This window comes from Glycine max, chromosome 10 (genome assembly GCF_000004515.6).
Source record: "Glycine max cultivar Williams 82 chromosome 10, Glycine_max_v4.0, whole genome shotgun sequence".
In the NCBI taxonomy this organism is placed as follows: Eukaryota; Viridiplantae; Streptophyta; class Magnoliopsida; order Fabales; family Fabaceae; genus Glycine; species Glycine max.
In genome coordinates this window covers 30,063,795-30,188,051 of record NC_038246.2, presented here as the reverse complement: position 1 = coordinate 30,188,051, position 124,257 = coordinate 30,063,795, and the positions used below count along the sequence as shown (strand labels likewise).

General features: G+C 33.9%; 3 protein-coding genes across 6 annotated transcripts; 1 reads left to right on the top strand and 2 right to left on the bottom strand.

The window, feature by feature from the left end:
- The first annotated feature begins 18,969 nt into the window (after positions 1-18,969).
- On the top strand, positions 18,970-19,911 carry LOC100500502 (DNA-binding domain-containing protein). Its single transcript, NM_001248357.3, has one exon. The coding sequence runs from the start codon at positions 18,997-18,999 to the stop codon at positions 19,657-19,659; it is 663 nt and encodes a 220-aa protein (NP_001235286.2). The 5' UTR covers positions 18,970-18,996; the 3' UTR covers positions 19,660-19,911.
- A 23,552-nt stretch (positions 19,912-43,463) lies between these two features.
- LOC100816416 (ethylene-responsive transcription factor ERF105) lies at positions 43,464-45,243 on the bottom strand. The gene has a single exon (XM_003535891.5). It carries the CDS (start codon positions 44,642-44,644, stop codon positions 43,799-43,801), a length of 846 nt encoding a protein of 281 aa, XP_003535939.1. The 5' UTR covers positions 44,645-45,243; the 3' UTR covers positions 43,464-43,798.
- A 2,310-nt stretch (positions 45,244-47,553) lies between these two features.
- LOC100798991 (polycomb group protein EMBRYONIC FLOWER 2) lies at positions 47,554-94,392 on the bottom strand. 4 transcript variants are annotated; one of them, XM_006588966.3, is made up of 23 exons: positions 94,204-94,392; positions 93,375-93,501; positions 93,158-93,281; positions 92,893-92,948; positions 91,551-91,656; positions 91,261-91,426; positions 91,098-91,175; positions 85,331-85,464; positions 85,081-85,143; positions 84,823-84,944; positions 76,615-76,647; positions 76,421-76,452; positions 69,240-69,292; positions 69,098-69,151; positions 68,954-69,013; positions 68,255-68,301; positions 68,052-68,161; positions 64,883-65,012; positions 64,116-64,161; positions 56,361-56,444; positions 49,222-49,301; positions 48,970-49,059; positions 47,554-48,101 (listed from the first exon to the last, which is right to left on the bottom strand). In XM_006588966.3, exons 2-23 carry the CDS (start codon positions 93,407-93,409, stop codon positions 47,981-47,983), a joined length of 1,824 nt encoding a protein of 607 aa, XP_006589029.1. In that variant the 5' UTR covers positions 93,410-93,501; positions 94,204-94,392; the 3' UTR covers positions 47,554-47,980. The 4 variants fall into 4 exon arrangements, with proteins under 4 accessions (XP_006589029.1, XP_003535190.1, XP_014618602.1 ...); XM_003535142.5 differs by having other exon boundaries at positions 64,116-64,164; positions 94,204-94,391; XM_014763116.3 differs by lacking the exon at positions 68,954-69,013 and having other exon boundaries at positions 64,116-64,164.
- Between the last annotated feature and the right edge of the window lie 29,865 nt (positions 94,393-124,257).

The following is a 124,257-nucleotide window of genomic DNA, read 5'->3' as shown; positions in this document are numbered from 1 at the left end:
TTATTAGGCACTTTAAATATATTTAAACCTTAATTGAACTAATAATATTCCTTAGTTAAATAGTTAAAATGATGAAAAGAATAATTTTTGCAGTATGTAAAGCTTGAAGTTGTCACGAAATACATGAATTGATTTTTCATATGCATTTTGTGTGGGTATTTCATGAAAATGCTCAATGTTTTTAGGTTTGGCTCCTCTCCCGCGACTGGAATTTTAGTAGGAAATTTCCAGTACTGGAGAGGCATTTGTTCCAATGTTTTTTACGAGACAAAAATTATTCTGGGTGATGGACGGATGGTTTCATACTAAAATAATTAATTGTATTTTAGTAATTTCACCATAGATTTGTTGACATGTTTATATATTAGTGCAATTTTATGTAAAATTACATTGTCATTTAATCTTTAATTTAAAACCTTATGAAGTATCCATGTGCTCATATATTCACGATTTGGAAGGTAGGCTATGAATCTGGCAGGATGAAAATATATGTTGAAGAAGGCATAGTCCTACAATTTTATTTTATTTTGTTGGGAAATTGAACATGTAGATTTTCATTTAAAATTTAACTCAATATATATTTTGAATTAACACAACAAAAACTACGTTAAAAAAATTACGGCAACAAACTATCTATTACACATAATTAAGTTGGTAATACCCCAAGTAAATTCAAAAAGTGAAGTAGAACCCAAATAAGAGAACTTAACGATCATTTTCTATTTAATTTTATTTTTTGAGTTTATCTTTACATTTTTCTTTTTTTGCACACCTTATGCTTAGGTCAGCTTTCTTTCACTTATGGAATTCTTAGCTTACAAAAATACTCTTTTAATTTTTCATTTTGGTTAATTTTCAATTTAATCATTAGGGTATTATTGATGAAATGCCGTGTTGTTAAATCACCCACAGTCCGATCAACATATTAAGGAAAATAATCATTAGTATGAATTTACTTGCACGACAGTCATGCTCATACATGCAGGACCTACGTCACACGATTTCTAAATTTTGACATTTCTTAACTTACTTCACATAGTACTTGTTTATTATTTTTATGTTAAATACTTAGAAAAGTTGTATCAAATACTTTTTCTTTAAGTTCGACCTTAAAACTTAATTAAGTAGCTTTATTTTTATAAAAGAAGAAAAATGTTATTTCTTATATTTCCTTATTTTGTGTATCACATTTATCAGTTAACAAAGATTTTATACAAAATATTTATGATAAATTATTCAAACCCAAAATCTGACTTGACTCGACTAACTTTGATGCCACGTTGAGAATTGAGATGGAAAGACAAACTCCTTTTAAAAACAACTGGCTCCCCAACAAACGGAATCCGTGAATCTTCTACCTAATAATAATACAGAAGAGATTAATTTTGATGTTAATTCAATTTAGAGGTTTATTAATCGAATTTGTACATGTGTGCCTCATTTTCCTACTAATGTCACCAAAAAATTTACCGAATACGTTGAATAGGCAATTTAGTTCATAAAAGAATATTGAATCGGATCAGATTTAAATTTAAAAATCGAATTATATAAACTAAAAAGGGTTCTTGAAAGTAACTTCTGTTTTTCATATTCATCTTTCATTTCAAATAGGTTCATGTATTTCCAAAAAAAAAACAGTTTCATGTACGTTATCATTAAAATACAATTTAATTCCTACCAGGGTGTTCAAAAACCGAACAGATAAAAAAAATTAAAAATATTGGGTCGGATCAGATTTAAATTTAAAAATTGATTATATATATATATTAATTCATAAATTTATAATATAATATAATTTTATTTTTATTTCTTATATACTTATAAAATTACCATATAACTTATATATATTTATGAAAAATACATTTAGTTAAATAAATTTGTTTACTACTTATTTGTGTTAAAAGGGATAAATATATTGTTACTAGTTATATATACAGTGACATATGAATGAAATATTTAATATTTTAATTTTTTTTATGATATATATATATATATATATATATATATATATATATATATATATATATATATATCTTATTTTTTATTTAATATTTAAAAAAAAAAGTAAGAATAAAATCGAAAACTGATATAATCAAAATCGTTTTAAATTGGATCTAATCGAATCATATCAAATTAAAATTTTAAACAAAATCTATTGGATGATAAATCAATAAAATCAAAATAATTAGAGAAAATAATTTTTCTTTATGCACTCCCTGGTTATAATGATTAAATTGCTTTTTAACCACAACACACAGATATCAAATTGTATTTTAATAATAATATGCAAGGACCTATTTAAAACAAAGGACGAATATAAAAGACAAAAATTACTTTCATTTTTTTTAAAAAAAAATTATTAATGTCCAGGGACTAACTTAAAATTGTCGTACACTTTTAGCTAGAGATTAAATTGACAATTAAAACAAAAAACTTGCCTTCACAATTCACATGCCTTCTTTGACAGTCACCAACATGATTGGCTGGCCTCTAATCATACTGATAAAAATCATGAAGAGATATCCACAAGAGCATTATAATTGGTGTGGTTTTGGATTTTATTTTGAAGGCAGTGAATGATTTGATATTGAATTCTCTCGAAAAGTCACCACCCTGGGTCAGTTGGTTTCTCTAGCTAGGAGGCAAGTGGCAAAGCTATTATTTAATGCAAAATCCACTATAACCCCACTCGGGCTACTCCATAGTATTCGTTTTCAGATGTTGTTTGTGTTGGAAAAATAAAATAAAAAATGAAAGAAAATAAATACGAAAAAGATGCCCAGTCTTGAATTAAATAACAAAGTAATAACAGCAAAATAAATTTAATTGACAACACATGAATAATGCATTATAACATACAATAAGCACAAGAAAAAAATAAATTAGGGAAAAAAAGATATAGTCTGGGTTGAAGTGCGTAAACGCTATCCTTAGAGAGAAAACGCCCCCACTGCACGGGTAAGAAATTCTGATTGCGCTCCGCTCCCAAGATACGACAACTCGTTGGTTCCGATCGTGTGCAGCGAAAGGATCTCCAAATCTTATGAAGACCAATGCTCTTACTCTCAAGAAATAAATTATTTTATAAGTAAAGAAAAAAAATTTGGGAGGAAGGGATGAGACTGTAGCTCTCTCATGTTTTTAGAAAGGAAAAAAGAGAATATATAGGCACAAGTCACCTTAAGCAACAAACAAACTATGACCGTTGGAAATATGACCGTTGGAAACTAACCTACAGTTGTCAAAACAAATCTAACAAATTAGTTGACTCATCAAAACAAAATCTTAAGAAAATCTAAAATAAATATTTTATTTTATAAAATGGAATTAATATATATTTATAAATTTTAAATTAAAACACAAATATTTACCAACATTCCCCCACATAATTTAAAATTTTAAAATATATTTTCTAAAAGATAATTTGTATAAAAACATAAGAGAAAGAGCATGTGATATTGTATTTCGGTATAAGGAACCTTCTAGGTTTGAGCCTTATACCTAGTGTTTATGAACTTCCATCCGAGAAAAATGTAGTGACTTGATTGTCTTGAACTACATATTCTTTAACCGGACTTTAGTACACAACCTCTACAATATTGGTGTTCAATTAGGTTCTAATCAGTGGTAGCGTGTTACAAGGCCTTGCGCTTGTATCTTGTTTCGTGAGTGTCCTTTAGAGATTAGCCCATATCTCAGAGTGGCGGCCCCACCACCACACTCACTAGGTGAATCCGCAAAGAGTGGGTTGTGACCCCCACCCCTACAATAATTGTCATCGGATTCATTAAGAGGTATTTTTTCCACCAAAAATACACATATATAAATACCTCAACCTTAATATTGTCACAATTTATAATACACCTCGTCATAGGATTGAGAAACGGAACAACTCCGTCAAATTTCATTTTGGTGTACTTTAGTCAACAAACAATATCGTTGTTACCCGTTCAACTCCATTCATGGGATCACCAATCACACGGAGACGGGTGTCCATTGTTGTAACTAAATAATGGGCTTTAATCCCATTCCCCTCGACGACTCAAGTACTTGTTGACGCGTCAACCCTTTTGTAAACGGATCCGCAATATTATTTTTTGACCTGACAAAGTCAAAAGAAATGACATCATGAGAAATCAAATTTCTTATAGACTTATGTCTCACTCTTAAGTGTCTTCTTTTTTCATTAAAATTTTTCTTGTCACTTTAGATATAGCAATTTGACTATCACAATGCATTGGAATTGGAGGTATACGCTTATTTAACAATGACAAATCACATAATATATTTTAAGAAATTCGGTCTCACTAGTAGCAGTATTTAAAGCAATAATTTTTGCTTTCATGTGAAATAATAATTTGTCTAGTAGATTATCATGATACTACACAACTAGTTAAAGCAAAGACATAACCACTTGTCATGTTTATTTCATCAAAATCAGAAATCCAATTTGCATCATTAAATCCCTCAATTACTTTCTAATCTACCAATTGCATATGCAATGTCAAGCCTAGAGAAGTTTGTCAAATGTAACATAGAACCAATAATTTGAGAATATTCATGTAAAAAAAAAATTAGTTTACTCAAACTTTTCTTTAACTCAATAGATGAGTCATAAGGAGCAGAAACATGTTTCACATCAAAATGATTAAACTTCTTTAATATATAGCTTTTCAACATAATAAGATTGGATAAAACATCATACCATCATTTTTCTCTATAAGCTTAATACCCAAAATCACATCTACACAACCAAGGTCTTTCATATCAAAATTTCTAGACAAGAAAAACTTCACATCATTTATGAAATTCATTTACTACCAAATATCAATATGTTATCCAGATACAAACATAAAATGACAGGTTCATTATTATTAAATTGTTCCACATACACACATTTATCACTATCATTAATTTGAAAATCATACAAAAGAATAACTTAATCAAACTTTTGTGTCAATGCTTCGGAGCTTGTTTCAAACCATACAAAGATTTAACAATTTATTTTTCAAGAAAAAATATTTTCAAAGAAAGTCACATCTCTAGACTCCATAATAGTACCATTAGAAATTTCAGATACTTCTGAATTAATAACTAAGAATCTATAAGTAGTATTATGTAAAAAATATCCAACAAAATATAATTAATATTTTTCTTTCAATTTTCCTTTTCTTATTAATAGGGATATTAACCTTTACTAGACACCCCCACACTTTAAGATATTTCAGATTTGGTTCTCTTTTTCTCCATAGCTCATAAAGATTTTTCTTTTGTTTATAAGGTACTCTTTTAAGAATACGACATGCAAAATATAAAGTTTCACCAAAATGTTTATTTTATTATTTTTGTGTGTTATATTTTCATAGGCTTATCTTTTATCAATGAGTTATAAATAAAGAGACAATCAGTCAACATGTAACAACAAAATACTTGCAGTAGTAATAATAACGTTAAACAATAAAAATTAAAAATCAAACAACAAATGTCCTGATTTTAAAGACTTGTGTTCACAGGATCATTTGACCAAATAAAAAATAGTTTGCTAATCATATAGGAATGAAATTAGAAGTATGCTTTTAGTTTTTCACATAAACTAATTCTAAAAGCATTTTCTCTTCAAAACCATCATTAATGAAGAAAATATATTTTAAATTTCAAATTATAAGAAAATATTTTTCAACAATCTCTCACTAATGTAAAATTTAAGGAAATGAAATAATATAATAAAACATTTTTAATAAAGCATAATACATTGTGTCTTCATCCATTAATTTTTCATGCTTACTAGAAAGGAACTCAATCAGATTGATGACAAACATTTTTTATAAAATAGAATGCTAATGTAGAAAAGACTATGCAAGAAGAAAGTGATAACTAACTTTTCTCTCTAAGACTGTTCAAAAAATAAAATAAAAAATGAAAGTAAATAAATACGAAGAAGATACACAGTCTTGAATTAAATAACAAAGTAACAATAGAAAAATAAATTTAATTGACAGCACATGAATAATGCATTATAACATACAATAAGCACAAGGAAAAAATAGATTAGGAGAAAAAAATATAGCTTGGGTTGAAGCGCGTAAACGCTATTCTTAGAGAGAAAACGCCCCCACTGCACGGGTAAGAAATTCTGATTGCGCTCCTCTCCCAAGATACGACAACCCGTTGGTTTCGATCGTGTGTAGCGAAAGGATCCCCAAACCTTATGAACATCAATGCTCTTACTCTCAAGAAATAAATTATTTTATAAGAAAAGAAATAGAAAATTTTGGGAGGAAGGGATGAGACTGTAGCTCTGTCATGTTTTTAGAAAGGAAAAAAAGAGAATATATAGGCACAGGTCACCTTAAGCAACAAACAAAATATGACCGTTGGAAATATAATCGTTGGAAACTAACCTACAGTTGTCAAAACAAATTTAACAAACTAGTTGACTCATTAAAACAAAATCTTAAGAAAATCTAAAATAAATATTTTATTTTATAAAATGGAATTAATATATATTTATAAATTATAAATTAAAACACAAATATTTACCTACAGTTTGTGGACGCCCCTGAGATGTTTTACTATTTATTGTGTTAAGCGTGAGTTAAATATCGAAAAGATTTACATTAATGGGTCATGAATAATTAAATAAATGAGTTTGATATCACATTTTAATCTAAAATCTTAAGACTTAGGTTTATGAGTCTTTTCATTACTTATATGATACTCAATCTTCTTATTCTTATTCAATGTGTACTTCACTTCACACTTGTATTATAACATTACTTTTTCTTGAACAATTAATTAGAGACCCCAATGATATCCAAGCTATGTTTCATAGCCTTTTACTAACTTTGTCTAGTGACTTTAGAAATAGAAGAGTGATAGAAACACATTTTTTAATATATCATTTCTAATATATTTCCTTTAGTTATATCTTGTTAGAGATTAACAACAATTGACACAAGTAACATCGGTTTGTGTCTCTTAATCAAGTGGCATAAGGTTCGAATTCTAATTGGTCATTACGTATGAAATAAATTGTGTTGGAACAAAAATATTCATCTTATATGTATTTATGTTTTCCGACAAAGACAACTTTATATTAATACCATGTCAGCAAGAAAAAATATCTAGTTAGAGATCCCACGTTAATTGATAATATGATTAAAAAGAGAATATACAAGTGGGAATAATTTTTATTTTACAAGTTGAGTTTATAATATTAAATTAGTCTCACCCAATGAACGATAGTTTAAAAAAAATTATTTTTTAATCAGAGAATGAAACAATTTATTGGAGTAAATTATATAATAAGTATGAAGTCATTTTTTTATAAGAGAGAACAGAAGGAGTAATGATTAAGGTTAATTAGTGTAAAATTAGTTGTATTTGTTATTATTATTGTAATTGTTTGTATGTTTGTTGTTATTATAATAATAATTAAGATTATTATCATTTAATATAAAAATTAGTTTTAATTTAGTGTGTAAACTAGTAAAAAATTGTTAATTATTATGACGCATTTATTGAAAGTTAGACGCTTAAACAATTATAAAGGAAGAGAAAAAAATCAATTCCGTTTATAAAGTTTATGGATCAGTTTTTTCCTCAAGATACTAAGATCTATTTGAAGATACTAAGATTTATTTGAAGAGTTGATTTTTATTAACAAATATTTTTCCAAACGAAAGGAACTTGAGATCAAACTATGAATAATAATATATAATAATATTAAAAAATAATAACACATATATAAATAATACTTATAAGTATTATAAATAATAATATTTATAACTATTATAAGTACTATTCATCTATAAGAATAATTGTAAATAATAACTCTTATAGATAAATAATACTCATCATTATTAAATGATAAGATATAAAATTTGAAGTATATATGAAATTAAATTTAAATAAAAAATTAACAACAACAAGAGCAAGAGCAGGAGGACTAATAGTTGTGGCAAGTGGTAACAAGAGCAAGGAGTAGTATTATTAGTAGCAGTAATAGTAAAGCTAGAGTTTCAACTTTTTAAGCAACAATGTTACATAATTAAAACTAATATATTGAAAATAATTTTAAATAATATTTTAAAATAAATTTATTTTTTATAATAAATATATTAAAAAATTAATAATTATAAACACACAAAATTCAAATACAAATACATATAAACATAATATTCATAATAACAAAAAATAAAAACTTAAATTTAAATATCTTAAATATATATTTATTATATTTTATTTTAAAAAATATATATTCCTTAGCGTTAGTACACCACTATTATTATTTGGTAAAAGAATAAATCATTTTCCTCAATTTTAATGTAATTATATTTAATATGTTATTAAATATTTAAAAATGAACAAATTTAATTTATATATACATATATTTAAAAATACAAAGATATATAATTTAATCGGAGTCGTATATCACACGAATCTAATATCTAGTTATTATGTTGAAATGAAACTAATCAAATTTCTAATAGGTTGACGAAGCATAACACATCTAGACTGTGTCATTAATAAGATTTATGACATTCTCTTCCTAATTTTATTTTATTTTTGTTGTCTGATTTTGGCCAAACTTTGTGCCCTCGTGGTTTTTGAGTTGTTTTGTACTTGTAGATCCCAATTAATACACCAAAAAAGGGAAAAAAATTGTTTTTTTAAATTTTTTTAATGTAATGATTTTAATATGCATATAAGAATTTCCCCACAATTAAATATAGCTTTAAAGGGGGCTGAAAAAGTTAACCTAAGTGTTGGATTAGGAATTTCAAAATTTTAAGAAATTTGAAATGCCTAAAATTTGAATTGCTTTGATTTTAATTTCCTTCATTTTTTAAATGCTTTGCTTGGATAAATCAATTCAAATTTCTTTCATTTTAAATTCTTTGTTTGGATAGGACAATTCAATTTCCTCCATATGCAAATTTCAATTTTATATTTTAAATAGATGAAATTTTAATATTAAACTTTATAGAAAATAAACACAATCTAATTTTAAAATATTAATAAAAAAATATTTTCAATTTTTAATAATTTATAAATATAAAATATTGATAATTTTAACTAGGGTTGGTTTGTTTGACCATAATCAGTGATGTTTTTAAACCGACATCAACCAATGCTATTTTTTGGTGAACATCAAATAAGATATTTTTTTTTATCAAAGTATGCCGGGAATATTTGTTAGCTGACGTCAGCCGGAACTATTTTTTGGCTAACGTTGGTTGAGTCTATTTTTCATCCGATGTTGGCTAGATTTTTTTTTTACCAACGTCGACTATGATTTTTTTTGTCGACACCGGCTAGGGTCTTTTCGAACGACATTGACCAAGACTAATTTTAGCCAACATCGGCCTAAAAAATCCTAGCAGGCGTTGACAAAAAAAATCTACCCAATATCGACTAAAAAATAGCTTGGTTGATGTCGACTTATAGAACCTACCTGATGTCGGCCGAAAAACATCATTGGTCAACATTGACCGAAAAATCACTAGTCAAAGTTGGTTAAAAAAATAGCCCTGACCAATGTCGGACAAAAAACCTTACCCAACATCGGATATAAAATAACCTTGGCTAATGTTGGCTAAAAAATAGAACTGATCGATGTCGATCGAAAAAACTCTAGTAGATGTGGACTGTAAGAACCTAGTTGATGTCGACTAAAAATAGTCATGTCTGATGTTGATCAAAAATATCTAGCTGGTGTTAGCAGAAAAAATCCTAGCCAACATCAACCAAAAAACCTAGCTAATGTGGTTAAGAAATAGCTCTGGCTGATGTCAGGCAGAAAACTCTAGTCGATGTCAGCAAAAAAATCCTAACCGATGTTGGATAAGAAAATCTAGTTGACATCAGCCAAAACACCCTAGCTAACATCGACTAAAAAATAACCTTAACTGATATTGGCTAAAAATAGCTTTGGCTGATGTTGGCTGGAAAAACCTAGCTGACGTCAGCTGAAAAACCCTAATAGGTGTTTACTCAAAAGTTAGTCATGACCGATGTCAATAAAAAAATCTAGCCAACGTTGACAAAAAAAAATTCATTGGTCAACATCAACTGAAAAAACCTGGATGACAACAGCAAAAAAAAATCCTTGGCTGACATTAGCAAAAATTTTCCATGAGTGACGTCAGTGAGAAAATAACCCTAACCAACATCATCTAAAAAAATCTTAGCTGATATCGGTAAAAAAATAGCTTTGGTTGACATCATATAAAAAAATTCTTATCGAAAAAACCTCGACCAATGTCAGTGAAAAACAACTTATGTCGATATCGGCCGTAAAAACTTTGATCGCCCGTAGTTGTGAGTGTTAAGTAAAAAAGAATTGCGAGCAAGAACGTGAGTTAGAGTGAACATCTCCAAAAAAAGATTTCAAATTCTATATTTTTTAGAGAATTTAAAATCTCACTATTTTAGTCAATCAAAATGATTCATAAAAATATCAGAAATTAAATCTCCTTTCAAATACTCCATCCAAACAAGCTATTTTATCATGAATAATTTTAAATTCCTTAAAAAAATAAATTCCCATACCAAATTATTCCATCAAAACACAGGATAAGGGTTTGAAAGAGAAATTCTAATTAACTAGCACTTAGAGATAGAGTTTTCATTGACCAATTTATTGAGGTGACTCGACAGTTACTTCATTAAATTACGATAATTTGAAAGGTAGAAAAAAATAATAAATGAATGAGAGAGTAATAATTTTATAAAACTAATTTTATTATTATTAATTTATTTTTAATTTTTATTATTCATCATTAATATTATATGAAATATACGTAAAAGAATAATAATTAATATTCTCTTAAAATTAAAATAATAATTATTTTAATTTTTTTCTTTGGATATGAAGAAAAGGCAACACCTGTTATTCTTGCAAGCTAAAGACCTTTTGTTTCTTTTGTATACATTGTTAGTTTCTTTGTTTGAAAATAATTACCGTCTTAAATGATTTAATGTAAATAAAGAAAAATAATAAATTGATAAAAAAATAATTTTATAAAGTTAATCTTATATAATTTATTTATAAATCTTATTATTTGTCATTAATATTATAAATGATACAAGTGAACAAAAATAAGTAATGTTGATTAAAAAGATAAAGTGATAATTATTTTACAATAACTTTTTTTATATAAAAATTATAATAAGACAGATGGAGTATTTATTTGTATGATCTAACTTTCTCTTTTCTTTCTAGGGGGCATAGGACTTAATTAAAACCCTAAATGTAAAGCACTTTCGTACAAGAAAATATCCCCCTATTTATTTTCATTTTATCATTTATACTATTAAATAAGAAATCGGTGGGTGTGGGACAATAACGTGGACTAACATCTATCAATTTTTTTTTTTTTTTTTTATGTAACAACATCTATCAATTAATACCTTGGTTCCAAAACATTGTATATTTAAGATTTTTGTACTTGAGTAAAAAAATGTTTTTTGTACTTGAGTAAAAAAAATGATTTTTGTACTTATACTACCATTCACAAAGTAATTAATTAAATTGCCCCTTTTTACCCAAATAGTACATTTTTTCGATTCCTCTTAAAAAAAAGTACATTTTATTTTCAACCTATAACTTCAAACATACTATTTCAAACTCTCTATCACTAATCACTAGGTCAATCCTAATAATTTCTTTTTAAGTTAGATCTTTTATTCGCTGTCAAATTTATTTTTTTTGAAAGGAATAAAAAAGAAGAAGAAGAAAGTTAGATCTTCTATTTAAATTTTATGAATAATGACAAATAAATCATGAATAAATGAAATTATTATTTTTATCTTACTTAATGAAAATATTAAAAGACAATAATATATTTTAAAATAATTAAAAGAATAAAAAGAAACATTAAAAAATTAAGACATTTATTGCACTTAATAACATTTTAGAACATACAAATTAAAAAAATCTAATTTGAAATTATGTGATTATTTTATTAATTATTTAAATACAGTATTAGAAAAATCAATCATTTAAAGTATACAATTTTATAATTGATAGGCTAAATTTTGGTCTCCTATAATTTCTAATTGGCAGTTTTGGTCCTCTTTTTTTTCTCACAACTTTGGTCTTCTATTTTAAAAAATCCACAATTTTGGTTCAATCCTAAATTTTACATACTTTTTTCCTTTATTTTGGTACAATTGAACCTTAAACCTAACATAATCAGTTAAGATAACATAAAAATAATTTAATTAATTAAATTATAAAAATATGGAAAATTGAAGATTGAATCAATGCAAAATTTTTAAAATATGGAGACCAAAACCATGAAAAACAAAATGCGAAGACCAAAATTGTATATTAAAAATTATAGGAGAACCCAAATTACAATTTAGCCAAATTGATATTTACTAATATTTTGAAAAGTATGTTATGCTAAATTGAAATTGATTAATGAAAAATTAGTTTTAAATTTATATGAAATTTTGAAGACTTCAACTTCTTAATGAAAATTGTCAATCTAATAATTAATTAATAACTACTAGTAGTTATTTTTAACACGTTAAAGTAGAAAATATTTATCATCATTATCATATATCAATGACTAATATTTATTAGAAAATGTGTCTAACTATCTTTAGTGTGATTTTCTTAACTAATGGATTTTTGCTAAGTTGATTGAAGATACACACAAGTTATTATAAATTCTGAGGTATTATTTTCAGTCATTACAAATAAAAAAACTACATTTTTTTTGTCATAAGACTCGAAAGTCAAATCCAATACTTTATTTAAGAAATCTGAATCTAATTTCAGTTAAACTAATGTTGGTATATGTTTGTATTCTTTTTTTCATATTTGAATTTTGTATACGATATAAAAAATTCCATCGAGGAATATAATGTAGATGTAATTGTCTCTTATATTTTCATTTTCAGATAAATCAAATTAAATTACTCATTTATTTTAGTTTTAACCCACCAATTCATTAAGGGAAGAAGACCCTGACTAATCTAAAGTTCAACTGAAAGACAAGTAAAGTTTGAAAAAAATTTATTTTCACCAAGAACAATTATCCATTTAATAAATTATTAGGAAAAAAAACACAATTAAGCATATAAGTTTTTTCACTTAACTATTTCAAAACACCTAATTTTATGTGAGAAACTTACGAATAAGTTAGTTTCAATTTATGAGAGAAACTTTCTTTAAGCAATTTATGAGAGAAACTTAACTTATTTTATCTTCTTGTTTCTTTCCCCTATAAATACATGTTTATATTTTTATTTAATCATGTTATTAGGAAACTAATAAGATGGTTAATAGTTTGTTGGCTAAAATATAATTTTAGTCACTTATTTTACTCAATCCACAATTTTGGTTCTGTATACACAATAAAGACATTTAATTATCTTATTTAGAATTTTAGTTCAACTAACAATTTTTAGAACGTTGACACTTAATAAGAAAACGTTGACAGCAAAATCACCAAAGTAACAAAATAGTATTAGTCTTTTTAATTGAATTCTTAGGTGATTAAAGAGTTTTTTTTTCAATAATTATTAGTTTTAAATTAAATTATCATTGAATTAAATGTTCTACTAATCAAATTAATAATAAAAAACTTCAATACTATAGTTAGTGATTTAGAGGTCAATATTTTCTTATTAACTATGAATGTATTGAAATTAATGGTTAAACTAAAATCTTTAATTTTAAAAAATAATTTTTTTTTTATTTTTTATAAAGTTAAATTGAATAAAATTGGAGACCAAAATTATATTTTAAGCCCGTAGCATTGTAGGATGTATGATATTCACCCTAGTTTTATTTCGTCTGACTTAGGCCAACCTTTGTATCCTCGTGGTATTTGAGCTGTTGTAGCTCCCTTAATACACCAAAAAGGGGGAAAAAGAAAGTGTGCGTGTGTTTTTTTTTAATGCAGTGATTTTGATATGCATCAAAATTTCCCCATAAACAAATATATCTTTAATTTGGGTTGTAGTTGAGGGGCTGAATGAAAGGCTAACCTAAGATTTGATCTATGATCAAGTCGAGCTAGAGGCAGAATTTTCATGACCAATTTATTGAAGTGATTCAAAAGTCACTTAAATTACGATATTCTGAAAGCTGCCATCCAAAATATGATGTAAAATAAGTCATATAACATAAAAATTGATATTATTAAAAACTTTCTTAATCTCTTGAAAAATAAAAATTGTCTTAATTGATCCGATTAAATGTCACTCAGAAGTCAGAATATACGTTATGCTATACATGCTTGGAAATGATTAGTTTTTTTTAATTAAATGATTTTTTCATAAAATCTTTAATTTTTACAAAATTTTAAAAAATAATTATTTTAATGAATCAAATCAAACACAGACTTAACATCAAAATAAATACAGAATTTTTTCTTCCTAATTTTTTTTAAAACGAAAAGCAACCCATAAAATATAAAAGAAATTTAACAGCATATATGATGCTTTGATTTTATGTTTTGTGATTCTATACTGTTTGCAAATGACAGATAAATAGAATATTTGAAAATATTCTCTCACGAATTCAATAGTCTAACATGTAATTCATAAAAGAAATAAAATTAACATGCAACCAAAAATAAAAAATTTAGGATTAATTAAATTTTTTGTCTCTAAATTTTTTAAAATTTTATTTTTAATTCTTAAACTAAAATTTAACCGGTTAAAGTTTCTAACTTTTTTAAAATTCCATTTTGTATTCCCTAAATATTTTAAAAATTCTATTTTTAGTCACTAAATTATTTTAAAATCCAGTTTTTTCACCTGAAATCTCGTTAATTTAGAAATAAAAATTGAATTTTTAAAAAATTTAGAGACTAAAAATTTAATTAATCCCGTAATATTCAAAAAGAAAATATTTATAATATTTTTAAGTATGAAGAAAAAAAAAGCACCACGTGATATTCTTGCACTCTGACTTTAGATTTCCTTTCCTTCTCTTCAGAAAAAAAAAAGATTTCGTTTTCTTCTTAATGTTATTTATTTACCCTATTATCTATCTATCTTTCTCTTTTTATATTAAACTGAAAAAGAAACATATCTTTATTTTTTCTTTCTAGGGAGCAGGGGCTTAACTCGTAATTAAAATATTCTGACAATTTCGTACAACAAAATATCTCTTCCATTTATTTCCATATTTCATTTTATATTAAAAAATAAATTAGCGGCTGTAGGGCAATAACGTGGACTAACGCCTATCAATTATTAACTTTGTTTCAAAACATATTTAAGATTTATGTACTACCATTCATAAAGTTATTAAATAGCCTAAGTTTTACTTGTACATTTAACTATATTAACATTTAACTCGTATGATATATATATTTTTTGACAAATCTTGTGTGATATTTGTAGTCTACACTGATGAGGAGATTAGTTTTTTTTTTTTAGTTAGATCTCGTGTTTAAATTTTATGAATAATAGAAATTATCTTTAATTTTTGTTTTGTTAACCTTTTTTATTTTAATCAATGGAAATATTAAAAGACAATAATGAAAAAATAGAAAATCAGCAATATCATTATTAGAGTAAATTGAAACATTAAAAAATATGACATATTTTATTTTCAGTGAATTTTTTTTATTATCTATATTGTATTTTCTTATGTCAAAACTATACTTAAAAAGGGATTCAAGTTTAGTTTCAATTGAACCGAAATTGGTAACCATTATTAATTTATGCACTACATGTTTGATTCTTGTTTCATATTTGAATTTGTATGCGTATGAAAAAACAAAGAGTAATGATATATACAATACCTTTTATTTTAAACACACTACTAATATTTCTCATTTTCATCCCTCTTTCTTTTATCATATCATAAACTCTTTCACACCTATATTTTTTTCTTTATCTTTTTTGTAATTATTTGATACACACTAGATATAGATATATATATATATATATATATATATATATATATATATATATATATATATATTAGATAAAAAAATATTAATTGTTAATTATTAGTAGAAAGAATTGAACACACTTTTTTTTTCTTATTTTACCATCAAATTAATCTTATCACTCCGGGATTGCATAAAAAGTATCTATCAAACATTTTCCAAAAAAAAAAAAAAAACACTCCATCGATGGATATATTGTAAATGAAATTATTGCTCAGAAAATTCTATTTTCAGATAAATCGACGGTTACATTCAGTAATCATAAGAAGTAATCAAGTTCAACGAATCCCTCCTCAAAGATTAATATATACTCTTGCACAAACTAGCTACATTAGTTTTCAACGAAGTAGTCCCTTCCATCTCTATTCTTCATTGTTGGGTTTGGTAAGCTACTTGGTCAAGTAGTGTTATCAATTAATGAACTAGGGTTCTTTGATTTGATGTGAGACGTTAAGGGTATCAAAATTCATGGCGCTAATGGTTTTGGTGCAAGTTGAGGAATAGGGTCCCATCTACTAGCTAGTAAAACAAAAAACAGTTATAGCTAGCTTGCAATGCACACACTCACCTTCTTGTAGAAGGTAGGATACTAGCCAAAACTCAAAAGCAACTCTTTTTGAGGGCTTAATATTGGAGAAATTATTATATGGTCTAATATCTTCATGTTATTTATAATTATGATTAATAATTATGTGACATATAGATAATTTAATATTTTAAATTAATTAAAGTTAATTTCTTAAATTAAAAAATAACACAATTATTTCTTATTAGATAATTACTAAATATATATTTAATTTAATGAATATATCTTTCATGATTATTAATTGAAATCATAAATAACGGTCCTAAAACACTTAATAATTTTTTCGACATTACAAGTTGCATAATTTTTTCTTCGTCCCTCATGGTCCATGTCCATTGATTCCTAGTAAACAAACAGCAGAAGGCATCAGAATATGCCAAGGACCACAAGAGAAAGATGCAATTAAAGATTGTGTCTCTTCCTTGTTGTGGGCACACCCCATAAGAGTGTGACATTGCAATTTGGATAAGAAGATGATGCAGTGTCCACAAACAGCTCACTACTACCAATATATAACCGGGTAAATTAAAGGAGGCTCCGTTCTCTCTACTTGATTTGTAACTACATGCACCATCAATTCTGATGTGTCTCACAACGGAATGTGGGACCCTTTTGTATGTTTTGTCAGATACTAAATAAACATTATTTGATAAAATTCAGCTAAACATAAGGGTAATTGTAAAATAAGATACAAAAGGTACAAACCACTTAAACATCTAAGACTCAATATCTATATGCCAACAACTTAGATTCTTAGGGTTTTGATGAAATTCAACTAAACATAAGGGTAATTATAAAATAAGGTACAAAAGGTAAAATATATATAAATGCAATCTGGTGTTCTAGCATGTTTCTCTGACCTTAGAATTTTGGGGAAACCTTCAAATTAGATTTTTTAAAAAAATAAAATACTAGCAAGGTAGAGTTTTTGATAGAATAAGGGTATGTTTGAAAATGTTAGGTTTAGTTCAATGCCAATGACTAGTATAGACACATGAGTTTGACTCTAAAGTTTATTGATAATTAGAAAATGATTGAAATAAACACATTCTTAATAGTGGGTTTGGGTTAAGGTTTGAACTCACTAAAATCCATTCATTTCAATCCACCTAGAAAGAAGGTATTCCGTTTGTACTCATTGGGGAATGTCACAACAACTAATATTTAAACAAACTCTAAGAGTCTAAAGTATATTTGTGTTATTATTTCAAAGTCTTGATCGTATGTTTGTAAAAGGATATATTTTGTGATCGCCTATACATTAAAACTATATCGAAATGACCATCACAACAATTTAGTACATGTGTGGATTAAAATTTACAAAATCAACTCAAGTTTTATGTCTACAAAATTGAGTTTTTTGACAAAATTTTAATATGCAAACGTAATTTTAAAAGTAATCAAACATATCATGAAACTGCATTTACTCTCCAACAATATGTTCAACTAAAAATACCTTTTGAATAGTTAATCAACTTACCCTTAAATGACAACTCAAACATATACTAAGTTGTTTACATATATATCGAGTCTTAGATGTTTAAGTTTTCTTTACTCTTTGTATTTTATTTTTATAATTACCCTTAGTTTTAGCTAAATGTTATCAAAACTTTTAAGGGTAATTATAAAAATAAGATACAAAGAGTAAAGAAAACTTAGACATCTAAGACTTATGTAAATAACTTTCTATATGTTTGAGTTGTCATTTAAGGATAAGTTGATTAACTATTCAAAAGGTATTTTTGGGTGCCAAACATATTGGAGAGTAAATCCAGTTTCATGATATGTTTGATTACTTTTAAAAGTATTGATTTTATAAATTTTAATCCAAACATATGTACTAAATTGTTGTGATGGTCATTTCGATGCAATTTTAATGTATAGGTGACCATAAAATATATTCTTTTACAAACATACGGTCAAGACTTCGGAATAATAACACAAACATACTTTAGACTCTTAGAGTTTGTTTAGATATTAGTTGTGACATTTCCCAATGAGCGCAACCGGAATATCTTCTAGGTGGATTGAAATGAACCGATTTTAATGAGTTCAAGCCTTAAGCCAAGCACACTATTAAGAATGTGTTTATTTCAATCATTTTCTAATTTTCAATGAATTTTAGAGCCAAACTCATGTGTCTATACTAGTCATTGGCATTGAACTAAACTGAACAAATTTTCAAACATACCCATATTCTATCGAAAATTCTACCTTGCTAGTATCTTTTTTTTTTTTAAAAAAAAAATCCAATTTGAAGGTTTCCCCAAATTCTAAGGTCAGAGAAGCATGCTAGAACACCAGATTGCATTTATATCATAAGATGACCTGTTAATTGACTCCAGCAACTTGAGCCAAGACTTTGATGCTGTGGTGTGACCCTTTGCCCTTGACAAACAGGCATATATAAATATCCGCCTTAGCCACTAACCATTTTTCAATCCCAATATAACCACCTCACATTTTTTTCATCACTCCTTAAAGATGACAACAGCAGAAAAAACTTCAAACTTGGATCTCATACGCCAACACCTCTTTGGTGAAAACATCATCTCAGACTCCTCCTCCTTTGTCTCCAATCTCCATCATCATCCTGTGAAACTTGAACCCCCCTCATCACCAGAATTTGATTTCACCTCATATATCTTAGATAACAACACAAGCAGCAACTTCTTCACATTCCTTGAAGGCTATGATTTGGTGGCAGACATGAAGTTTGTAATTGATTCAGACAACACCACCACCATGGTGATCCCTTCAAAGGAGGTTATAAAGAAATGCAATATTAATTCTCCTGAAGAACAACCAATGGTGTCATCATCATCAGAAGAGAAGCCAACAATGAAAAAGTCAGAACATTATGATGAGGCAAAGCGTTATAGGGGAGTTAGGAGAAGGCCATGGGGGAAATTTGCTGCTGAAATCCGTGACCCTACAAGGAAAGGGACAAGGGTTTGGCTTGGAACATTTGACAGTGAAATTGATGCTGCTAAGGCCTACGATTGTGCTGCTTTCAAGATGAGGGGTCAGAAGGCCATTCTGAACTTCCCTCTTGAGGCTGGAGAGTCTGATCCTAAACCTAATAACAGTTGTGGCAGGAAAAGGAGAAGAGATCAGAACCATGATCATGAATTCGAGCTTCCATAAGTTCAAGTTCATCATGGTGTTTCATGAGAAAGTGAGAAGAATATTAGAGTTAGCTTAATTAGTTGTGTGGCTAGCATTAAGTTTGTTACTTACCTAGGAAAATAATTAATATGCCTGTGAAAGTCTGTACATAGAAACAATGCTAATGTGAAATGTCTATATGAATCTATGCAAAGTATGTTATGAAAGTTTTACTAACTTTTAGGAGTTTTAGAAAAATATTAATCAGTTTATGTTTTTTTTTAACCTTCAATTTATCAGAAAATTTTTTTTCTGACTAATCCAAAATTTGATTAGGAGATCAAATAATCTGATAAAACATTATTTTCACTGAAGATAATCAATTTATGTTTGAAGATACACCGAATAAAATGAACAAACACATTTTCTTTTTTGTTGTTTGTCTCTGTTTTTGAGGGAAACATGCAAATTCTTTTCAGTTCACCTTCACTTTTGTCGGCTAATACTAGTTTTCATTCTTATAACATACTAGAAGCTTGTGTAATTTACATCGAGTAAAAATGCATTAAATTTTCCCTATAATAGATGATTGGTACAATTCTTTTCTGTACTTCAAGTTGGTAAAAAAAATTTAGTTACTCCAATCATTTAGAATGAAGTTGGTCCACCCCATTTTTACTCGAGCAAGTTAGACAAATTCGTATCATAAATATACTCACAAAACTAATGTAAAATGTCTATTATGTAATTATCTGTTGCATGTTATATATCATAAGTTTGTTGAGTTCATCTTTAGTTTTGTTAGCTCACACCAATATTTATGTCAATTTACATATTGTTATATATAATAAGTGTGTAAGATTTTATAATAAATATCTCAAAAATTATTTGTGAGTGATTAATAGTGCAAAAAATTTATAACGGTAATGCATGAAAATTAAATTCATTAATAAATTCTTGAATGAAAATACACAATAAAATGAACCAAACATCTTCTAAATTGTTTATTTTCTATCTTCTAAGGAAAATTATAAATTCTTTTCAATTCACCTTCACTTTTGTTGGCTGATTCTACCATTCATTCCGATAACATAATATAATATACATCCACTACGTAGAAAGAGATAACAATTCAAGTAGATAGAAGAAACCTAAAGGAATAATTACCGCAGGGTTCATAAATTGGGCCTTGTACCATTTCTCTGCTTCTTGTCAGTGCAATTTGCAAATTGTATACGGAGTTCAGTACTGCTTTGAAGTATCTGCTTACTGTTTCACCGGAAAGAAGAAGAAAATTAAATGTAATGGCACTATTTTAACTGTAAAAATGCTATCAATACACTCTTTCTGATGCATTTTTTTAATGCCAGATCAATTCGTGCTTCACAAAAATTTAAATAAAGAATCAGACTAATACAGTGTATTGAAAATAATGTTCTGATAACCCTCCTCTTTTAAATATTATTATCCAATGTACCAGAGTAAATAAAATTGAAATTAATGAGTATTGATTTGGAATTATAAATGGATAATACTTTCTTGAAAAAGATAAAACTATTTTAATGATTTTTACGTCTTAAAAAAATTAGTCTTGGTTAGGATGTACCACACCTAAAATTTAAAATTAGACAACATAAAGTAATTAAAAATAAGCCTTTTCTATCTTATATCAATATGTTTTATGATTATATTTATAGCGTAAGTATATAAATTTATTCAATAAACACTTGATTGATTTTGTAGCTTAACATTATACTTTTTAAAAACAGCTGTAAAATAATAAGGGAAAGATGAGATTTTAGTTTTTATACTTCCGGTCAAATGCGATCAAAGTTTCTAAACCTTTATATTATTTTTCAATACTTAAACTTTAAAAGAAAATACAAAGTTTAGTCATTTCTCTCTAAAAATTCATTAGGTTTTCTAAAGTTAAAAATACTAATTCTGCATTTTTTTTTAAAAGTTTGAATATCATATTCATTAATTAATACGTAGGTAGAAAGACTTTAATCGTATTTATTACAAAGTATAGGGAGTAAAAACTGATAAAGTGGTCTCTCACATATCTTTCCGTCAAGTTTTTTTTTTTTTTTTGGGAACACGTAATGGACATTTTCCTTATAAAATGTGACTTGTTAAAGAGGGGAATCATCCAACAAGGATCATATAGAAGCATCTTGTAGCCTTTGCAACTCATGCAGAAGGGAAAGGGAACCTCATTTTTTTATTTATTAATTATTGTGGGTACCATATATGGAAGCATTTGGCTGGATTATCTTTCACTTAACGTGGCATATATCTTTATGTTTTTTCGATATATGGGGAAGTGGCATATATCTTTATCTTTCTTCAAATCTTCAATTTATAGCCTTTCTACATGCAACAAAGATAACCAAGACATGTGGCAAAGTTGTACTTTGATTTCAAATCTTAACACTTACTCCGATCTTGATTATAAGAAGAAAAAATATATTTTACATTAATTAAAAAATCAGTTATTTTTATTAAAAGCGTGTGAGTCCCAATAAAAAAATTAAACATTTTTCTTAAACCATTATTCATTTAAATTTGATATAAAATATAAAAAAAGTGTTTAACCTTATTAAGTAGAAGGTATTTTAGAGATATTTTATTAAATAAGATATTGGTAATTTATTTGCTTATATTTGAGACTAAAACAAAGGTTGTTTTGTTGTTTATCTTAAGATAATTTTGACAAATTTAAATTTTAGAGATTAGACTTGATTTTTTTTTTTTTGAAAAGGACTTGATATATTTTAAAAAAAGGGTTTAAATGATACTTTAACTTATCCAAACTTAATAACTATCCAAACTCGGAAATATTTACTGATTGTATGTATATGGTTGCTGACATTTTAGTTATTTTGATCTGATATTACAATGCTGATTGCTGAGCACCGTTTGTGTTCTTGAGAAAAAAAAAAAATTCAGGATAAAAGAAAACACAGTACAAAATATTCCAGTAAATTATCACATACATATATATGTACTCAATCATAATTGCAGATATTGTACTAGTTACTAAAATTCTTTTTTTTAGTGGTTACTCAAATTCTTAATATCACGATTTACTATTATGTCTAATCTTTAGAAATATTTTTTCAACACTTAGTACATGTTGTTAAATTTTTTTAATAACATTTAAAAAATATCATTAAACATGAATAAATATTATTAATATATTTTCACGATATATTATTAAATGTTGTGTATAACCTATACATAATATTTAATAAAATATCACAAAAACATATTAGTAACCTTTATTTATGTTTGATGATATTTTTTAAATCTTACCAAATTTTTTTAGGAACATTGGTACTAAGTATTAGGTGAACATGTGTAGCAGTAATCTTAAACACAAAATTAAAAATATACCATGTTACTATTCTCTTTCATACGTAGGACTGGTATATAGTTAGTAGAAGTGAAGGAACTTAAAACTTAATTAACGAAATAAAAATAAGTAAAATGTATTTTAAATTTTTAATTTTTTGTCACAATTAGACTTGATTTCTATATTTTAAAAAAAATGATTTTAATTTAAGTATTTTTATAAATTTTGTCTCTGATCTTAGTATCTTAAGTTTCTAAAAAAATGATGAAACTCACCGATTATAAAAAAAAGGCATGATGACCAAAAATTTCATTTTTAAAATATAAGGAAAAAGATTAAGATCAACTTTGATTGAAGATTGAGAGATCTATAACACATTTAAAAAAAACACAAATGTTTTAATAAATAATTAATTAAATTAGTGGCCGTTTCATGGATTTTACTTCTTGCATCTCTCTTTTTTGTTTCATGCACCCATGAAATACATGAAAAGATAAACAAATATCTCTCCCTCTCCTAGGCAAGCCTTGCCTCCACCTAATACCACTGTAAACCCAAACACCACTTCGACAACCACCTAACACAATCGCCGACAACCCTAATGCAAAAAATGACGTAAATTGAATCGAGAACGAAAGAGAGTTGTAAAACTTGATCCTATTATGGAAAGACTTTTCTAGAATATACTAATTTGTTTTATACTTCCGGAATATCCTTTCCAAAAGTATAAAAACATAATTCTAGAAAGGCCTTTCCAGAAGTACAAAAACATAAGTGTATTCGAGAATGACCTTTTCGGAAGTACAAAAATATAATTCCATAAAGTTCTTCATGGAATACACTATTTTTTTTATACTTATAGAAAAATCTTTTTGAAATTATATTTTTATACTTCTAGAAAGACCTTTCCAAAAGTATAAAAAATTAAATTAGTATATTTTATAACTATATTTTTATACTTTCAGAAAGACCTTTCTATAAATATGATTTTATTCTTCCAGAAATATCTTTTTAGAAGTATAAAAAAATCAATGTATTCCATAAATGTCTTCTTGGAATAGGATCAATTTTTAAATCTCTCTTTCGTTCTTGACTCCATCTGCAACTCTATGCTTTCTTTCTTGCGTTAGGTTGGTTTGACAGTGGTGGAAGATGGTTGTTGTAATGGTGTTTGGATCGATGGTGGTATTGGGTGGAGGCGAGGCTTGCTTAGGATAGACAAAGGTATTTGTGTCTGTTCAGGCCCTTTAGGGGGTGCATGAAGCATAAAAGGAGATGTAGAAAGTAAAAGTCCTAATTTTAGTCCAAATAATATGTGACCCAAGAGCATGATTATAGACCACCCCATAAATGACAATGTCTACATGTAGGGGTTGGCATAAATTGCATTTTTCCAATTCATATCCAATCCAAATCTACTTAAATGGATTGCATCTTAAATCTATATCCATATTTTTTTTAAAATAATTTGGATTCAAAATTCAATCTATTTAAGTGAATATGGATTTGGTCATATCCAATCTATATCCACTTAAATGCTATAGGATTTTTTTACTTAGTAATTATAAGCTAAAAAGTGAAAACTTAATACTTATCCACTTGAACTTGATAAGAATTACTTCAAATACCAAATGTGTTAATTAAAAGACCACTAAAAGGAATTAATTATACACTTGAACTTGACCAAGTTCTATAATAATCACACTCAAGTTACTAAAATAAAATGTAATATAAACTCTTAAAACAACAAACAATCTGAAGGATGAAGGTTGATGCACAATAGCACCTACATATCCTTAAGGTAGAAAATCAAACCAAATGTGATTTGAAAAAATTCATCCATCTAATCTCCATTGTTCAGAGTATCATTCTGTAAAAAATACTGAAACTATATTTCTAAAATTTTAAAAGCAACATCAAAATCTAAGAGTCCATCCATCCATCCATCAAATGGCTCATCAACTTCACTCAGATGTATCCTACGCAACCAACAATAGAATGTTTGCCTTTCACCAACCTCAACACTACCTATGCCCAAAACCAAAATCCACAATTTATACACAAAAATCCAAAACAAAACAAAACAAAATTCACATGCAAAGTGTAACATTAAAATACCTTGCCAGTTGTGGAGTGTAGGAATTAGTACTAATCTTAAACACTAATCTTCAAGATAAATAGTAGTTGAACCAACAACATCTAGTTGAGAAACCAACTCTATAAAAAACCAAAAAAACCTTTTGTTACTCAATAAATATTTTAATTATAATATTACTACAAAATTGGAAAACAATATACCTTTGTCAAAACTTTGAAGCTCTTTCAAATCGAAGTCTAACAATGGTGCTTAAGGTGTATCTTTGAGCTAATCTTGTGTACAGATAAAGGTCTCCACCTTTTCATGTGATAGAGAACTACGAAACGGATCATGCATCCTTCCACCTGTGCTAAATGCAGACTCGGATGCTACTGTAGAAACAGGCATAGCGAATAGCTCTCGTGCTATGTTTGAAAGGATTGGAAATCAACATGAATTAACTTTCCACCAATCAAGAATATTCAAATTTTCACTTGTATCAATCTCTTCATCTTAATTCTTTTGAAGCTCGGATTTGTTTGATGAGGTTAGTCCTGATGTTTGCAAAAATAGATTCCAACTATATGGATTTTTCTTGTAACTAGGTACATTTATATGTGCTTGTTGTGTGTCATCTTGAGTCCCCTCTTTATGACCATTATTCTCATTTAACAATGATTTCAAAGAAGACTTTAGCCTTGACTTAGACCCATGTGCCTTGTCCACATCAAAAAGTTGATCAATTGCCCAATTAATATATTTTACTTTAGACCTCGGAGCTAACACAACAACAATTAGCAACAATATGTTCAACTTGTTAGGATCACCACAATATTTCTGATATTTTTCTTTCATATTTTTAGCCATCTTATGTGTAAATGTTGTAGTTAAGAAAATTGTTAATCCCATGCTAAAAACCCACCACCTCTAACATGTATATGTTAATAGTAACATAAGAGGTACCTGAGATGCGCAAAGTGACTTTATAGAAAATGCTCAAGGGTAGAATAGCCTCAACATATTCCTAATCTTCATAGGAAGGCAGACCTATCCCTTTTCCTAACTCGTTAGCATATTTTCTATCATGAAACTCAAACTCCGAAAATGCCTTCCTATGCTTCAAAGTAGCATCTAACACCAAATAGGTGGAATTCCACCTTGTTTCAACATCCAAGCAAATGTGACCCTTATAGTCAATGTTTTTTCGTTCAGCACATTCTATCAAGCTTATTAGTCTTGATGGAGATGATCTTATATATTTCATTGCAGCACGAATTCTTAAAACAAAGTTGTCAATCTCGTTTATTCTACTATTCACAATCAAGTTCAAGATACACGCACAACAACACATATGAATATGATATCCTTTCTAAACTAAGTTATTCCAAAGCAATAGCCTTTTCTTCAAGAGTTGAATTCCTATGTCATTTGATGACGCATTATCAACTATCAAGCTCAGAACATGATTCAACCCCCATTCATTCAAGCATGACTTAACAAATTTTGCATGGCTTCTCCTGTATGGCTTCTTACCTGGCGAAAACCCAAAATCTTTTTATGCAACTTCCAATTGTTATCTATGAAGTGAGTTGTCAAACACATGTAGCTTACATTTTGAGGTGATGTCCATGCATTAGTAGTGAGACAAACTCTTCGACAATGTTGCAAAAGAAAATACTTCAACTTTTCGTTCATTGTATTCCACAATATTACAATTTTACGAGATAGGGTATAACGTGGCCATATATTAAATTTTGGCTGTAAAGTATACGAATACCTCCTAAAAGCTGGATGCTCTACCAATCGAAAAGGAAGTTCAACTTCAATAAACAACTTTACCATTTCCATTTCACACAAATCTTGGTTAAACTTGTCATATGAAGGAAAGTTAATAATCCCATCATTAGTCGAGGATGAAGTTTTTTTTTTGCCTCTTGGTTGTTTATTTATTAGGGTTATTCAAACATCTAGAGACATGATCAAGCATTGAACTTGTTCCATTCTCATAATTAATCACGACATCACAATACTTGCATTGAGCCCTCTTATCTGACGTTGGCTCTAATTGATTGAAATGATTCCAAGCTTCTGATCTATTTCTTCTTCCATTATGGTGAGGGGGTCTCGCAATTATCGAGCCAGTGATAGCTGGTGAAGTAGTAACCTCGGTGTTTGAGACTAAAAAGTTGGAAGACATCTTTCAGCAATTGATTGAGAGGGATTGACAGAGTGAAGAACGATGGGTTGATGCCTTGATGGATTAGAGTGATCGAGAGAGTGAAGAAGATGTTTGAACAAATTCGGATCCAAATATGAACTTTGGATTTTCCACTTAAAAACCGTATGAAAAAAGTGGGTTCCAAATTTATAAACGGGTATAAATTATGGATATGCACTGTTACACAAAGCGCTTTTTATGTCGGTTAAAAGAGACCTTTGACGACGATTATTAACCTTCGTCGTAGACAACATTATAAAAAGTCTTTACTTTTTACGATAGTTTTTAAGTAACCGTCTTAGAAAAAAAGATATCATTCTAAGACGGTTCTTTGGTAAAAACTGTCTTACAATGATACTTTTCTAAGACGGTTCGTTGTTAAAAACCATCTTAAAAGGATATGCATTCTAAGACGATTTTTCAAAAAACCATTTTAGAATTTAATTTTTTTTAAAAAAATATATTGAGGATTTTAAGACGTTTTTTTTTATAAAATCGACTTAAAATGTTTACATTCTAAGACGGTTTTTTAAAGAACAGTCTTAAAATGTATTTTTTTTTAAGAATGAGTAGTCATATTCCATTAGTGGTAGACTGCAGAGTACTAGACCATGCTGTCTTGAATTGTTATTTGCAATTGCTTTCTAAAAACTAATTTGGAGAAAGTTGAGTCAAGAGTAGAGAACATCAAAATCTGTAATAAGGGGGGAACATGAAGCAAGGATAAAGGACATGACCTTTTTATAAGTGATAAATTCCAAATGTTAATGAAAGATCAACTGCTCCTCAGTTTGAAAATATTGTATTTAATACAAGAAAATATTTTATTTAAAAAGCAAATCACATTTAAAGACTCTTATAATCTCCTATACATTTTAAATATGACACATATAAATACGAGCAAAAAGAAGGCACCCAGGTAAAAATAAAAGAAAAACATGGAGAAAAGCTTAATTTACTTACTTGGATTTGAATTTATTCCTTGGGTGTTAAAAGCATTGGTTTTCCATCTACGGGTGACTGCAACAAGAGTTACAAATAACAAAAAATGGCATATACTTCATAACAATAATAATTTCATAAATCTTTACTGAATATAAATTCTTTTTATTGAAAAAACAATTAAATAAATACAAAATCAGTTGAGTGTAAAATGATAGCAATTATACCATCTAATGCAAGGACGGAAAAACACATTTCAAATTCTGATATTATCGTATCGTGCATCAAGGTATTTCAATAATATTGAAGCAAGCTAAATTTTTTGCTTCACATACAAAATTACAAGCTAGCTAAACCAAAGAAAACAAATTCTATTAATCTTCACACATGTATAATCAAATATATTACTAATTCTTTTTTATAAATTATATATATAAGATTAAATTACATCTATATAATTTTGATAAACTATTACATTAATTAATAATTTTCAATTAAATAATATTTACCAAAAATAAGTGTGTACCACAAAAAATTCATATCATATTGCGATTGGCCAATGTAATCAAAGCGGGCAAAGAGTCATGCCCTGCGACAACTGGGCTTTCCAAGTCCACGAAAAATCCACTCCGTCATTAGCAAGAGAAGAATTGTAACTCAACACCTAATCATATGTTGACTTGGACGTATATATGCCACTCCCACTATGATTCCAGAGTGACAGTAAGAAAATCATAATGTATACGTACATATAAAATTTTTCTTCCTCATAATAAAATGGAATTAATGCAAGAAAAAAATCATGCTCTAAATGAATTATGAATGATGCATGAAGCATTTGTATGAATCCGAATTAAAAATTACAATTTGCTGTGAAAATTGGACAACTCACGAAAGTGATATGAATCTAGTGATCATGCACCCAAATGGTAAGCCTTGAATTTTATCCTCCTAAGTGGGACACTGAGTGGGTTCATGATTAACTAATCTCTAAATAATTTTGAATTTATCGATCATCATTAAATAACTTTATAAAATTATAACTAAAGTTAAAAATCTAGGCTTCAAATGAAATCAATTATAAAATTAAAAAAAACTCCATATCTTTTATCATTTAAAAAATAGCTCCTCCACATAGCAACATCAGTAAAAAAAAAAAATAATAATAAATGATATAAGGTTTTAAATCTCAACACAAAACATGAGTAAAAGGTTACAAAAAGGTCATACCAACTTCTACAGATTTATTGCTATCATAGCATCATTCTCTAGTTTTTATATCACCACTTTTTCCTGAGTTTCACAAGAACATAACTTAGATGTTTTTTAAGTGCATTTGGTGTTATCCTCCTATCAAAATTGGAGCTTCACCTCAATATTCAACGCTAATTTTAAATGATGACCTTTGTTGTACAAGTTGCCAAGGTGAATCTATAATTTTAATTAGAGAACATCACCAAAAACCTTTAAGGAACTGCTTTAATTAAAGAACATAAAATATCTATATAAAAAAATTTGGCTTACTATCACAAAATTTAACTTGGAGAAATAAAAAAAGCTCTTCCTAAGGTGATGTATAATGATAAAGTAGTTGGTTTTGATAATATTCCAGTTAAAATTTGGAATTATATAGAAGAAAAAGGTACCATTTGGCTCATAAAGCTATTTAATAAAATTTTAAGATCTAAGAACGAGGTGTTTGCCTCTAAATTTTGTCTTTAGTTGTTTGCATTCTCAGTTGATATTTATACATGCTTCTAAATCTTCAATGATGACATTTGACAATTCAAATCACTAAAGGAAATTCCCTTTTATTTATACCTTATTCCTTTGTTCCTAATTTCCACTTCAAGTCATGATATGCTTTTATTAATTCCAAGTTTCAAAATAATGAATAATATGCATTTTATAAGCTGTTAGAGAGGTCTGATTAGAGATAGTATAGACTAACCTTTCTAATCGATTCTTCATTAAGCGTTAACATATCCTCGGAAGGAGTAAAGGTCATTTCCATATCTAGTTGGGTGAACTTAGGTTGTCTATGAGCTCTTAAATCTTCATCAACGAAACATCTGGCAAAATGTAAATTGCATTTTATCCAAAAAGAAAAGTCACTTGCATCATAATTGTTTCAATTTTAAGTTTAGTATAGCTTACAAAAACAAGCATTCTATATTCTTAGTTTATGAAAGTCACTTAAACAAAATGCATATTAATATAGGGAAAAAAACTTAAAGAGAAAAAGGAAAAAGCACTACATAGGGGACAATAACATATTCTCATAAAAGAAGCCAAGCTACAAATACAGACTCAATCATAAGACTCAATAATGTACGAGTCTGTTAATATAAATTTTAAAATATTATACACACACAAAAATAGAGAGAATTTTATTTAACAAAACTGTATGAAAAATGTTTCTTAGAAATTATAAAGGGGAAGGTATTCTTTGAAGTGAGTGTTTGCCTGTTTGGCATTCAAATTTCAAACAACAAACAACAAAGCAAAACCAGCAGGAGCACATCTTCACATTCCTATGATGCATCATCTTTTGGAAACAGGAAGGAAATTTGCACTCATGGAGTCACTGTCAAGTGTTTGTCGTCAACATTACTTCTACCATCACATGTGAGGATGAGAGAAGAGATGAACTCCTTGAGACTAGAGTAAAAGTTGGGGGGGGGGGGGATTTGGTCCTACAAAAGCTAAAATAAAATTTCCCCACTGTACTGACAGGACCAATATCTTTAAGGTATGTTATTCTGACTTCTTTACTCTATTGTAACTGGAATCGATTTTAAACCAAGACAAATAAAAGGCTAACCAACTTTTTTAGATAAATCTAATGTTACATTGTCCTAACTGAACACCCTTATTACAGACAACAACCCAACTCATTTAGAATATTGTATATAATCAATGGTTTGAAATATATTGGATAAATTTCATGATCATAATGTTTAGCAACAAATACTGCAAAATAATAATCTCATGCAAGAGGTAAAAAGATCTAAATACCTAGATTCTTGATGGAATTATATAATCTTGGGCACTTTCTGGTGTGGATCTTCACAGTATGGGAGTTTCAATCTATCTTGTGACCAAAAAAAAGGTAAGATCAACACAGGATATCAAACACTAACCCAAAATGAGTAATAACGGTGGAGGGAAAGCAACACAATTACTCAATGAACAGAGAAAATAACTTAAGTGATGAACTCATAGAATAGTACCTCCACAAAACTATGAATGTCTTTTAGATATCTTTGAATAAGTTTAACCACCTTCTGCCGTAGCAATATGTTGAAATTCATTTGTTACCGCCTCAGATCAAGACATCAATACCTGCAAAAAACCAATTATAAGAAATAGATCTCTTATAAACATACATGAGCCAATTAAGAATGAGTATTATGAAATAAACTTTGATAGGTCAACCACAAAACAAAATTCTCTCGTTTCAACAAAAGCAAAAGAAAATCAAACATGTGATTGTTAAATAAATGACTTTCTAACTTTAAAAAAATAGACCACAAAATTAATAGGAAAAAACCATGAAAACCTAAGACTAGATCAAAGTAAATGTCCCAACCTTGTGAAGTTAAAGAACAACAGTTATTTTCCCATCTGATTCACAAGTGAAATAATAAGATTTTGACCTCAAAATGACTAAATTCTACAAGAAACCAACCAACATTGTTGGACTGTTGGCGTATTTTTCGAAGGCTTTGGTTGGGGTGACATAGAAGATGACCTGGTCTTGGAAGTTGTTGAGAACGATCATGACAAAGCCGGCAAGGCCGCCAACGCTGAGCACGTAGGTCTAGAGGCACCGTGTCTGGAGCTAGCACGTGTGCGTCGGTGGAGGGAGAAGTGCGCCGGTGAGGAGATGTGAGGGTGGTAGTGAAGGGAGGAAGGGAAGAGGGAGGCAATGTAGAGGAGATGAGATCTGAATCGCACGGTGAGTCCCGAGGTCATTTCAATTTTCTCTCTCGAGAGTGAACTGGAGGAGAGAAAGAGACAGAGTACAACAATATTAAATTGAAAAAAGAAAGAGGAAATAGAGACTACAGTTTTATAAAAAACCTGTCTTTGGACACAACTTTTTAAAACGGTTTTTGTATAACCGTCATCGTTAAGTCATTCATATTACAAAATTACCACCGCAATCAAATCTAAGAGGGTTCTTGAGAACAGTTGTCGTTTCGCAGTCGTAATATACAACTTTTTTAGTAGTGGTGGTAAAAGATCTTATTCATTAAAAATAATTAAAATGGTGACATATTGGTGTCACATCAACAAAAAAATTATCATATAATTCAAAATGCGTCACATCAATAATATTAAAAAAAATAATTTATAAACACAAAGCAAAATAGTGACATATTGGTAAGATAAAAAAAATCTTAAATTAAATATTAATATAAAATAAATACTTGAATACATAAAATAACCCTATCTAAAAACTTTAATATTAAGTACGTATTTAGTGACAGAATAGGCTAGTTAGGCTTAAGTATGTTTTGGTTCAAAATTATAAAAGTTCAACCTGATTTCTTGTTATAGGATAATTTTTAAAACATGATTTAGCTTGTTTGGGTTATAGACGATTTTACATAAACATAAATAAAAATACATTTTACATAATCTCACAATGTTGAATCACACAGTGACAAGGAGAAACTGTTAAACTAGGAGACGATACTATAGTTTTTGCAATTAATATAACGTAACAAACGTGACAGCCTTGACTAGAGGTCATGGTGATTAATGTAGGGATATACTGGGAAACATCAAAGAAGGGCCAAAGCATGGTGGGCTTGCAAGTGGGTTTCCATGATTTCCTCTGCATGTATTGGAAAAATAAATTTGATTCACTGCGCCTGGTTGTTTGAGACATTGGCATAGATGTTGAGGTGATGGAAAAATGAAATACTAGCTAATGGGACATAAATTATTGGTCCCCTAAGAGCTCGCTGATTTGATTTGCGTCTTGGCGGTCTTCAATTCATTCAACTCCTTTTTGTGATTTGACAAAGGTTGTACATGATCAAGAAAGAAGGAACCTGAAGAAATTAAGAAGCAAATTAATCCTAACGTACGGGTTTGGATTATCTCTTTTTTTTTTGTAAAGATTTTTTTTTGGTAAAGACTTGATGGATTATGTCTGGTGACATAGAGTTATTCATTAAAATTATTTAAATAAATTAATGTTTAAAATTATCGATAGATAAGATGAATTTAATATGAATACTCTCATGTTAATTTTCAATGGATGGATTCAAATAAATAATGATGACGCAACTTCAAAATATCAATTCTAGATTAAGACAAATGTATCATGATTCATGTGAAAGAATAACTTAATTTATTTTATTTTAGGCCACCTTATATATTATCCTTAGAGCAAAATGATAGAAACTGGTGGTTGTTTTAACTGTGAAACTATTTAATGCTTGTACTTCCAGGTATTGATTATTAAGGCAGTGTTTGGTGACATTTTAGGAGTTTAAAAAGTGAAAGTTCGAGTTAAAATGAAGAATTTTGTTTCTTCTAATAGATCAGTTGGTAAGAATTAGTGACATACAAACACAAGATTTTATATATATTGGATGTAATTTTTGCTGTCTAAGCCGGGTGTATTAGTTTATTATTGGGTTTTTTTTAGTTTGACTTTGCTTTCATATAAGTTTATAAAAAGATCAAATCAAATCAAACTTAAATGTTGATTTAGCTATTTTCACTTTCATGCGTCAAACTTAAATGTTGATTTAGCCTATTTTCACTTTCACGCCTCTGCACGTTGTTTGGTTTTCTTAACTATCCTTGAAGTTGATTCATCATATTCATATAATCAAAATGTCTTTAGAAAGAAGGCTATTATTTTTTTTTTATTTATCTATAGAAATAAAATACATGTATCATGGAGTCTACAATCAATTGAGTTAATCTCTTGGTAGACAAGTTATTAGTTGTGATTGGCATTTTAGATATCTTTTATTATCATCTAAGGCATATATATTATGTATGTTTTCATTCTACGTGTTGTATCAAGGTCTAGATGTATTATTTAGAACACAATATGAAATTTGAAATTCTTTATTCAAGTGTAGATGGAATTGTTGTCACGTACGTTTTAAACTCCAAATCAGTTATTGCTACAGAACAACACAAGTGGCTAAGATGGCTAATGTCATGGGTGGTTAATTACAATGACAAATTGTAAAGCCATGAATTGTGTGATAAGGAAGGAATGGAAATGATATCTGATTTTGGTAATTTGTTTTGTCTGATAAAATTAATATCTGTTAGTCAAATCTTGCCTTAGGTTGAAGCTTCCCTAAACTAAATTTGTGCTATTATTTATTTATTCTTGGTGAACCATGTATCTCTCTGCCAAAAGCCAATGATTAATTATTAATCTCTCAAAGTATTGAAATCAATTTAAGGGATTGACTTATTGTCTCAACAGATAATCTTTTTTTTTATCTGTAGGAATCGAACACGCTATCAGAAGATTTATAACACTTATACATCCTTATCAATCATATGAGTTAGACTCATTCGTTGTCACACCATATTGGTTGTGCTATCATTATTTATTTTATTCTTTTAGTACTAACTTTAAAAGAAGACACAGAAAGCAATATTTTCCATGTGCAAAATGAATCACGTTACAAACTTGCTCATCCAAATGTGGTAACGTACAAAGCAACAAGGAGTATACTCTAATTAAATTCATGTGGGTCTCACTAATTTGAAAATGAGGCTCGCAAAATAATAAATATATAAGTTCTACATGTTTAATGTATTGGAACAAGTGGCCTCAAAATAATTAAGAAGGAGGGGTTGAATTAATTATGAACGTGTCTTGACTAATTAAAAATTTATCCTTCTTAATGTTACTAGATTTAATTAAGCTTTACTACTAAGTTATGAGAAAGTAAAGAACAGAAAAAATAACTTAGAAAAAAGTAAAACGGAAATAAAAAGTGCACAACGGAAAAGTAAAGAGCGTAGGGAAGAAGAAAGCAAACATAAGTTTTATACTGGTTCAACAACGACCCGTGCCTACATCTAGTCCTCAAGCAACCTCTTGAGATTTCCTTTCCTTGTAAAAATCCTTTACAAGCAAAGAGCCACAAAGGATGGACCCTCCCTTGTTCTCTTTGAACAACCAAGTAGATGTACCTTATACTTGAAGCGAACTACAAAGGATGTACCCTCCCTTGTGTTCACTATTACAACCAAGAAGCTACCCGCTTCTTAACAGAATTCTCAGACGGTTAGTTCTTTGAATTCAGTGTTTGGGCAAAGAATTCTCAGACGGTTAGTTCCTTGAATTCTTTGTTTGGGGAATCAAAAGAATTCTTAAACGGTTAGTTCTTTGAATTCTTTTGGCAAGAGGGAGAAGGAAAGAAGAAAAAGAGAAAAATAGAAGGATAGCACAATTTTTGTTTTTACAGAATTTTCCTTTCTTCAAGGCAAGATTGAACAAAAACTTAGAATAAATTTGGCAAAGGTTTTGCAAGAGAAAAGAAGTGGAAAGTTCTGTGTAATCAGATGTGTTTTTCTGTGTTATTGTATATCTAAAATGCGTGCCAAGGTCTTATATTTATAGAACCTTGATACCTTTTGAGAAAACCATGTTAAGAGTTATAACTCTTAACATTTTCTTCAAAAACATTCACTGTTAATCGATTACCATAATGGTGTAATCGATTACACAATGTATTTTATGAGAAGTTGTGACTCTTCACAATTGGATTTGAATTCCAACGTTCAGATTCACTTGTAACCGATTACTAATATAGTGTAATCGATTACACTATTTGAAAATCATTTTGGAACGGTGCAAAGCATTGAAACCAGTTTGAAAATCATCTTGGTCACTGGTAATCGATTACTACCAAATGGCGGTAATCAAATGGTGGTAATCGATTACCAGTGAAAACTCTGGCAACTTAGAAGATTTCAGAAAATCCTTTGTAAAACAAAAAGTGTGCTATTTGATATTTTTTTGAAAAATACTTTTTACTACCTACTTTGACTTGGCTTGATGCTTCTTGATTTCTTCATTTGATTCTTGAATCTTTGAATGGAATCTTGAATGCTTGATTTTTTAATCTTGAAGAAAATCTTTGAGCTTTGGCATCATCAAAACATCTTGGTGAATCATCATGGTAGCTTTGCTTCCACAACCGCCCCCTTTTTGATGATGACAAACCTGAAATCAAGAGATGCATACAAGCTATTTTCTAGTCGTTCACTCACTTTATTCTCCCCCTTTCTTTTTGAGTTTAAGCTTCATTTTAAGTTAAGTTAATAATTGTATGAATTCTTGATTTAAATAACCCTAAATTTTTCTCCCCCTTTGGCATCAACAAAAAGGCCAAAGTGCGTTGTAACATAAAATTATACACAAATGGATAAACATAAAAGAAATGTATTCATACAAGAAAAAAAGGAGAAACTTATAAAAATCAAACTAGATAATAAATTATTCACAAATGATAATAAAAGCATATGTATCAAATAAGTCATAAGTCATCAACAGTAACCAAGTAGAACCATAACATAAAGCTACTAACAAGTTCTAAAATTCTAGAAAATAAAGTACTAATAAAGTTTCAAAACATAGCCAAAAACAAACTTAGAAATAGAAAATACGATAAACTATAATAATAATCTAAGGGGATGGTGGCGGTGGAAGGTCAAAGCAATCTTTGATGTAAGTAATGTCGCCTTCAATCTTCGTGATCCTAGAATCCATCTCTCCGAATCGAATGTCTACTTGACTCTCCAAATTAGGTCTAAAGACTATCAAACCTATCCATGACACTCTGCAGAAGAGAAGAATCCTCTCGAGCGGGCGAGCAACCCTCAACATCATGTGGTTGAGCATCCTTCTTTATCCAAGAGCCATCACGCTCTTTGCGATAACCAAAGGAGGCGACCACTGTAGCCCCAATGGAAAAGGACTTCTTGATTTGAACAAAAGGTACCTCGAAATGGTGAAGAAAAAGAGAAATAAGATAAGGATAGGGTAAGGGAGCATTTGATCGCAATGCCTTATTCATGCGATAACGGACTAAGTGAGCCCAGTTGATTTGACGATCGGTAAGAAATGCCCACATGATAATGAGATCTTCTTCAGAAACCTGTGCAAGGTTTGAAGATCTCGGAAGAAAAATGCGAACATTAAGATAGTGGAGGATGCGACAATCAAATGCCAATGAGCCGGCAAGAAGCCTTCCGGTCATATCCGCTTGGCTGATGCAAACCAACCGGTGGGCATCAGAAACAGAAAAATCGAACTTCCAATCATCATCAAGTGTACCTTCAAACGGTACACCATCACTGGATAACTGGGTGAGTTCAAAGAAAAGGGACTGGTCTATGACCATCTTAATCCCATATACCTCAGAAATCAAGGAACCTTCTTGAATTTCTAAGTTTGAATAAAAAACTTTCACTAACTCAGGATAAACAAGAATTTTTAAAGACATAAACGGAATAAGACCGGAGTTCTGAAATGCTTAAACACACTCAAACATTTCATCAGAAAAGAACTCCATGTCCATGAACTTAGGATCTATTATAGAGCGAGAATAGAAGAGAGTTGTGTACCGGATACATTGCTCTTCAAAGGAGAACAACGTGGAGGACGAAATGGATGGTGGAATTCGAGTATCCTGAGACCCAAAGCTCTGTTGGCTTCTACTCGAAGAACCCTTTCGTTTCTTCAATGGTTCTGCCATTTGAGGGAGTTTTTGGAATTTTTGATCGGTGGAAAAGAAAGAGAATGAAAAATGATGAATTTTGGGCTTTGTGAGACTTGATTTGGACAAGAATTGAGGGAGAAATTGCATTTTGAAATTTAGGAATTTAGGGGTTGTGTCACTGCAGAAATCATGTTCCAGCGGTTTCTGGAAAATTCAAATTTATAGGCAGAGACGCTCTGTAATCAATTTCAGAAATATTGTAATCGATTACACTTAGCCTGACTATCTGTAATCGATTACTTATGAAGGTAACCGATTACCAAACACTTTTTTCTTAAGACTAAGTGCTAATTGACTATCAACACTTACCAAGATGAATTTTTATTAACATAGAAGGTTTTAACATATCAAAATAATTTTATTTGAAATAAAATATAATAATTTTGAAAAGCATAAAAATATTTTGAGCAATCAATCAAGTAATTCAAACATTTCAAACAAGAATCACACATCGATTGAAGGATATAGATCACAGGCATCATCAAACATTCAGATTTGTTAAAGGTAATTTAAAACTTGGAAAGTTGAAAGAACACAATCAATCATTTTAAAAACAATCCCAAAACAACAATCAACAAAAAAAAATGTTAGTCATCATGTTAACAATTTAATTTAAAATTAATGAACTGAACCACTTAAGTTGAGTAATTGGATAAGATAATACCTTTTTCATGATTGGAATGTTTAATCTTCATCATTGGAATGAAATGGAAATCAGATTATCATCTTGATTTTAGTCCCTTTGAGTGATGTCCTCTTCACTCTCATAGTCTTTTGTTAGAAGGTTGATTTCCTCCTTTTCAGATTCTTCGGATGAATCGTTGTCATCCCAAGCGATGTAAGCCTTCTTGGTCTTTCTTTCTTCATGACTTTTCTTATCACTCTTCTCAGGCCATTGTTCGTTTGAGGGGCAATTTGCTTTGATGTGACCAAGTTGATTGCACTTGTAGCATCTAAGAGTTGGAGAGCCTTCATGGGATCTTTTTCCATGGTTGAAATTTTGACTCCTCTCGCTTCTTCTATTCTTGACAAATTTGTGAAACTTCTTCACAAAGAGTGAGAAGTCTTCTTCATCTTTTGATTCTTCATCTTCTTTTTCCTCTTGCATTGATGAGGAGGCTTTTAGTGCTATGCTTCATTTCCTCTTGTCGGTTTCTTCATTTTGATTTAGCCGTTGGAGTTCCATCTCATGTTCCTGTAATATGCCAAAAAGGGTGGCAAGAGACATAGAAGAAAGATCTTTACTTTTAGAAATGGCAGTTACCTTGGGCTGTCATTCCCTACTTAAGCATCTCAAAACTTTATTAATTAAATCTTCATTAGGAAAGGTTTTTCCTAAGGAGGCAAGGTGATTAACTATGTGTGTGAATATTTTTTGCATGCTTTGGATGTTCTCATTTGTGTTCATCCTAAAAAGTTCATATTCATGAGTTAAAGTATTCATCCTAGATCTTTTAACATCATTTGTGCCCTCATGTGTGAGTTAAAGTGTGTCCCACATCTCCTTCGCACTTGTACAATTTGAGACTTTAAAATATTAATCTATTCCTAGGGCAAAAGTAATAATATTTTTGGCTTTAAGATTATATTGGACTCTTTTTCTATCTTCTTCAGACCATTTATCTCTAGGTTTTTCTGTTGTTGTGCTTGTGCTTCCATCTACTATGGTGGGTACTTAAGGTCCTATTTCTATTGCTTTCCAAATGTTTAAATCTATGGCTTCAATAAAGATTTGCATTCGGGTTTTCCAGTAGTGGTAACCCTCACCATTAAAGATAGGTAGCCTATGGATGGAGTTTCCTTCGGGGAACAGAAAATTTAAGGAGGCCATTGATCTTGAAGTTGTGAAACTTTTCTCAAGAAACCTGCTCTGATACCACTTGTTGGAACAAGTGACTTCGGAATAATTAAGAAGGAGATGTTGAATTAATTACGAACGTTCTTGACTAATTAAAAATTTATCCTTCTTAATGTTACTAGATTCAATTAGGCTTTACTACTAAGTTATGAGAAAGTAAAGAACAAAAACAATAACTTAGACAAAAGTAAAGCGGAAATAAAAAGTGCACATCGGAAAAGTAAAGAGCGTAGGGAAGAAGAAAGTAAACACAAGTTTTATACTGGTTCAACAACGACCCGTGCCTACATCCAGTCCTCAAGCAACCTCTTGAGATTTCCTTTCCTTGTAAAAATCCTTGACAAGCAAAGAGCCACAAAGGATGTACCCTCCCTTGTTCTCTTTGAACAACCAAGTAGATGTACCCTTTACTTGAAGCGAACCACAAAAGATGTACCCTCCCTTGTGTTCACTATTACAACCAAGAAGCTACCCGCTTCTTACAGAGAATTCTTAGACAGTTAGTTCTTTGAATTCAGTGTTTGGGCAAAGAATTCTCAGACAGTTAGTTCTTTGAATTCTTTGTTTGGGGAATCAAAAGAATTCTGAGACGATTAGTTCTTTGAATTATTTTGGCAAGAGAGAGAAGGAAAGAAGAAGAAGAGAAAAAAAAAGGATAACACAGTTTTTGTTTTTACAGAATTTTCCTTTCTTCAAGGAAAGATTGAACAAAAACTTAGAATGAATTTGGAAAAGGTTTTGCAAGAGAAAAGCAGTGGAAAGTTCTGTGTAATCAGATGTGTTTTTCTGTGTTATTGTATATCTAAAATGCGTGCCAAGGTCTTATATTTATAGAACCTTGATACCTTTTGAGAAAACCATGTTAAGAGTTATAACTCTTAACATTTTCTTCAAAAACATTCACTGGTAATCGATTACCATAATGGTGTAATCGATTACACAATGTATTTTATGAAAAGTTGTGACTCTTCACAATTGAATTTAAATTCCAACGTTCAGATTCACTTGTAATCGATTACACTATTTGAAAATCATTTTGGAACGGTACAAAACACTGAAACCAGTTTGAAAACCATCCTGGTCACTGGTAATCGATTACTATAAAATGGTGGTAATCGATTACCAGTGAGTAAAAACTCTGGTAACTAGAAGATTTCAGAAAATCTTTTTTAAAACAAAAAGTGTGTTGTTTGATGTTTTTTTGAAAAATACTTTTTACTACCTACTTTGACTTGGCTTGATGCTTCTCGATTTCTTCATTTGATTCTTGAATCTTTGAATGGAATCTTGAATGCTTGATTCTTTAATCTTGAAACAAATCTTTGAGCTTTGGCATCATCAAAACATGTTGGTGAATCATCATGATAGCTTTGCTTCCACATAGTGGAACCTAGATGAATTTTACCAATAAGAAAAGTGTATCAAAGAGAGTCTTTTGCAAACATTTATCTTTCGTTTGCATATACCAGCTGACTGTCTTCCAGTATTTGCTGCAAAATTATAGATGGCTACAGAGCTAGCTGTTGTTATAGTATTGAATTTAAAGTTTATACATGCATGTGAAATCGTCCCTTTTACCAATAATATTTAGGACTTTTCATATTATAAAGTCTTAAATGCATGCATAGTTAAAGTGATTAGCAAACATAACTTTCTCTTGTTGCTTGAACTGGATATTGTTGGAACTCTGAAGCCTATTTGTTTATGTGGACAAAGAAAAATAAAAGTGTGGTTGGACCAAGATGGATAGATGCTGATGTATCTCAATTAAAAAATGCTGAAACACAATATTTAATTATACTCAATTTGTGTTCAGTACTACATTTTAATTTTGTTCTCAGATTAATTGATTTATATGTAATAGTATTTTATCAGTGCAGTTACTAAAGATGGTTCCAGAACTATGCATGCAAAGTCAAGGAAAAGTAATTAAAATGATTTAGCCTTTTTGTTTTATTTTGTCCATTTCTCCAGGTCTTGCTTCTTACCTTAATTTCCTCCGGCCTCATGCATTTGGCTTTCATCTCTGAGTCTTATAAGCTTTCACGGATTTTGTTCCTATAGTTAAAGTCCAAGTCAATTTCATTTTGTCCCTTCCGAGTAGAAGATGCTTGGGCCCTTGCATGATGACTGACTTTGAAATTTCTGTTTTTCCAAAATCCTTTTAATCTAAGATGTTAACTATTTTGGTAAACATTTTTCATGTGATGCTGGTGGTTAATTAAATTTCCATGCATTTTAATTTGCTAACAAATATATTACTATCTTAATTATTAAACATATAAAGGTATCTGGCGTGCTTTGCAACTCTGAAACATGCGTACTTCTGAGTCATACCCGTTATAAATACTTTTCGGTGTAGGTATACATTAGATAAGCCTAGCTACTTAATTTTTTTCCTCAAAAAGTAGTTAAACAACTTGGATATGACTCTAATAACTAATAAGATTAGGTGTGACTTGAGGCTTGGCTAAGTACGGTGCATGTTAAGCACAAGCTAAATAATTTTATCCCCAAAATGGCAGTTTTTTAGTCTTTTATTTGTTAGACGTAAGATATCCTGGGCTGAGAATTGGAGACTAATTTTTTATATTGAGATTTATTTAAGAGATAGTTTTCTAACATACTTAACAATACCACATGCTTAAAGAGCATACTTATCCATCAACCACATTATACCATATAAGTTGGAAAAGTTTTTTAGTTAGATTGAGAATTTCCCCCTTTTCTCTTAATTTTCTGATTTACTTTTTCTAGTCTCCAGCCCATTCATCTTTAATCTTTATTTGTAGAACAACAGTTTGTGGAAAAAAATATATTATAAAGGACTTGAATGTTGAAATCATTTGGCATTACTTTGAAGTGTATATAACTCTTTGTTGGATAATTAACTGCAGCCCATAATAACAATCGACATTAACATAGAATTGAACTGGCATGGGATGTGGAGACTTGATAGCCGATATCAGATATCAGACTTTGAGTGTTGGTGGTATACTACTATAAGTATATGTGGATTAAAGTTAAAAATATTATGTTCGTATTTTACTTCAATTTTAATGGATTAAAGTAAAATGAAAATAAAAACAATAATTATGATCAGGAATGCATTTTTTTTTCCTTTTTATGCTATGATCTGAACTTCAATTCGTAATCTGAAGGACACCAGAGATATAGATAAATATAAAAAGGGATAAACAAGTACCTATATGGTCATCTATCTTCCCATACCTATCTAACTCTGCCAGATACCTAGCAACAATATAATAAACGGGTAATATATATTATTGACGTACAATCAATTATTTGAACGCCCAATAAAATTAACTCCATAGTGTAAACTTGCCCACAGGATGGAATCTCACCAAAATGATTTTGCTTAACCAAAAAGTGATCATACCAGATTATTTACTATGTTACTGTTAGATTTGATAAGAATCTAGTTAGTACTAAAGAAATCTAAAGGTTTATCCCTTTTGTTTGAATTTAATTTATTATTGGGGCAATGTTTGTATTGGTTAAAGGAATAGTGAAGATTAAATCCAATAAATAATCTCACCAGCTATTTTCAACTTTCAATTGCGGCAATTCCAATGTACAACATATTTTCTCCAATAAACGAATAAACAAATTTCAATATTGCTTCAAGTACAGTACATTTTTTTACCTAAAGGAAGAAGATAAGCATGGGTTTTTTGTTTTTTTTTTCAACAAACAAAAAGATCTTGCTTCATAGTACTATCCTATATTTACATTATACAAATCCATATATATATTCACTTGCAAATTAATCTATTAGTAGATTAATTAGTACTACCATTTTGATTTAGGCAAATTAGCAACCTAAATCAGAGAGGACAATCACCAGCATCATCTCTCTCTCTCCCCTTAGTTTGGTTACCTCAAAACATCATTGAAAGAGCAAAAGTTCCACAAAATCTCAAACAACCATTAGTGGAGATAGTGGTGACAAAGGAGGCACACTAAAGATTGTTCCCATAACATCAGTGTCCCAAAAGCCTTTCCAACATGATGGAGTCAAAGGGCACTCTTCTTTCTTCACATGCTTATTACTATTACTATTGTTGTTAAACTCACTTTTCTCATAGTTGTTCTTCCTTTCACTCTCTTCCTCTCTTTCTCTCTTCACACCAACCTTGATGACGATGCTGCTGCTTGAAACTGATGATGATGATGATGATGACTCTTCTTTAGACTGATCTGATCCAATCTCCAAAGGGAAGTTCAATATGGCTTTGCTCCCTCTCATCTTGAAAGCAGCTTTGTCATAAGCCTTAGCAGCTTCTATGGCTGTGTCAAAGGTTCCAAGCCACACCCTTGAACCTTTTCTATTAGGGTCACGGATTTCTGCAGCATACTTCCCCCATGGCCTTCTTCTAACCCCTCTATAGTGCTTGTCGTCTTTGGTATTGTTGGTTTCATCTGAAGAAAAAGAAGAAGAAGAAACTTGGTTGTTGTTATACATGGTTGTAGCTATTGTTGTTGTTGTTGCTGTTGTTTGTGACATAGCTGTTGCAAGACCAGAGGTTATGGAAGGGATTGTGATGTTTTTCAAGGAGGGTTTGCGGTTGCTTAGATTTGATGAGGACCTTGGAGGCTTGGAGAAAGATGTGATTTGAGGCATTTGAAGGTTATTATTGGTATGGTTCATTGGCATGTTGTTGTCATTCTTGCTCATATCTTGAAATTGAAATTGAAATGGAACTTCTTGGGGTACAAGGTAATCAGTGATAAAAATATCAGATTGTGAAATTGAACTTTGCATTTTTGGTTGTGGAATTGAGACTCAATTGGGACTTCTAAGATGTTTGAGGTGCAAACAGTGAAATTGGGTTCAAAGCTTTGAATGCTTTTCTAATTCAAGGTGAGAGATAATTAAGGGACTGAACTTCTTAGATGGTTGCTAAAGTTAGGAAAGTTGAGAATTTGGAATTGGTTGAGTGGAAAATGGGGAGTGATGAGGTGCATATAAATATGAAGATAAGTATCAAAGAATTAAAAAGGTGGGTTTCTAGAGGGGTTCCAAGATGGTAAGAGGAAGCATCGTTTTGTTACTATCAATAATTGGTGTTAGAAGAAATGTCACGTCTTTTATTTTTTGTCGTTTTAGAATTTTTCTAATGTCAACTTGACTTGTTTTGTTTGTAAGGGACCCCATTACTTGCACGAAATGACCCTTCGAGGGTACTTCCTTGCACTGGCTTTAAACTTTAAGGTTTATTTAAATTCAAGTTGAGGGTTTTGGTGTATTTGTGAAAGTATTTCGAGTTATATGTTCTATGTATCAGTGTGCGTGTCAATTGTCCAGAGTTTCTGTTTCTAACGTGCAAAAGAAATAATATAAAGAAATATATACATCATCCTGATAACTATTGTTTTAAAATTATTATATAATTAAAAACATTCAATGTATTTTACTAAATTCATAAGTTGTATATGTAAGAAAAAAATTGTAAATTGCTTGAAAGTGTGTTCAATATAATTTTTATAAATGTGGGTTCATATTTAGTTCAAAATTATTTTTTATTTTGTCGTTGAAAATTGTAAATGTGCATTGAAGTTTTAGTATACGAAGCAACAAAAAAAAAATCATAAAATGATCAAATTCAATGGAAAGCATAAAATGTCAAAAATCGAAAAGAAAAAAAAAAGCAATGGACAAGATTGAAATTTGAATGTAAGATTGAAAATTGATATAATTTAGTCTAATTTAAACTAAACATTTTTTTTCATTGATCATAGTATTGTACTAGCCTTCACTTGAAAATAATATTAATCTTCGCACACACAAAATTTAAGTGAGTATTTCTCTTCCATCACAACTTGTTTCATATCCAAGATTATGATTTAAACCTTAAACTTAACCACTTGATTAAGAAACATGAACCCTCATTACTTATAAAATAAATGTACCAATATAATCTTATACCAGTATAAGTAATTTTTTTTTTAATAAACAAAAGACATGACATCACAAACACAATAGAAGTAAAAGGTCCCAATCATGTTGGCATCTGAAACACTATCTATCGTCTCCCATCACTCTTGAAGAAATATGTTTATTTTACATGAAAAAAAAATGATTTAAATAAGTAAATATGGTTTGAGTTACTTATTAGTTCTTATAAAATAAGATAGTTTTTGTGTTGATTCTCTCTCTCTCTCTATATATATATATATATATGTAAACTCGGATTTTAAGTCTTTGATGTCAGGTGTTTATTGTCAATTGTCCATTTATGCAATTATTTTGCATTATATATATTTTTAAAAAGATTTTGCATTATATTTTCAATGTATTTGTGCGTGTGCTTGTCAACTGCCAAGAGCTCTGGATTCGAACGCAAAAGAAATATATCATGAAATACTATACATTATCCTGATAATGATTTTTTAACTATAGTATTAATTGGTATGAAGTTCTTTCCTCCGAAAGCATTTCGAATCCTGCATCATTTGCTTAAAAAATACACGTTGATATCACTTCTGTCAATGTTATTGGTTGATAATGGTTGTTTTGAAATTATTATAAAACATTTAATGAATTTTATTTCTTTTGTTTGTCTTTGAAAATTATAAATGTGCATGTAATATTTAGTATGAAAAAGAAATAAAGTTTCATAAACTGATGAAATTCAACTACAGTGCAAAATGACAAAAACTGAATAATAATAATAATAATAATAATAATAATAATAATAATAATAATAATAATAATAATAATAATAATAATAATAATAATAATTTATTATAAAGAAAATAATCTCACTTGATGTCATATTTTTTCTAGACAATTTTATCCTCAACTATTATAAATTGAAAATTGATATAATTTAGTCTAATGTAAACTAAACATGTACTGATTAAAAAAAAAAAAAAACTAAACTTATATGCCGTTGTATAATCTTATCCTTATAACTTATATAAGTAATCAGTAAAAAAAAATAATTGTACAAGTAAATATTAGTTCTTTTATATAAAGAACAAGAAAATCGAGATTTAATAGTAATTCTTATTTTAATCACTATTGGAAGCGCCATCAATCCTTTTACTTTTACTGAACCATTTTTCCTCTACCCATCTTCAAAAAAAGAACAGCTACGAGCAAATAGACAAAACGTTATTCTTTCTCGAAGACTATGCTCATGTTTGTTCTGATGTTAGAAAAGCAATTTTCACCAGATGAAAAACACATTTTGAATGCCAACTCAAAGCTCTAACGGTAGTATGTGTTATAGAAGTTACTTGTGGAACTCTCAATAAAGTTGCTTCAAGTTTAAAAGATATATTCAGGAATTCTTAAATTCATTGCAATATTAAAAATAATTTTGTATGTGTATTTTACATTTAAATATTTATAATTTATTCAGAAATTTTGGATATTATAGATTTTGATAATATCGGATTAAAACTGATAATTTATACATTGGCATCCATCATAAGTTGAAAGATGGGTAACGGGAAACCCCAGACCAAATTTAAATCTTATTCACACAAATATCCACATAAAACGTTTTTTTTTTCTTTCTTAAACACATAAAACTGATTTTGTTACTTGAGGCATGGCTTATATAAACCTTGTAATTAAAAAAATAAAATAGAAAAGGAAATGAAAAGTAGTGAATGAGAACTGTCATGAACATAATTTTTGTATCAATAAATCATAAGTTGAAATATCGATAACATTGCATGTTTGATTTCCGATTGAAATTATTACAACTAACTTCAATACAGATCCAACGAATAAAAGGTAAATGAAAACAAAAACAGAGATTTTGATTATTTGAAGGAATTACTTTTGCCTCGGATTCCAAAGATGCTCAAGGAAATAGGGATAGCAGAACATAGGAATAATCATGTCAATGCAATTAAAGTTGCTAAACAATTTCCTCAGTTTGAAGCCCGAAGGAAGAAAATCTTATCCATGAAAAAAATTATGGTGACGAACATAACAGTACCCCAGAATAGGAAAAATGTAAAAATTGAAACCCCGCAAGACATTGACAGCAATCTGTACCTTGTGAGGGGAAAAAACAAAAACAAAAAATCCTCACTATTTGCCATCAATTTCTTAAATTAAGAGGGTAAAAATGAATTTAGTTTATCTTTTGGGATCTGAATTCTGCCTTTGGTATTGCTCAAGAATAATATTACAGTCATTCATGGTCCGAGCATCTAGAAGACCATGATTGTACAATTTGACCATAAATATTCTCCAACACCTGCCAAAATAACGAATTTTATAATTATTTTCAGATTTGTATACATAAATAATTAAGACAAACATGAATCAATGTCGTAAGGACACATGTTAAGGAAGTAATAAGGAAAAGTATTTTATTGATGTGTAAAAATGCACATCCTAGGATTTTTAAATGTGCTCCCATATGATTTCCAATAAAAACTTCCCTCTTTTGATTCCTTAACCAATGCTCTTAGGATAATGGTTAGTCAAACCCAATAAATAAATAAATAGAATGTGATTGACATTTTAGTATCTTACTATGAAGTAACAAGAAGTGATATTACTGTACAATAAACTATAGATACAACATTATATCAAGTTATTAAACACAGGGAAATTAACAAAAGACAATAACAGATGTTTTCCTTTACAACACACGCATCTTTGCAGTTATGAATCATACATTAGTGCTAATAGCACAAGGTAAAAGTCAACAATCTAGATTGCTACTTGTATTAGTCTAAAAACAAACTTCAATAATTTAAGCATTAGCACCACAAACACTTGACTAGAGACAACACAGTCTCTTCCCTTTATGAAAATCTTCTTTTCTAAAGACTAGGCTATGAAGTATCAACATAAAGAATATCAAAAACTAGTCATTCCTCCAAATAGTCCTGAATTTCGAACATTTCCACTACATGCATGCATCCATGCTGATATATGTAGCCAAATCATGATTGACTACACATTGTTTTGTTTGCTATAGAAGACTAATGAATATCATCAGCTAAGTTAAAAATGTGTCTTGATTAATTACAAAAACATCAACACAAGAAGACGAGAAACAAGAAATCAGTAAATTTCAAACATGAGAGGAGAAACACAAGAGAGGAGCTAGTTACCCTGCCAGTGAGGGAGATTGAACAAACTCAGGTGCATGCAATTTTGAGAAAGCCTCACATGCCCATGAAATGTGACCATCTGCAATCACACTGCGACAAGAAGAAAATAATTGAAAAAAGAAAGTTGAAATATATTCAGCATGTCAGCTTAAGCTCAAAGGCACATTCTGTATAAAATATAACTGTTATTAATTATGGAAGTCAACAATGATGCAGCAAATAGAATGGCTTGGGCAGAAAAGAAGGATTTACCGATGCTTCCGAACAAATGAGTTCCACATATGCATTAAACTCTTCTCATCCTTGCTCACGTCAACAAAATTTTCAAGCATCTGCAAGGTATCAATGCCAGTCAATGATTGTTCACATGCTATAGTAAAAGCTGCAACAGATATTTCATAATCCAAGGTCACGCCTCAACCTAAACCTATGCTAAAAATCCAATGCAATGAATCAAGTTTATTTTTCATGATTGAAAAATGTAAAAATGATGAGATCTCCAAATGAGGTCTAAAACTTGGTTGAAACATCCAATTAAACTGTACATGGAGTAAATGATTCAATATGGCTATTTTGGATGAGAAATATAGTGTAAATAGGAAACTCCTTGGGATAGTAATTATTTAATTGTAATGCATCCAAAGTAAAGGGTATTTGTCTCTATTTAAACATTGTATTAACATGAACAGAGATATACGATCAGATAGTGTATTTCAATCATGTAAAGGGTATCTGTCTCATCTATTTTTTCCCCTTTACCTCCGCTCAAATCTATATCTATATTGTACTACAAAATGGTATCAAACCAGTGTCATACACCTTGAACCGTAGCTTCTTTTAACCATTGAATTGTGAATCAGACGGGTTAAAAAAAATACCTAGCTAAAACTCTCAGTATTTGAATTCTTTTATTTCATAAAATTAGAAATGAGTTTAGAGAGAGAAAGTAGAGAGAGAGACTGTGGGTGGGAGAGGGTTAGGAATAGAAGAGAGAGGAGAGAGAGAGCTAGAGAGAGAACGACGGAGGGTCCTGGTCTGAACATTGATCGGAAATGGGAAGGACATCAACACAGCTATCAGCGAGCTAACTGGAGAGAGCACAAGGACGTAACCTCGTTCTATTTCACTAGGTTCCCTAAAGACACAACGGAAAAAGATTTGTGGTACCATTTGAAGCAGGTAGGAGATGTGAGGGAGAATTTCATCTCTCCGAAACGAAACAGAAATGGAAGGAGATACGGGTTTGTAAGGTTCAAAGGGGTGGAAGATGTTCATCAGGTGAAAAAGAAGTTGGACAGTATGGTATTTGGAGGGCTAAAGATGTATGTCAACACCCCTAAATTTGGAAGAACACATCGTGTAAACTCACAATCAGTTGTTAGGGGGAGAATGGAGGGCCAACATCATACAGAGGGGACTAGAGACATGTACCTGGGAATGAAGCAAGCAGCAAATGTGAAGTTCCCGCAAGGGTCATATGCAGAGGCAGTAAGGAGGCATACCCCAAGAACAGAGCAGAGGAGGACCCAAGCTAAGGAGAACAGCAGGTGTTGCATATCGACGCCATCAGTGAGCCTAGAAATACCGGCGACAGGGAAGCAATGGCTCAAAGGGGCTTGGGTAGGGAGATTGAAAAATCTGGCCCTGTTTGACAGTTTAGAGGATGAAATGCTGTGGGACATAGAAGAAACCATATCTCCAAGATACATTGGGGATGATATGGTTTTACTCCTCGGTCTCACCGAAAGAAAAGCTCAGAAAGTGATGGAGGAAGAAGATGCAGGATGGAGCGACCTGTTCTACTCATTAGAAAAATGGACACCACAGCTGCGTCTCGGTTATCGACTGACATGGGTTCAGTGCTGGGGAATACCACTGATAGCGTGGGACACGCAGCATATTAAACAGATAGTGTCTTCCATCGGTGACATGGTGGACGTAGACGACGATGTGGAGGAGCTAAGGAAGTTGGACAGGGCAAGAATATTAATTAAAACACCGTGGAAGCCGTTCATACAACATACTGTCAATGTACAGATTCGAGGAGAATTATACGTGGTACACATAGTGGAGGAAAGTGGGAAAGCCTGCGCCAACTGCCAGCGCAGGAGATGCAACGGCCAAAGCTCATCTGAGGAGATTCAATCGGAGGAAAGTGATGCTGGAACGCTTCTCGGAGATGTCCCGCCACCATGGTGGAACAAACCGCGACTGCTGGACAGGACGGGTGTCTGCAGCGAACCCAGCGAGGACGCACCGAAGTCGGGGGAAGGGAAGGACGAAGAAAGCTTGCCTGAGGCGAAGGGACCATGTAGGTCGACGGGAGCAAGCCTACCGAGACTCGTCGAGGTGCAAGGCGGCGCAACGAGGAAGGAGCTTGCGAAGTCACAGACACGACGGGATGACACCATGCAGGACCCTCCGGAATACCAAACAGGTAACGCCGACGAAGAACAGGTGCCTACGGGGCATGGGATGGCGGAAATTCAGGTGGACGGCGGCGGCCCGGTCTCGGACGGAGTGGATTCAGTGCAAGGGCTTGGTGGGTTGTGCTTCGGACCGGATCCAGCAGGTAAAGCCATTGACCGCTGGATAATAGGCCTTGCTGACACTGTGCAACCCTCTGCTGCAGAGGTTCAGATGCAACGTTGGGGGGAAGGGGCGACAACAAAATCCGCCATGCACCAAATTGGGGAAATTTTTTATTATGGGAGATGTGCTTCTGATGAAATCAGAGAGAGCAATCACGAAAGTGGAAAAATGGAGGCAGAGATGAACGTTGAAGAGCTCGGCAGTTTTAAATATGGGAGACAAAAGGCACGTGACAAGGAGGTGGAAAGCCTAGTGGACTTGGGCTGTGATATTTACACCCCTCCAAAAACATTTGCTCCCCAAAAAGCAAGCCCAAAAGGCCACACACCATGCCCAAATAACTCCTGGCTGGTGTATTCCCGAAAAGGTGGGGGCAAAAAGAAATTAGCCCAGAAATGTGAGGCTCTCTTTTCGCGGGATGACACAAACACAGCAGAAACTCCTTCAATTATAAGTCAGCAGCAAAAGGAAGAAACAAATAAAGGGAATCATTTAAGCAAATTATCGCAGCAACATCAGCTCACAACACAGTCAAGGTCAGATGGAGAAAATCAAAAAACAGCTAACAATCAAGATGCATAGAAGATTTGGAGTATGATCACGGAGCTGGGGATGACCACTGGAACTTCACAAAGGGATTATATTCAGCAGATAGTGGAAATGGAAGAAAGAGATGGCAATGAGGCAGACAGATTGGGGATCATGAGGCAGGCCCAATGATTATTCTATCATATAATGTAAGAGGGTTAGGGAGGGGGGTTAAATGGCCAGGAATTCGAAGGCTGGTCAAGGAGCATCACATAGACATGTTGTGTATACAAGAAACAAAAAAGGAGATTGTTGAGAAATCAATGTGTCAAGTGTTATGGGGGGATTCAGGATTCAGTTGGGAGTCATATCCTTCTTCTAATGCAGATGGAGGCATTCTTTGTATTTGGAATGAGAAATCGTTCAAAGTAGAAAGCAGGACTTCAGGAGCAGGTTTTATAATGTTGACAGGCAAGTGGTGTCAGGAGACACAACCAAGGCATATAATTAATATCTATTCGCCTTGTAGTCTTCAAGATAAAAGGATGCTGTGGGAGAGGGTTAAACAACTGAAAAATCAAAACCCTGGAGGTTGGTGCGTATTGGGGGACTTAAATAATATAAGGACAGCTGCAGAGAGAGTGAGCACATTTCAGGGGGGGACAGTGGATGGCAGTATTAGGGATTTCAATGAATGGATTGAGGAGATGGAAGTTGAAGAAGTGCCTTGGGTGGGAAAGAGTTTCACTTGGTTTAAACCAAATGGTAAGGTTAAGAGCAAGCTGGATAGGTTCTTAGTGTCCCCTGAATGGCTATCCAAATGGCCAGACTCCTACCAACTCTTGCTTCATAGGAATTTTTCAGATCATTGTTCTATACTGCTTAGATCCAACAATGTTGATTGGGGTCCAAAGCCTTTACGAATATTATACTGCTGACTTGCAGACAAGTCCTTCAAGAAATTGGTTCAAGAAAGCTGGTCATCTAATCAATGGAGTGGTTGGGGGGGATGTGATAAAACAGAAAATTAAAGCCCTCAAAGCAAAGATCAAGGTGTGGAATAAGGAACAATTCGGGGACACTTACAGTAAATACAAGAAAATAGAGGAAGATTTAAATAAGATGGAAGAGGAATCAGAAGAAAGGCAGCTCAATCATAATGAGTTGTTACTTAGAAAGCAGCTTCAGCAAGAATTGTGGGAGGCAGCCAAGGCACACGAGTCATTGTTGAGACAAAAGGCGAGATCCAAATGGATTAAGGAGGGAGACTGTAATTCGAGATTTTTTCATTTGATGATCAATGCTAGGCGCAGGTCTAATTGTTTGAATGGTGTGCTAATTGATGGAGTGTGGATCGAGGAACCAGCAATAGTCAAAGAAGAAGTAAGGAGGTTTTTTATGCAGCGGTTTCAAGAAAATGATCACGCAAGACCAACACCAGATGACATCCGTTTTCAGACCATTGACACCCAGCACAATGACATGTTGGTGGAGCGTTTTGGGGAGGAGGAGGTCAAAAGGGCGGTATGGAGTTGTGGTAGTGACAAAAGCCTGGGCCCAGATGGACTCAATTTTAAGTTCATCAAGCAATTTTGGGATATCATTAAATCTGATTTCCTAAGATTCCTTGATGAATTTCATGCCAATGGAGTTTTTCCTAGGGGTTTGAATGCTTCTTTCATAGCCTTAATCCCAAAGACAGTGGACCCACAATTGTTGAATGAGTACAGGCCTATATCACTGATAGGATGTACTTATAAGATACTTGCTAAGGTCCTGGCTAACAGAATGAAGAAGGTTATGCATCTCCTCATAAATGAACGACAGTTAGCATTCATAGAAGGCAGGCACATGCTTCATAGTGTGCTGATAGCAAATGAAGTGGTTGAGGAAGCCAAACGAGGTCAAAAGCCATGCATTATCTTCAAGGTCGATTATGAGAAGGCGTATGACTCAGTGTCTTGGGAGTTCCTGATCTATATGATGAGAAGAATGGATTTTTGTGCAAAATGGATACACTGGATTGCTGGATACCTAAAATCAGCATCGGTATCGATCTTGGTTAATGGAAGCCCTTCATCCGAGTTTATACCCCAAAGAGGGCTTAGGCAGGGAGATCCACTATCACCCATGCTTTTTAACATTGTAGCCGAAGGACTTAATGGTTTAATGACCAATGCTTTAGAGAAAAGGTTATTTAGGGGTTTCTTATCAGGCACGAATAAAGTGGAAATCAGTCTCCTACAGTACGCGGATGACACAATATTTTTTGGGGAGGCAACCATGGAGAATGTTAGAGGAATTAAAGCCATCTTAAGGGCCTTTGAGCTTGCATCGGGCCTAAAAATTAATTTTGCTAAGAGTAGCTGTGGGGCTTTTGGGGTGTCGGACCAGTGGATAATAGATGCAACCAGTTACCTTCACTGTAGCTTGATGTCCTTTCCTTTTACATACCTTGGCATCCCTATTGGGGCCAATCCGAGAAGATGTCAGACATGGGACCCTATCATTACTAAATGTGAGAGAAAATTAGCGGCTTGAAAACAAAGACATCTGTCTTTCGGGGGGAGAGTGATCCTTATAAATTCAATGCTGACATCCATTCCTATATATTTCTTTTCTTTTTTCAGGGTCCATAAAAAGGTGGAGAACAAGATAGTGCGACTACAGAGAAAATTCTTATGGGGGGGTGCATCTGAGCAAAACAAAATTGCTTGGATCAGATGGGAAAAGGTGTGCTTGCCCAAAGAAGATGGAGGATTGGGGGTTAAAGACATACGGTCTTTCAATACAGCTTTGTTGGGCAAATGGAAATGGAAGTTGTTTCAGAAACAGGGGGAATTGTGGGCTAGGGTAATTGAATCAAAGTATGGTGGATGGAGGAGTTTAAACGAAGCACCGAGAGCTAATAATGAGTCTATTTGGTGGAAGGACCTAAAGAATGTATCTCAACATCCACAACAGGGGAAGCTGTTGAATACTCTGATATCATGGAAGGTTGGACGCGGGGATAAATTCAAATTTTGGGAGGATAATTGGACAGGGGGAGACAATCGTTTACTAGAGAAATATCAAAGGATATCGGTTCAGCAAAACCAAATAATTCAGCATATGGGAGCATACAAAGAAACAGGATGGGAATGGGATTTCAAGTGGAGGAGACCACTATTTGACAATGAGATAGATCAGGCGGTTGCATTTATTCAAGAGGTGGAGGGGATCAGAATTCAGAATGACATTGATGACCAATGGGTGTGGGAGGCTGATCTTAGTGGAAGGTACTCGGTTAAGAGTGCTTACAGTGTGCTTAGACAGGATGTACTAGAGGAGGCCCCAGCTGAAGAGTTTAAGGAATTATGGAAGCTCAAAGTCCCATCTAAAGTGGCTATGTTTGCATGGAGGTTACTCAATGATAGGCTGCCAACCAAAGATAATTGGAGGAGGAAACAGGTTGAGCTGAATGATTATCTATGTCCTTTTTGCAGCAGCGTCGAGGAGAGCGCGAGTCATCTATTTTTTCACTGCAGCAAAGTACTTCCGCTTTGGTGGGAATCCTTGTCTTGGGTGAATATGGTGGCTGTCTTCCCACAACACCCAAGACAGCACTTTATCCAGCACATGCATCAATCGTATGAAGGCTTGATGGCGACTAGATGGAAATGGTGGTGGTTATCATTGACATGGTCCATTTGGAAGCACAGAAATAGCATTATTTTCTCTAGCAGCACCTTCAATGCAAATAAAATGATGGATGACGCAGTGTTTTTATTATGGACTTGGCTGAGACGACATTTAGAGAAGGGTTTTGTATCTCATTTGAATCAATGGTCTTCAAATATTAGAGAAGGCTTTCGATGTAATCGAGGATAGGAATCTAGACCACATACTTGTATTAGTTTTATTATGTGGTCCATTTTCTGATCATGATTAACTAAATGCTTCATACTAACTATATCAGAATTGTAATCTGTATTTTGTAGTTTTAGTACCTCTGGTACTCAACTAATTCAAATACAATATTTTGGCTGATAAAAAAAAAAAAAAAAACTCAGTATTTGAAGTTTGAACAAATTGGAAGTACAATCATGTCTGAAATAAGCCACAATTATTAAGCCATGCAGATAAGTTAAGGATAAGAAATCCTAGAAATCACTCTTAAGCTCCTTGCAGTGAATAGTTAATAGACAGCTCAGCAAGAATTTTGTTGTTCAGCAATAGTTACAATTAGATATTTTAGAAAATAAACAAAAATTCAAAATAACCAAGCATACCCTTCGATCTTCAAAATCGGCAACATCATCATCAACTTCATCTTCGCTATCTTTATCTGATACAACTTGTTCAATTGCCATTGGCTTCAAGCAAAGGAAAAAGAAAAATGAATAACAGATTTATTTGGCATATGATGTCAATAAAAATTAAATACAAAGAATCGAGTAATACTGGAAAAGAAACGTCGTTAAGAAACAACAAAATAACAGCAGAAAATGTTGTTCAGTCTTCAGGCCACCAAAATCTCTTAGAATTTGAGCTTAGAACCTATCTCAGCTCCAAAACACCGCATTGTAATGTGAGGATTGCCCAAGCCTTGTAAGCACTATCTAGGCCATATTTGTAGGCAATGTGGCCTAAACACACCCCCTCTAGGCTGCTGCAATTAAGGCAACCTCCAAAGAGGTCACAATTAAGGCAAGCTATGTCTTAGCATAGATACTGTTTTGATAATGGTTAATTCAGATTGATCACATTGTAACTAGAGTTAGCTTAGTTAGTTACAAGTTAGTTACTCTTGTAACCAACTATATAAACTATAATAGTCAACTCTTGGAAGCTAATTCTCATTCTATGCTAATCAGATTTTCCTCCAATTTCTTTTCTCTTTATCTTCCTCTGCAAGTTTTCTTTTCATCCATGGCAGACATGGATTCTGTGATAGTATCAGAGCACTTCTCTTGAAGAGCTCTGCTGCACACTCCTTATCCTTTTGTTCTTCTATATCTGTTCGATTTCTTCCTCTCACTATCTTTCATTATGAGTAGCGATCAGCAAGATCAGTCATTAAACATTCATAGACCATATTATCTTCATCTAGGAGAAAATCCTGCAACAGCACTGGTTTCTCCAGTTCTCGATTCTTCGAACTATAGTTCATGGAGTCGATCAATGCTAACAGCATTGAGTGCAAAAAACAAAGTTGAATTTGTTGATGGTTCAATTCAAGGATATGCATCGAATCATCCTCTTCATGCAGCTTGGAAAAGGACAAATAATATGGTGGTTTCTTGGATGGTCCATTCAGTTTCACCTTCAATCAGACAAAGCATTCTCTGGATGGATGATGCACGAGACATATGGAAGGATCTAAAGTCTAGATATTCACAAGGTGATTTGTTAAGAATCTCAGAATTGCAACAGGACATGGCATCTATCAGACAAGGTGATAAAACAATAATTGATTATTTTACAAGATTGCGTATTATTTGGGATGAATTAGAAAGTTATCAGCCTGATCCTTTTTGTACATGCAATCCAAAGTGCACATGTGATGCTCTTGTTAGTGTTGTGGAAAGAAAGAAGCAAGATCAAGTAATACAATTCCTTAGAGGATTGAATGATCAGTTCAGCACTATCAAATCCAATGTATTGATGATGGATCCTTTACCTGACATAGCTAAAGTCTTTTCTTATGCAGTTCAACAAGAAAGACAAATTAATAGCAATGATATGATAGGAAACAATAGCATGATCCATGTAGCCGACCCCACCTAGTGGGATAAGGCGTTGTTGTTGTTGTTGTTGTTGTTGATATGATAGGAAACAATAGCATGATCAATGCAGCAAGCACAAGTTCATCGAATTCAGGACTTTCATTTACTTATTGTGGCAAAGACAATCATACAGTTGATAGATGTTTCAGGAAAATGGTTTCCCTCAAAACTATGGTTCCAGAGGAGGAAAAAGTAATCATAGTGGCTTAGGTAGAGGAAATTCCAGTGGGAAAGGAAGCAAACTTTGTACATATTGTGGTTTCACTAACCTCACAGTTGATGAATATTACAGGAAGCATGGCTATCCTCCTCGACATAAATACCAAAAGTCTCAAAGCTCAAACATCAATAATATGAATGTGTTGAAAGAAGAGGGAGATGGTTCTGCTTTAGAACAAAATCAAGATGAACAGAATACTGAAATGAAGTTGACTCCTCAACAATATAAGGCTCTAATGGCCCTGCTGCAGCAACAGAGCTCAAGTCACAACAATTCACATGTGAATCAAATTAGTACAATCACTGGTTCCAGCAATGCACACAGAGGTAATGTCTTATCCATTACTTGTAGTGTAAGCAAGACAGGTTCAGATGAATGGATACTCGACTTAGGAGCCACTGATCATGTCACAGCTTTTCCTCATTTATTTTCTTCTTGTAAGAAAATAAATCCCATAATTGTTAAGCTTCCCACTGACCACACAGTCACTGCAACTCATGCCGGCACAGTGCAATTTTCTCAGTTTCTATACTTAGAGGATGTTCTATACATACCTAGCTTTTAGTTCAATTTGATCTCTATATCTAATCTAAGCTTCTTTCTTCATTGCCTTGCAAGCTAATTTTCATGAATGATAAATGTTTTATCCAGGATATGCAGAACCTGAAGAGGATTGGTACAGTTGATATGGTGGAAGGTCTTTATAGGCTGAAGATGCTTCCTCTCAAGGAGTATGCTCCTAGTTCTATCACAGCTTTTGTCTCTGCTACTTTTGTTCCTGCTGTTTCTACTAGTGTTTCATCTTTTTCATGTAATAAAATAGCTATAGACTTGTGGCACTTTAGGCTTGGCCATCCGCCATCTTCTGAAAGGATGTTATTGTTAAAACAATGTTACCCTCTTCTCACAACTGATAAACAGTTTGTATGTCATACTTGTCATCATTCAAAACAGAAAAAGCAGTCTTTTCCTTCTAGTATATCTCATTCTTCATGTGTTTTTGCCCTTATACATGCTGATATTTGGGGTCCTTGTAGTGTAACATCTTTAAATGGTTACAAATATTTTCTCACTATAGTAGATGATCATTCGAGATTTGTTTGGATTTTTCTTATGCACTCAAAGGCTGAAACACAAACACACTTAAAGAAATTTGTTGCCATGGTTGAGAGACAGTTTGATACAAAGGTGAAAATGATTAGATCAGATAATGGATCCGAATTCATTCTAAGACAATTCTATGATGAAACTGAAATTATACACTAAATTTCCTGTGTTTAAACTCCTCAACAGAATGGCATTGTAGGAAGAAAGCATCAACACTTGCTTAATGTTACTAGATCCTTGTTGTTTCAATCTAATTTACCTTCCATTTTTTGGTCTTATGCTTTAATACACTGCTGTTTTTATTAACTGCATACCTACTCCCTTTCTTGGTAACAAAACACCCTGTGAGAAACTCTATGGAACCCCCTATGATAGTACTTCTTTAAGAGTGTTTGGTTGTCTATGCTTCACTAGTACTCTAACTACCAACAGAAAGAAGTTTGATCCAAGAGCTGCTACTTCTGTTTTTCTGGGATTTAAGCCAAGCACAAAAGGATATGCCACCCTTGACCTTAAGACCAGGGCCATTTCGGTCTCTAGAAATGTCATTTTTTATGAAGATTGATTTCCTTTCACTGTCCAAAATAAACCTGATCCCATTACTGTCTTACCTGTGTCACCTTCTTCCCTTAATACTATCATTGATCAGTTTGGAGACTTTCCCTCAGAATCAACAACTGATCATCATATTACTGAACCTACTACCACTGCTTTTGATCCTGATACTTCACAAAGAGACACTCAGACACTTAGAAGGTCAATGAGACAGATACAAAGGCCAAGCAAGTATAAAAGATACCTACTCCCTTTCTTGGTAACAAAACACCCTATGAGATACTCTATGGAACCCCCTATGATAGTACTTCTTTAAGAGTGTTTGGTTGTCTATACTTCACTGGTACTCTAACTACCAACAGAAAGAAGTTTGATCCAAGAGCTGCTACTTCTGTTTTTCTGGGATTTAAGCCAAGCACAAAAGGATATGCCACCCTTGACCTTAAGACCAGGGCCATTTCGGTTTCTAGAATTGTCATTTTTTATGAAGATTGATTTCCTTTCACTGTCCAAAATAAACCTGATCCCATTACTGTCTTACCTGTGTCACCTTCTTCCCTTAATACTATCATTGATCAGTTTGGTGACTTTCCGTCAGAATCAACAACTGATCATCATATTACTGAACCTACTACCACTGCTTTTGATCCTGATACTTCACAAAGAGACACTTAGACACTTAGAAGGCCAATGAGACAGAGACAAAGGCCAAGCAAGTATAAAAGACTTTCACATCACATATCCATCATCAATTGTTGCCAATCTCTCTACAGGTACTACTCTTTATCCTCTCTGTTCTGTTCTTTCTTATAACAGACTATCTACTTCCTATCAAAAGGTTATCTTGTTTGTTACACAACAAGTTGAACCTCAATCATACAGTGTAGCCTCTAAAGATCCTAACTGGATTGAAGCTATGAATGCAAAGATTAAAGCATTAGAGGTTAATAATACTTGGTTCCTTACTGATCTACCATAGCATAAGACTGCCATTGGATGTGAATGGGTCTACAAAATCAAGCACATGTCTGATGGTTCCATAGAAAGATATAAAGCAAGGCTGGTAGCCAAAGGCTACACTCAAATAGAGGGCCAGGACTATTTGGATACTTATTCTCTAGTGGCCAAGTTGACCATTGTCAGGCTTTTATTGGCTCTAGCTGCTGTAAATCAATGGTATCTGAAACAACTACATGTAAACAATGCCTTTCTACATGGTGATTTGAATGAGGTGTATATGGTTCTTCCTCCAAGTATGCAGTCAGATAAGCCAGGACAAGTTTGTAAACTTCAAAGATCTTTATATGGTCTGAAGCAAGCAAGTAGGCAATGGTATGCCAGATTGTCTTCCTTTCTAATCTCACATGGGTACAATCAGTGTACATCTGATTATTCCTTGTTTCTTAAGCATGAATCCAAGTCCATTACTGCTCTACTGGTTTATTTCCATGACATTGTTTTGTCTGGTAATGATTTGATTGAAATAAAAAATATTACACAATTGTTAGACAGTGCTTTCAAAATAATGGATCTAGGTGATTTGAAGTTTTTTCTACACTTTGAAGTAGCTAGAACTCCTGCTGGCATCAATCTCTGTCAGAAGAAATATGCTCTGGACATCCTCAATGACACTGGCAAGCTTGGTTCTAAACCAGTGTCTACTCCCTCTGATTGTACAACTAGGCTCCATCAGCTTTCAGGCTCCTCTCTTTAAGCAGAGGATGCTTCTTCTTACAGGAGATTAATTGGCAGACTGATTTATCTGACTAACACAAGACCAGATATCACTTATGTTGTGCAACATTTAAGTCAGTTTGTTGTTGAACCTACCTCAGCTCATCAACAAGCTGCTTTCAGGATTCTTCGATATATCAAAGGGTCCCCAGGTGCAGGGATTTTTCTTTCTGCTGATAGCAACATTCATCTGAAAGGATTTAGTGATTCAGATTGGGCTGGTTGTATTGACACAAGAAGCTGAAAGGATTTAGTGATTCAGATTGGGCTGGTTGTATTGATACAAGAAGATCTATTACTGGTTATGCAATATATCTTGGTGATTCTTTGATTTCTTGAAAGTCTAAGAAACAGACTACTGTATCTAGAAGCTCCTCAAAGGCTGAGTATAGAGCATTAGCTAGTGCCACTTGTGAGCTACAATGGCTTACTTTCCTACTTGAAGAGTTCAAACATCAACCTGCTGTTTTGCATTGTGATAATCGATCTGCTCTTCACATAGCTGCAAATCCAGTTTTTCATGAGAAAAAAGCACATCGTGATAGATTGTCATCTAGTTCGGGAAAAGATGTAGAAAGGAATTGTGAAATTGCTTCCTGTCACCTCTGCTAATCAGCTTGCAGGCATATATACTAAGGCTCTGCTGCCTGGTTCTTTTCAATTTTTGTATTCCAAGCTAGAAATAGCTAGAGGGGGGATCTAAGCATAGATACTGTTTTGATCACGGTTAATTCAGATTGATTACATTGTAACTAGAGTTAGCTTAGTTAGTTCAGTTAGTTACTCTTGTAACTAACTATATAAACTATAACAGTCAACTCTCTTGGAAGATAATTCTATACACAGATAGTTCAATAGAGCTCATAGCTTCACTGCACAAACAGATTGTTGTTATGTTGTATTAATATCAGAACAAAAATCACTTTCATCAGACAAAAATACATTTCACAAATTCAACCACTACAGAAATGAAAACCTTCAAATTTATTATTCTAATGGACAATGTCAAGTGAAGATGAGTCTTAGAAAATAAATAAAAAAATAAAAAAAGCTAACCAAAATTTTAAGAATTTGAAATCTTAAATCACATCTACTGCCCAACTGATGTTTAGTGGATCAAACAGTTTCTACACACTCAACATTTTCCTATTGCTCTGTTCATGGTTGTTTTATGAGAATTTTTTTACTATTTTGGAAAGAAATATGAGAATTTTGCTACATATCTAAGTCAACTTGACTTTCTGTTTTCTTTCAAATTTTCTATTTTAGAGGATATCATATCTAATTGCAATTCGGCAATACCTCCATCTTGGGAAGGTGTTCATAAATATCAGAATCATTTTGGGGATCCACCAACTTCTCCAAAATGGATGATGGCATTGCAATCGCAGGATTTCCTTTTTTGACCGATCTCCTTCTCCCCATGTGAACTTGGGAACCTTGTTTCTCCATCTTGGGAAGGAGCTCATAAATATCTGAGTCATTTTGGGAATCGACCAACTTCTCCAACATGGATGTCGTTGCAACAGCAGGATTTCGTTTTCTGACCGATCTCCTTCTCCCCATGTGAATTTGTGAACCTGGTTTCTCCAGTGGGACAACAGCATTGGACGAGCAGTTGATCTTTTCCATTACCTTTTGCTTCTTGGAAGAACCCATCGATTTTCCTAAAGCAACTGCAACCCTCTTCTTGGATTTGCGTTTAAGGCTCACACAGTTCTCTTTGTCAACCAAGGGAAGTTGGAATTTAATTAATTTGGTAATCCCATAGTAGGGACAGCAATTGGACCCAAACTCGAGGGACACTAGAAAAAAAGACCCACATGGGGAGTGGAATTACCCTTTAAATGAGTTTGGGAATAGGAAAATATTTACCCATAAAATTTTATGGTAATCAATGCAGTTTCGGGTACTTCAATGTCCAACCTACCCCATACCCATACATTATTAAATATATTAGGTTTAAATTAAAAGAACTCTAATTACACCTATATCTGTCATAATGTGCACTCAACTCATAAATTATCTTAATGTTTAATTCTCTCATCTCAAAATTGAAAACCCAAAGTCTCCTTCACAACCATCTTCATCTTAAAGGAGCAATTATCAATTGTTCTTCAAGGACCATCTTCAGCTTCAAGTGCAGGTAATGCTTTTGGGTCTGACTATTTAGGTAACCATAGGGTACCGGCATGGAACTAAATTGCTACCCTCACAAGTATAGGTCTGAATATGGGTATTGTTTTAAAACACAAGTTTGGGTAGGATATACTTCACGATAACAATTAAAACAGCACAAGAGTAAACTCCTACTTCCATCCGCTAAAGGTACAAACAGCTGTTGAATTTAAAGGGGGAGATTTACATGGAATTTCTTGAGACTAGGCCAAGAGTAAATGGGGGCACATAGGGATGAGGAGCCCACCTTTTAAAATATTAATTAAGATTATGAATGCACTTGACCAATTCATTAAAAGAAACAACTGATTTCAAAACATTTGAGGTGCCAAACTAAGAAGTGTCGGATCATAAACTCCCGCTTCTAAACTAAACCAATATTCTGCAGCAATTAACAGAACAAGAAACAGTAAAGAAAAACATAAAAGGGAAAAAAATACTATAAAAATACGGGTATGCTTCACCTGAGCTTTGTGCGAATGAAAAAATTGGCGCTTCCTCAAGAGGGTACTGCTGAAATGTTTTCAATATAATTTGTCAGTGATGTGTCCATTAACATTACATATAGCAAAAATGATAATCACAAGTAGAAACGGATATTTGATAATTTACTCCAACACTACCATGCAGGAATGAAAGTTGATAAATCACAAGTAGATTTCAAGAAAGTCTCACTCATCTCTGAACCAGTCCAGGAATCACATATGAAAAACAATTTGATACCATATTAACATGTTGACTATTTGTAATGACATAAACTACCTTCAACCTACAAATGTTGCTGTTGTAGTAGTAAAGTAGAAAGTCAAGCTCTTGCTAATTAATTGACACAATACATATATACCCAAATAAACAAATTATAAACCAGTCACATATAATAAGCATCCCAAATGTAACATTTTCACAAGCTAAACCAACCTATCAATTTGATATATCATTCAGTAGATCAAAATAATTCTAAAATTGAACAAGAAATTTATATTCAAACATTGAACATCATTGGTCTATTAAGTTTACATCTGTATGTCAGACTAATATGTTAGTAATTACCGCTTGAAAAATATTATTAAAATTTGCAAGATGAAATATTTTTGTTTGGAAGGCTTGCATTTCAGGAGCATTTTAGCATTGTAATCACGAGAGACCCCTAGTAATCATGAATCAAAATATTTCGTAATGTAATAGACCCTTTTGTTTTCCAAGGATAGAGAAACAAGTCTATAGGACATACTTTCGTGGGTCAGGACGCTCAATTGACAACTTCCTTGTCTTGGCAAACTGAAGCACTGCTTGATCACAGTCAGACATTGATGGGACAGAGTCTCGGTCAGGATGTGATCGAATAATTGTGGCAGAAATCCCTGCAATGTCATAGCAGCATGTAACATATTCCTAAGTCAAGCAGCACTATTGCAACATTTGGAGCAAGAACCCCAACTCAAAAGAAATATTAACAATTAAGACCATGAGCATATAAGGAAAATCAATTAACAAAAACATGAAAAACAGAACCTTATTGTGAAAGTTTGAGTCAAGATTAGTTAAACTGGGATTCTTTATTCCATGTGTTGCAAAGGTTAATTTTAATTTACACACTGATTAATTTTTTAACTTGTTAAATAAATATTTTACAGGAATAAGTTTGAACTGATTTTTTATGTTTAAAAAAATTAAAATGAAAATATTCTTAATTCTTTAAATAGAAATTTTATTTATATTTAAATACAAAAAAAACAATACAAACATACTTAATTTTATCAAAATTTTACAAATAAATAAATCATCACATTTGTTAGTATTTTTAACTTATAAATATAATTTAATAGTTGCATGTAAATAGTGTAAAGAGTAAAAAAAAAAGAAGAAAACGTCATTTAAAATTATTTTTAACATATTACAACAACTCTTTTTATGATATAAAAGATTCAAATTATTTTTATTCTATGTAGTTTTATTTTATGATTTTATTATGAATATTATTCAATATTACTTATGGTTCGATAACTTCTATTAAATTTTCATAATAAACAGTGACATTTAATTTTTTAAAAGTATTATTTTAAGTACTAATTAATAATTAGCATTTTTATTAAGTAACTTTCATACTTAATATTTTAATATAATATTTTATAGTTAACATTAAACATATCAAATTCATTTTCTTAATTAATAATTAATAATTAAACTCCACCTATGGTATCATAGCCAATCCCAAGCTCAAGCAAAGGAGGGTTTTTGTGTTAGGCCCTTGGCAGCCAACAAAAGGAGCTAGACAAAGAACAGCATGGGTATTAGTGGACAAGGATTGGAAAGAAAGTGTGGTGGATGTAAAACAGATTGGGGACAAAATGTTAGCTTTAAAATTAATTATTACACGGGAGACCATCAATGTTATTAGTGCTTATGTACCACAAGTAGGATCGGAAGAATTTCTACAATAATGTTTTGGGAATATTTGGAGGGATTTTAATGAATGCCTTAGTTGATGTGTGACTTATATGTTTCATATAATACAATAGAGAGAATGAAATTGTTGGATATTAATAGAAAATGTGAAAGGTCCTATCCTGTGATTCAAACATGCTACCTAAAGCTAAATGATCAGATGGAAGCCACTGCACCAGAAATGGCTGTTTCTAACATTCAGTGCAAAATGATCTATACATTACCTAGCGAATCATATCTATTTAAGTTAGCATTTATATGTTTATTAATAAATATTTATGTAATTTATATTTATTCATTAGTTTAACATATTATTAGTTTTTTATTTTACACACATATAATATGTTTCTTTTATATTAATTTGAAGTTTAACTTAAATTTCTCATAATTTCATATTAATTTATTACATGATATTAATAATAGATGTTTAATTATTACTAGTTCGAACACGGACCAACAACTGTTAGACCAATGAACTGTGGACTAGTGCCTTTACTGATACAATGAATAGTGAACACTGTATCTTTACTTATTCAATAATTAGTCTGATTTTAAAAACATTGGCCTCTACCTAAAACACTAATTTCAAAATATGAGCGAACAACTATTATTAATAAATCAGAATATTATATTCTAATTTTCAACACTCCCCCTCAAGCTGAAGCTTACTGAGCTCTCAGGTTGTTACAAGAAAATAATTTATTCCCAACAAATAAATAAAAACAGAAAAAAAAAAATTGGGCTCCATCAAAAACAATAGTTTGAAAAGCAACTCAGAAATGTTGGAGAAGCTGGAAAAATGGCTAAAAAAATATCTTTGCCAAATAACTGGAATGACCATCAGCGAGAGAAAATTCATGGCAAGCAAAGCAATGTCCATTCTTCTCGAAACCACATTTGGAATCTTCAAACCAACAATGTAGGAGACCCAAATCATTTAAACTTGAAACTAAGTCTACTGCTTCTGGGACAAGACTAATGCATCTAGGACATAGTCGGGACTAGGACATAGCCGGGGACTAGTGCAACTATGACATAGCTGGGGCCAGTGCATCTGGAACAAAGGCAGGGGCAATGGAAGCCATTGTCGAACTTGAAAACAAGGGCAAAACAATGACCAAACAACGTGAACTAAAATAAGGTACGGCAAAGGAAAGAATCTCAGAATGGCCCAAAATAAGGTGAGGCACTTTGTGCGCCTCGGTCCGGTGAGTCTGTCGCTAGAAATGGCAGCCGAAAAGTTGGTCGGATGCACTGCCAAGAAGCACCAACACAAGGTGTTGTTTGGCGCTTGAAAAAACACGCACGTGGATGGGAGGCCAGGACAATAACTTCTAGGATAGGTAGACCGGAATATTTTGATCCTAATGATGGTGGCCTCGAGGAGTTATAAGGTTGGTTGGGTAAAAGGAGAAGGGAGGAAAGGAAAGGTTGCGGGTTCAATTCCCCCCTGACAAAAAACTAACAATTGCCGATAAAAAAATGGTGGCCTCGCCAAAAAACCCGTTGGCGAGATGCCGGCAGCTAGTGGCAGTGGGCGGCAGTCAGAAAATCCACCAAAAAGCAAAATTAAGTCAGCAGAAGAAAGACGAAGAACAGAAGGGTCCACCAGGGACTGTGAAGCATGATTTTCATGATACCTCTGTCAAGCTCTGGATATCATGTTAAAATAGGAGAGTCAGGGTAATTGACTGAAACCTGTGTGTGAATCAATACACAGCAGATGCGTGTTTATGTAGGTTAATTACATCAATTATACATAAATAGAGGATATTTTGTTTCCTCTAAATAAAAACTATGTACCTATAAACCACTATTATTAATAAATCAGAATATTATATTATGATTTTCAACAGCTAAAAACTATATACATTTGCCCCTTCTACAAGTTTTTAAGAGAATTATTGGATTGACTTAAATAGTTGATATTGTTGCAAAAGCTAGTAGCTACATACCATCATCCTTCTCCAACATATCAGTCTCTCCTGCAGGAAAGGAAGACTCTAAGCCCACTGCATTTTTCGAAGATTGATCCTTTGATGTCCTACGCTTTAGAGGCTTTCCACTGCATATAGACATGGTATCACAACTGAATCTCATAGCATGTTATAAAAGCATCTGGAGCCAACAAAAGTTTAAAAGAAATAATATAGCTTACCAAAAGAAAAATGTTTGCACTCTTGGATCAACATCATCAGAAACAATCTGGACAAAAAGATAATATTTGTGATCATAGAGTCCTCTTGAACTTAAAGAGGAATTGTAGTACGTAGCAATAAGACTGGCAGTGCACTATGTTAGCAAATGTTGAGATGCATGCATGTAAATGCAAGATAAATCTAGACATGAAGGTATCTAGAAGAAATTTGGTGTAGCAATTTTATAAGAGAAGATGACAGAAATCTAAAGTGGTTTTGTCACGTGAAGGGAAGACTCAAGGTAATCCTGGTGCAAAAAGTGAATTAAATAAATATAGACCAATTATAAGCGGTAGCGGAAGACCAAAGAATACTAGGAAAAATCATTTAGAAAAGACCTTCCACCAAATGGATTAATAGAAATTTAGTATTTTTTATAAAGCTTAAAGCTGTCATTGATCTACATTGCTAAGCCCAAACGAAAGTTGGTGTGTCAAAAATATGAAAATGAATAAAAAAAGGTGAAGGAGAAATTTAAATAGGGACAAAAATCATATAATCAATAAAGTTCAAGAACAAATTAGCGATCCCAAACGAAAGACAAATCTTCCCCAACATCTAGAGTTGCAAATAGACAAAGTATAACTAATAACTAATTAGATTTAATTAAATATATTCACATTTACAGACACATTTTTCATAGACACAAATATCCTCACCTCCGATCTCGAGATATCATTTTTTACAGACACATTTACAGCATGACATTCATCTGATACCTGAAAAATTATTTGTACTTACTATTGATGGTTCAATACAGCTCAGTGAATAGAATGCCAGCAACAGATTTAAAGAGTACTGACCCAAAATTCAAAGTTGAAGAGATCATGTGACGATGACAAATGACATCTTAGACCCTAAAATAGGTCATGTCAGAAGCAATAGAAACAGGTTTCAACATCAAATCGAAAAAGTATTAATTTAAAAGGAGAAAGTAGTTTTAACCTTAAAACAAGCGCATTTAACCAAACAGAATGGACAAGTGAAATCTTTGGTGACTGCAATCAAAGGTTTCCATTACTAGATATGTTATGTGCCAAGAAACATTATATTGACAATAAGGAAAGATAACATTGTAAGATACAATAATCCATAAACATTCAAAACTAGGCACATGTCAGTAAGTAGGACCCACAATTAATCACATCCAATTGATAGATGTAATATGATACAAAACCATAACCTATACTAATATTTATACTAATAATTTGTTAAGTACGAATACTACTAGTATAAGCCCACTAACAAGAGTAATAAATAGTTTTATGGCACAACAGAGGAAATATGTAATTCCCAACAAGAAAAGTCTCGTTTACAATGCCTATGTAGAGATTGGTAAAAAAAAATGGATAGAGAGAGAGTGAGTAGAGAGAGAGTGAGAAGAGAGAGAGTGAGACGAGAGAGAAACACTGGGTGGGGGAGAGAAACACTGAGTGGTAAGAGAATTTGGCAAGAGAGGGTGAGTTTCGGGGCGGCATCTCGACGGAGTTATGCCGGAAACACAGGTAGAGCTAAGCTGAATCACACGGTGACTAACTGGAGAGATCATAAGGACATTACGTCCTTATATTTCTCCCGTTTCGCTGACGACATAACAGAGAAAGAACTCTGGTACCACTTCAAGAAATGGGGGGATGTTCGGGAGATTTTCATCCCGAAAAGAAGAAACCGTGCGGGGAGAAGATATGGCTTTGTTAGGTTCAAAGGGGTACAACATATCCCTTATTTGGTGAGGCAGTTGGACAACATTGTTATAGGAGGATTGAAACTGTTCGTCAACCTCCCAAAGTACGGTAGGGAGGCACAGCGGGAGGCAGAGGGAACCATCCAAACAAGGCCGTCCACCATCAGAAGGCAAGGAGAAGTGGTCAGTAACCGCCACACGAAGCCAACTTCATATGCAGATGCTTTGACAAGAAGCATTAGTCATGTCGGACATCAGCAAACTTCTATCACCCCCTCTAACTATAAAACCTCCTCACCTGTGGTTCACATAGAAGTACAACCAGAAGACACTTTATGGTTAAAGGAAGCATGGGTAGGGCGCCTCAAAAACCCAGCTCTATATGAACGAGTGGAGGACGAACTCCTGTGGGAGGCTGGAATGGAAGCAATGCCTAGATATCTGGGCGATGACCAAGTCCTCTTGCTGGGTATCTCTGAGAATGAAGCTCACCAGCTTATCAAGGGAGGCAGAGTAGGAGGAGTAACGTTATTCTCCTCCATTGAAAGATGGTCTCCAAGTCTGCGAGTGGGCTGTCGGCTTACATGGATTCAGTGTTGGGGGATTCCTGTCCAGGCATGGAACCCAAAACACATGAACCAAATTGTAGCCGTTATAGGAGAGTTGGTAGACTTAGACGACACAGTGGAGGAGAAGAGAAGGATGGATAGAGCGCGGATTCTCATCAGGACTCAATGGCGTCCTCTAATTCAACATTCGGTGGAGGTGATGATCGAAGACGACAAATTCTTGGTCCACATTGTCAAGGAGGGTTGCGGCGGCCATGCTGACTGTCTTCGGAGAAGAAGGAATATCGGAGGGTCATCGGAGGAGATAAACTCCGATGACAGCTTTCTGGATAATTCCTCTCACATCAACTGGGGCCCAGTTGATAACGATCTCGATCTCCCGGAGCTGGAATCTTGCAGCGACCTTCACGGAGTCGCCTCTCAGATCCCCGCCGGCGACGAAGACCAGGGGAGGCCACCTCCAGATCGCCCGTCGGCATCGGAATCTTGTTCCGCGCGCCACGGCGTCGACGTGCTGCCTTCGTCCGGTGCCGAAGTCCAGCGGACAGTTCTTTTATCCTTTGGGCATAACGATGGTCGTGACCCACTGGATAATAACCTTCGGTCCTCTGCTGATAACGGGCCAACATCACCGCATGGACAGAATTTGAATTTGTCTGCACAGGTTAGGGAGACAAAAAGGGGGGTGAGGCAAGGGGTCAGCCTAGGTGACAGGGAAGCAGAGTCACAGGAGTATCATCAAAATAGCAAGGGAGGTAACGGGAGGTCTAGAGGTGCGGTTCATTGTCAAAAGGAGCCTATGCTAGAAGAAAGGCACGTGCTCCTGGCTGATATAGAAGAGAGGAACGTGGACACCAGTGGTAATTTTCACGGAAATGAGCTGGAGGGGCATTTAGTTGAAACAACACCACGTATAACTCATAATGGAGAGCATAGTTCCAATTATACCCCTAAAGCAATAAATTCTATGTTGGGCCTTAACCCACTAGCAGGGCTGGGTGAGAATTCTTGGCAAGTATACTCCAGGAAGAGGAGGTACCAAAAGAAACCAGATATGGGCCTTCTCCCCTCTAATTCAAAAACTTCAACACCCGAAGGAGTCACACAACAGCAAAATACAGTCATTTCCACACAGCTAAGGGAACTGCACCACAACATCCAGGATCAAACCCTGCAACAACAGATCATAAATACAGCAACAGAAGCAATACCAGACTCGGATTATGATAGTGAGGCAAGTCAATTATGGAGTGTGGCCAAACAATTGGGCCTCACGGGAGAGGGAAGCAAGGAGGCAATTATTAAGAAATTTCAGCAAATGGAGGATAGAGATAGAGCAGAAGCAAACAGAAGGGCTGATAACAATAGGAATCAATGAAGTTAATTTCCTACAATGTTAGAGGCCTTGGGAGGGGTGTTAAGTGGGGAGCAATTAGAAGAATGATCAAGCAGGAGGCCGTGGATTTAATTTGCCTTCAAGAGACAAAGAAAGAAATGATTGATAAACCTATGTGTCAGGCTTTGTGGGGTCATGGTGATGTTAATTGGGAAATGATACCAGCTACCAATTCTGCAGGTGGCATTCTGTGCTTATGGAGTGATAAGTCTTTTAGGTTGCAAAGGAAGGTTGCTGGAAATGGGTTTATTTTAATGGTTGGGGAGTGGATTCCAGAAGCTCAAATGATAACTCTAGTGACTATTTATTCTCCTTGTGACATTCACAATAAAAGAATGTTGTGGGATGCAGTAAAGCAGCTAAGACAGTCTATGGAGGGGGTTTGTGGTGTATTATGGGTGATTTTAACTCCATTAGGGGCCCTAATGAAAGGTTCTCCAATGTCCAAAACGTGCATGAGGATAGTTGTACCAGAGAATTTAATCAGTGGATTGATGATTTAGAGGTTTTGGAGGTTCCTTGGCTGGGCAGGAATTTTACTTGGTATAGGCCTAACGGTGCATCTAGGAGCAGACTTGACAGGTTTCTAGTCTCCCATGATTGGCTAGCAAGATGGCCCAGCAGCTCTCAAGCCACACTTCCTCGGAATTTCTCAGATCATTGCCCAATTGTTCTACGTTCTAAGGAGATTGATTGGGGCCCAAAACCTTTTCGTATTTTGGACTGCTGGCTTAATGATAAATCTTTCAAGGAAGCTGTTCATCATAGCTGGACATCCTTTCAACAGCCTGGTTGGGGTGGATATATCCTCAAACAAAAATTTAAGAACCTAAAGCATAGCTTGAAGGCTTGGAATAGGCAGCATTTTGGAGATACTCTAACAAAGGTTAAAAAGATTGAGGCTGATCTAAACAAGCTGGAGGAAGATTCAATCCAAAGGCAGCTATCCCCACATGAACAGCAGCAAAGAAAACAACTGCAGGAGGATCTTTGGGCTGCAGCCCATGCTCATGAGTCTTTGTTGAGACAAAAATCTAGGTCAAGGTGGATCAAAGAGGGTGATTGCAACTCTCGGTTTTTTCATATGATGATAAATGCCAACCGCAAGTTCAATTCTTTAAAAGGTGTTATGGTGGACGGAGTATGGACAGCTGAACCTCTTTTGGTGAAGGAGGAAGTTAGGTCTTTCTTTTCGCAAAGGTTTATTGAACCAGACCTTCATAGACCCACGCTAGATGGAATTCCTTTTCAAACCATTTCTCAACAGCAAAACAGTGAGCTGGTGGCACCTTTTTTGGAGGAGGAAGTGAGGGGAGCAATTTGGGATTGTGGTAGTGACAAGAGCCCTGGGCCTGATGGGATCAACTTTAAGTTCATTAAGAATTTTTGGCAGCTAATCAAGTCTGATATCCTCCGGTTTCTAGATGAATTTTATGCTAACGGAGTTTTTCCTAGGGGTTGCAATGCTTCCTTCTTAGCTTTAATTCCAAAGGTAGCTGACCCACAGTTTTTGGATGATTACAGACCTATATCTCTTATAGGAAGTATGTATAAGATTGTAGCGAAGCTATTAGCTAAGAGAATGAAGAGGGTGCTGCGAACCATCATTAATGAAGCCCAATCAGCTTTCATTGAAGGAAGACACCTTCTTCAGAGTGTCCTCATAGCTAATGAAGTGATTGATGAAGCTAAAAGGAGTCATAAATCCTGCCTTGTTTTCAAAGTTGATTATGAAAAGGCTTATGACTCGGTGTCGTGGAATTTTTTGCTTTACATGTTGAAAAGGACTGGTTTTAGTGCTAAATGGATCAGCTGGATGGAAGGGTGTTTGAAATCAGCCTCTATTTCAGTCTTGGTAAATGGCAGCCCTACAGCGGAGTTTATACCTCAAAGGGGTCTTAGACAAGGGGACCCTCTAGCTCCATTTTTATTTAACATAGTAGCTGAGGCTTTGAATGGTTTGATGAGGTCAGCGTTAGGAGCAAATTTGTACAAAGGATTCAATATTGCAAGCAGTGAAGTCAGTATCAGCTTATTGCAATACGCGGATGATACGATCTTTTTTGGAGAGGCTACTTTGGAAAATGTACAAGTTCTCAAAGCTATCCTAAGAACTTTCGAAGTGGTTTCTGGTTTAAAAATTAATTTTGCTAAGAGTTCTTTTGGTGCTTTTGGTAAGGATGATCAGTGGAGGCAAATGGCAGCTAACTATCTCAATTGCAGTCAGCTAGCTCTTCCTTTTGTTTACCTTGGCATACCCATAGGGGCCAACCCGAGGCGAGCTCATGTTTGGGAACCTATTATCCAAAAATTTGAGAGGAGATTAGCTAGGTGGAAGCAGAGATATATCTCTTTTGGGGGGAGAGTGGTTCTTATCCAATCAGTTCTTCTCTTCCTATTTATTATCTTTCTTTTTTCAGGGCTCCACAATTGGTTATCAACAAGTTAATCAAAATCCAGCGCAGCTTTCTTTGGGGAGGAGGTCATGATACCAAAAAGATTGCATGGATATCATGGGAGACAGTTTGCTTACCTAAAGACAAAGGAGGTTTAGGCATTAAAGACATCCGTACGTTTAATTTGGCCCTCCTCGGTAAATGGATGTGGAATCTCATGCACCAGCAAGGGGCTCTTTGGGTTGCAGTTTTGGTAGCTAAATATGGGGGCTGGAGAGGCCTAACTGAAGAAGGAATTTCAAGTTTTCATTCAATCTGATGGAGGGATTTAAAAAGAGTTATCCATCAGTCCCATAATGGCAAGACTCTTCATCAGCAAATTAATTGGAAGGTAGAAGCTGGGGATAAGGTAAGATTTTGGGAGGACAAGTGGATTAATCATGATCAATCTTTAGCTGAGAAGTACCCTCGGTTATATTTGAATTCTGCTCATCAACACCAGCTGATTGCTTTCTTGGGGAAGCATAATAACTTTGGGTGGGAATGGAACTTTAGTTGGAGAAGACAGCTGTTTGATAGTGAAATCGATTTAGCCATCTCTTTTCTCTCAGAAGTTGAAGGTAAATCCATTCAGAATTTTGGTTCAGATACTTGGTTTTGGGCAGCAGATGTGTCGGGTATTTACTCTACCCGTAGTGCTTACTCATCGTTTTGGGAGGAGGTAGCTGTTGACAACCTTCATGATTGTTATGAGGACCTTTGGAAGATCAAGATCCCAAGTAAAATTGGGGTGTTTGCTTGGAGGATGCTGTGGGACAGATTACCCACAAAATCTAATTTAAGGGCTAGGCAAGTGCAGATTCCGGATATGACTTGCCCCTTCTGCAGTAGAGAGGAGGAGAATGCCTCTCATATTTTTATCCACTGCATTAAGATCCAACCTATATGGTGGGAAACAATGTCTTGGATAAACTTGAAAGGAGCTCATCCTTGGAGCATAAAAGATCATTTTATGCAGTATTCTTCCTTGCAGGTAGTTGGAATCAGACCTAGGAGGTGGCAGTGGTGGTGGTTGGCGGTTACTTGGTCCATTTGGCAGCTTAGAAATAGAATTCTTTTCTCAAATGCAACTTTTGATGGAAACAAATTGGTTGAAGACGCGACTTTTCTAATTTGGACTTGGCTTCATAATTTGGAGAAGGACTTTTCATTGCATTTTAATCAGTGGTCGAGTAATTTAAGACAGGGTTTTTTGCAGTAGTAGGGTTTTCAGCTTTGTTAATACATGTGTATTTTTTCCATAATTTGGTTCCAAATCAGACTTTTGTTGTCTGCTTTTAGGAACCATTTATATGGAACCTAACTTTGTAATAGTACCTCTGGTACTTCTTTTAATTATATTTATATTTATCTTTGCCGATCAAAAAAAAAAAAGAGTAATAAATATATAAAATATGGGATGTTCTAATTAAGGGGCCTACCCATGAAATGATTCTGAGATCTTACTGGCAAGTTGGGAATTATAGATATTCACTCAGCAGCTTGAAGTGGAATGTTGTAACATGTGTAAAATATGAAGCATGTGCATTATTTATTTATGTACAGATTTAATTAGATTTATTCCCTCGTTAGGATTAATTGGTCAAGGTTTTCTTAGTTGTAGCAATCAGGTCTGATTTGTCGTCCATATTCTAAAATACGAAGTTTTTACGATCAAAGCTGTATAAATAGTGATCCTTGTCATACTCTTTGAATTATCAGAAAATAATATTCACTTTTCCTCATATTCCAAGGGTAAGCAAAAATCTGCCCGGATGTTATTCTTAAGTCCTATGGTACCACACAGTATGTTGTTTTTCACAAACTTTACCGACCTTTGAATTTTTACAACAGAGATGTAAAATATTTAAAAAACCAATACTCAACTCAAGAAATCAAGAAACACAAATAGCTTTTACAGGATCAAGCTAACATTGTCAAATTTTTCAGAAAATACATTAATTACTCCATAAAGAAAAAGAAAAACAATCACATATTAACATAGGACTGATAGGAGACAGAGAGAATAATATTCACATTACCTTCTGTCCTCTGCAACTTATTATTGTAATACCTGAAATAATTTTAATAAAACAAAGACTTATTAAGAGAGAAAAAAAATACAATGAATGATCAAATCCCTCTACATATCTGACAAAGACAACCCTTTTTAAAAGTCCATTATCATAAACTCATAAAAGTCAAATAAGAGCATGGAAATGTTAAAATGTAATACCTGTAATTAAACATGACATTTCCTTCCCTCAACCTGGACCATACAAGCAGCTTGTCGTTAAAATGTGCACCACAATTTTTTAATAGAAATTAAATAACAGTGTCATTAATTTGTGTGGTTGCTTTACAGATGAAAGGAGTTTTACAACATAAAATATTCTCCTTAAACAAAGCAACATTCTGTGATCTCTAATAGTGTTGTTAAATATCTGCTATAGTGCTATATCCTGGATCTGAAATTGCGACTCCGTCCGCTACAGAGACCGCTATTAGTGTCGTGGTTGTGGTTTGCATTCAACATCCTCTTGTAATATCCGGGGAGTCTCCAGCCAATTTGAACTTCTGAGTTAATTGTTATGCCATTTTCTATGTATTTTATTTTTATTTGCATACAACTTAATTTTCTATACATATATAATTGATATATATCATAAATTTCAACCATTATGTGACTTCTGCTATATGCCCAGGATGCTATCCGATATATGATATAGCGGATTATTGGCTTTCCACCATTTTCTGCAATCCGCAATTGATTTTTTTTTTTTGAATGGCCAAAAATAATATTATATATATAAGAAGCATAGTACCAGAGGTACTACAGGAAAACAAAGGTTAACAACCCCTAAAACACAGAAAAATAACCAACAGCCACCAAAATCAACAAAACCCATCCCTACAAGTGACACATTAGATGAATGACAAAGACATATAAGAGGACCATTGGTGAAAAGGAACAGTGAAATCCTTTTCCCATCCCCTCAACCAAGACCAAGTGAGATAAATAGATCTGTCCATCAATTTAGATATGTCAAAAGACTGGTTGTTGAAAACCATGTCATTTCTAAGGCTCCAAATGGATCTGGTAGCTGCAATCCACCAAATCTTCCTCCTTCTGTTAGAATTCCTCGATCCAGCCAATGAACAATGCTGAAGAAAGTTGTCCATAGGCTTGCTGTGCAAAACTCTATCTTCCTTCACCCATGAGTTGAATTCCCACCATAATGGCATAACTTTATAACAAGTGAAGAAAAGGTGAGAAGCAGATTCCACTTGGCTTTGGCAGAAAGGGCATAGGTCGTTTTGGAGGGCAATCTGTCTACTGATTAAATTATCCTTAGAAGGAAGCCTATCCCAGAGTAATCTCCAGGCAAAGGATAAAGCTGAAGGGGGGATTTTGATCTCCACTGCCCAGTTTCCAAAGAAAGTGCTTATTGGCCGCAGTCATACTACTGTGCTGAATAATTGATCTTAAATCAGACCACCAAGAGGAGAAATTCTGTTTATAAGGACCCTCTTCCAAGCCTCTCCAACCCCTGTATTTTGAAGAGAGAATTCTGCTCCAAAGATGATCCGGTTGCTGGAACATCAACCATTTCCACTTGATGAGGAGAGCTCTATTAAACACCTTGATGTCTTTAATTCCCAGCCCTCCCTTTTCTTTAGGAGCACACACTTGCTGCCAAGAGATCCAAGCTATCTTTTTCCTTTCTGATTTGCCACCCCAAAGAAACTGTCTTTGGATAGCAGTGAGTCTCTTGATGACTGCTGAGGGGATACTGAAAAAAGACATATAAAATAAGGGCAAAGCTGTCAAGACCGCATTGATTAAAGTAGTTCTGCCAGCCATAGAGATGCTTCTGTGGTTCCACTTGTTCAATTTGGCTTCAAATTTTCTGATTATAGGCTCCCACACCACCTTCCTCCTAGGATTAACACCTATAGGCATCCCTAGGTACAAGAAAGGAAACTGCAGAGGCCTACAGTGCAAGTAATCAGCAGCACGACTACTCCAATCCTCAGATCTGCCTATCACACCGAATTGGCTCTTAGCAAAATTAATTCTAAGGCCAGATACCAACTCAAAGCTTCTAAGGATTGCTTTAATAGCTGTGACATTGTCCATGGATGGTTCCCCAAAGAAGATAGTATCGTCAGCAAATTGGAGGATGTTGACTGGAACTCTATTCTTGCCTACCATGAAACTGTTGTAGCAATTTTTAGACACAGCTTCCCTCATCAAACCTGTCAAACCTTCAGCAACCAGGTCAAACAAAAAAGGAGCCAAAGGATCTCCTTGTCTCAAGCCTCTTTGGGGTTTAAATTCTTCTGTTGGGCTTCCATTTACTAAAACAGATATGGATGCTGATGTAAGGCAGCCCTTTACCCATCCAAGCCACCTCTCATGAAACCCCATTCTTCTCATCATGTAGAAGAGGAATTGCCAAGACACCGAGTCATAAGCTTTTTCGAAATCCACTTTAAAAACCAGGCAAGGCTTCTTAGATCTCTTGGCCTCCTCTACAACCTCATTGGCAATCAAAACCCCGTGAAGCAATTGTCTGCCCTTAACAAAGGCTAGTTGCCTTTCATCTATTAGCTGATTCATGACCTTGCTTAGCCTATTTGATAGGACTTTAGCAACAATTTTGTAAACACAACCAATAAGGGATATAGGTCTGAAATCACTAATAAGTTGGGGATCTTTGATCTTAGGGATCAGGGCAATGAAAGAAGAATTAAGACCCTTAGGGAAAACTGCATTTGCATAGAATTCCGAGAAAAACCTTAGGAATTCAGGCTTCAAATCATTCCAAAAATGCTTTAGGAATCTGAAATTGAAACCATCGGGCCCTGGACTTTTGTCACTCCCGCAAGACCACACAGCACTATAAATCTCCTCCTCTTTAAAAGGTTCCACCATCATTTCTCTCTGATTATTGGACAGAACATTAAAGAAAACCCCATCTAGGTTCGGTCTGTTCAAAGAAGTTTCAGCAAATCTAGATTGGAAGTGCTGAAGAATTGCAGCCTTGACCACAGCAGGTTGATCTACCCAATTGCCATCGATATGAAGCCCCCTCAAGGAATTCCTTCTTCTGCTAAGGTTAATAATTCTGTGGAAATAAGAGGTGTTGCCATCACCCTCTTTGATCCACTTGCTTCTAGATTTCTGTCTCATGATTGATTCATGAAGAAGAGACTGCTCCCAAAGGTCAGACTGAGCTTTTTTAAGCTGTTGAATGTCCTGTTCAGAGGGGTGAGCTGTGAGAGAGTCCTCCAGATCATTCAGCTTTTTCTGAGTTTGCTTCACCTTGCTGCCTAGATCTCCATAGATATCTCTACTCCAGGATTTTAGTCTATATTTTAGGTTCTGAAGTTTGCATTTTAGAGCATACCCTCCCCAACCCAAAGGCTGGTTTTCAGACCAACAATCCCTAACCACCTTAGTGTAGTCCTTGTTAGACAGCCAAGCATCAAAGACCCTAAAAGGCTTAGGGCCCCAATCAGAGCATTTCGAGTTCAATAAGATGGGGCAGTGATCTGAGTAGTTCCTTTCAAGATTGAGTTGGGAACTATCAGGCCACTTAGAAAGCCACGCATCAGAAACTAACACTCTATCAAGCTTACTCTTGCAAGAGCCATTAGGCCTAACCCAAGTGAAAGGCTTCCCCACACAGGGGATATCATCAATCTCCATATCTGCCAACCACTCATTGAATTCTGCTATAAGATTAGCTTCTGAATTAGGGTGTCTACTGCCCACTCTTTCAGCTGGATGTCTAATACAATTAAAGTCTCCCACCAAGCACCAAGACTGAATCTGGGACTGACTCTTCTTTGAGGACAGCTTCTCCCTTAGCTTTCTTTTGCTTTCTATGTCACAAGGAGCATAGATGTTGGCCACCACAACTCTCTGCATTTCTGCCATCCAAACTCCCTCCAACATGATGAATCCCCTTTCAGCAGTTTTCACCTCAACCTGGAAATTATTATTGTTCCAGATACACAATAAACCTCCAGCAGTATTCACAGCAGGAATCCATTCCCATTCAAAGTCTGATTGGCCCCACAAAGACTGACACACTGCCTTATCGAAAGTGTCCCTCTTTGTTTCTTGCAAACAGAGGAGATCTATCTTGTGTTGCCCAACCAATCTTCTGATAGAGGCCCACTTTAAACCTCTACCAAGCCCTCTAATATTATAAGATAGAATATTCATTTTAAGAACTTCCTGCTACCCAGCTCACTAGCTTCTTTTCTATCTCGACTCTCCATAAAAGCATAGCTTTGAAGAATCTCCAAGTCATCTGTAGTTGCCCCCACACCTATGTTTTCTCCAATACGCCATAAGTGTTGAGCTTCTTCCAATACCTCAGCATTGCACTCAATAATACTTTTGAGCCTTGTTCCTGCTTCCACATATTTCTGGTTGCTAACCTTGGCCTGGTTGTCGATATGAGTTGCTGAATTTTCCTCCCCTTTTTGACTGTGGGGGTGATTGTCCTTAGACTGCATAGAACGAGCTTTGGAGAGGAAGTATTTTTGTCTAGTGTAGACTTTGGAGTACAAGTCTGGAGTTCCTCTTTTGGTTTGGGCTACAGCTAATAATTCCTCCTTATTACACCCCTTGAGTTTCAAAGTTGGGCCTGAAGTTTTGTTGGTGTCATCAGCTATTTGAGAATGATCCTGATGCTCATCCGAGAAAGCTACAGAATAAGCCTCCTGCTTATTGCACCCCTCCTGAATAATGTTTGGGCCCAAGTTGCAAACTAGCCCAGAACTTTGATAGCTCTGCCCCGATATAAGGTGAGGGTGGGTCTGCATGTCATAATCACCTTCTTCCCCAACATAGGTCTGGTCGTCTGGTACGTCTGGCTCAGCATTCAAATTCTTTCCCAAATGCTGATTACTCTGCCCTCTTTCTTGCTGTATTTCCTCTTCAGTGCAATCTGCTCCCTTGTCTGGTCCCGAGAAGCTGGTTCTTAAGTCAAGCTTGCCATATTTGGGGCCCTGAGTGCCTTGGGAGCTACCCTTTGACTTTTCCCAGTGGTTAACGACCAACTGGCTATTACCCAGTGGTCCGAGAGCGTGACCGTAGCCGTTAGTCTCCCCCTCTACCCCTTGGATATCGGATGGTGTCCGTTTCCCGTGGGGCGGTTCCGGCGAGCAGGAAGGGTGAGTGTCGCCGTCATTGATGGCGTCTTCAGCATCTCCGACATCCTCCGAAAAGATCTCCTCCGACCACCCTTCAGACAGCGCAGTTCTATTCCGGGCCGACCCGACTTCAAGCCCTATCTCTTCCGCTACCCATACCCGATACTGTGAATCCCCCACACCAACACGAACCTCCATCCTGATCGCCGGCGGGAGAGGAGTCCGAACCAGTAACCGGGCTCGGTCTAGTCTGTATCGATCCTCTGTGTCTTCATCCAGCTCAATGACGTCGCCGATGGCAGCTACGACTTTCCTGAAATTGTCCTTATCCCATACCTGAATGGGGAATCCCCAGACCTGAAGCCAGACAACCCTGTTTCGGGGCCTACAGTCCGGCGTCCATTTCCTTAGAGAGTAGAAAAGGGAGTTCCCAGTTTCCGCTTCCATACGTATGATTTGCTGGGCCTTATGATCAGACAACCCAGGCAAGAGAACCATGTCGTCTCCGAGGTAGGTAATACGAGTATTGTCCCCCAACTCCCAAACTATACGGTCCTCTAGAGTTCCCACCTCCATCACCTCTTTTAAGTTACCAACCCAGGCTTCAGTACACCAGTACCCCCTCCCTTCTTCTGGGTTGATGCAGATAGTTGTTGTTTCTTCCTCTCCTGTGTGAGCCCCATTAGCCGCTACATCCGCGTACGTTCTCGGTAGGAGTCCGGTGATTACCCCACCATGCTTGCTGGGTCTGTCTGTAGGCTTCCTCCCGATGAAGCTCTTCTTCTGCGAGTCTGCCTTCTGAAGCCCCCTCTCGAACCTAGGAAGGTTAACAAACAATTTGCAGTCATTGATGAAGATATTGTCCAGCCTCGTTTCCAGCCCTTTAACATCTAGCACTCCCTTGAACCTCACGAATCCATATCTCCGACCTTCCTTATTGAGCCTTTTAGCAATATACACTTCACGAACATCGCCCCACTTCTTGAAGTAGCCCCATAGCAGCGCCTCGTTAGCTTCGTCGGGAAAGTGAGTGAAGTAGAAAGAAGTGATATCGGGATTGCTTCTCCAGTTGTGACTGTGATACTTAGAGTGGCCCCATAGTTCCGAATACTTGGATTGTCGTCCCCTTATCAGTTGCTTCTTCGTGGCCTTCACTGATCTTCTAGAGACCACCTTGGTCCAGCTATCTTCATCAGCATGGCGGAGGACCCGTTCAGAGGCAGTGGTTCGTGCCTTGCCATAAGGCCTAGCCGTTCGGTCCATACTCCTTCTTCTCCACGACGAACCACTCCGATCGCGACATGACTCCCTCTGTCGTGTTCTGACTCTCCCTCTCCCTTTCTCGCTCCTTGTCTCTCTTACATACTCTCTCTCTCTCGTGTTATCTCTCACCCTGTCTCTCTCTCTGTCTCTCCCACTCTGTTTCTGTCTCTGTATCTCATCTCTCTCACTCTCGTCTCTCTCTCTCATCACTCTCACCCTTTATTATCAATGCTTGATTTACCTCAGCATCTTCCAGAGTAAAGTAAGCTCAAAACACTGGTCTCTACTCACTACTTTGTTCAAATCTTTTGGACTTTTGTTATTATTAACTTGCTGTTTAGCTTAAGATTGTCATTTTTTAATTTAATATTAAATATGAATATATCTTAAATTTAGGATTGTTTTTAGTTTAAAGCATTTATATGGGTAGAACAAAGTATTTTAATTTGTATTTAAAATTGTATAGCAGCCATCCCACTATCCACTATCTCACAGAACAGATTTTAGGGTCAGCTGCTTGGCACCACGGACAAAAGCTAAGGCCCCATTCAGGGTGGTTTAGGGTGGTTTTCCGTTTTCAGTTTTTAAATATTTGAAAATCAAACCCAGTTTTCATATTGAATTTTTAATTTCAACTTTAATTTTAAAACTGTTGTAAAATACGAAAGGAACCTCAGAATCAATTTCAAAATCAACATTTATGAATTTTCCAGAACTCAAATAAAGTTGAATTTCTTTTTGGATTTGCATGAATCCAGAAATTAACAATAGAAATCTATACTAAAAATCAACAGATCTCAAACAAGAATAAAAAAGGGAAATTAAAGATCTCAAACAATAAATTATTACACAATATCAAACAAGAATCAACACAAGAAATGAAGATCAATAAGGGAAACCAAAAATCTCAGAACAAATTAATACTAAAAATCAAGAGATCTCAAACAAGAATCAAAAAGAAAAATTAGACCCAAAATCAACAAGAATCAAGACATCTTCCCAAGTGCACTCTCCATTCTTCTCGCCACAAACCCAACCCCGATAAGTTTGCCATTACGGTAGCACGCAATGCAGCGCGTCGGCTCTGATCCCACCATGTAACAAAAAGCAACAGAGGTGACAATGAGGGTGGCGGCAGAGCCAAGGGTTTCGCACACACGCAGAGTCAGATCTGAGTTAGATCTGGCGTCATCGGTGTTGCATGAACGTGTGGTAGAGGTGGGCGACGAGGATGTAGGAGAAGGGCGGCAATGTCGTTCTGTAACAAAAGAAGACAAAGTTGCAAGTTTCGATGCCACCACTGCTCATGGCTGACCGGCGTAGGGAAAATGACGAGATGACGAAGGGCGGTGAAGGTGTTTTGGTCGTGGCTGCGCAGAGTTATGGTGAGCCAAGGGAAGTGCAGAGGCGGCAAAGGAGAACAATCTTTGGGGGAGAAAGTGGCGGGTGGCAGTAAGCAGACGACGGCGGTAGGAGGCCGATGGCGGGTGGCAGTAAGCAGAGAAGATGATGGAAGTTGGGCAGAGAGCAACATGTAGGGGGAGAGAAAGCAGCGTGAAGGGAGAAGTCAATCTCTTGGGTTTAGGGTAAGACCAACAACAGAAACCCATAAACCTATTTTTTTTGTTTTTGAAATGGGGTGAAAACTGTTTTTAAAGGAACTAAAAAACCAACTCAGCCCCATTTTAGCCGAATGTGTTTCCGTTTTGAAACTGCATTTTAAAACCAAAAGCCAGAAACTCGTAACCACCCCGAACGGGGCCTGTGATACCTAAAAATTGTTGTTGAATAGTAAATGCACATGGAACTAGCAAGGAAAGTGGATACAATAAATTATGAGTCAGTAGCCAAGTACATCAAGCTAAAAGCTAATCCAACTTGCAATGATTTCCAGGTCACTGTTTATTGAGTTTTGTGAGAAAAATTTTATAGAAACAGAGACATCACAAGCTTTGCAACTATAATGATTGAATGGCTAATAGACTCCCATGAGAAAAATAAAATTTACCCGATAATGTGAGATAATGATGAGGACGGTACTTCACCGCCTGCATATGAAAGATAGGGAGATTTTTCTTTGGCCCCAAACTCTTCAGCAGAAATTGTGATTTGTACTTGCTTTGATGTACTCTTTAGAAACCCAAAGAACAGGAAAGAAACAAGCAGCAGTCAATACAAATTCTCCATTTTATATCTAAGTATATTTTTGGGTTTAGGTGCGTAAATTTCTTGCTCAGTGGAAAATGACTTCAAAGCTTAAACTAACCATATTCTCAAAATTAGAGGGAACTTGAATGGAGATTCTTGTATCCTCATTTAAAAAATCTGACTGCAACATAAAGAAAGTTGTGAAGTAGTAAATCTATAAAACAGTGAATAATAGATAATAATGCTTGAAATGGATTCTTGGAACAAAAATATAGTGCCTATGCATAACATATACTTTAAATAGCACAAAAGGAAGCAGAGTAATGAGTGTTTTCTTCCCAAAAAAAAAATTGTGTTAATCATCATACCTTCAGAATACATGGAAGCAAATCCACAGTTGACATAATCTCTGCTCGCTGTCCCAAACGAAAATTCGGAAAACAATCCCAAGCCATATAAAGTGATTCTAAAGACACTTTCCCGCAAAGGCAGTATTCTCCAGCTGTGAAGCACAAAATGAAGAAAATTGAAAGAGGGATTCCATCTTGCATTAAAAAATCAATCCGAGGAGTTATTAACTATTTGTTATGTTTCCTAAAATATATCCTTATTTAATTACGGTGTGTTCATAGTTTTATTGTGTTAGTGGGTTTCATCTTATCATTGTAATACTATCCAAGTACTTTGGCCCTAGACGTAGTGAGTTGTTGGATCCTATTATTCGCAAGTGTGAGAGAAAGCTAACAAAGTGGAAACAAAGACACATTTCTTTCGGGGGGGGGGAGAGTGACCCTTATACAATCAGTCCTAACATCCATTCCTCTCTTTTTCAGGATTCCCAATTCAGTGCTGGATAAGCTTGTTAGCATTCAACACAGATTTCTATGGGGGAGGTGGACTCGAACATAAGAAGATTGCGTGGATTAAATGGGATACAATGTGTCTTCCAAAAGACAAGGAGGGCATAGGCATCAAGACTTTTAACATAGCATTGCTTGGTAAATGGAGATGGGATCTTTTTCGGCATCATGGGGAATTATGGGCAAGGATTCTGGAGTATAAATATGGTGACTGGAGATGCCTGGCTGAAGGAACAAGAGGCAGCAAGGATTCTATTTGGTGGCAGGACCTAATGGCAACTCTTAATCAATCACAACAGGGCACTGCTTTTCAAAATGTAACAGGTTGGAGTGTAGGATGTGGTGATAAGGCCAGATTCTGGGAGGATTGTTGGACTGCCGATGAAGTATCTTTAATGATAAAATATCCTAGGCTGTACCGCATTTCCTGTCAGCAAAAGCACCTCATTCAGCAGCTGGGCAGTCATACAGATGCAGGCTGGGAATGGAGTCTCACATGGAGGAGACTCTTGTTTGATAATGAAGTCGACATGGCTGACGTTTTCTTGGCAGATATAGCACAGTTTCAAATACAACCACATAGAGGAGATAGTTGGGTGTGGAAGGTTGACCCAAATGGTCAGTATTAAACACAACGTGCATATAATGCTTATGGGGGAATCAACAGATGAGAACCTAGATGGAGTTTTTGACACACTATGGAAATTGAAGATCCCAACCAAATCATCCTTTTTTGCATGGAGACTAATTAGAGACCGGCTGCCAACGAAAGTAAACCTAAGAAGAAGACATGTTCAGGTCAATGACATGATTTGCCCATTCTGCAGGAACATGGAGGAGGATGCAGGCCATCTGTTCTTCAGCTGCAATAAAATTGCACCTCTATGTTGAGAATCTTTATCTTGAGTAAATATCTCGGGTGCCTTCCCGCAAGATCTGAGACATCATTTTCTGCAACATGGGAATGGGCTGGATGCAGGGATCAGGATCAATAGGTGGAAGTGTTGGTGGGTAGCATTAACGTGGACTATTTGGTAGCAAAGGAACAAGATAGTGTTCTCAAATGAGGCCTTCAATGGAAGTAAATTGATGGATGACGCAGTATTCTTACTCTGGACTTGGCTAAGATTTATGGAGAAAGATTTTGCAATACATTTCAATCAATGGTCGAGCAACTTAAGAGAGGGCTTTGTGAACAGCAGAGGGTAGCAGATAGGGTCTATAGATTCTAGGTAGTATAATTCTAATGTACCTATGTAGATCTGGTCCCTCTACAGACTGATCCAAGTCTGCCTTTAGGGACCATTTTTCTACATAACCACAATGTATCTTTAGTACCTCTGGTACTTGTATATATATATATACTTATTTTTGCTGAGCAAAAAAAGAACATTATCAACACACCATATCAATCTAATAACTTATTATTCAGTCTTTATCTCTTTTACTCCTTCATAGTTCACTACCTAAGTCTGACAATTTCAACGTGATATCAAAACAACACCATTTTCCATGGCATAGTATTGTCACCATTAAGTCACCAAATTCATAAAAATATGTAACTCCATTACAACAATGCCTTATCTCCATAGTTTTTTGTTAAAATGTTCCACGCCGGCTAAGAATATAGCCAAAATAATCCTTACAAGACTTTGGTTATCCTCCCCCAATGAGTTATTTTTTTAGATTGAGTTAGGCATGCACCAAATATACATTAACCAAAATTCAAGTTCTTCCTTCTAGCCACTATTATTTCAATGTGTTTTGCTTCAAGATATTTATCTTCTTTTCTTTGTATGCTCTTATAAAATCTCCATCTTTGTTGAATCTCTTCCCTTTTATGGTATTTTCTTTTCCGATGGAGAGCGAACCTCACAACAATGGTAAGTTTGTTACCTTGTGGCGTGGAGATCACAAGTTTAAATCTCAAAAACAACCTCTGTTTGCATAGCAGGAGAGAGGTTGTGTAGACTACCCTCCTTAGACCCCACTTGGTAGGAGCCTTGTGAACTAGGTTGCCTTTTTAATTGTTCGTTTTCCATTGCTGGCTTAGCATTCAGAGTGAGAGTGAAAATAATGACGCACAAATGAATAGAATCATGTTAGATTCTACCTTAAAACCAATAGGCATTAAGTAAAGTTATCCAACAAATATATAAACCACACCCTAGTAATTAGGGTCACTAATAATTTCCATCTTTGATACCATGCTTCCATGTAAAACCACAAAAGCAACAAAAATAGGCAATAGGCTCTAATACCGTGTTAGATTCTATCTTAAAATCAATTGGCATCAAGTGAAGTTGCCCAATAGGTATATAAACTGCACCCCAATAATTGAGGTAAGCGATGTGGGACTTCTCAACAAATTGTGACTTCTCTTGCCACCGACAAGCATTCCAATGGTGACTTGTTGGTTGAGACTCACCGGCATCAAATATAATTTCTAGGTTTATGAAGTTTCCTAGGTCTTTTTGTTGCATGAAGCAGTTGTAGAAGTTTTAGTTCTTGTTGAGTATAATCACTTGGCAGGAAATTTTCAACCAGCTCTTCACAACAATGATCATTTCATCTGTCTTTCTAAGTTATCTTTTCAATAATGCTCATCTCTCTAATATCTATGGCATCCCTAAGTAGTTTTCTCAAACTGGTAGTTGAGCCCACTTTATATGCTATTTTCTTTAAGTGTTTGTTGGTAACAATCTTAATGCTTAGTAATATTAAGCTTGAGGAGTGTAAAAATATCTATAAAATAATCACATTATCTGTATCATATGCTTGAATGTTTAAGTTTTTAGGATATATAATGTGATCTTCAGAATAACAGTGGAATGAATTGTTCATCAAATTGAGGAAGCAATCCTAGGAGCTATTTCCTATTTTCGGTGTTTCCTAATTTATTTCCTTATATTAAAAATTCAAGGTGTTAGTAGCATAGAAACATAATTCGGTCCTCAACCCGGCAAACCACGAATTGGTACTTGCATACCAATTTATCTCACTTTTGCGAATTGATTCTCTCCAATTCCCTATGAAATCATAGACAAGCATGTATGTGCTAGGTTCGTTAAGAAGTAAAGGAAGCTGAAGGCAAAAAGGGTGGACATCATTGCATGCATTTTAGTGAACAATGTGTTTGTGATGAAGGCGTGAAAGGAGGACGTCAAGGTCAACAATGAGGATCTATTGTTGTCGGATGGTAATGGAATCATCACCAAATCCATTGGGTGCAAGCTTGATTAGATAGAAAAGCCTGTTGGATTAGAGCTAGATTAGGCGCTAAGCGCTCTTGGCTTTGGATGGGGTTGTTAAGCTCTTCAATTTGGAGGAAGGAGTGCCTTTACTGTCAATTGAACTCCCTAAATTTTGCTCTATTTATATAGTATATACTCTACAATGACCCTGATAATGATTATGATTTGGCTTATGTGATCTCTAGATGGTTGGAAATGTAGATATCCTATCAGTACCAGTAACCTCTCAAAACATGAAGCTAGCCGATGTAATTATTGGTAGCATACCTATGCGTATTGACTATGTATAACCCCTAGATACCAATATTTCATAAGGTCGAGTACTGCCAACCTAGTAAGTAGAAACTATGGTTTGTAGCAGTCATCATCATACTATATTAGTGGGCTTCATCTTGTCTTAATGACACCACAATTGTACTTGACCTGATTATTAGTATATAAAATTATTAGAGTATATTTTACTCTGTAGTGCTCTTTATTAAGAGTATAAAAATAAAATACTCTTATACTCTAATAAAAATAAGACCATAGGGTCCATATTTAGTATCAAGTTATCAACATACTATATCAATCAAATATCTGATTATTTAGAATCTCAATTCCCTCTTTTTCTCCCTACCTAAATCAAGGGTAAGGCTGCATACAATGACCCTCCCACATACCTTCGCATGCGAGGAGCCTCTTGACACCGGGGTATGTTAGTTTTCTTTTGCCTAAATCCTATAATTTCAATGACCAAATAGAGTTCAAAAATATATATCAGAAATCACTAGACATTCAATCTTATGAATTTCAATAGATCATAGATTTTACCATCCATTATGAAATTCCTTAATTTCTTGTTAGTGTGATATTTAGACAAAAAAACATTTCATTGGGTCAGGTCAAAGTTAATACTCATAAGAACCAACTCATCCTTGCTTAGGCTTTCTGGTGCAAGTCAGTTAACCAGCTCATTACACCTTGTGCCAAAATTATAATTTAATTATGAATGGGTTGGCAGAGATCAAGCCTCTGACCATTTGGTTGATCAGAGACTCTAATACCATGTTCAAAAGTTAGAGAGGAAAAGTAATGGGTTTAGACGAGTGCAATACAGAGGCAGTAAAAGGGCTGTAGGTGGAAGCACACATTGCCTCCCCAACCTGCATTTACTAGAGGGAGAAGCATACAAATTTATAGCTGTCAATCAATCACCTAGAATTAGTCCGCAATTAATTAACCTTGATTTTAGGGTATGGAATTCTTCCATAACATTCTTTCCAAAATAGATTACTTGAAGTGTTTTATATGTTTAGGCAACTATGGACCCTTTATGTACGATATATTATGATTCACGATTCAAAATCAGAACAATTAGAACAAACAATTCTTGATATACATTCCCGATCTGACAACTGTGATTTTGGTAGCACTACGTATTAATATTCAAAGAGATTTTAGGGAACTCTTTTGTCTTTTTTGTTGTAGTATTATATTATATACTACATATGACAAATTCATTATGAATGACAGTACACAGAAGCGGATCAACAATCCAACAACAACCTGATGGCCAAGTGAAAAAGAGAAAAGCATACAAAAGTGTAAATTAGAAGTGGCTTAAGGGCATGTTTCGATTGAAGTTTGCAAACATAAGTTTGGGTTAAACTTGAGTTTGCAAAAGCAACTCTACTTCTACAAAAAATGAGTTTCCAGGAAAAACTTTAATGTGCAAATGTACTTTTGAGGGTAACCAAACATGTCACAAAACTGAGTTTACTTTCCAAATTGAGTTTTAAGCACCCAAAACAGAAAACCAAACACAGCCTAAGATAAACAGAGCTCCATGTGAGGAAACTTTAGTAACACTGTAAGGGGTTTGAGGAGATCCACTAGAAGCACATTGGGAACAGAGCCAATACCCCCTCAAGGTAAATAAATTATAAAAAGAAAAAAAGTGGGGGCTCAAATAACAACGTAACAATGTGGTCAAACATGTTTTTTGTCTGACAGATATTAGCAACTAAAGCACATCTCACATTCAAAAAAAGCTAGATGATTCAGATCCGAAGGCTTAGAGTTTGAATTGACTCCAGATGATAAATTTGAGTTTTCCACTGCAAGTAAATAGTCATAATAAGGAACTTGGCAAAAATTTATAGATATTTTCATCACAATTGAATCACATAAGCATATACATACCAGTGGCAGTGCTGACAAACAAGATATCAAGTGAGCAAGATCTAGCTTCCTCAGCTAACTTGTTGACTTCAGGAAGTGTAAAATTTGCCTGGACTTGAGTATTCAAATCAATTCCAGGGGAGTTTCGGAAGATGAAAATCCGACCAATTTGATAAATGGCAGTTTGCTTTTGTTTTTGGTAAGTTAAAACAAAAAGTATGAAACAGCAAAAAAAAATATTAGATAAGGTATTTTACACCATGGAGTAAGGAATAATAATTGAATCAACTTTTAAAAAGCAGTATTCCTACCCTTGAAGCTCCATGATCAGAAATCCGCCTTGCAAGACAGATAGACATGGGAAACACATTTTGACTTTCAGTTATAGTCCGCGTCAAGGAAACTGCCATTTGTATTCTAATTATGCAAATAACATATCACATTAGCATATCAAAATCAATATTAGTATATATACTAAATTATATTCACATAAAACAGAATGAACACAATGTCTCATGAAATTACAGCAAGTTCAAGCTTATACAAAGAATAAACAAACACCACCATTTCTGCAGGAACAATGAGGAGGATGCAGCTCATCTATTCTTCAACTGCAGTAAAACCCTCCCTATATGGTGGGAATCTTTGTCTTGGGTAAACATCTCAGGTGCCTTCCCGCAAAACCTGAGACATCATTTCCTCCAACATGCTCATGGGGGGATACGCTGGACTAAGGGCTCATAGATGGAAGTGTTGGTGGATAGCATTAACCTGGACTATTTGGCAGCATAGGAATCAGATAGTTTTCTCAAACGATAGCTTTAATGGTAGCAAACTGATGGATGAGGCAATCTTCTTGTGTTGGTCATGGTTTAGGAATATGGAAAAAGGTTTTGTAATGCATTTTAATCAATGGTCGAGTAATCTAAGAGAGGGATTTTGTAATCAGGGGAGGGAAGCAGACATAGGACCTGGGTAGCCTATAGCTTACAATGTGAGCAGCTTATGGTTAGCTAATTTGACTGATCAAGTTTGTATTAGGAAACCATATGTCTGCTGAACTCCAAAAACTAGTAATCTTAGTACCCCTGGTACTTATATATACTTATTTATCTTTGCTGATCAAAAAAAAAAAAAACAAACACCACCATACAGCAAGAAAAAGGAATTGCAAGGATGACATAAAATTAATCTTCATCATCTCAAACAGAACAAGATTTATCCTTTTTTCTTACTAAATACGTTCTATTTGATTTGATAATCTTAATTCATATTCATTCTAGAACCACAAAAAAAAAAAAAAAAAACATCAAAGTGTGAATTTAGAAACTAGTTCATTCAACTAAGTCCACACCTCTTCTTTATATCAGAGACCTAAGTTGTCACAAACTTTATATACTATCAAGCAAATACACACATTTATTTTGTTTCTCCATTCCCAAGTTTTGCATATGGTATTAAATACATGTACCTATCTGAATAGCAAAATGTTCATTTCAACAACCATACCACAGAGATATGACTCAAAACCTTTCTATTTAATTTTAGACAGAACTTAGCATATACAAACCCATGGACATATGGCATGTAACTGATGTAAATCTGTTAAAGAGAGCAAGTTGGAGAAGGAAGAACATATGTGGCAACTTTTACCTCTTCTTGTGCTTTGCCTTTATCCGGTAGTGCAAACATCTCTGAAGGAATGATGGCTACATAACAGAGACAAATTATATTAGTAACACAACATGCCACAATAGTTTATTGGAGGGCCAGTATCTTCAGGGACAAAAAAAATTATGAGAACTGTGCTAACAAGATTACAGTCAGCCTATGTTTCACACATTCTAAAACAAATGATAAATAATGACATAAGATATTATTACAATGGCAGATAATTTTAGCCAATCAAATAGAGTACATTTCTCATGGCACGTCGCTGGAGAATGTTGTAAAGTTCTACAGGCTTGCAATAAATTGAAAGACTCTCTTCAGCTGCAAGCTCCTCTTCTGCAGATAAATGTTCACAAGCATCTGGATGGCTTCTGCAGGGGAAAACAGATATAATTACTGGTTATGTTACAAAATGCTTTTGTTTTATAGTAAAACAGGAAGTGTTTCAATGAAAGAGAATATACGAGGTAGCACGAGCTGCAACAGGAATGCCTGGCATTCTTCTTATTAAAAAAGTTTCAGATACATATAATATTTATCTGAAATTGTGAATCTTTAAGAATGTGATATCTTCCCTTGTTTGTATGAAACCTGCAATTGAAAATGGTGCAAAAAATCATTAAAACCTCAGTGATCCAAATATTGAAGACATAAATGGATTAAAATTCAATGCTTTACATCAAAGCCTGAACATCAACATGAGACAAAAAAAAACCTCTTTTTTTATCAAGTTGAAAACCACTGATCCTATTAGTGTATGAAAGCATGCTTCAAATTTACAAATGCTCCATGTGAAATATAATAGAGGGTATCTTTTTCTATGCTCATTAAGACTTCAAAGGTGCCCTTGAGTCTTCATAGATGCCTATGAAAAACTAAATAAATTGTTAAACCATTCATATGAAGATATCAAAATCTCAAAACAAGCCAAGTCCTTCTTTTCTCCAATTGTGGGAAACAAGACTGGTATATCCAAGTGCATGGAATAACAAAGTGCAGCACAAGAATCAAACACAATACAAAAAAAGAACAGAACGAAAAAAAAAGGATCAAAACAGATAAAGGGTTCGAAGAACAAAAAAATAGAGAATGCCCACGAAAATTTTTCTTGTAAGGACAATGAAAAGAACCGAAAAAACCAATCTTGGAAGCAAAAAAGCAAATGGGTGGTAGAAAAAAACCTCAAAGGTTCACACTTTGACACGAACCAAACAAATGAGATCAATTGAAGCCAAAATTGGTTCAAAACTGAAGTGTGAAAGTGCGAGTGTGATCATTCATTTCATATCGTACCTCAGAATTGAACCCGAAAATGGAAGACACGAAATTGAAAATTCGATATTCTCGAAATGATTGAAATCTAACAAAGTTGCTCGCTCTCTCTGTCTGTCTCTTTCTCTCTGAAAAACTCTCAAAAGAAACACAATTTTGTGCTGAGTTTGGGGAAGTGGAACAAACCAAATGAGCTAAGAAACGCAAACGCGCCGAGATAAAAATAATAATATTATATTAAACTTTATCGGTTCGTAGTCATTAAATTCTATTAAAAATATCATAAAAGAAATAGGATAAATTAAAGCTCTTATATTCAGTGTCCTCAGGCCATTCCTTAAAGGAAGTACAAGGAAAAGTTATATATTGTGTAAATATAAAAAAAACGCAAAAAAAAATAATAAACAGCACAATTTTTCTTGCATCTAAATAAAAATATTTTTATTTTAAATTCTTTAAATAATAATCTTAGACACTGATTATCATTTGTTAAAATTAAATTATACGAATTGAAATATAATATAATAATGAATGCATTGTAACGGCAAAAAGAAAGAGATAATAGAAAATAATTAATGGGGACTTATTGCCCAAGAAATTAAGAAAAAAGAATATGATTAATTAATTAATAATGATCTTAAAAAAGGATATAATTAATAAAAATAAAAATTACGAGTGAAAAATAATAAGAAATAATTTAATTTCATCATTCAAATACGTATTTTAATTATTTTATTCTAGAGAAAGAATTTTTTATTTTAAAAAATTTAAAACGAAAGATAATTATTATTTTTAATTAAGTGATGGTCAAAGCTACATATAAATAAAATAGACTTGAATCCAAATATTAAATGTTAATTTCAGTCCCATGTTTATCTTAATATATTGTCATCCTTATTTAATTTGACTAATTCATTTTCATTGAAAAAATAATAAATATATTTTATTTAATGATATTGTTTAGGCTAAAATGAAAATTTTCATTCCTTATTTTTTTCAAATTTACAGTTCTCTTCATTTTTTAATTAAGATATTTCATTTTCAATTTATACTAAGTTTGTTATTTTAATACCTCATTTTTTTAATTAAGATATTTCGTTTCCACTTTTAAAAAATTTATAATTTAAACCCTTGTGATCAATTTCAAGCGTTGATTTATGTACCAGTGTAAACATTGACCACATAATTATTTATTATCCATGTGATAAATATTTTAAAGAAAAATGTTTAATTACTAACAAACTTAATTTATTAAAACATAATTAAAAAAGTACACAATTAACAAACCTAAAATTGACTAAGGGGACTAAAATCATATACATTTTTAGATTTCAAGGACAAAAAAAGGACACATTCAAAATTCAGGTATGAAAAGGGTAATTGGTTATTACTATGTTTAATAAATGTAGTATATAATATTTTTGGAAAAACAATTTTATTTATAATATATTAATTATAGTATTTATTCAATATAATACACGGTGTCTTAAATGATATAGTACTTCTCTTAAAAAATCTTAAATGACATTAATAAATATTATATATATTGGTTCAAAAAAACATTATTTTTAACAATAAATATTATATATTAAATAAAATAAATATAATACATGTTTATTGAATATAATATATATATATATATATATATATATATATATATATATATCACTCTCATTTTCTTCTAATAATTTATTAAGTAAAATACATTTTTTTTCATTTTTTTCAATATTATTGTATTATGAACTAGGTTAGAGTTTCAAAGTTCTAACCACATAGTTGAGTCGGGAAGAATAAAAAATTTAAAAACAATAATTGAAACAATAAATATCACAATAGAAACGTGGGTGTTGAATAGCTTATTAGATAAAAACTTAAAGTATTTTCGAAAGATAAAGAGTTTTATAAAACAATTTATATATATAGCCTTCATTCCCTAACCTGTTTACTTTAACACATTTACATATTAGTTATATATGATATGTTCTTAGGTTTATATATGCTATGCTCAAATTAAAGGTATACATTTTTTAGGACAAATATTAGATGTCATTTGCATATTTAGAACACAAATGAAAATTTGCTTGAAAAGAGTATCATTGAAATGAAAAAGTATTTCAAATGTATTTTTATTTTGTAAGGTGAATTTTTTATCATGCAATATAAATAACTCATTTTGCAAGATAGATACACATTGAAATCATATTCAATAATATTTCTTGTGAAAGAAATTATCATTTGTATTTTAAGTATACACATGATACAAATAATGATTTTGATATGATAAAAAAAATGTCATTCAAAAACTAGGGATACAAATGACAATTTTCTTGAGGAGGAGTGTTACCAAAGTCAAGAAGTATTTAGAATGTATTTTTTTTTAAGATAATTTTTTTTATCATGAAATTAAAATAACTCGTCTTGCTAGACATATAAACATAGAAATTGAATTTTGACTTTAGTTAATATTATTTGTCAAAGAAATACTTATTTGTATCCTAAATACGAAAATGATGCAAATATAATTTATGATTAGCTAAATAAGTGTCACTTCTATAATTGATACATATGACAATTTTCTTGAGAAGGAGTATTACTAAAAACAAAAAAGTCTTTCAAATATATATTTGTCCCATATGACATGGTTTTTAATCATGATAGAAAGATAAATATACATTAGAATCACATTTTGACTTTTAAATATATTCCTTGTTAAGGAAATTGCAATTTGTATCCTAAATATGAAAATGATGCAAACATTGATTTTGATATGCAATAAGATATCATTTGCATATAATGGATACAAATGATAATTTTCTTGAGGATGAGTATTACTAAAAGTCAAAAAGTATTTTAAATATATATTTTTCTTGAAAGATAGGTTTTTGGTCATGCAATTTATATAAATCATTTAGCAAGACAAATACACATTGAAACCACATTTTGACTTTCTATAAAAAAATTTGTCAAGGAAACTATCATTTGTATATTAAATATGCATATGACACAACTATTGATTTTGACATGTTAAATAGACGTCATTTGCATATTAGAGATGCAAATGACAAATTCCTTGAGTAGAGTATTACTAAAGCCAACAAAGTATTCCAAATTTATATTTGTCTTGCCATTTGCATAAAAGAGATACAAATGATAATTTTCTTAAGGAGGGGTGTTATTGAAATGAAAAAATATTTCAAATGTATCTTTTTCTTTGTAAGTTGGGTTTTTGATCATGGAATATAAATAACTCACTTTTCATGACAAATACACATTGAAATCACATTCAGTAATATTTATTGTCAAGGAAACTATCATTTGTATCTTAACTATGCACAAGATACAAATAACGATTTTGATATGATAAAAATGTCATTTAAAAACTAGCAATAAGAATGACAATTTTCTTGAGGATGAATGTTACTGAAATCAATAAGTATTTCAAACGTTTATTTTTCTTTTAAGGACAATTTTTATCAAGAAATTAAAATAATTCTCCTACTTGAAAAATAAACAATGGAATTGAATTTTGACTTTAGTTAATATTTTTTGCCATACAAACTTTCATTTGTATTCTAAATATGCAAATGATACAAATATCATTTGTGATAAGCTAAATAAGTGTCACTTGCATAATTGATACACATGACAATTTTCTTGAGGAGGAGTATTACTAAAAACTAAAAATTCTTTCAAATATAAATTTGTCTTGTAAGAAGGGGTTCTTAATCATGAAGTTTAAATATTGATAGACAATATACATTAGAATCACATTTTGACTTTCAAATATATTCCTTGTCGAGGAAACTGTCATTTGTATCCTAAATATGAAAATGATGCAAACATTGATTTTGATATGCAAAAAGATATCATTTGCATATAATGGATGCAAATGATAATTTCCTTGAGGAAGAGTTTATTAAAAGTCAAAAAGTATTTTAAATATATATTTATCTTGAAAGATAGGTTTTTGGTCATGCAGTTTATATAAATCATCCAGCAAGACAAATGATGCAATCCTCCCAAGGAGGGAACCCATCACCAGAGCCATGGCTAGGAGACTCCAAAAAGATTGGCCAGAGATGTAGGAGAAGACTCTAGGGTTCTCATGAGCCTTAGGATAGCTTTTAGGTCAATGAGCTAAGTATGAATCCACTTATCTTTATACATATTAGATTAGGGTTTCATTATTTTTGGGCCTTGTATTTAGGGCTCCATAGTGTAGGGAGGATACCCTAGTAATGTAAGATTTGTCAACCCTTGTATTTTAGGGCACTTAGACTAGTTTTGTACTAGGGGTAGTTTTGCAATTTCACATTCATTAAGTGCACTATTTGATGTGTGTTGGGAGAGAAATTTAATTGAATTGGGAGAAGCCCAATCCAATCAAATTTTGGACCAGCCTAAGGGGGAGGTGAGCATTTGCTTGCTACACCTTATTGTCACATCATATAATCACAATTTGTGTATGTCCTTCATGCTTTACATGCCACATGACACCTAATCACACTTAGTGGATAATCTTGGATTTGATCTTGGATTAGTGGGTTCAACCATAGCTGAAATTCACTAATCATAATTAGTGAAATTTTGACTCCACAAATTCAAATTCAAATTCAGGTGAAATTTGAATAGAAATTCAAATTTTCCTATTATTTTGTGTGACACTTAGGCTATAAATAGAGGCCTTGTGTGTGCATTTTGCATCTTTGATCATTTGAGAAATTAGACTTCAAAGTTCAGACCTCATTCTCCCTCTTCTCTCTCTCAAAATTTTGTTCCCCTCTCTCCCTTTCCCTCCACTCATCTTCTCCTACCTTCAAGCTCTTATCCATGGCTTCCTATGGTAGTGAACTTGTTCTTGACTCATCTTCTCCTTGAAGTGGCGTCTCCAATCATCGTTCCTCCTTCTCCATTCCATTTCCATTGATCTTCAAGAGGCAAAGGACTCCATTGATAAAGAAGATCCAAAGCCTACAAGTTGTACATGAAGCCACATTACAAATGTCAGTTGTGATAAGTTAAATAAGTGTCACTTTCATAATTGATACACATGACAATTTTCTTGAGGAGGAGTATTACTAAAAACTAAAAAGTCTTTCAAATATAAATTTATCTTGTAAGATGGGGTTTTTAATCATGAAGTTTAAATAACTCGCATAGAAAGACAATATACGTTAGAATCACATTTTGATTTTCAAATATATTCCCTGTCAAGGAAACTGCCATTTGTATCCCAAGTATGAAAATGATGCAAACATTGATTTTGATATGCAAAGAGATATCATTTGCATATAATGAATATAAATGATAATTTCCTTTAGTAAGAGTATTACTAAAAGTCAAAAAGTATTTTAAATATATATTTGTCTTGAAAGATGGGTTTTTGGTCATGCAATTTATATAAATCATCTAGCAAGACAAATACAAATTGGAACCACATTTTGACTTTCAGTAACAAATCTTGTCATTGAAAATGTCATTTGTATACTAAATATGGAAATGCCACAACTTTTGATTTTGACATGTTAAATAGACGTTATTTACATATTAGAGATGCAAATGATAAGTTCCTTGAGCAGAAGTTTTGCTAAAGCCAACAAAGTATTTCAAATGTATATTTGTCTTGCCATTTGCATAAAAGAGATACAAATGATACTTTTCTTGAGGAAGGGTATCATTGAAATGAAAAAAATATTTCAAATGTATATTTTTTTGTAAGTTGGGTTTTTTTATCATGGCATATAAATAATTCACTTTACAAGACAGATACACATTGAAATCACATTCAATAATATTTCTTATCAAGGAAACTGTCATTTGTATCTTAACTATGCACATGATATCGATAACGATTTTGATGTGATAAAAAAATATTTTATTTAAAAGCTAGGGATACGAATGATAATTTTCTTGAGGATGAATGTTATCAAAGTCAATAAGTATTTCAAATGCATATTTTTTTTGTAAGGTGAATTTTTTATCATGAAATTAAAATATCCCTGCTTGCTAGACAAATAAACATTGAAATCGAACTTTGACTTTAGTTAATTTTTTTTTTGTCAAAGAAATACTTATTTGTATCCTAAATATGAAAATGATACAAATATCATTTGTGATAAGCTAAATAAGTGTCACTTACATAATTGATACACATGACAATTTTCTTGAGGAGGAGTATTACTAAAAACTAAGAAGTCTTTCAAATATATATTTGTCCTATAAGACAAGGTTTTTAATCATAAAATTTAAATAAATCACATAATATGAAAATATTACAAATATTGATTTTCATATGCAAATGATTTCTATTTGCATGCTCAAGTTTTTTAAATATATATTTGTCTTGAAAGATAGGTTTTTACTATGCAATTTATATAATTCATCTAGTAAGACAAATACACATTGGAACCACATTTTCAGTAAAATTTCATTCAAGGAAAATAACATTTGTATCCTAAATATGAAGAGATTTTTAATCATGAAATTTAAATAACTTGCATAGAAAGACAAATATATGTGAAAATCGCATTCCGAATTTCAAATATATTCTTTGTAATAAAAATTGTCGTTATTTTCAATTTGTAAAGCCTCTTTGTTAATTTTGGAACTAACATTTTTAATTTTAACTTATTTCTTTTGTGTATGTTTTTTAACCCATAATACTGGTGTGAAGTATCCTTCAACTTTTGCCAATAATCTCTACCAGTGAACCTGGTTGGCCACCATTAGGGAAGTCTCTCATCTTAATAACATTTTTTTTCATTTACAAGATTCGAATTTGAGACCTCACTTAAGGGTACCAAACTTAGTTCTACTCAAACCAACAACTTGGTTCCTTTGTGTGGTTTAGGAAATGTAAAACTCAATTGTTGTAAACTATTTTTAAAACCTATAGCTTTCATCTTTTTACAATCAACACATTAGCTTCGTCTAGAATTTTCACTTTGAATCTTGATAAGGTATGTGATATCACAGTTGGAAATCTACAAGGGGAAGATCGATTAGAGGCTTTCATATATTTTGATTACAAGGGGAAGATCGATTAGAGGCTTTCAAAATCAATACTCATTCTGAGCTTAGAATGAAAACTTAGTGGTTTTATAAAACAATTCTTATTTTCTTAAAAAGTCTTTAAACTATTTATTTCAGTTAAAGAGGTTTACTAAAAACTCAATTTTGTGTCCAAAGGATTGTTTCAATGAAAAGTTGTTTATGAAAAGAAAATATGATAAGCTTTTTTATGGCAGTCGAGAAGAAGGTAAGGAGAAAAAGAACACGACAAAATTTTCATATTGGTTCACCCTAAACCCATGGCTATGTCAAGTCCTTACTCTTTCAGTGAGATTTTTCACTAATCAAAACCACCAGCAACACCACAGGTTTACAACAACAATATTAAGAGGTTGATCACTACACAAAGCTTCACCCAAGCTCTTGTAGCAACACATAAAAAATCCTTAATCAGTGTACCCACACTGCCTTAAGGTCTCAAAGCACTTGCTCCCTCGCCACAACACCATACTCAAGTCTTGGTTTGGAGATAATTGTTGACTCATGAGATAGGCAATTGAACCTAGTATACTTGTACTAAAGAAACAATGAGTATTGAGTTATCATATCCATAGAGACTTAGTGCAACTTTTAGGTAATTAGCAAAGAAAGTTATCTAAAATAAGGAAATTTTTTAGAAGCATTCACTGCATCTAGCTATCAATTCATTGTGGCAAATGGCTTTGATTTTGTGTTTTTAAGAAAGAAATTCATTGTAGGAAACAAAGATTCGCTATAGTGAAAACATAACTATATATGGTTTTCAAATTTTTTTTTTTTTGAAATGAAAGAGAAATTCAAAGATGGAAAAATGTTGTTAAGATGAAATCCATCTAATTCTACATATGTAACTCAAATCCTAATCAATCTCTCAGCTCAATGCAACCAAGATTCAACTTAATTGATTAATCCTAATTCCTTAGGTGATTAATTTTTTACTCCTAAGTCTATTCCCTAATTACTAAGGTGATTTAACCTAGAACTTTGAACTTGAACAATGAATCTCTACAGTGCAAAAACATCATTTCATCCCTAAAACCAAGTTCTTACACAATTTCAATTCAAATCTAGGATATAAACTTGTTTCCATGCAATTCACTCCCTAAAAGCTAGGTTGATCCCTCTTGTGCATGCATCTAAGCAAAGAATTGAAATAAGATCACATAAGTAAGAAGATCGATTAGAAATGGAGAATTACATACTTGAATTCTACTTCATTCAATCAGTAACTTGAGCAATTACATTATTTGGTGTTGGATCAAGTGGCCTCGGAATAATTAAGAAGGGGGGGTTGAATTAATTATGATTGTGTCTGGACTAATTAAAATTTATCCTTCTTAACGCTACTAGATTCAATTAGGCTTTACTACTAAGTTATGAGAGAGTAAAGAACATAAACAATAACTTAGACAAAAGTAAAGCGGAAATAGAAAGTGCACAGCGGAAAAGTAAAAAGTGTAGGGAAGAAGAAAGCAAACACAAGATTTATACTGGTTCGGCCATAACCCGGGCCTACGTCCAGTCCCCAACCAACCCACGGTTCTTGAGATTTCCAATAACCTTGTAAAATCCTTTACAAGCAAAGATCCACAAAGGATGTACGTTCTCTTTGAACAACCAAGTAGATGTACCCTCTACTTGAAGCGAACCACAAAGGATGTACCCTCTCTTGTGTTCACTATTACAACCAAGAAGCTACCCGCTTCTTACACAGAATTCTCAGACGGTCAATTCTTTGAATTCTTTTGGCAAAAGGGAGAAGGAATGAAGAAGAAGAATAACACAAGTTTTTGGCCAATGAACTTTTCTTGAATAAAGAAAGTATTGAACAAAAAACTCTTAGAAGAATGCTTTGAATGAATGAAAGAAATCTTTCTTTTTGAATGAAAGGAGTCTGTCTCTGAAATTCGTGTCATGGTCACATATTTATAGTCATTTGATGACTCAAGTTAAAGTTTGTGACTCTTGACAATTTCCTTAAAACTAGTCACTTTAAAAGTTGTGACTCTTTTGAAAACTGGTCACTTTAAAAGTTGTGACTCTTTTTGAAAACTAGTCACTTTAAAAGTTGTGACTCTTTAAAAAATCTTCAGAAACTAGTCACTTTAAGAATTGTGACTTTTGGTAATTTAATTTTCAAAATAAGTCACTGGTAATCGATTACCATTATAGTGTAATCGATTACACATCAACATATGTGACTCTTCGTGTTTAAATTTAAAAATCAAAACGTTTAGAAACACTGGTAATCGATTACAAATGTTGTGTAATCGATTACACAAGTTTGAAAATGTTTTATCACAAGTTGTGACTCTTGAAATTTGAAATCCAACATTTAAAAATATTGGTAATCGATTACATGCCCATGGTAATGGATTACTGCTTTGTAAATCAGTTTGAAAAGAATGTTGGCTACTAGTAATCGATTACTGCCTTCAGGTAATCAATTACTAGAGAGTAAAACTCTTGGTAAAAGATTTTTCTTTAAAAAATTCTTTTGTACAAATTGTGCTATTCAATCTTTTCTTTTGAAAAAATCTTTTTATACTTACCTTGATGCTTTTCTTGAAGTTCTTGTATATCTTGAGTCTTCTCTTGAATCTTCATTTTAATCTTGAATCTTGATTTAACGACTCTTTGATTCTTGATACTTGCTTGACTCTTGATTCTTGACTTGAGTCTTTGGCATCATCAAAATAAACTTGGAAAACATTGCTTGCACATCTGGATCATGATAGATCCAAATAGAAATTGTAAATATTGATTCAAATGAAAGAGAGAGAGAGAGAGAGAGAGGGAGTTCATAAATTCTAATAACTAAATATGAAAAATGAACAAAAGGTCTACCATTACAAGCTTTTTAAAGAGATTGAGTTGAACTGCATTGTTTTTTTTGCTACATCAAACTTATGTTGTAGCGTGGACACATCTTGATACAACGAAACTTCAATAACTACAAAGGACTTCTTCACTTGAATCTTCATGCTTCTGACCCATTCTCATTGTGGCAAGAATAGGACTCACTACAGTTAGTTTTTGCTTAACTCAAGGTCTTCAGTCGTCAGATTCTCTATGGTGATATGTAGTTTTTATATGAGAATCTTCACCATTTTTCACTTGATCATTGACACTCTTTTGCTATGGTGAGGGATCATCTCGTTGTGGCGAGGTTGAGTTTGCAGCTCATTATTCCTTTAAGCTCAAAAATTCCTTTTTAACATTAAAATTTAGCACAAAATCATTAAAAACCATCTTTTTACTTTAAAATATGATTTTAATCAATTTATTTACAAAAAGAACAATTTATTAACAATATTACTATAAAAACTAGGATAGTTTCTCAGCAAACAAGGTGTGAGATGCAATTATCAATAATCAACAATACAAGGTTTTTCTATGAATCACTGCATATGATACAAATTCTCCCTAATGGGGGTTTCCTCGAAGGAAAAACTATTTCACACTTCTATCTTTTACTATAATGAATAGCTTAAATGAATTTTATAGAAATGGGTCACTCTCAGTAGAGAAGCTTGAAGTAGAATGATGAATCATTAACAGAGGTGATCAGTTCATGTTTTCTCTCCCTTGCTCTTTTAAAGGTTACATTTCAAAAGCTTTCTTCAAGACCTTTTAAACTCCCAAAGAAACTAGTTGTTAGAAGTGAAGTCCTTAACTCTGTCATGAATTCATAAGGAAGTTTTAAAAAATGCCATTTGTACATGACTTGACATATTTGAATTGGTTCTGAAGAAGCCATTCCAATGCTCAAATCTGAGTAGCTTATGAAGGTACATTAGAATAACATTTTGGTGTTTGCTGAAGAAGAACCTATTCACAAGAAGGTTCTTTCTAATGAAGACTATAAGATATGACTTTATAAAAGGATCAACTTCATCAAGCTTGGCAACTCTTCACAACAAAGATCGATCATTTTGAAGTAATTCACTTAGTATATATAATTTGTGCAAGTTGTTGTTGTTGGTGTTGTGCAATTTGTCCTTCGTGCAATCTTCATTATGATGTTTCACATCAGATTCTAAAACTCAACTTTCAACAAAAAAAAAAAGCATCTCCAAATGTTTTCAACTTCATTCGTGTAACGAACCCTCAGTAATTGTGATTCATATGGAAGATGAGATGTTGCCTTATGTACAAAATTGATACTACAAACTCAAAGCAAGTAATCATGATGTAGTTTCTGCTACAACTTCATTCTGATGCTGGCTTTTCATAGTAGTCTCTAATGCTTCCTCTTAGAGAGACCTTCTTAATGTCTTTGATACTTTTCCAAAAAGAAAAATTGGGGGAGTCGCCACTAACATTTATTTAAGAAAAACATAGGGAAAATAAAAAAAAAAAGGAATGATCTACAATTTTAGAAAAAGGATTCAAGAATCATTTACGCACGGGAAAGGTGTTAGCACCCCATGCGTCCGTCATGAAAATAACAACCTTTATTCGAGTGCACTAAAAATAAAGTGACTTTTAATTATTTATCTTCCCTTGAGAACATGAATATTATATTTTGTTATATTTTCTTTTATTTAGAAAAAGAAAGAAATTTTTTAGAAATAAAAAGAGATTTTATCTATTTTAAGTTTTTAGGTCGACAAAGGGTTTGCCCTCACAAATTATTTTCTACCTAGAAGCGAGAAATACACTTAGTAATTAAGGGTGCGGGGTTAAAACGTGGGAGAAAATAAAATAAATAGGTAGCATAATGTTTACAACACACTATTAATTAAACCAACTAATTATGCAATAAAAAGACAATCAAATTGAAGAACAAGATAAATAATAGAGAAAAACAAAAAAATAAAATAAAGAACTGCCTACTAATTTGCCTATTTATTATTATTATTTATTTACTCTTTTTTAGGGTCAAAGTCAAAGGGTTGAATTTAACTTAGTCAACATTGATAGCATGCTGACATGGCAGGCATAGTCATCAACCTAGGTGGTAGGGGTGCATACATGGAGAAAGGGTGTGTAACTAGTTGATGGAAGCTTTCTTGTGGAGCTTCTATGGAGGCTGGATCTTTGAGCTTCAATGAGGTCCTTCAATGGTGATTTTTCACCATGGAGATGCAGCGGAAGGCAAAGGAGAAGAGGAGAGGGGAGGCACCATCCACTAGGGAATAAGCCAAGGAAGAAGGAGCTTCACCACCAAGAATTTCCTTGGATAAGAAGCTTGAAGAGGATGCTTTAATGGAGGAAAAGAAAGAGAGAAGGGGGGAGCACGAAATTGAAGGAATAAAAGAGGGAAAGAAATGGAACTTTGAAGTGTATCTCATAAGACTTTCATTCATCAAAGTTACAACAAGTGTTACACATGCTTCTATTTATAGACTAGGTAGCTTCCTTGAGAAGCTTTCTTAAGAAAACTTCCTTGAGAAGCTTCTTTGAAAAAACTTCCTTGAGAAGCTAGAGTTTAGCTACACACACCCATCTAAAAACTAAGCTCATCTCCTTGAGAAACTTCCTTGAGAAGCTAGAGCTTAGCTACACACCCCTATAATAGCTAAGCTCACCCCCGTGACAAAAAAACATGAAAATACAAAAAAAATCCTACTACAAAGACTACTCAAAATGCCCTAAAATACAAGGCTAAAACCCTATACTACTAGAATGGCCAAAATACAAGGCCCAAAAGAAGAAAACAACCTATTATACTATTTACAAAGAAGAGTGGACCCAACCTTGGCCCATGGGCTCAAAAATCTACCCTAAGGTTCATGAGAACCCTAAGGCCTTCTTTATCAACTCTAGCCCAATCCTCTTGGAGCCTCTTGCTCATGGCTCTGGTAACTGGTCCTTTCTTAGGGAGGATTGCATCAGCCCCTCCCCCTTGAAGAGGATTTGACCTCAAATCTGTTGGTTCCTCCTCCTCTATATCAGCTCCACCTGCAAAAGGAATTAAATTAGAAATATTAAAAGTGGTGTTGACTCCATACTCTCTTGGGAGGTCCAACCTATAGGCATTATTATTGAGCCTCTCCAAGACCTGAAAAGGTCCATCCCCTCTTGGGCTAAACTTGGATTTCCTTTTAGTAGGGAATCTTTCCTTCCTAAGATGGAGCCAAACCCAGTCCCCCTCATTAAGAACTAGCTCCTTTCTTCCTCTATTGCCCTTAGTTGAATACACCTTTGTTTGGTTCTCTATTTGGGTCTTAACACTCTCATGCAACTTCTTTACAAACTCTGACCTAGATTCCCCTTCTTTATGTATAAAAGAAGTGTCATGTGGGAGGGGAATGAGGTCTAAGGGTGTTAAGGGATTGAACCCATAGACAACCTCAAAAGGGGATTTCTTGGTGGTTCTATGAACCCCCCTATTGTAGGAAAATTCTACATGAGGAAGATACTCATCCCAAGACTTATGGTTGCCTTTTAGAAGAGCCCTTAAAAGAGTGGATAAAGACCTATTCACTACCTCTGTTTGCCCATCAGTTTATGGATGACAAGTGGTAGAGAAAAGAAGCTTAGTTCCTAGCTTAGCCCATAATGTTTTCCAGAAATGGCTAAGGAACTTAGCATCTCTATCTGACACAATGGTCCTAGGCAAACCATGGAGTCTCACAACTTCCCTAAAAAAGAGTTTTGAGATATGGGAAGCATCATCCACCTTGTGGCATGGTATAAAGTGTGCCATCTTGCTAAACCTATCCACCACTACAAAGATAGAGTCTACACCTCTTTGGGTTCTAGGGAGCCCAAGGACAAAGTCCATACTAATGTCTACCCAAGGTGCAGATGGAATGGGTAAGGGTGTGTATAGCCCATGAGGCATCACCCTAGACTTGGCTTGTAAACAAGCCACACACCTAGTGCAATGCTTATGGACATCTTTCTTCATATGGGGCCAATAGAACTTTTCTTTGAGTAAGACAAGGGTCTTGTCTATCCCAAAGTGGCCCATGAGCCCACCCTCATGGCTCTCCTTCACAAGTAATTTCCTGATGGTTCCTTGGGGTATGCAAAGCTTTCCCTCTTTGAACAAATACCCCTCAGCCAAATAGTATCCATCTTGGGCCTTTTTCCCACAACTCTTGTAAATGGGAGAGAAATGTTCATCTAAAGCATACAAGTCCCTAATGTTATCAAATCCTAAAATTTGAGCTCCTAGGGAGCAAAACAATGTGTGTCTACTAGAGAGGGCATCAGCTACCACATTTGTTTTTCCCTTTTTGTATTTGATAAAATATGGAAATTGCTCTAGGTACTCTACCCATTTTGCATGCCTTTTGTTTAACTTGCTTTGCCCTCTAATGAACTTAAGTGATTGATGATCACTATGAATGACAAATTCCTTGGAAACAAGGTAATGTTCCCAAGTTCGGAGTGCTCTTATTAAGGCATAAAGCTCTTTATCATAGGTGGGGTAGTTAAGGGTGGCACCATGAAGTTTTTCACTAAAATAAGCAATAGGGTGCCCACCTTGCAACAAAACAGCTCCAACTCCCACTCCAGAGGCATCACATTCTAGCTCAAAAGTTTTAGAAAAGTCAGGAAGAGCTAGAACAGGTGCCTTAGTAAGCTTTTCTTTGAGCAAAGCAAAGGCTTGCTCTTGTTTTTCACCCCAGGTAAATGCCACATTCTTCTTCACTAGCTCATTGAGAGGTGATGCAATTGTAGAGAAATTAGGAACGAACCTTCTATAGAAGCTTGCCAACCCATGGAAGCTCCTAATATCTCCCACACTTTTTGGGGTGGGCCATTCTTGGATGGCCTTGATTTTCTCAGGGTCCACTTGGACCCCATTTCTACCAACTACAAACCCTAAGAAAACTATATTATCTACACAAAAAGTACACTTCTCTATATTTGCATAGAGGGTGTTTTTCCTAAGGACTAAAAGAACTTGCCTGAGATGTTCTAAGTGATCATCTAGGCTCCTACTGTACACTAAAATATCATCAAAATAAACAACTACAAATCTACTTATGAAATCCCTTAAGACATGATGCATAAGCCTCATAAAGGTGCTTGGTGCATTAGTGAGCCCAAAAGGCATCACTAGCCATTCATACAAACAAAACTTGGTCTTGAAAGCGGTTTTCCACTCATCACCCTTTTTCATCTTGATTTGGTGATACCCACTTTTAAGATCAATTTTTGAAAAGATATTGGCACCATGCAACTCATCAAGCAAACCATCAAGTCTAGGAATGGGGTGCCTATACTTTACAGTGATGTATTTGATGGCCCTGCAATCTGTACACATTCTCCATGTACCATCCTTTTTGGGCACCAACAACACTGGCACAGCACATGGGCTTAGGCTCTCTTGGACCCAGCCCTTCTTCAACAATTCTTTTACCTGAGACTCTATCTCCTTAGTCTTCTGAGGATTAGTCCTATAGGCTGGCCTATTAGGAAGGCTTGCTCCTGGGACTAAATCTATTTGGTGTTCTATTCCCCTTAAAGGAGGTAGCCCAGGGGGTATCTCTTTGGGAAATATATCACCAAATTCATGTAAGAGTTCTTGGACCTTTGGGGGTAAGGTCTCAAATGTAGGAATTGTGGCAGTGCTAAGGGATGTTTCCCTTGATAGGAGAAGGTAGAAAGATTGTTTAACAAGGAGTGCTCTTTTAATATCACCTTTTGTTGCAAAATGATTTTCCTTCTTAACAATCTTCTTGGAGGAATCCTTTTCCTCTTTTTCCTTCCCCTTGGTCTTTGAAGACAAGGCCTTACTATCCTTCTTTTTCTTTTGTTTTTCTAGTTTTTCTTCCTCATCCCTCTTATCTTTCATAGTTAGTTGATCTCTGGCCACCTGTGAAGGTGTTTGAGGATGCAACACAAATTTAGTGCCAAGATGGGTGAGGGTAATCTCATTAGTTAGGCCATTGTAAATGATCTTCCTATCAAATTGCCACGACCTTCCTAAAAGAATATGTCCTGCCTCCATGGGAACTATATCACAATTAACTTCATCCTTATATGTCCCAATGGAGAAAGGTACCTTCACTTGTTGGTTAACTATCATTTCCCCTTGTTCATTGAGCCATTGAAGTTTATAAGGTTTTGGGTGGGGAATGATAGTGAGGTTCAACTTGGAAACTAATCTTGTGCTACAACAATTGCAACAAGATCCACTATCCACAATGAGAGAACAAGTTTTATCTAAAATTTTGCATCTTATATGAAATATGTTCTCTCTTTGGGATTGAGATAGATCACAAGATTGACCTCCAAGGAGCCTTCTAACCATTAAGAGGTCACCTTCTTCATGGGGGTAGACTTCCTCACTAGACTCTTCACCCCTTACTTCATCTTCACTTCCACTAGAGGAAGGGCAAGAAGTAGTTTCCTCTTGACTACTATAAATGTCTTGACCCCTCATAATCATGGTTTTTCTTTGTGGGGCATTGAGAGGCAATGTGACCTCTCCCAAGACATTTGAAGCATTTAATGTTGCTAGTCCTTTCTTGGGAACTAGTCTTAGGGGTGTATTTCTCTATAGTCTTACCCTTTTCTTCCTTGGGTTTTGAAGGTGTAGCCCCCCAAATTCCTTGGGCTTGGTCCTTCCTTGGATAAGAGTGAAAGCCATAAGATTTTGAAGGCTTTCTTTTTAGTTGTTGTTCCACTCTTATACAAAGTTGGACTAGTTCATCTAGGTCCCTATATGGAAGGAGTTCAACCTTGTCCCTTACTTCCATATTAAGCCCACTAAGGAACCTCGCTATGCTTGTCCTTTCCTCCTCCCTAAGTCCAGCTCTTAAAAAGAGTAGTTCCATTTGTTGTCTGTATTCTTCAACACTCATACTCCCTTGTTTAAGCCTTTGGAGCTTGTCCATAAGCTCCCTTTCATAGTAGGGAGGAATGTGCCTCTTCCTAAGGGCACTCTTAAGATCATTCCAATACTCTACTGGAGGATCCCCATGAATCCTTCGTTCCCTAACAAGGGAAGTCCACCAATAGAGGGCATACCCTTGAAAGCTTAGGGTAGCCAATGGAACTTTTCTCTCTTCGCTAATATGATGGCAAGCAAAGAGTTGTTCAACCTTCATTTCCCAATCTAAGTAGGCCTCAACATTATCTTTTTCATGGAAATATGGAAGACTAATGTTAACCTCTTGAGGCCTTCTATCCCTTTCCCTTCTTTGGGAGTGATGTTTAGTATGTGAACTATGGCACCCTCTATAATAGTCGCTAAGTTCTTCACTTAAACTCTTGCAAGAGTCATGACTACTATAGGAGGCATGTTTTTCTCTTTTCATTTCTTTTATTATTTTTCTTCTTTCTTCCTCTCTTATTTTCTCTCTTTCATCTTGACTTATTTCTTCCACTCTTTTTTTTTTCCTTTTTCTTTTCGAATTTTTCTTTCCATAACTTGAGAGAACTCAACTCATCTAAGATTCTAGATAGAGGGTCCTTATGACTAGTACCCTCATCATTAACACTAGTTGAATGATGACTCATGTTGGTTTCTAAGTTGTTGTTCTTTCTTGTTGGAGGTTTGAAAACAAAAGGTAAAAGAAACTATGGTTGAAACTAGCCAAAATAAACACTAAAAGAGGTGTGAAAGATAAGGTAAAAAAAACTAATTGGTAAAATGCAAGCTATCTAGGCGGTTTGACAATGGAAGGTAAAAGAAATAAGCTATGAAAGTAAGCAAGAAATGTAAACTAGGTGAATTCTAAGAGTGTTTGGATGACCACATTCAAGGTTTCCAACAAAACACTCACTATCCTAAGTAAAAATTGCCTAAAATTATTACACACAAATGGAAGTTTGGTAACCTATTGGAGGCTCCCAACACACTTCCAATGAAAGGCCTTTTTGTTACAAAAACTTGAAAGCAATGAAGGTAAGTAAATTGCAAATTACAAAATTACAAAACGGTCCTCAATTTTGGTGGTTGTTCTCTCTTTGGTGATTCACTCAATTTGGAGTGCTTCTTAGTCCAATAGCTCTTAAGGTGGTTGGCCCCTTGCTTCTGGACTCAAATTCTTCAAGGGATGGCACCAATCCTCCTTCCAATTCCCTATATGGCAACCCACAAACAAGGAAACAAAGAGACAAGCAATAACCAAAGACCAAAAAAAATGAAATGAAAAGGACATAGAAGCAAGCTAGGACTTAAAGAGAAACTTAGAATGGCTCTAGAGTAGAGTAAAAAAACTGAAAAAAAGACTCAACAAAACTCTAGCTTTGGCACTTGTCTTCACACTAATTTTGAATTGAAATTTCCAATTATAGAATAAATTTTGAGCCAAAACAACAAGCACCCTTCCCTTTCACCTTTTTTTTCTGGATACTGATTTTCCTGCCAACTTGTGCGATTTTTCGTATTTTTTCCTTTTATCCAAACCACTTGTTTATTTTTTTATAACTTTTTTCCAGATGTCTAGAAAATTCAGTAAAAATTTCAGCTCAAAATTCGAAGTAACCAATTCTCAGTAATTTTTACAAGTTTGTATGCCCAAGCTGCCAGCACCAGCGATTTGTTTCTTTAAGCATGGTATATTGATTGCCTTGGGGTTACTTTCAACCTTCCTATCTATGTTGAACTCACTAGGATTGTTTACCACAGTTTTAGGAGTTCAATATTCACTTAGGATCAAAATTTCAGCCAGCAATTCAATCACCAAAACTCAAATTCACAATAGACACAATCATAAGGAAACCTAAAAGTTCAAGAAAAGGTTCACAATCAAAGACTCTCTAAGAATTTTGCATGAACATGTTAAGGACTAATTAACATGAAAGATTTGACTCAAATCAAATAATAGGCTAAAATAATTTCATACACTCATGAACAAATGAGTTAGACAAAGAAACAAGAAAATAAAATTCAGCACAACATAAGAAATCTTATGTGACAAGTTTCATGACTAGACATGACTTCTATGACAAAACTACAATAGGTGAACAAGTCACTCTAGATTTTTGAGGTTTTCTTCTACTTTAATATTTTTTTAAGAATTTTATGGTTTAGGTTTCAGCCACAAAAAATAACAAGACAAAACTCAAAGGAACCTAAACTCAACACAATTCATGGTTCAAGAACAAGAACAAGAAATTTGAACCATAGAAAATCAAATCTAACTTCTATAGCAAGTTTAATCGGTGCAAACTCTAAAGAATCATGTTAACAACATTTAGAACAAGACATGTGAGGAGATACATGGAGAAAAATGAAGAAAAAACAATGGAAGAGAAGGTAAAGCAAAAAAATTAATGGAGGTTTAAGGAGCACCTACTTGAAGCTCTTGTGCTCTGATTACCACTTGATGGAAGCTTTCTTGTGGAGCTTCTATGGAGGCTGGATCTTTGAGCTTCAATGAGGTCCTTCAATGGTGATTTTTCACCATGGAGATGCAGCGGAAGGCAAAGGAGAAGAGGAGAGGGGAGGCACCATCCACTAGGGAATAAGCCAAGGAAGAAGGAGCTTCACCACCAAGAATTTCCTTGGATAAGAAGCTTGAAGAGGATGCTTTAATGGAGGAAAAGAAAGAGAGAAGGGGGGAGCACGAAATTGAAGGAATAAAAGAGGGAAAGAAGTGGAACTTTGAAGTGTATCTCATAAGACTTTCATTCATCAAAGTTACAACAAGTGTTACACATGCTTCTATTTATAGACTAGGTAGCTTCCTTGAGAAGCTTTCTTAAGAAAACTTCCTTGAGAAGCTTTCTTAAGAAAACTTCCTTGAGAAGCTTCTTTGAGAAAACTTCCTTGAGAAGCTAGAGTTTAGCTACACACACCCATCTAAAAACTAAGCTCACCTCCTTGAGAAGCTTCCTTGAGAAGCTAGAGCTTAGCTACACACCCCTATAATAGCTAAGCTCACCCCCGTGACAAAAAAACATGAAAATACAAAAAAAAATCCTACTACAAAGACTACTCAAAATGCCCTAAAATACAAGGCTAAAACCCTATACTACTAGAATGGCCAAAATACAAGGCCCAAAAGAAGAAAACAACCTATTCTACTATTTACAAAGAAGAGTGGTCCCAACCTTGGCCCATGGGCTCAAAAATATACCCTAAGGTTCATGAGAACCCTAAGGCCTTCTTTATCAACTCTAGCCCAATCCTCTTGGAGCCTCTTGCTCATGGCTCTAGTAACTGGTCCTTTCCTAGGGAGGATTGCATCACTAGTAATATTTATGGTATTTAAGATTTCTAGAAAAGAGTTAGGCCCAAAATGAAAGGAGGTGTATGTGTGAAAAGGGAGGTTTAGATAACAATTTTTATCGGTGAGCAGCAAAATTCTAAGAATCTCGTCGGTGGCCAAGTGGCTCACCGACAAGATGTAACAAATCAAACTAAAGACCAAAAGAAAGAATGAAAAAGAAAAAAACAAAAGAGGAGAAGAGAGTGAAGGAAAAACTGAGAGAAGAAGAGAGAAAGGAAGAGATGAGAGGGAAGGAATGAGGGGATACCTAGAGACCCCTCCTCCTTATCTGGCTGCAGTGTCAACTGGTGGGATGCTATTGGCTCTTATTGCCTCCTTGGACATCGTGTCTTTTCTTATTAGTTGTGTGTTCTCTTGTGTTTTCTCTATGCTTTATTTTTGTGTAATTGATGTCTAGACCTCCCCCTTTTATATTGTTCCTTCTCCTTTTGTCCTTTTTATTTTTTCCCATTTTATTATTATCTTTTTTCGTTTTATTATTATTCTTCCTTTCCTTTTTTTTTCCTTTGGATTCTTCCTTTTTATTTTTTTTTATTTTTTCCATTTTATTATTGTTCTTCTTTTCATTTTTTTTCTTTGGATTCTTCCCCTTTTTATTATTATTTTTTCCATTTTATTATTGTACTTCCTTTCCTTTTTTTCCTCTTTTTCTTTCATTTTTATTGTCCTTCCTTTCCCTTTTTTTCTTATTATTTTTGTTTTTATTTTCTTTTCTTTTTTCTTGTTTTTTTAAACATGTCCGAACACAATTAGGGTCTGACAACTGTCCCTTTTTAGTTGTCTTTTATTGAAAATAAAAGATAAGTAAAGATGATGACACTAATTTTGTTCGGGTGATCCTTCAAAATATCACAACATGAGAATGAAGAATCTTCGAAAAGATCACAAAAGAGGACTTTGAGTCCTACGAAAAATAAAGTAGGTTTGAGTCCTATGAAACTAAAAATAGAGGATGTTGAGTCCTATTAAATATAAAACACGGGACATTGAGTCCTATGAAACATAGAGTAGAGGATGTTGAGTCCTATGAAAATAATGTAGAGGACATTGAGTCCTATAAAACATAAAGCAAAGGACGTTGAGTCCTATGAAACTAAAAGCAAAGGACGTTGAGTCCTATAAAACATAAAATAGAGGACGCTGAGTCCTATGAAACATAAAGATAGAGGACATTGTGTCCTATGAAACATAATGAAGAGGACATAGTGTCTTATGAAACATAAAGCAAAGGATATTGATAACTATGAAACTAAAAATAGAGGATGTTGAGTCCTATGAAACATAAAGCAGAGGACGTTGAGTCCTATGAAACATAAAGCAGAGAACATTGAGTCATATGAAATATAAAGCAGAGGATGTTGAGTCCTATGAAACTAAAAACAAAAAATGTTGAGTCTTATGATACATAAAGTATAGGACATTGAGTCCTATAAAACTAAAAATGAAGGGCGTTGAGTCCTACAAAACATAAAGTAGAGAATGTTAAGTCCTATGAAACAAAAAATAGAGGATGTTGAGTCCTATGAAACATAAAGCAGATGATGTTGAGTCTTATGAAAATAAAAGCAAAAGACGTTGAGTCCTATGAAACATAAAGCAAAGGATATTGAGTCCTTTGAAACTAAAAACAAAGAATGTTGAGTCCTATAAAACACAAAGCAAAGGACGTTGAGTCCTATGAAACTAAAAGCATAGGATGTTGAGTCCTATGAAACCTAAAGCAAGAGAATGTTGAGTCCTATGAAACTAAAACAAAGGATGTTGAGTCCTATAAAAAAAAACAGAGGACGTTGAGTCCTTTAAAACTAAAAATGAATGATGTTGAGTCTTATAAAACATAAAGCAGAGGACGTTGAGTCCTACGAAACTAAAAATAGAGGACGCTGAGTCCTATGAAACATAAAGCAAGAGGACATTGAGTCCTATGGAACATAAAGTAGAGAACATTGAGTCTTATGAAACTAAAAATAAAGGATGTTGAGTCCTATGAAGCATAAAGCAGAGGACATTGAGTCTTATGAAACTAAAAATGAAGGACGAGGAGTCCTAGGGAACATAAAGCAGAGGACCTTGAGTCTTATGAAACTAAAAATAGAGGACGTTAAGTCGCATGAAACATAAAACAAGAGGACGTTGAGTCCTATGAAACTAAAATAGAGGACGTTGAGTCCAATAAAAAATTAAGTAGAGGATGTTGAGTCCTGTGAACATGCTAATAGGTACTGGTACACTAAGGCTCAAACTTGTAAGAAGGCGAGAGGTTGACTCTCTAAAAGGGCCATTCATCCCAAATTCAAAAGGAAAAACATTGGATTTCAAAAATTGGCATATAGAGACAAGACTATGCACTTAAAGCCTGATATGAAGCATATGAGTTTTAGAATGCATTATGATGAATAAAAAGAGGCATGTGAACTTCACAGTAAATGTAGGCTTTGTACCCAACAATGTAATGCAAAAGGTTTTGAGTCATGAAAAATGTGCAATGCTCATGACATTGTTTCTCTCTTGTTATACTTTGTTGGTCTTTTTTTTTGTTTTTGAAAAACATAGATTGACTGCCTCTTTCTAAAAGATGTGATGATTAATGCAACCTCATCCTGTCTTTTGTAGATCTCTTCGGAGACTACCTCAGGGTGTATGTTTTGTTTGATTCAACTCCTTCATAATTTTGGATGATGGTAGTGGAGCCATTTGACATTTAATCAATCAACTGAAATATTGATTCTAGGGTTTGTCTTTTTCTTTTTGTTTAAAAACTTTGATTACTCTTCACAATAAGGAAATATAATGTTTCGGGATCGACTGCGTGGACTGATGAAGAATGACAATGGATTGTTACACTTTGGTATATGGCTGTTAGTCGATGAATACGACTAACTTTTGTGTATAAAACTTGTGTAAATTGTATCAAACTCCTCCAATTTATGGTTATTTTGTAGTGTTGTAATTACTTTTGGGTAAATATAGGTAATAAATACTTAGTACTTCCATTTTGTGTGTTTAATAATCATTTTCTCTCAATTTCAGGTTAATTAGGCGAGTTTGTGAAGTGTTGATTCTCACCCTCTCGCTAAGCCAATTTGCTAGCTTAGCGAGCCATCTGCTGAGCGCAACATTCCTCGGCTAAGCGCGAGAAAGAATCTGGAAGAAGGATGAGCTGTGCATGTTTGCTGAGCGAAGGGCCATCCTGCTAAGTGCACCGCTTCAGTCCATTCGCTGAGCGAGAAAAGCCGCGCTAAGCCGAAATTCACTAATGCGCGCTAAGCGGTTCAGAATTGCGCTAAGCGCACGAGCACGAACAAAGCCACCTATTTAAGCCTGAAATCAAATTTTGGTAGGGAGTTTGGCCTGTTCTTTGAAGCTTCTGCATGTCTAGAGAGTTCTAGAGAGAGAAAGGTCCAAGTTCTAGAGAGTTTGAGAGATTTTGTTTTGTGAAGATCTGCAGAGACCAGAGCTTGAAGAGGAAGCCATCCTGAGAGCTTGAGATGAGTTTGTGAGTGATTGTGAGGTCCTAGAGGTGGAGGAGACATCCCCACTACTTGTATTTCTGCAATCTTTCATCTTCCTCTTCTCTTTGTTGTAAAGGAAGCTTCCCAGTTATAGAAAGCTAAATCCTCTATTGGATCTTCCTTGTAGGTACTTGACGAAAATATCTTTTTATCTATCTAATGATGTTTTGTGTGTTCTCTGTGCTATCAGTATTTCATTCTAGTATGCTTTTACCTTGATCACGTAGATGCATGCTTTGTTAAGGTCATTCTACAGTGGAAATTGGTCTGATTCTTGGAACTTAATAGGACATGGCTAGTTTGTTGTACTATCATGAGGGATCGGGGTACAATAACCTAGTTGTTGTATGTTTGTCTTAATGCGGTCCTGGCCGAGTTTAGTCCATCAAGAGGAATCTGCGGACGATGCTTGATCAAAATTAGGCTAGACTATCATGAGGAATCGTGGTTTAGCATTTCAGGAGACACCATAGAACGCATAAGCATTGTTAAGTAGAGAATATCTTTTTAACATCTGGCACTTATCAGGAAGACCAACGTGTTGTCTATATGTCTTTACACATCATTACTCACGTGATTTTCTTTTTAATAGTTAGGTTACACACCTATTCATAGTAAACATATCTCTTTTCACACTAGACACCTATTCACTGAAATAGCTTTACCAAGTAACACAAGTTCCCCGAGAGTTCGATACTCGGTTCTTACCATTTTATACTACTTGTGCGATCCGGTGCACTTGCCGTAAGCGAACAATGACCAAGTGAAACTTTCCTAATTTAAGGTCATAGAGGGATGCCATGGGTCCATCGATCCTATTGAATCTTGATGACATGGGCTGACACCAAAAGGATTTACGTAACAAAGGCTACCCTTGGATTCAAAAGGAACCCTATGGACTCTATGTGAGCGACTGATGTCGGATGTACCCTACTATCACAATTGCCTTTAGGAATTTTCCACGAGATCCTTGTTGAATGAGTTTTCTTCTCAAATGTGCAAGCGTGAACCTCAAGATTTTTTTATCTTAGCAATCATAAGTGTGTGCGTGTTCCATTCTAGAATCCAAACTCAGAAGCAAAATTAGTCCTTCCTTGATCCACATGGGCTTTATTGGGCATGTAACATAGCTAGGGGTTAAGAGGGCTATGAAACAGAAGATTGGAGAGACTCAAAGAGTGTTTAAGGGTTACATAGAGTAAGAACCTTGAGCGCTTTGCTACCACTTTTATTCATTTCAACTTTTTGGGTTGGGCTCTACTCCATTTTTCTTATACATTGACCATCATTGCACTTTTGTGCTTTCCTTGTGAAATTTGGAGAACTTTTGTCTCTTTTTGCTTTACTTGCCTTTTGTGGATTTGCTTTCTTGAACATCATTGGGGCCTAACCTAGAGCTTTGTAAACTTCATGCATAAGTTGCTTGTGTTGCTCTTCCTACCAATTTAGTGGTGGTTCCTACTCTGTTTTTTAGAAAACAATTATACTTTGGCTTAGAGTGGGTAGCAAGGGATAAATTAGTGTTTGGGATAAAGAAATACAACCATGCGTCATTTCAAATCATGATTGGAGACTCTTACAGTTTGGATCTTGGGACATAACCTCTATAAACATGCTATTGATTATTTTCTTTTATTCCTTCTTTCTTTTTTTTCATTTTTTTTCATTTTTTCTTATATATATATATATATATACCCTAAATTTTGCCTAGGCTGCCTTTTTCGGGTTTTCAACCTACCAGGTGAGAACTTCTTATTTGCCCTTAGGTTTGCTTGAAGCTCGTGCATGGTGTTTGTCATTGCCCCGATGTAGGGTTTGTTTGGAGGTATCCCCTACTGACTTCTATCACGCCTTTGTAGTAGGAAGAAATGAAAGACACTGTGCAGGTTCTAGAAAGAGAATTTTCAAGGACAAGAAATATTTTAAAAAATTTCAATTGACAGATTAAACCAATTGACTGTCACTTTTTACAAAACTTTAGAGAAAGATAAGATGAGGTCGCATGCATGTCTGTATTTAGTATTTATTAATTTGAAACACAATCAATCAAATGTTTATTCAGTTTTAGTCATCGCTTACGGCACCCCACCAAACATGTAGAACATACAATTTCTGATTGGGCAGACTTGGAGATCAACTTTGGAGCACATGTCACGTGAGTAAACAAACCAACGACATGCATTCATATTGCAGTGAAAGTTAAATAAATATGCATAGATGTGAGTGTGAGAGAATGAGAGACGATGTCATCAAATTCATCCATATTATCTGTGTTGCAATCATTGTTTAAAATAATAACGTTAACATGAAAATCCTAATGAGTTCTTGAAAATGTTCAGTAACAAATATTCAAATTTCCACAAACATCACACATAGTATCAGTTTATGACATCAGAATTCATAGGCAAAGGTAGCTCTTCACCATCCATGTGAGTATCAGTGTTCCATCTAAGAAAGCCTTCTTCACCACAAAAGGTCCTTCATAGTTCAGGCCCATTTCCCTCAAAGATCTTTCGGCATATGTGACACCTTCTACAAAACAAGGTCTCCTTCATTGAATTTACATGGGCACACCCTTTTGTCGAAAGCATTCTTCATTCTTCTATGATACAACTGCCCATGACTCATAGCAACCAATCTCTTTTCCTCAATAATATTTAATTGGTCAAAATGCGCTTGGACCCATTCTACTTCCTCTAACTTGGCTTCCAACAGTACCCTCAAAGAAGGAATTTCTACTTCGAAAGGAAGGACAACTTCCATCCCATATACCAATGAGAATGGGGTTGTCCTAGTAGAAGTATGCACAAAAGTTCAATAACCATGCAATGCAAACAACAACATCTCGTGCCAATCTTTGTATGTCACTCATCTTTTGAATGATCTTTTTGATATTCTTATTGGCATCCTCAACTGCAGCATTCATGTTGGGCCAATAAGGTATCAAATTATGGTGTTGGATCTTGAAATCCTCACACAACTTCTTTATCATCTTGTTCATGTTCATCATTGTTTCCATCATCATTGTCATATGCTCCTTCATGGCTTCCATATCGGCCTTCATCTACTTTTGTACTTGTTCTATGTCACTTATTACCTTAGTCTTGGCACACGTTTGACATAGGTTCCATAAAGCATAATCTTTCTTACTTATCACAATGATTACTTTTTCTGATTTAAAGGAAAAAATGTAATGAGTTGCTTAAGTATTGTGAATTTTACACAAAACACTTGACAGAATGTAGGATCAAATTAATTCTAATTTCATTAAAACAATATCACATCGTGTTAGAGTCAAAGTACAACTGGAAAGAAAACACGAGCACATCAGCAGTTTATCTACTACCCTAACTTTCACAAGTTGGCTACTTCCAAATTTTTTACCTTGACTTGGTGAAACCTTTTTCTTAAAAGACTACACTTGGTTCGACCCCATGTTCCAAGGAATATAAATTTTGATCGTCAATACTTCTGCAACCTATCATAGAGGAGATATGATGAATGAGCATGATATACTTATGCGATGCATACTAGATGTATTTATGAGATCGACATGAGAGGCTTGAAAGACCACGTGTTGGATACCATGTTCACATGATTTTCGATCATTTTAAAGAAAAAGAGGAGTGTTTAACCCCAACATGGTTTGTTTATAGATATCACCATGGTACTCATTGTGAATTCTGGTGACATAGAGGAGAATGCAAGGAATGAACAAATTCATGTCAGAATCATGCATGGATGAACATGGCATGCATATCATGACGGCAAAATGTATGCAATTGCCGAAACAAGAAACATGCTAAACAAATGTGCATGAAAATGCAATGATTTATGCGAATGCGGTGAATGAATATGATAAATGATGAATGCAAAAATTATATGTCCATCATGGTGCCATGAAGAGATGTATGATGTGATCAAGGCAACAACGTGGGGTGAGTATTCTCTATGTCCCTAATTCAGGAACCTAGTGGAAATGGTCTAAAAGTCCACTATCCAGTGAAAACATCCAAGGGTAGTTTCATGTAACCTCACTGGCCTCTAGAGATATCATCCTCTCAAGTAATGACACTGTGGCAATAGGGACTACCAGTGGCAATGCATCACAAAAAGGGGAAAACTCTAGATGAGACTTCACTGTCATCAAGCGAGTTGGAGATCTAACATGATCACAGATCGACCTCCACTCCCTATGGTTCACACAGACCCGAGTATAGAACCCAATATCACCTTTATTTTTTTTATCTAGAAAGTTAAAAAAGAAACGCCTTTGTTCACTTCAAATCAAATAGTTGTTAAACAAACTCCTAATTTTAGGGTTATAATAAAGTAACTGCAGAATAATTTAAATAAACAATTATAGCTTATTTTCTCAAGAAATTTATGTTCTTTCTCTCCTATGAAGTCTTATAATGACTGTTTGCATCTCTCCCTTTATCTCACATCGAATTCCATAGCATATACAGAAGAATTGAACAACAGAGCTAGAGTTCAATAACTGCTAAGATATGGAGCATCCAAAACTTACTGTAGTGGGAGTCTTAGATTTTATAAATAATTTAAGAGTGAGATTTTAGGAAAATAAATGAAATCACAATTTCAAATTAAAAATAGAATGATAGGAGCTTTGGAGATTAAAGGCTTACTAGAATAAACTTCCTCCAAATCTATTTTAGGAGAAGAAAATAAGAAAAAAATGAAATGAGCTTCTCCATTAGCTAACTAGTACAAGTTTTCTCATATTATCTTCTCCATAAGATGATTTTATAACTTATACATAAGCTAATTTTATCTTATCAAGAAGCTTATTTCATTTTTTCCATCTTACTTTCTACTCGTAAAAGTTCCTATGAAATTTTTTATTCTAACAAGCCCTTAAATATGCAAATTCATTACAAGAAGTTAGAGAAAGTAAGTTTGTTAATGTGATTGAGAAGGTTCAAGTTAAGCAGTAAAACTTCTTTCACAAAACAACTACACCCTAACTGTAGCAAAACCATAGTCAATTCAAATACAAACTAGTGAAAAACATAATATTAAGAACACAAACTTCCATTTTCAACTATGCAAAAAGGGAAATAATAACTGAGCAGAAAACACACTCACATTGGTGTCACCGTTGGAGAGAAAGGTCTTCATCTTCCTAACAGAATCATTGGTGTCGCGGAAAAGAAATAGGGAATTATGCTCAACTAGCGTCATAATGTCTCTCGTAGAAAGCAATCTACCACCATTCAATTTCAAATCAATTCAACTAAAACTCAGAATTCAACATGCTCATATTGAAATTGAGAAAAACATAAAGAAAGAAGGTTAGGACAGTCACGTTTGAAGGCGAGGTAGGCAATGGTCATAGAGGAAGGAGTAGGAGAGCCGTTCGGTGAAAAATAAAGAAGTGGAATACTAGATATGCAAAATCCATTAATGATACAACATATTAGAACAAATCAGGTCAAAGATTTTATAGAAAAACAGAAAAGAAGAACAAGAACCGAAGCATCGTGAAGGAAAAAATTGATTAAATAGAATAAAAATATATAGCAAAATAATAAAACTAACCTATGCTAAAAGAGATTGGAGCATGGGATTGAAATCGGGAGGGGGGGGGGGGAATGAAGAATGAAGAAAGAAGGTCTTCATTAGGGTTTTGTTAGAGATAGAAAGAAGAGAGAGACGCGTTGTGTTGTGTTGTTGAGATGAATTTGTGAAAAACACAACATCAATTTTTTCAAAAACCAATGTTGTGTTTTGAGGTTAACATCAATTTTTGAAAAACGATGCTATTAACCATCAAACAACATCATTTTTAATAAAAATCAATGCTAACCTCAAAACACAACATCATTTTTTAATAAAAGATGTTAATGATATCTATTTATTTATGAGTATACCACCACATTTTTTAACATCGATTTTGATAAAATTGATGTTAAAAATACTTTTTCTAGTAGTGCTTACTTATGTACTTGTCGATGCAACGATACTACTTGTAACCCCTGACCATGGTGAAAGGGCAGTGGGTTTTGAGTGAAGGGATTTCACGAGTTACTAAAATTATTCTAGGGGAGTTGTGGAATTGAAGGGTAGTCTTTACTTGGTGTGCACTTTGATTTGAGGGGGAATTATTGGTTGAAAAATGGGAATTATAGTTTTTCAGAAGGAGTAGTGATATGACATTAGGTGAAATCTAGATTTGGGGGTATAGACGTTTAATACATCTTAAACAAGTTACCCAAAGCAATTTTTGGCAGTGATAAATTGCGAACAATAAACTGCGTTAAATAATTAAAAAATGACACATGACAGTTTTAGAAGTCGCCATATCACCACTTAACAACATAATTTAGCGGGAGAGACTAAAA

Excerpts from the sequence above, each read along its gene's own strand:
- LOC100500502 (NM_001248357.3), top strand. The coding sequence starts at position 18,997 with ATGACAACAGCAGAAAAAACTTCAAACTTGGATCTCATACGCCAACAC.
- LOC100816416 (XM_003535891.5), bottom strand. The coding sequence starts at position 44,644 with ATGCAAAGTTCAATTTCACAATCTGATATTTTTATCACTGATTACCTT.
- LOC100798991 (XM_003535142.5), bottom strand. The coding sequence starts at position 93,409 with ATGCCAGGCATTCCTGTTGCAGCTCGTGCTACCTC. Across the intron at positions 92,949-93,157 it reads AGCGACGTGCCATGAGAAAT|CCATCATTCCTTCAGAGATG; the intron begins GTACTCTATTTG and ends TCTGTTATGTAG. Across the intron at positions 68,162-68,254 it reads GTGCAAACATTTTTCTTTTG|TGGAAAGCCTCTAAAGCGTA; the intron begins GTAAGCTATATT and ends GTCTATATGCAG.